This window comes from Aegilops tauschii, chromosome 2, assembly GCF_002575655.3.
Source record: "Aegilops tauschii subsp. strangulata cultivar AL8/78 chromosome 2, Aet v6.0, whole genome shotgun sequence".
Classification (NCBI taxonomy): Eukaryota; Viridiplantae; Streptophyta; class Magnoliopsida; order Poales; family Poaceae; genus Aegilops; species Aegilops tauschii.
In genome coordinates, this window is record NC_053036.3 from 502,969,869 (window position 1) to 503,114,047 (window position 144,179).

The window sequence follows — 144,179 nt, forward strand, 5'->3', positions numbered from 1 at the left end:
TCATAGGTGAAATGTTCTTTCCATAGTTGAATAACCTTTGTGTTGTCTGTTCATGTAATCAATCAAACCATTTGTTTTAGAGATCATGTACTAATTTTTTTTTGTTTTTTGTTTGTAATTTTATTTGAGCACAAGTCTGTATCAATTGATAAGACTCGGAGACATTTCATTTGGATTGCTGTGCCAGACCTACAAATATGCCAATCGGGCTGAATGTGCATTCAGCAATAGTAGTAGTATAGATGGACCATAAGTGGCACGCATTGGAAAGGGCCAAGATGCTGGCTAAAAAAAGGATGCTGTTGTAGCCAAAAAAAAAGTACAGTGGCCTGGCTTATGTATGTTAGTTGATATTATTGATCCATATACTCTATAAGTGTTTATATGTCTGTTAGTTCTGTACATTCTTGGTTGATTGACTCGGTATTTGAATCTTGATACATCGCTTGTGTACATATCTAAATGGGAGTACACATTATGTTGCGTGTGACATTTGAGTTGGACATGAAGTGTTCCAAATATTCGAATTCACCTTAAACTGGATTCTAGTTTCTGAATTTGAGTATCGGCATTTGTAAACCATATTCATATATGACAGTGGAATACATCTTTGTCGTCCTTTTGAAGATATATAAAAACACATAGAATGATTTATAAAGATTCATATAGGAATACAAAATGGATTCGAATTTAGTTGCCAGGGTAAACGTGGATGCTTATTGTCCCAAAATTCGAAAGAAGCAGCAAAATGTCCACTCCCACGTCGGCTGCCCGAAGCCAAGTGTTTGGGAGATGGAAATTACTGTCTACCCATTACACGGACAATCCATCGGCCCGATTTCCACTGCTCTAAATAGGGGTAGGTTAGTAACTTCAATTAGACGTGACACGACCGCCTCTGAGTCCATTCCGACACGGTGGGCGTCAAACATGGGCGGCAAAACTCACTTGATTCAAGCTCGTCCGAAAGACCTCTGTTTCTCCCTCCATTCCCCATTCATACACGGTGGGCGGCAAAACAAACTCGACTCGGCCGAAATCGATGTAGGCAAATATTTTCAATAGGGGCAGGTTTGTAACTTCACTCAGACGTGACACAACCGCCCTACCTGTCAGCCCCGTTCATACACCGTGGGCGCTAACCATGGGCGCCAACCCACCCTCTCCTCGCCCGAAATCGCTCTGGGCAAATATTGGCGAGATGCGAGATTACCGTCCTATCCCCAACCGACGAGACGTCCAAATTTTAAACGGGGGCTAAGTTCGTAACTTTCCCATATTTCAGACAGGCGCGTCCCAAAAACATGGTTCACCGTACCTCTCCCTCCATTTTCCCATTCATACACCGTCCGCGCTAGAACACCCCATCCCCACACCAGCCTCCGTCCGCCACCCCATCCATCGCCGCCGTCCTCCACCACATCCATCGCCACCGTCCTCCACCATGCTGGAGCGCCTACCAAGACCGCGTCGTCCACTGCTAGAGATGGACGTTTCTCATCCACGGCGACGGACCAATAGCCTTGCATCACGTCCTCTCGCTTCATCGGCGCCGTCGTCCTCTTTGCCGGGGCCGCTCACACGACCCTTCTCTTCCACCGCAACGGGACTTATCCCCCGATGCACCCATCTACTGTCGCAGATCTGCTGCAACGCCACCGACAGCCATCGCACCCCCGATGCCTACACGGCGCCGCAAGAGAGGTGGTACTTCATATCTCCTCAACTTTTTGATCTCAACCAGAAAATAGATCTTAACTTGGTTACTCTACTTTCTTTTCAGCTCTTAGAATTTAGTTCTTAGTTCGAAGCAAACAATGGATGCTAAATATCATTTCTCCGGTTTGCAGCTTCAAATCTACCATGGCACAGCCATAATACGGTTTAATTGATCATGCTTAGGGTTTAATTGATCATGTTGGTTCCGTGGTGGTTTCTTTAATAGAAATCGGAGGGGAAACCCTCTTTTGCTAAAAAAAATATGCTTAGAGTTTCCCCCTTTTATGATCACTATACGATCAGAATACGTGCTTCGTGTCATAATAACACTGCTCCACCCATCAAGCTAAACAAGCTTAGTTGTTCAAATACGAATCTGATATTATTAAAACAGAGTTGTTTGATTGGTCAGCTAAATGTTCCTAAATTAGTTTCGAAAATGCATGTTCGCCGCTCGGGTGTGTATCTCTACAGGGTGCCCACTGTGGGCCGGCCCACCCTGGGATTTTGGGTCGTCCCAGGCCCCGATTCCCCTCTGTTCTGCTGCGCGCTTCCGATCTCTACTCGCCCCCAGCCGCCTGCCTCGCCGGCGACTTGCCGTCCCCAGACGGCATGACTCTAGGAGGAGACGCCGGACTAACAGGAGGCCAGGAGCCGCTCGCCCAACAGCGTCACCGCTGCCCGGGTGCGCCGCCGTGCCTACCTTCCCAGTCCGTTCAGGGCTCAGGCGTGCGGCACCCACCAAGCCAACCCGATTTATCCTGAGATACGTCCTCAACACTCAGCAGGCACTCCTCATCACCCATTTTCTAATTGATTCATTACTCATTAGGCAGGACTGTCATTAGGGTTTGTTGTGTGCTCAGTGCTACCTACACTTAATGGTTCAGATGTATTTCGGTAATCTTTAGTACCTCTAAAGTTCACAGGGTTTTCAAAATTCCGGCCCTCGGAACAGAAACTAGTCATTTTGGATTGTTGGTCGTAGTGACATTGACCCAGATTATTACTGCAAGCCAGGTTTGTTGACAATTTTACTTGTCTTTATTACTCATTCGATATAATATCCAATTATTCACGTCGATTAGTTGCAAACAATAAGTGCTAGACAAACTTCTTCATTCCGATTTTGGACGGTCTCTTACTGCAGTTACAATTCTGCATACTTGTCCTAGTAAGCTCACAAGTAAATGATTGATTCACTACATCTATGCTTGCCTTTTCATATTTGTTGTCAATATTCTTTTAGGGTGGACCACCCTGTTTCTAAATACTGGAACCGTAGACATGAGTGAATAGTATTTCTCTATGTGATCTCTTCCATCATGTGTGGGTAACGAACACTGCATTGTATAGAAAGAAAGTGTCATTTCCAGCTTTTACATAGGTTTCGATCTTTTACATGGAATACAATCTGCCTACTTGCTTTGTGTCGCACTACCAACACTCCACCCTTGAAGCTAAACATTGCGCCACTCATAATTGCTTAGTTTATTTGTTCAAATACGAATTTCATATGATTCTAATGTTCCTACTTCAGTTTTGAAATGTGTGCCTGCCTATTATAGAGACATAAGGGGTTTGTATTTCTGTGTGTGGTCTGGTTAGCACGGTTGGGGAGGTGAACTTTGCATATGCAGGGGTTTATAGGGAGACACTCTCCGAGTTGAATCCGCAATGCATTCCATAGATAATCTGACTACTTTTTATGTTTTCATGAATCTCAGATTCTGAACAACATCATAATGATTATGAGCTTGCGCGCATGAAAAGAATAAAGCAGAACAATGCCATGGCTGTCAAACTTGGCATTAAGGGACTGAAATCAAGTCTGGATGCAATGCAATTCAAACGCTCTCCACCTACAGATTCATGCTCATAATATGATCCTAACAGTGATTCTGAGCTAGAGGGAGACCTAAGTCAATGTAGCTCCCTAGTGGAGGAGTCAGAGGAAGATGCCCTATCTTATTCACCCATCAAGGTACTTGCTCTAACTTTCCAAGGTTACATTGCTCGCACATATCTTGCAACTGATGCTTTGCATTGCTTCTACTTTGTTGAACTGCCATTAGCTTAGTTTACACATCGTGTATGTGAATACGCCCTGCCGATCCACTTTCAGTACATATTCCATCTATCATCATACCATATTTATCCATTCAAATGCTGTTCTTGTGTATCAGACGTTCAAAAGGAAGAGGGCGATTGCTGATCATGGAGGAGCACAAGCAAAGTATTTGGAAAAGGTAGTGGCACCTGATAAATCAAATAGCCCATTAGGTGTAGTTGCAATATCACCTGACCCACAAAATACCCCAACTCTAGCAGACTCTAGCCCTACTACACTGGTCATTTCTGATGCCCCAACTCAGCAGACCCCAACTGCAGCAAACAGTATGATTATGCCAGTTGACATAGCACCAGCTGTACGATGCAAAACCCCCATTCCAGCAAAGAGTACACCAAATCCATTTGCCAAATCCCTTTTCGAACCAGAGAGAGCCCCAATTGCAGCAAATAGGACCCCTGTTCCATTTCTTCCCAGTTTAGAAGACGAAGCTTATGCTGTTGTCAGGAACTTTGTGCACATCTTTCCTTCATGGAAAGATTATACCGCAGACACAGAACAATTTCCAGTCTTCCTCCGCAACTTACGTGTAAGTAATGTACTAATGTTATTCATGGTCATTACTGCATATGTTTCTGCTGACAGAAGACACAAGATTTCATTCTTTTAAATAGGCGAGGAGCAAACTGGATTGTGATGACGAGCAAGGGTTGGTTGCCCTTTTCAAGCACTCGTTGATGAAGTATCGTTCCTACCTGAGGCAAGCGAACTTCGATGGCAAGCCTCTGAACGAAATTTCTGTAAAGTCTCTGGTGCTACATTTATCGGACGGTGACTGGAATAATCTTGTTACACATTGGTCTCGGCTGCAGCGTAAGGTACTGTCTATGATATCACATCACAATTTGAACTACATTTCTGCATTTGCCTTAATGTCTCACTTGTACGAAAACTGTTAGCAGAAGAACATTCGTTCTCAAGGGACCACAGAATCTCGCAACTATACCACACACTGCATTGCTCTTGTGAGTACCCTTGCCCTGTATGACCATACTTACTTTCATAGTTGTTTGATTATGTAGCATCACTGCACAGGTTAGCCTCTTAATCGTCCATTTGGTGGACATTATAAGATCCGTATGGACTCTTACATAAATTTAGAATCAACCCAATGATTTTGAAGAGGTTTAGCTCTGTAGTCCTCTTGTAAGGACTGAACGTGGTCTATCACTGTACTTACATTAACAGCTACTCCCTCCGTCCCATAATATAAGAACGTTTTGTACAGTACACTAGTGTTCAAAACACTTGTATTATGGGAAGAGGGATTGGTTCATTTTGTAGCATTCTGCATCTTATCTCCCTCGGCCACCATTTACTAAAAAAGATCAGATCTATATTTAATCTTACCAACAAGTAGAATACAAAGACAATGCCAATGCAGAAGTGTAGCCCATTGCTCTTGTCAGTACATTTTGTCCTGTAATGCTTGTACTTCCAGGGATTGGTACTTGATTATGTAGCATCAATCTGCATCTTATCTTCATTATCCTTTATCCCTTCCAGTATTATCATATCTATAATTACTCTCTACAAAATGTAGAGTACAGGCAATGCTTATGAAGAAGATTCTGTGCTGAAATTCTTGAGTTATCCTTCCCTTGACATGGAGAAGGGCATTATAAAGCCGGTGTTAACTGTTAATGTAAGTCAGTCCTTCTAAAGCCTTTATCCTCAACTGCTGTTTAATTTGCTCATACTCCCTATCGTTTACTGCTGTTTAGTTTGCTGTTTCTACCAAAATGCATGTTCGTAAGAACCGTAAGTTCTAAGTTTTACTTGTAAAACCAAATTCCTTATTCATACCATGCACATTACTTAATACTCCCTATATGTATGCTTTTTTTTGTGGATCTATAATCCAGTGTGTGGTGAAGCAGCCCACGTTTGCACCTTGTCATCTCCTGTTTTATCTTACCGATGTGGCTGATGATATGAACAACATGCCATGCACATTATCCAAAATAGATACAATGATTTTCTTTGCCCTTCATCTATGCTTGTTATGTTGACATGGCAATCCAGTAGTGTGGTGAAGCTCCCCGCATCATGAACAATGCCAAATTATGCTATTGATATTTTGAACTTACTCTTTATTTTCTAATTTGAAATTGGATAGAATTGACAGAACAGTTATCATCTTTGTTTATACACGTGCAAAACCTGTCATCTCTCTGCTTTGTTTCAGGGTGATATGCCTGATGGCATGCACAAGTCTGCTGAAGGCTGTGAGACTAACCCAACATATATTGCAACAAAGAAGGCAAAACATCTTGAAGATAGCGAGACAACCCCAAAGTCTTGTCTTGATGCAGTGTTCAAGTTACTTGAGACTAACAGTCAGACAAGCTCACAGAATTCATTGTCTGAGTCAGTTCGACTTCTTCAGTCCCAAGTTCTAGCAGAAAGGCATTCTTCAACTCAACTTCGACTTGAAGTCCTGTCTCTAAGAAAGATTGCGGAGAACACCAATGAGAACCTCATTGCTAAACAGCTACACCTGGAAGCTATGACCGACATGCTAGGCCGGTCAGCCTTGCTCAGCAGCTTGCGCAGCAGTTCCCCCGCAAGGCTAAGCTTTCTTGAACTGTCTTGGAAGTGGTCTCGATTTAGTATTATTTTGTTACGCTGCAATGGTGCCCAGTTTTTGTAATCTGCTTCTTCGTTGCGCTTTATGATCACTCGTGGCGAACTTTGATGCCCAGTGGATGTAATATGTGTAATAGCCGTGATAGCCTAGCATAAGTTGCTTGCTTATTTATTTCCTTGTTGTCTTGTTTATTTGTTTGCTTGTAGTCATTGCAGTTCTTTTTCCGCGGTTTGCTAGTGGCTGCAATAACCTATTTTTTAAAACTAGGCCACAATAACCATGGGCTAATATTTACTGTAGTGACACTGGGCCTCCTACGGGCTGTAGAAACAGTGGGCCTTCTACGGGCCATAGAAACAGTAGGCCTTATACGGGCCGTAGAAACAATGGGCCTTCTATGGGCCATAGAAACAATGGGCCTTCTACGGGTCGTATCATCAATGGGCCTTATACGGGCCATATGATCGATTGGCCAAACATGGGCCAATAACAGGCCGCATTATGGCCGTAAACGGGCTAGAGTTGGAATCGTCCGTTCATGGGCCGACCATAACGGGCCATCGTTAATAGGCCGTATTTGATGACGCTATGAAAACGGCCCAACGTATTAACGGACCACAAACGGGCCGACTGTAACCACGGGCTGAATTTGGCCCACAAGCAGAAAATGACAGTAACGGGTCGTAAGTAAACGAATGCTGGAAATGAGCCCAAGAATAAATTGGCTCTGAGAAGGCCGAAAGATAACATGGGCTGGAAACGGCCCAACGGAATAACGGGCCGTTAATGGGTATAAAGTGATACACTGTTCATTACGGGCCAGTTTCACCACGGGCCGTTAATGAGTGTAAAGTGATACACTGTTCATTACGGGCCAGTTTCACCACGGGCCGTTAATAGGCCAAGAGTTACATAGGGCCTCATATGGGCCGAAAGACGTCATGGGCCATACATGGGCCAGAAGTGAAAACGGGCTGGAATCATATTGGATGGCCCAGATGACGCTACTGGGCCTAATTCGGATAGGGCGTAACGGGCCTTGGGTTAGCGGGCTGTAAATGGGCTATATGCGAACAGGCCATTAACAGGCTTTCCATGGGCCGGCCCGCCACCTTTTGACCAAGACAAATGGGCCGGCCTTTTCACAGGAATGGGCCTCTGTTGGGCCGTGCCACGTGTTGATGTATCATAGGCGCCTTCTGTCCAATGAGTGGATGACATCTGTCCCAACGATGAGCCGACACGTGTTTCCTCCAGCCAATGATGATTTTATACGTGGGAAATTCCCATTGGTCGGGGCTATTAAGGGGTTATCGGATCCAAAACCCGACCCGATGGCTTAACGGCGTTCCGTTATGGTGGATGCCACGTGTCGGTCACCCTTGACGAAAGCACTTCTGTGACGCGCGATTTATCGTCATGGAAGTGGACACTTCCGTGATGATAATTTTGGTAATGCCATGGAACACTTCTACGACAGCACAGGTATGACTATCTTGATTCTGTCATAAATTTGTCATGGATGTACATGCATGACAAAAAACGCGACCTACTGTGACAAACACGTATCATCACGGAAGTGTATTTTTTTGGGATAATTAGATTTATGCCCCTAGTTGTGTCCCACTTGTCTGTTTTACCCCTAATTCCCAAAAGTCACTGGTTCTGTCCAAGTCACTTTGCTCCAATTATGCTTTTGCCCTTTGATCGTTTGAGCATCAGTTTGAAAACTTCATAACTAATTCATACTAAATCAGAAAAATGCAAATAAGATACCAAAATGTTCAAAAAAACATCACCTATATGTCAGTGTCATTTGCATTCCTGAAAAAAGTGTTGGAAAGTGCCCATCCGAGTTTTAGCTCTTATGCTACCACCATGAATAGTAAAATCAAAAAAAGTTCAAAAAAATAAAAAAATTGGTGGCAAAGAATGACAATTGTTTTAAGTGCCTGCCAAGTTTCACCAGGGAATAACATTCATGGGTGCCGCGGCAAAAAAACAATCAACACTCCAAAATAGATTATTTTTTTGCCACGACTTCCACGAACGTCGTTCCCTAATGAAACTTGGTAAGCACTTAGAACATTTGTTGTTCTTCGCCACCATATTATTTTTGAATTTTTTTAGAGTTCACTATTCATGGTGGTATCAAAAGAGCTAAAACTCGGATGTGCACTTTCCAACACTTTTTTCATGAATGCAAATGACACTGACATATAGGTGATGTTTTTCTGAACATTTTGGTATCTTATTTGCATTTTTCTGATTCAGTATGAATTAGTTATGAAGTTTTCAAACTGACGGTCGAACGGTCAAAGGGCAAAAGCATAAGAGGAGCAAAGTGACTTGGATAGAACCGGTGACTTTTGGGAATTAGGGGTAAAACAGACGAGTGGGACACAACTAGGGGCATAAATCTAATTATCCCATTTTTTTGTAGTGCCCAGACTGCAAACGGCCAAGTAATTGGAATCATCGTCAATTCTTGAGCCGACACATGAGCTCATCGTGAAAATTTCTGGCAACCATCATAGTTGCTGACCAGATCCTCCGCATCCGCATGAGCCGTTAGCCAATACAAACCATGACGGAAAGCTTTGGCCACAAGAGATTTTTAACTAACATGATGACCACAATCGCCTTCATGGATCTCATGAAGAATTTCTTGACCTTCCTCAGGCGAAACACAACGTTGAAACGCCCCAGTAACATTGCGATGATGCAACTCACCATTAGCAATAGTCATCGACTTAGACCGCCGGACGATTTGTCTAGCCAAGGTTTCGTCCTCAGGCAACTCGCCCCGGGTCATGTAAGCCAAATATGGCACTGTCCAATCTGGGATGACGTGAAGAACCGCCACCAATTGTGCTTCCGGGTCTGGGACAGCTAAGTCTTCCTCTGTGGGTAACTTAACAGAAGGGTTATGCAAAATATCTAAGAAAGTGTTAGGTGGCACCGGCTTACGCTGAGACCCCAGCCGGCTTAAAGCATCAGCCGCCTCATTCTTTCCTTAATCAATATGCTCCACTTGATAACCTTTGAAGTGTCCAGCGATAGCATCAACTTCACGGTGATAAGCCGCCATGAGAGGATCCTTAGAGTCCCACTTGCCTGACACCTGTTGATCCACCAAATCTGAGTCGCCGAAGCACCTTACCCGGCTTAAGTTCATCTCCTTAGCCATCCGAAGACCATGGAGCAAGGCCTCATACTCAGCTGCATTGTTAGTACAGGGAAACATCAACCGGAGCACATAACAAAATTTGTCACCTCGAGGGGAAGCTAAAACAACTCCAGCCCCCGAGCCTTCCAATTGCCTGGACCCATCAAAGTGAATAGTCCAATATGTATTGTCCGGCTTTTCCTCAGGCGTCTGCAGCTCTATCCAATCGTTGATGAAGTCCACCAGTGCTTGAGACTTAATAGCAGTGCGTGGCACATACTTTAAGCCATGAGGCCCAAGTTCAATGGCCCACTTGGTGACTCGTCCTGTGGCCTCTCTATTCTGAATGATGTCTCCCAAAGGAGCAGAACTTACCACAGTGATGGGGTGACCCTAGAAATATTGCTTAAGCTTCCGGCTCGCCATGAACACCCCATAAACAAGCTTCTGCCAATGTGGGTATCTTTGCTTAGACTCAATAAGCATCTCACTGATGTAGTAAACCGGCCGCTGAACCGGATGCTCCTTGCCAGCCTCCTGGTGCTCCACCACAACTACAACACTGACAACGCGTGAGTTAGCAGCCACATATGGCAATAAGGGTTCCTTATCAATGGGAGCCGCAAGGACCGGCGGTTCAGATAACTGTCTCTTTAAATCTTCAAAGGCAGCGTTAGCGGCATCACTCCAGACAAAGTTGTCTGTCTTCTTCATCATCTGATACAACGGTATAGCCTTCTCACCTAACCGGCTTATGAACCGACTTAAAGCAGCGATACGACCCGCCAGTCGTTGAACATCATTAACGCATGCCGGCTTAGCCAAAGAGGTGATTGCCTTGATCTTCTCCGGGTTAGCCTCCATGCCTCTGTTAGAAACCATAAAACCCAAAAGCTTGCCTGCTGGCATGCCAAACACACATTTAGCCGGGTTAAGCATCATTTTGTAGACCCGGAGATTATCAAAGGTTTCCTTCAGATCATCTATCAAGGTCTCATTCTCTCTGGACTTCACCACAGTATCATCCACATAAGCATGAACATTACGCCCAATCTGAGTATGGAGACAGTTCTGCACACATCGTTGATAAGTCGCCTAGGCACTTTTAAGCCCAAAAGGCATAGAACGTAATGGTCATTGAAACCCAATCTGAGTATGGAGACAGTTCTGCACACATCGTTGAGGATATAGACCTTAGAGTCACCCGCCAGGAGGGGCCGGGTTACTCATAATGGTCATTGCCGGAAGCCCGGCGCCAAGCTTGAAGACGGTGGGCCAAAGATGGGCTTAAGACCCGGATATGGCTTAAGGCCCGTAGTTACAATCATTATTATGGTAGAACTTGTAGTGTAAGGCAAGAATAGTTGAGAGTCCGAGCCGGACACTCTTATGAGCCGGCCGGGACTCTGAGAGTTGCTGGGCGTCAGCCTCCCTATATAAAGGGACGACTCGGCAGCGGTTTAGGGACAAGAAAGATTTCATCGAGAGCCAGGCATAGCAATTAAGCTCCCTGGTCATCGAAACCCTAATCAATACCACCTCAACTGGACGTAGGCTTTTACCTTCACCGTAAGGGGCCGAACCAGTATAACCCTCGTGTTCCTTGTCCCGTTAATCCCTTCAAGCTTCCTAGCAGCGATGGCTCCACGACTAAGTCCTAGCTTGAGGATATCTGCCGTGACAATTCCACGACAGTTGGCGCCCACCGTGGGGCCAGCGCACGGTGGATTTGAGTTCTTGAAGGGCAGCTTCGAAGGGCTCAAGGGATACGCTGTGAGCCGGATGACCAAGAGTCGTCGCGGCAAGCTCTACATCGACGATGCAAACTGGGGCCCCGACACCGGCTCAATTGAGTACGGGTACCGGGTCCCCTTCGGCGGAATTCATGTTTTCATTGGCAAGATTGGTGAGCCGGGCCCTGAGCCGGATCTCTGCGCCGATCTCATCGAGACGGCTCAGCGCGCACGACCCGCCCAGGCCCGGCCTGCCTTAAAGCATGCTTTTGTGGGATGTATCCATGGAGGTCTCTCTAATCGATCTGGATCTGGTGATGAGACGGCCGCCGGCCTTGACGGCGAGTCATCCACCGATGAGTCAAACTCGTTGTACCAACTTCAAGATGGCAGGCTCATGGGTTGTTCCGATGGTGATAGTATTCCGGACCTGTTTGAGCCGCCAAGTCAGGTTGGAGTCTTTATGGCCGGTGCACAGCCTGTTCAGAACCCTGCTGCTGGAGCGGGAAACCCGGTGCCCTCTCCGGCTCAGGTGCTAATGGATCTCACGGACAAGATGACGGCCCTGCTAATCGCCACGGTTGACCCGGCGGATTAAGCTCAGCATGATGCGGAGGTGGCACAGTTAAAGTTAGATCTAGTGAAAGCTAAGGAGGATCTGGCAGCAGAAGGGATCAGGATGGCTGCGGAGAGGGCGGCTCTCGACGCCCAAACCCAGTTGATTCAAGCGCAGTCCTTCCGGCTCACGATGGATCAAAACTCGTCCAATGAGGTCCTGAGAAGGAGGCATCAAAAGGCCCAATCTTGACTCCCTCCGGTTTACGATCCACGAAACTTCTTCAACACGCCAGGCGCAGGGTCTAGTAACCCGCCAGGGGTCATAGTGCCCGGGTCTGGGACCCCTATTCAGCCACAAGTGATGGGGCCTCCCCAGGTGCCCCCTGCCCCGCCTCAGTACGTGCCAATACCACCGGGTCATTATGCCAACCCGCTGGAGAACATGGTCGCCGCGGCAGCACGGCTGGCGGCTCTCCCAATTGACGGCGACTCTCCGACGGCTATTGAAACCCGCCGGGTCAGGGAACTCCTTCAGACAGCACTGGCGCAGCAAGAGGCGTACTCCTACAGCCGGGACAGGATCCACTCGACCCCTCGTCCAGACCGGAGCCCGAGTTACAGCAGACACATGGTCTCAGCGACCGGCTCAAGTAACGTCCGGCGCCATGACCCACCCCCTGGCCATGGCCCGGCTCATAACGGAGCCTTTCATGCAGCAGACCAAGACAGAGCGCGGCAAGAGGCGGAGCAGGTGCCTCAGTTGACGGCTTACCAGACTCCCCCGGCTTATCCGACGACTTCCGTCGACGTGGGTATCCCTACCAGGACTGGGGGTGTCCCTTGTTTAGTGCCAGCTATCCGCAATGAACATCTACCCAAGGACTTCAAAGGCCCTAGGAAGGTGCCTAATTACACGGCAGACTTACAACCCGCAGCCTGGATCGAGAGTTATGAGATGGCCATGGAACTGCTGGAGGTCAGTGAAGCGGCCATGGCCAAGTACTTCACCATGATGTTAGATGGGACTGCCCGCACTTGGTTGAAAGGGCTACCACCGAATTCCATTGGGTCTTGGGCTGAGCTGAAGGCCTGGTTCATCCAAAACTTCAAGGATACCTGTAGGCAGTCTATGTCAATTGTGGATTTGACTAATTGCAAGCAACAGGAGGGTGAGTCTACGACACATTGGGTTCGCCGGGTTAAGGAGATAATACATTCCTCGGATAAGATGGATGCCGGCTCTGCAGTCTTAATGTTGGAGCAGAATTGTCGTTTTGTGCCCCTGAAGATGAAACTCGGGCGGCTTAAGCGCGACTGCAATGATATGGGTACACTGATGGCGGCTCTTGTCATGTACGTCGATTCTGATGGTACCAAGGACCCCGCTTTAGATGATGAAAGGACAGGGAAGGGAAAGAAGAACGGCAATAGTAAGGGTCCTCAGCATAACCCGGGAAACCAAGGAGGAGGCAAGCGCAAGGCCGATGGCAGCCTAGAGTTTGTAGCCAACGCCAGCTCACAAGGTAATAACCAGCGACGCAAGGGGAGGCCCCCTCCCCGAGCCAACGGGTCAGGCCCGACACTGGAGCAGCTATTGAATGAGCCTTGTCCAAGGCATGGCTCTAGAGAGAAGCCAGCTACCCATCTATGGAAGGATTGTGCAATCATGAAGGCCTTTAAAAATTACAATGGCCCGGGCGGCGGCTCAGGCGCCGGCGGTTTTCATGGCCCAGGTGGCGGCTCAAATTCTAATCCTCAGAACGGTCAAGGGGGCTTTAATCAGCAGTCTGGCCAGGGTCATCAACAACAGCAGGGGGGTTATCAGACCAATCCAAAGCAGCTTAGCAGTGGACAGTATCATGTGTTTACCACTAGTCTGTGTAAGAGAGATCAGAATCTTCATAAGAGGGCTGTAAATGCTGTTGAGCCGGCGGTTCCACGCTACTTGCGGTGGTCTGAGCAGCCTATAGTGTGGAGTAGGGAGGATCACCCTCCCCGGGTGGATAATCCGGGTCACTTGGCCTTGGTGGTGGCTCCTCAGGTGGGAGGATACAAGTTCACTAAGGTGCTCATGGATGGAGGCAGCAGCATCAACATCCTCTATTATGAGACGTTCCGTCGTATGGGGTTGATTGATAAGAACCTCAGCCAGTCAAACACTATTTTCCACGGTGTGGTACCTGGTAAGTCGGCTTATCCAGTCGGCAAGATCGAGTTGGAAGTGGCCTTTGGACATGAGCACAACTACAGGGTGGAAAAATTGACCTTTGAGGTGGTCAAGATAAGAAGTCCGTACCATGCCATATTTGGGCGGCCGTCTTACGCCAAATTCATGGCACGGCCGTGTTACGTGTATTTACAGCTCAAGATGCCGGGTCATAATGGGACCATTACGGTTCATGGAAGCCGGAAGGTGGCCCTGGAGTGTGAGGAAGGCGATGCAGCTTATGCAGAATCTGTTTGTGCAACAGAGGAGTTAAAGTTTTACAAGGACAACATTGACCCAACAGATATGACCTCTCTGAAAAAGCCGACTACGGAGCATGAGCCGGCAATGAAATTCAAGTCGGCTGATGAGACTAAACTTGTTGATTTTGTTCCAGGAGATTCATCTCGGCAGTTTAGCATCAGTGCCAATCTGGATCCAAAATAGGAAAGCGCGCTCATCAAGTTCATCCGTGAGAATAGGGACATCTTCGCATGGAAACCTTCTGACATACCAGGTGTACCTAGAGAACTCGCTGAGCACACTCTCAATGTTGATCCGAAATTTAAGCCGGTCAGGCAGTTCCTTCGGCGGTTCAATGAGGAGAGGCGAAAAGCTATTGGTGAAGAGGTGGCCCGGCTCTTGGCGGCCGGGTTTATTGTTGAAGTCTTTCACCCAGAGTGGTTAGCTAACCCGGTCCTCGTACTCAAGAAGAACGGCACTTGGGGGATGTGTGTGGACTACACGGACTTAAACAAGGCGTGTCCAGCTGATCCTTTTGCCCTTCCCCGTATTGACCAAATTATTGATGCTACGGCAGGTTGTGCGCGCTTAAGTTTCTTGGATGCTTATTCCGGCTATCATCAGATCAAAATGGCAGTTAAGGACCAGGAGAAGACGGCGTTCATCACTCCCTTTGGAGCCTTCTGCTATGTATCTATGCCCTTTGGACTCAAGTGTGCACAGGCGACTTATCAGCGTTGCGTGCAGAACTGTCTTCATAACCAGATTGGGCGCAATGTTCATGCTTATGTGGACGATATTGTGGTTAAATCTATAAAGGAGGAAACCCTGATAGATGATTTGAGGGAAACCTTTGATAATCTCCGGGTTTACAAGATGATGCTTAACCCGGCCAAGTGTGTTTTTGGTGTTCCTGCAGGCAAACTCTTGGGTTTCTTGGTTTCTGACAGAGGCATTGAAGCTAACCCGGAGAAGATCAAGGCCATCACCCCCCTGACTAAGCCGGCGTGTATAAATGATGTTCAGCGCTTGGCGGGTCGCATCGCTGCTTTAAGCCGATTTATAAGCCGTTTGGGTGAGAAGGCCATGCCATTATATCAGTTGATGAAGAAAACTGATAACTTTGTCTGGAATGATGCAGCTAATACTGCCTTTGAGGATTTGAAGAAGCAGCTGGCAGAGCCCCCAGTCCTTCCTGCTCCGGTTGATAAGGAGCCCTTATTACTGTATGTGGCGGCAAACACACGAGCTGTCAGTGTGGCTGTGGTGGTGGAGCGCAAGGAAGAGGGTAAGGAGCATCCGGTTCAGCAGCCGGTTTATTATGTCAGCGAAGTGCTCATCGAGTCCAAACAGCGGTTCCACATTGGCAGAAGCTTGTTTATGGTGTGTTCATGGCGAGCCGGAAGCTTAAGCATTATTTCCAGGGTCATCCCATCACTGTGGTTAGTTCGGCTCCTCTTGGTGATATCATTCAAAACAGGGAGGCCACAGGAAGAGTAGCTAAGTGGGCCATAGAGCTCGGACCTCATGGTCTCAAATACGTGCCACGCACTGCTGTTAAATCTCAGGCCTTGGTGGATTTCATCAATGATTGGACAGAGTCACAAGTGCCTGAGCAAAAGCCGGATAACACATATTGGACTATTCACTTTGAAGGGTCCAGGCAGTTGGAGGGCTCGGGGGCTGGAGTCGTATTGGCTTCCCCTAAGGGTGATAAGTTCCATTATGTGCTATAATTGATGTTTCCTTGTACCAACAACGCAGCTGAGTACGAGGCCTTGCTCCACGGTCTTCGGATGGCTAAGGAGATGAGCTTGAGCCGGGTAAGGTGTTTCGGTGACTCAGACTTGGTGGCTCAACAAGTATCAGGCAAGTGGGACTCTAAGGACCCTCTCATGGCGGCTTATCGCCGCGAAGTTGATGCCATTGCTGGGCATTTTCAGGGCTACCAAGTAGAGCACATTGATCGCAGGAAGAACGAGGCGGCTGATGCCCTAAGCCGGCTGGGCTCTCAGCGAAAGCCGGTGCCGCCTAATACTTTCCTGGATGTCCTGTATAACCCTTCTGTTAAGTTGCCTACAGAGGAAGACTTGGTTGTCCCTGACCCGGAGGCACGACTGGTGGTGGCTCTCCACATCATACCGGACTGGACAGTGCCTTATCTGGCTTACATGACCCGGGGAGAGTTGCCTGAGGATGAAACTTTGGCCAGGCAAATAACCCGGCGGTCTAAGTCAATGGTGGTTATCAATGGTGAGCTGCATCGCCGCAGTGTTACGGGAGCATTCCAGCGTTGTGTCTCCCCTGGGGAAGGTCAAGAGATCTTGTGTGAGATTCACGAAGGGGATTGTGGTCATCATGCCGGCTCAAAGTCCCTTGTGGCCAAAGCTTTTCGTCATGGTTTTTATTGGCTGACGGCTCATGCTGATGCGGAGGACTTGGTCAGTAAATGTGATGGCTGCCAAAGGTTCTCGCGACGGGCTCATGTGCCGGCTCAAGAGCTGAGGATGATCCCAATTACTTGGCCCTTTGCGGTCTGGGGGCTTGATATGGTTGGGCCTTTTAAAAGGTCCAAGGATAAGAAGACCCACCTCTTGGTGGCAGTTGACAAATTTACCAAGTGGGTTGAAGCGGAGCCAGTTAGCAAGTGTGATGCAGCCACGGCAGTTCAGTTTATGAAAAAGGTGATCTTTCGCTTTGGCTTTCCACACAGCATTATAACTGACAATGGTACCAATCTATCCAAAGGCGCCATGGAGGAGTTCTGTCAACGAGAGCATATTAGACTCGATGTTTCATCAGTGGCTCACCCTCAATCCAATGGTCAAGCTGAGAGAGCTAATCAGGAGATTCTGAAAGGCATCAAACCCCGGCTTTTGGTCCCTTTGCAACGGACGCCGGGTTGTTGGGTGGAGGAGTTACCCTCCATACTGTGGAGCATCAACACTACTCCTAACAGGTCTACAGGCTTTACGCCTTTCTTCATGGTTTATGGAGCGGAAGCAGTCCTCCCCAGTGACATCCGTCATGACTCGCCTCGAGTGGCGGCTTATGTTGAGGTGGATAATGAACATGCGCGCCAAGATGCTCTTGACTTGTTGGACGAGCAGCGTGATGTGGCAGCAGCTCGCTCAGCGATTTACCAACAAGACCTGCGCCGTTATCATAGTCGCCGGGTTAAATCCCGGGTCTTCCAGGAAGGTGATCTGGTGCTCCGGCTCATCCAAGATCAAACAGATGCGCACAAGCTATCCCCGCCTTGGGAAGGGCCCTTTGTGGTCAGCAAGAATTTGCACAACGGGTCATATTATCTCATTGCCATTCGGGAGCACAAAGATTCACGTAAGTCGGAGGAGGAGACCCGTCGGCCGTGGAACATAGCTCAGCTTCGGCCTTATTACACTTGAGCCACCGGCTCTCATAATGTACATATTTCTCTAAACCATGTATATATTATGATAAGCAATAAAGCAGGACCTCTGTCCCTTTTTCTCCTCCAAAGATAAAACGTGTTGTTTTCATTGCAAGATTACATGATAACTTGAAGGAGGATCCGGCTTATGATCGTATTCGAATCTAGCCGTAGGCAATAAGGTCACTTGGGGGCTTCCTGTTCAAACATAGGTCGTATTCGAACCAAAGAGAACATAGCTGTCGATACCCATTTGATTGGCAAAGTGCCGAGCTCATTGGGGAGTTTTCTTCGATCATATTTGAATCTTAGTTTAACCCCTTTGGGAACCGACGTGGATCGTATTCGAATCAGCATCGTTAAACAATTCTTAAAGTCATTTGGGGGCTTCCTGTTCAAACATGGGTCGTATTCGAACCAAAGAGAACATAGCTGTCGGTACCCTCTTGATTGGCATCGCCACACCCACTGGGGGCTATATGATCGTATTCGAATCTTAGCATAACCCCTTTGGGCCGGGTCTCTGGTCGTATTCGAACCGGAAGCCCCTAAATTCTTCTGCTTTATAGCAAGTTTCTTCTGATTATTTCAAAGTGTGTACGGCCGGGTCTCACTTTGCCGGCTTAACTTTGATTTACAGTGTTAGTTGAACGCAATGGGCGTTATTCAGACAGGTAAGCCGGAATTGAGGTACCAACCTTATTACCCGGGTTATTTAAACCGGAAGTATGCTTGCAGGCCGCTAAGTGTGTTATTACGGCTGTATTAAGGACATAATTGAGGACCAGTCTTTTTTGATTCATATTCCGGGTTATATATCTAAAACCTATGATTCTCAGCGCGGTAAGCCGCCTAGAGACTTGTGATTTGTCCTTCTATGCAGGATAGTCGAAGGCAACTATTTGAGCTTAAGGAAAATAAATGATTGATTACGACCCGGAGAAATATAAAGGAGACAACTTCAATAGACTTCAGCATTCAATGTGTGCACGATGGCACGGCAAAGTTAAAGTGTTGGTCCTACTCTATTACAAGACTTATTGAAGTCCAAAAGGGTGGAGCATTGTTTGGTAAGCCGCCTACAGAATTAAGATGCCTGCTGGGTTGAAGTCTCCGGTTCATCCCTCTCCGCACCTCCGGCTCTTCCCAAGACCTGGAAAGTTGACGACTTCCAGTCAATGCCGCTCAGAGCTTCAAATTGTGCTTCCTCGTCAATTAACCCGGCCGGGTCAACTTCCGGGGCAAATGTGTGCTTACGAGTCGGCGGGATTAAGTTGATGGCTTCGTAACGCGGAGTAGGGATCCTCTGATTTTCTGTATCATAACCCGGCTGGTACTTGGTCAGATCCGTGTCATTTCCAATGAGGGTGGCCACTGTACGCACGATCTTCACGCAGGCGGCAAAGTCCTTTTGGACGAAGGGTGTGCCCTCTTCCTTCAAACTAGGATAGCCGAGGGCAATGTCCGCCGGGTCTAGCTCTGGAAGGAACGCCTTGGCCCGGCTCAGAGCGGCTATGGCTCTGGCTCTTGCAGAAGCTCGCCGCGGCTCTTGGACCCGCTGAGGAAGGACGGCAAGCCGGCGAAGAACTTCCGCCTGGTGAGTCGGCACCTCATTGGATAGGGCCACCACGGCCAAGGCGCGTTGAGACCCGGTGTAGAGTTGCTCCACCAGGGTGTACACGGCCTTCAACTTGGTGACCACGCTTTGGTTGAGGTTGGCGCTTCTGGGACCTGTGTAACAGAATAAGATAAGCCGCTGACAAGGATGAGTTATGAGATATAAAGATGGTAAACTTGATGAAAGCCGGTGAAATGACTTACCGAAGATTGCGGCAACCATCTGGGACACTTGGCGTTTTAAGTCGGAGAGTTCAGCGGTCTTCTCTGTTAGAGCCTTCTCCGCCTGTTCAGCCCGGTTCACCGGAGCAGCCTTCTCTTCGGCCCAGGCTCTCCGTTCAGCGTCGAAGTCCGTCTTCAGTTTTTCTTGCGCAGCAATACTGGACACAAATTTAGCATTTGCTTTTCGGGTCTCAGTTTCTTGCGTTTTCAGCCGGGTCTTCTGATCTGAGATGTCAGCTTCAAGCTTCTTGCAAGTAGCCTGCATAATTTCCGGGTTATAGGATGAACAGTTAGCATGCAATTTTCAAAGTCCCAAGCACTTTCCAAGCAAAGACACTTGGCACTTGAGGGCTAATGCATATCGAACGTCTCTATCTACAAATTGCCGGTTCAAGTGAGTAAGCCGGAACTTAAGTCTACAACGTATTCTATCATAAGTCGTAGACTTGGGGGCTAGCGCATGGTAAGAATAACAAGATAACTATACACTAAGCAAGAAGAAAGAAGAGTGGTACCTCAGACTTCTGCTGAATCTGGTTCACCATGCTGATCTCTGCATCCCGGCTCTTGTGCACTTGACTGACGAAGCCGGAGACGATCTCTCCGATGTTCAGGTTGGTGTAGTCAGTAAGGTCCAGATTAACCCGGCGGGGCTGTAGCAACTCCCCCTTGGCGGAGCACTTGGCCAACGCAGTAGGTCTCCCCGGCTCAACAAATTCCGTCCGGGTGATTACCACGTCCGGATCATCTGCTGGTTGAGCCGAGCTGGCGGCCTCCGGGTTAGCAGAAGCTTCTGCAGTTGCCTTGTCGGTTGGAGCGGTGGCTTCGGGAGCGGAGGCGGCTGGCGGTTCTTGACCTGCTACCTCCGGCTCAGGCAAATCCGGCTCTTCGACCGGTTTGGTCTTCTTCGCCCTCTTGGTGAGCTTGGCCTGGGCACTGAAAAGACAGAAAGGTTAAGCACAAAAATGCAAGTAAAGACAAGTACAACATGAGATGATCATCATTACCCGGGCACGTTCTTGAAAGCCGGCAGGCTTGACTGCATAGAGTCGCCAGAAGAGGGGGAAGTTTCCTGATAATTTGAGTCAGAAGAGTTGAGCGGTTGACGTATAACACCCGCCAAAGGATGAAAAGGGTACAAATTTGAGATCACCTCGGTCCGGCATTTCCTCGACGCGTCCGGCAAGCCGGAAGAGAGGTCAGCGTCCTTGTTGGTCCGGGTATGCCGCCGGCTCTCATGAGTCTGTCGCTTCAAAATAAATTGAGGATCTTGATAAGCTAAAGGATGTGAAAAGCTTACTTTCCGGGTTACCCTTCGGATTTTCAGCCTTGGCAAGGGCTCCGAGTCGGAGGAAAGTATCATTACCTCTTCAACCACCGGGTTACTGGCTCCAGTGTCATCCTGTTGATGAACAAGTGTTGGTAAGGCGGACAGAAATAAACAATAAACATAACAAAGAGCTTACAGGTTCAGGGGTTACCTCTGACTCGGAGCTGTCGCTTAGTTGCATCAGCTCCGAAGCAGTAGGCCTACTTCCCTTCTTACGGGGAGCGGCTCTCTTGGCGGCTTTCTTTGCCTTCCTGGCCTTCTTGGCCGCCTCATGGTCATATTTGACCTTCCAGAACATGTCATCAGCCTGAAAAATACAAGGATGATTTCTTAAAGATTCAGATGATGGTTATCTACAGAAGAAGATAAAATGTTCAGATCAGCGGCTTACCGCTGGGGCTGGGTTGGTCTTGCAGAAAGGGGCTAACCCGGTCCTCCCGCAGTCTGCCAGGCTCTCGTTCAAGAGAGCCTTGGTCATGTCCTCAGCAACATCTTCAGGAAGATCGTTGCGGCTGTGTCTCAGGGGGTCATCCTTTCGGCCCGTGTACTCGCACATTAAGCCGGGGCGGCGGCTCAATGGGATTACCCGCCAGGAGATCCAGACTCGGACCAGATCAATTCCGTTGAGACCATTGCCCAGGAGAGCCTTGATCTTGTTTATGGTGGGGAGCAGAGGTTGGCGCTCCGCCTGAGTCAACTTGTCAGACAGAGGGTGAGTTGGTTCCAGACGTGAAGGGCGAAAGCCGGGCAGCGGGCTCTCGTCAGCCGGCGACGTGTCTTGGCAATAGAACCACGTCTGGTTCCAGTCTTTGGGGTGACTCGGTGGCTCGGTGTAAGGGAAGAGGCAGTCTCTCCGTCGCTGAATGGAGATTCCGCCAAGTTCCAGACTTGGCCCGTTGGCGCACTCGTTCTGGCGGTTCAGGTAGAAGAGCTCTCTGAAGAGCAACAGGCTGGGCTCTTCTCCAAGGTAAACCTCGCAGAACACTTGGAAATTGCATATGTTGGACACCGAGTTGGGTCCTATATCTTGTGGCCGCTGGTCAAAGAAGTTCAGCACGTCTCTAAAAAACTTTGAGCCGGGTGGTGCGAAGCCCCGGCTCATGTGATCCGCAAAAATGACCACCTCCCCATCCCTTGGCTGTGGTCTCTCCTCTGATGGGTCGGGGGCACGGTAGGACATGACGTCCTTCTTGGGCAGGTAACCTGACTTGACAAAATCCGCTAAAGTCTCGTTGGTGACATTGGACCTCATCCAATTGCAAGTGATGGAGGCTTTAGGAGCTTTGGGAGGCATGGTGAAAGTCGGCAGCCTATGATACAGGGAAAAATGTCCGGTTTAATTATAAGCCGGAGGAAATCTACAGTTCAATGTTAAAGTGGCGGCTTATGAAGGGGACTAATGGCATATATCTAAGTGCACCGGGTTATTTAAGCCGGCCGAGGTATTGAGAGTAATTCGATTGACTACGGCCTTATCACAGATGAGCCGGAAAATTCTATGGTGCATGGTCTCCTTTGAGTCGGAAGGTTCTACGGCGCGTGGTTTCTTTAAACCGGAAATGTAAACCGCCATGACTCAATAAGTGCAGTTTTTTACTAAGTGTGGTGAAAACAGGTTTCACACATTGCAGTGAATAATTTGGATCAAAATGGTCGGCTAAAAGAAAAAGTTTCTAGACCTAAAAACAGATGCGAGGGAAGTTCTTGGGCTCGAACGGGGCCTTTATACAGTAAAAAGAGGTCTACTTGCATTTGAAATGGGTGCCAAACAGCTACCGCAGCAATCCTAGACAGTCTAAGATCAAAAAGGGTGGTAAAAACCAAATCTACCAAAGGCCCGCGACGAACTACAAAGAACAGAGGAAGAACTACGGAGCCCTAATGCGGATCTGCCCTATGTAGTAGGGAGGACTTACCAGTGCTGAAGAGATGCGGAGGTTGCCGCCGTTTGTCTGGACCGAGTCAGGGTGATGCAGCGGCCAAGGTTGACGAAGACCGGCGGCGGCGGCGGAGTTCGAGCTCTTGGGTGACAGAGGAAGAAGACGAAGAAGAGAGGAGTGGCTGAAGGCCCGTCGGGCCGGACTATTTATAATGGCGAGCTCATAAGTGGGCGCGAGAAACGAGGAGACCGCGGCGTGGTTATCTCCCCACGAAACGCCTCGATTTTCGGGATGGCAGTAAAGATAAGATCCGTTGCGGATCTGGCGGAGTAAAAATGGACTTAATGGAAGATGACGTCACGGCGGATTACCCGGAGTCCAGAGGATGACGTCACGCCGGGTTATGGCCTTCACACAATTATAAGCCGGAGATTTTTCTGTCGAAAGGATTGAAGATTGACATGAGCCGGCTCAAATCAATCTGGGGCCTAATGTTGAGGATCTAGACCTTAGTGTCACCTGCCAGGAGGGGCCGGGTTACTCATAATGGTCATTGCCGGAAGCCCGGCGCCAAGCTTGAAGACGGTGGGCCAAAGATGGGCTTAAGACCTGGATATGGCTTAAGGCCCGTAGTTACAATCATTATTATGGTAGAACTTGAAGTGTAAGGCAAGAATAGTTGAGAGTCCGAGCCGGACACTCTTATGAGCCGGCCGGGACTCTGAGAGTTGCTGGGCGTCAGCCTCCCTATATAAAGGGACGACCCGGCAGCGGTTTAGGGACAAGAAAGATTTCATCGAGAGCCAGGCATAGCAATTAAGCTCCCTGGTCATCGAAACCCTAATCAATACCATCTCAACTGGACGTCGGCTTTTACCTTCACCGTAAGGGGCCGAACCAGTATAACCCTCGTGTTCCTTGTCCCGTTAACCCCTTCAAGCTTCCTAGCGGCGATGGCTCCACGACTAAGTCCTAGCTTGAGGACATGTGCCGTGACAATTCCACGACAGATCATCTATCAAGGTCTCCTTCTCTCTGGACTTCACCACAGTATCATCCACATAAGCATGAACATTACGCCCAATCTGAGTATGGAGACAGTTCTGCACACATCGTTGATAAGTCGCCTAGGCACTTTTAAGCCCAAAAGGCATAGACACATAACAGAAGGCTCCAAACGGAGTGATGAAAGCCGTTTTCTCCTGGTCCTTAACTGCCATCTTGATATGATGATAACCAGAATAAGCATCCAAGAAACTCAAATGCTCACATCCCGCCGTAGCATCAATGATCTGATCTATACGGGGGAGAGCGAAAGGATCAGCCGGACAAGCCTTGTTTATGTCCGTGTAATCCACACACATACGCCAGGTGCCGTTCTTTTTAAGCACGAGCACCGGGTTAGCCAACCACTCCAGGTGAAAAACTTCAATAATAAACCCAGCCGCCAAGAGCCGGGCCACCTCCTCACCGATAGCTTTGCGCCTCTCCTCATTAAACCGCCGAAGAAACTGCCTGACCGGCTTAAACCTTGGATCAATATTGAGAGTGTGCTCAGCGAGTTCTCTCGGTACACCCGGCATGTCAGAAGGTTTCCATGCAAAGATGTCCCTGTTCTCATGGATGAACTCGATGAGCGCGCTTTCCGATTTGGGATCCAGATTGGCACTGATACTGAATTGCTTAGATGAGTCGCCTGGAACGAAATCAACAAGCTTGGTGTCGTCGGCCGACTTAAATTTCATCACCGGCTCGTGTTCCGTGGTTGGCTTCTTCAGAGACGTCTTGTCCGCCGGGTCAACATTATCTTTATAAAACTTCAACTCCTCTGCTGCACAGACAGATCCAGCATTAGCAGCGTCGCCTTCCTCACATTCTAGGGCTACCTTCCGACTCCCATGTACCGTGATGGTGCCCTTGTGACCCGGCATCTTGAGTTGCAAGTAAACATAACACGGTCGCGCCATGAACTTGGCATAAGCCGGCCGTCCAAATAGAGCGTGATACGGGCTCTTGATCTTGACCACTTCAAAGGTTAATTTCTCATCCCTAGAGTCATGCTCATCTCCGAAGGCCACCTCCAGTTCAATCTTACCCACTGGGTATGCCGACTTACCAGGCACCACTCCATGAAAAATAGTGTTGGATGTCTTAAGATTTTTATCAATCAGCCCCATACGACGGAAGGTTTCATAATAGAGGATGTTAATGCTGCTGCCTCCATCCATGAGTACTTTAGTGAATTTATATCCACCAACTTGAGGTGCCACCACCAAAGCCAACTGACCCGGATGTCAACCCGGGGAGGGTGATCTTCCCTGCTCCATACAATGGGCTGCTCTGACCACCTCAAATAACGAGGGACTGCCGGCTCAACAGCGTTCACAGCCCTTTTGTGAAGCTTCTGGTCTCGTTTGCATAGACTAGTGGTGAACACATGATACTGTCCACTATTCAGCTGCTTTGGATTGCTCTCATAACCCGATTGCTGCTGTTGCTGACCTCCCTGGCCAGACTGTTGATAACCACCTTGATTTCCTTGAAAACTGGAACTTGAGCCGCCGCCCGAGCCATGAAAACCGCCTCCACCTGAGCCACCACCAGGCCCATGGTTGCCGTCGAACATGTTAGAATTTTTGAAAGCCTTCATGATCGCGCAATCTTTCCATAGGTGAGTGGCTGGCCTTTCTCAAGTGTCGTGTCTTGGACAGGGCTCGTGGAGCAATTGTTTAAGAGTAGGACCTGACCTGCCAGACCGAGGGGGTGGCCTCCCCTTGCGTCGTTGATTGTTACCCTGTGAATTGGTGTTAGCCACAAACTCCGGGTTACCGTCAGCCTGACGTTTATTGCCCCCCTGACTCGTCGGGTTATGCTGATGACCCTTTCCATTGCCGTTCTTCTTCCCCTTTCCTATCTTCTCTTCATCAGACGCGGGATCCTTGGTACTATCAGAATCGGCGTACTTGACCAGAGCCGCCATCAGCTGGCCCATGTCATTACAATCACACTTGAGCTGCCCCAGCTTCTGTTTTAGAGGTTCAAATCGGCAATTTTTCTACAACATTAAGACCGCAGAGCCGGCATCCATCTTATCAGATGAATGTATTATCTCCTTGACCCGGCGCACCCAATGGGTCGTGGACTCGCCTTCCTCTTGCTTGCAATTAGTTAAATCTACAATTGACATGGGTTGCTTGCATGTGTCCTTGAAGTTCTGAATAAACCGGGCCTTTAACTTTGCCCATGAACCAATGGAGTTAGGCGGAAGCCCCTTCAGCCAAGTGCGGGCCGTTCCATCCAACATCATGGTGAAGTACTTGGCCATTGCCGCATCACTGGCCTCCAACAATTCCATGGCCATCTCATAGCTTTCAATCCACGCCCCAGGCTGTAAATCGGCTGTGTAATTCGGCACCTTTCGAGGTCCCTTGAAATCCTTGGGCAAACGTTCGCTACGCAGAGCCGGTATCAAACAAGGAACACCGCCGGTTCTCGTAGCCACACCTGCCTCAATAGAAGTCGTTGGATAATCCGGGAAGGTTTGGTGAGCCGCCTGCTCAGCCGCCGGCTGAGCCGCCTGCTCAGCCTCTTGACGTATCCTGTCCTGTACCGGATTATGCCCACCTGGCTGGTTAGGGTGCCGGGCGTTGCTTGATTCGGCCGCCGAATCCATATGTCTGCTGTAACTCAGGCTCCGACTTGGGCGAGTAGTCGAATGAATCCTATCTCGACTATAAGAATAAGCCTCCTGTTGCGCCAGAGCCGTCAGAAGAAGTTCTCTGACCCTTCGCGTCTCCACTGCTGTTGGAGAGTCGCCATCCACCGGGAGAGCCGCCAAACGCGCCGACGCAGCGATCAGGTTTTCCAAAGGATTGGAAAAATGACCCGGTGGTGTTGGTACGTAGCGAGGCGGGGCAGTATTCACGTGAGGAGGTTCCATCACTCGGGGCTGAACCGGCGCCCCCACTCCGGGTGTTATAAACCGGTTTGCCTCCGGCGGGTTACTAGGGCCGGCTCCGTGTGTGCAGAAGAGATTCCGATGATCATAAACTGGAGGCAGACAGGATTGAGCCTTCTAGTGCCTCCTCCTCATCACCTCATTGGACGCGTTCAGATTCATCGTAAGCTGGAAAGCCTCTAACTGGATCTGCTGAGCTCGAGCATCCAAAGCCGCCCGTTCTATGGCCAATCTGGTGTCCTCAGCAGCTAGGGATTCTTTGGCTCGGGCTATCTCCTCACGTACCCGTGCTACCTCTGCATCGTGCTCAGCCTGATCCGCAGGAGTAACTGTGGCGGTTAACAGGGCCATCAATCTGTCCATGAGATCAATCAGCACCTGAGCCAGCGGGCGGACAGGGCCTCCTGCCCTGGCCGCTCCTGACCCGCAAGTTATTGCTTCCGCAGCCGTAGAGTTTTGACCTGGTTGAGTGCCAGCCATGAAGATCCCAACTCTGCTTGGCGGCTCAAAGGGGTTCGGAATACTGCTGCCATCGGAACAACCCCCAAGCCCACCATCTTGTAATTGGTATAACGAATCCGTCTCACCAGTGGACGACTCACCATCAGAGTAGACGACCGTCTCACCACCATACACGGATCCTTCAGAAAATTCCCCTCCGTGGACGCAACCCACGAAGGCACGCTTCATGGCGGGCTGAGCTCGGGCGGGTCTCGCACGCTGAGCCGTCTCGATGATGTCGGTGCAGATGTCCGGCTCAGGGCCCGGCTCGCCAATCCAGCCGATGAAGACGTGGATTCCGCCGAAGGGGACCCGGTACCCGTACTCAATTGAGCCGGCATCGGGGCCCCAGCCGGCGTCGTCGATGTAGAGCTTGCCGTGACGACTCTTGGTCATCCGGCCCACAACGTATCCCTTGAGCCCTTCGAAGCTGCCCTTCAAGAACTCAAATCCACCGTGCGCTAGCCCCATGGTGGGCACCAACTGTCGTGGAATTGTCACGGCAGATGTCCTAGTGAAAGGACTTAGTCGTGGAGCCATCGCAACTAGGAAGCAAGAAGGGGTTAATCGGGACAAAGGACACGAGGTTTATACTGGTTCGGCCCCTTGCGGTGAAGGTAAAAGCCTATGATCCAGTTTGAGTGGGATTATGTATGTCTCGATAACCAGGGAGCGAATCCGCTTGACCTAGCTCTCAATTTGATGTTCCTTTCCCTAAGCCGCCGGTGGGTCGTCCCCTTATATACACGGGTTGACGCCCCGCGGCCTATAGAGTCCCGGCCGGCTCATAAACGGTGCCCGACTCGGTGACTAGTTAATCCTGCCTTACAATGCAAGTCATGCTATTATGGCGGTTTATCACTACGGGCCTTAAGTCGCCTTTGGGCTTTGGACCCTTTGACTGAACCGCCATCTTCAAGCTTGATATTGGGCTTCATATGATGAATCGTTATCGCGTAACCCGGCCCCTCCTAGGCGGGTTACACTAGTAGTTATATCCCCAACAGGGGCTACTGAGGGAGTCCTGGACTAAGCGGTCCTCGGGCGTCTGGCATGCTATCCATGGGCCGGACTGATGGGCTGTGAAGACATGAAGGCCGAAGACTGTACCCGTGTCCGGATTGGAATCTCCTTGGCGTGGAAGGCAAGCTTGGTGACCAACTATGAAGATTCCTTCTTATGTAACCGACTCTATGTAAACCTAGATCCCTCCGGTGTCTATATAAACCGGAGGGCGTAGTCCAGAGAGGAGATATACTCATTACCATAGTCATATAGGCTAGACTTCTAGGGTTTAGCCATTACGATCTCATGGTAGATCAACTCTTGTAACACTCATATTCATCAAGATCAATCAAGCAGGAAGTAGGGTATTACCTCCATAGAGAGAGCCCGAACCTGGGTAAACATTGTGTCCCCCGTCTCCTGTTACCATCGACCTTAGACGCACAGTTCGGGACCCCCTACCCGAGATCCGCCGGTTTTGACACCGACAATGGGGTCAAGCGCGCCTCTCCAACCAACCCTGCTCCAGGGACAGCATGCAGACTCGGAGCGTTCAAGGCCAGCGGGGGAGTCGAGGCAAGAGGGGGCTGCTTCTCAGAGGACACGACGGCCTTGACGGAAGGGACCCTGAAGAACTAACGTCAGGAAGGGAAGCATCACTCAAGAAGACACAAAGAGGAAGTACTTACTCATCAACGGCGATGTACTTCCTCCGCTTCAACGGCCCGAAGATACCGCTACTGCTCGGGGATCCTTTCCTCTTGCAGAGCTCCTTGAAGTCCATGCAAAGCCGGCCGAAGCGCTGGACTTGGCGGCCGGCACGGGGTGCAGCCGGGGAAGTGCTCGGAGGGACAGCTTCAGGAGCGTCGGGCTGAGGAGAGCAGTTGGGCACCGTTTGATCGCAACCCCCCGAGGCCTCCGGAGCTTCGGCCTCGGGAGCCGCGTGCTGCATCGCCTCCGCAACCGACGCCCCAGGGGAGGAATCATGAGCTCTCGAGGACGACACCCCAAGATTCCCAGGCGGCATATGCACCTCAGCACTCGGGCCACCAGTTTCCGTCGGAGCTCGCCCCCCTGCACCCACACTCAGGACGAGCTCGGCGGCGGCGGCGAAGAAGGGAACCACGTCGACGGGGTTCTCGCGGGGCCCCACCAGGCCGTCCGGGTGCAGCCCCCACTCATCAAAGGAAGGCATGCTCTCTACGAATTCGGCCTTTTTCATGCAGCGGTATAGCAGACAGCTTTTCCCAGGCATATCGTCTGGCGAAGGGACACCAGTCAGGACCTCGAGCACTGTTTGCCGCGTCTCAAGAGGGAGCCCGGACTCCTGAAGCCTCATATGGTCCTCACTGCTGAGCAAAGCCCACATCGGGCGAGAATGGCGCTGAAGCGGAGCGACTCGGCGCCTGACGAACTCCTTCACCACCATAGGCGCAGTCACGCCATAGTTCTTCAACCTCCTCAGCCTGAGCCAGACGGGGACAAGACCGGAGCTCGTGAGCTTCTCGTGGCCCGAACCGGAGTTGGGAACAACGGGTGCTGATGGGGAATGGAGCAGAGGGCTGAGCACCTGGGCGTCGACAAATACCCACCGTGTCCGAAACTCGCTCTTAGATGAAGGAAGCTCGAAGTCGATCCTCGTGCCTGCCGTCGCGGCCACAGCCTGGAAGCTCACGCACCCCGAGCTTTGCCGAGGATCCATCAGATGCAATGAGAAGAAATGATGGAGAAGGGCCACGGAAGGGGCAATGCCCACCATGGCCTCGCACACAAAGGCGAAGACGGCAAAGAGAGTCACGGATTGGGGGTCGAGATGCAGCATGTGGATCTGGTAATGTTCAAGCACCGCGTTGAAGAAGGCGGAGAAAGGGGGAATCAGGCCGGCCAAAAGGGCATCGATGAAGATTGGGACCTCGGTGGCTTCCCGGTTAATACGAGCGCGAGACGCAGGCCAAGCCACCGTCTTTCCCCACTCGTTGAAGCTGGTGGCGAGCATGGGACGCACCTTGCCAATGGCCTCATTGTTGAGCACCAGCGACCGGCCAACTACGGGCTCGACGGCAGGAGGCGCACTTGGCGAAGACAGTGGCTTCTTCCCCTTATCTGCTTGCTTCGGCGCCATGGCAATGAAGCGAACAGAACACAGGTCAGATTGGAGAGGAGGAGCAGGGTCTCGGGGAAGCAGAGGAATTGGGGAAGTAAGGCGTGGGCGATGGAAGAATAACTGTGCAGGTAGCGGGGGCCGCATAGCCAGGCGGACTCCAAGGCAGCATGGGGAAGCGGAGACGCCCACGTCCAATCAACCGCCACGCGTCGACCAAGGCCGCAGGCTTTTGGGGCCGCGGCGCTCCGCACTTGACCCTTGGCTTTGCCTCGAAGCCAAGCCCGAGCGTGCCTTGGGCCCGGGGGCTACTGTCGGTGTTCTGGGAACGGGGTCCCCAGACTTGCCTGCCTGCGGCCCACGGCGTGGCTGTGCTAGCAGGCCCATATGGCCCATCTTCATCAACAAGGCATTCAAGACCCTCGCGAGGGGCCAAGCCTCGCGAGGCAGACGACACAAGACCTCCTCAGGAGCGGCCTCAGCACGTTGGCTCGCAAGGAGCGGAGAGATCAAGGCAGGGCAAACCTCGCGAGGCTCTCGTGACGTGAGCCATGACGATCAGGATCAGGCGGGCGCCAGGCGGGCGCCAGCGGGCGCAGTGTCCTTGTTTCCCCTTTGGTGCTAAGGAAGCAAGCGCAGTCGCGGAGTACCGAGGCGTCAGGCAAAGGTTTCCATATCGGTGCAACGAGACCAAGACCAGCCGGACGGCAAGACGGAGGTCACCATGGAGCCCAAGGCGGCGTCACCACCAGAGCCTTTTGCAGGCGAAGACCGCTTTTGTCAGGATAAGATGTACTAGCTGTCCCCTTTCAAATTGGCTGTTGTTGGCTCCCTTCCCGCTCAATTTTTGGGGAGAGGACCAGGGCCTATATAAATAGGACTAGCCACCACCAAAGAGGGGGACGGATTCCGATCATCCTCACACACACAAGTTCGCCAAGCACGAGAACACCTCAACCTCAGGAGGCTGTTCTTCCCCCTTGTACTATTCATCGTCAGCCCAAGAGGCAATCCACCACCACCACACTGGAGTAGGGTATTACACCACAACGATGGACCGAAGCAGTATAAATCTTGTGTCTTCTGTGTTGTGAGTTCGTTGAGTTCGTCCACGAGATCTTAGCAAGCTAGGGCGTGGATTGGTAGGAGGGAAAGAACTTCGCGCGCACCCCAGAGTTCGAACCTTAAGGGTTTTGCCGGAACCCGTGATCCGACAGTATCATCCATGTCACTGGACGCGACAACGATAACAACAGGAAAGTAGCCTCGGCGTGCATAATGGAGAACAGAACGCGATAAGACCGTGAGAGATGGAAGAGGATTCACGGCACGCAAGTCCGGGAGCACGCATGTCTTTGGTGCCAGCTTTTTATTTTGGTTTTCAATTTTCAAACTTCTATATCTTTTAAACGAAAAACTCAAATTAAATTATGTTTTTCTATTTGTGTTTCTCGCGACCAGTGCTTTCAAATAAGATCCATTTTGGCGATTAAAAAGTAAATTTCAATGGTTGAAACTTAGTACGAACGACTGATAAAAAACAATTATTTTGTGTCGTCGACCGACAGTAAAAAATGCTTTAAATTATATCTCTGAAACTTGTTGAAACCGGACATTTTTTATGCAAAACGGTAAGTTTTATCATCGAAACTTAAAGCGTTTTTGAGTTTTTTTTAATGTGCTCTCGTGCGAGATTCAACTACTTCGTAAATCGCAAGGCAAATCAAGCAGGCGACATGGCTTGGCAGGTGAGTGCCCGTGCAAATTTTCGGTGAGAGACGAGATAGGCAAAATTGAACGGGAAGGCGCAGCCGTGATCACCAGGGGAGTGTTTGGTTACATTGCCAATCCAGCCTGGCCCGGCGAGCCTGGCTCTAGTGAGCCGGTTTGAGGGGATGCAGGCCAAAAAAACCGGATGCACATAGTTTGGTTGCCTGCATGCCCCTAGTTGCATGAGACAACCGTTTTTGACCCGGCGTTTGGTTGCCCGCATTGCATTAGGTGCACATATGACATGGTGTTTGGTTGCTACCTGCATAAGGTGTTTTCACCACTTCTAACTAGTGGTGAGCTTACCACACACAATCTGAACATGTAGCGCCAGCTAGTTAAACAAGTGACAGTTCATCCTAACTACTATCAAATGACAGTTCAAATTATTAAGAGCCATGGGCTAAATAGGGGATAGTTCATCGGTGTTGCTGCCACCAGATCTTCCTCTTCCTCTCCCTCTTCTTCTGCTTCTGCTTCTGCTGCTTCTTCTTCTTCTTCTTCTTCCATCTTCTTCAAATCCTGCACTGACCTCTGTTAAGCCACATTGCCTCTGCCCACTCCGACCTTTTGTTCTTCCAAGCGTCATTGTCAAATGCCTCCACACCATGGCCGAAGCTAACAACATCGTCAGGCTCGACCTCTTCCTCCTCAGGCACGTGTTCATCAAAGCCCCACTGGAGGATCCAGTTATGCAGAATGCAACAAGCAATAACAAGCTTAACCTGAGTGGAGTATGGGTGGAATGACTTATGATCCAGGATCGTAAACCTATTCTTCAGAGCTCCATATGCCCTCTCAACAGTTACTCTAAGGCTGGAGTGTCCGAGATTAAACAGCTCATGTACAATCCTAGGATAGTTCCTACCAGAGAACTCGTTGAGATGGTACCTTGTTTTCCTGAAGGGTGGAAGAATACCTGGCCGACATGCTTAGCCAGCATCTTCAAGGTAGACTTGTCATCGGGGATGTTGATCCCATCAGGTCGACTCATGTTGTCACTGAGAATGTTAGCATCATGTGTTGACCCCTCCCAGCCAGCCAACACATATGTGAACTTCAGATCAAAGTCAACAGCAGCAAGCACATTCTGACTTGTGTAGTGCTTCCTCCCCCTATATGTTGCAGACTGTGACCTAGGAACTCTGGCAGTGACATGAGTACCATCTATTGCCCCAATGCAATCCTGAAAATGGCATCACAAGCCTGTGTTATTGTAACGCCCACGATGCGGCTATATCTCCCACGTGTCGAGGCACGACTTAGAGGCATAACCGCATTGTGGTATTGTCGCAAGAAGGGTTATCTTCACACAATCCCATGTAATGAACAAGAATGGGATAACGAGAGTTGGCTTACAATCGCCACTTCACACAATACATAAATTAATTCATACATCATCCAAAATCCACACATAGACCGACTACGGTCAAATACAAATGAAAATAAGATAACCCAAAATGCTAGATCCCCGATCGTCCCAACTGGGCTCCACTACTGATCATCAGGAAAAGAAACATAATAACGACCACGTTCCTCGTCGAACTCCCACTTGAGCTCGGTTGCGTCATCTGCACTGGTATCGTCGGCACCTACAACTGTTTTGGTAGAATCTGTGAGTCACGAGGACTCAGTGTTGGGGAACGTAGTAATTTCAAAAAAATTCCTACGAACACGCAAGATCATGGTGATGTATAGCAACGAGAGGGGAGAGTGTTGTCCATGTACCCTCGTAGACCGAAAGCGGAAGCGTTAACACAGCGCAGTTGATGTAGTCGTACGTCTTCACGACCCGACCGATCAAGTACCGAACGCACGGCACCTCCGAGTTCAGCACACGTTCAGCTCGATGACGTCCCTCGAACTCCGATCCAGCCGAGTGTTGAGGGAGAGTTTTGTCAGCACAACGGCATGGTGACGATGATGATGTTCTACCGACGCAGGGCTTCGCCTAAGCTCCGCTACGATATTATCGAGGTGTAATATGGTGGAGGGGGGCACCGCACACGGCTAAAAGATCGTTGATCGATTGTGTGTCTAGAGGTGCCCCCCTGCCCCCGTATATAAAGGAGCAAGGGGGAGGCCACCGGCCTAGGAGGTAGAGGCACGCCAGGAGGAGTCCTACTCCTACCGGGAGTAGGACTCCCCCCTTTCCATGTTGGACTAGGAGTGGAAGAGGGGAAGAGGTGGAGGGGAGGAAGGAAGGGGGGCGCCGCCCCCTCTCGTTGTCCTATTCGGACTAGGGGGGAAGGGGGGCGCGGCCCTGCCCTGGCCTCCTCTCCTCTCTTCCACCTAGGCCCACTAAGGCCCATTAAGTTATCGGGGGGTTCCGGTAACCTCCCGGTACTCCGGAAAAATCCCGATTTCACCCGGAACACTTCCGTTGTCCGTAGGCTTCCAATATATCAATCTTTATGTCTCGACCATTTCGAGAGTCCTCGTCATGTCTGTGATCACATCCGAGACTCTGAACAACCTTCGGTACATCAAAACATATAAACTCATAATATAACTGTCATCGTAACGTTAAGCGTGCGGACCCTACGGGTTCGAGAACTATGTAGACATGACCGAGACACCTCTCCGGTCAATAACCAATAGCGGAACCTGGATGCTCATATTGGTTCCTACATATTCTACGAAGATCTTTATCGGTCAGACCGCATAACAACATACGTTGTTCCCTTTGTCATCGGTATGTTACTTGCCCGAGATTCGATCGTCGGTATCTCGATACCTAGTTCAATCTCGTTACCAGCAAGTCTCTTTACTCGTTTTGTAATACATCATCCCGCAACTAACTCATTAGTCACAATGCTTGCAAGGCTTATAGTGATGTGCATTACTGAGTGGGCCCAGAGATACCTCTCCGACAATCGGAGTGACAAATCCTAATCTCGAAATACGCCAACCCAACAAGTACCTTTGGAGACACCTGTAGAGCACCTTTATAATCACCCAGTTACGTTGTGACGTTTGGTAGCACACAAAGTGTTCCTCCGGTAAACGGGAGTTGCATAATCTCATAGTCATAGGAACATGTATAAGTCATGAAGAAAGCAATAGCAACATACTAAACGATCGAGTGCTAAGCTAACGGAATGGGTCAAGTCAATCACGTCATTCTCCTAATGAGGTGATCCCGTTAATCAAATGACAACTCATGTCTATGGCTAGGAAACTTAACCATATTTGATCAACGAGCTAGTCAAGTAGAGGCATACTAGTGACACTCTGTTTGTCTATGTATTCACACATGTGTTATGTTTCCGGTTAATACAATTCTAGCATGAATAATAAACATTTATCATGATATAAGGAAATAAATAATAACTTTATTTTTGCCTCTAGGGCATATTTCCTTCAGTCTCCCACTTGCACTAGAGTCAATAATCTAGTTCACATCGCCATGTGATTTAACATCAATAATTCACATCACCATGTGATTAACACCCATAGTTCACATTGTCATGTGACCAACACCCAAAGGGTTTACTAGAGTCAATAATCTAGTTCACATCGCTATGTGATTCACACCCAAAGAGTACTAAGGTGTGATCATGTTTTGATTGTGAGATAATTTTAGTCAACGGGTCTGTCACATTCAGATCCGTAAGTATTTTGCAAATTTCTATGTCTACAATGCTCTGCATGGAGCTACTCTAGCTAATTGCTCCCACTTTCAATATGTATCTAGACCGAGACTTAGAGTCATCTAGATTAGTGTCAAAACTTGCATCGACGTAACCCTTTACGACGAACCTTTTGTCACTTCCATAATCGAGAAACATATCCTTATTCCACTAAGGATAATTTTGACCGCTGTCCAGTGATCTACTCCTAGAACTATTGTACTCCCTTGCCAAAATTAGTGTAGGGTATACAATAGATCTGGTACACAGCATGGCATACTTTATAGAACCTATGGCCAAGGCATAGGGAATGACTTTCATTCTCTTTCTATCTTCTGCCGTGGTCGGGCTTTGAGTCTTACTCAATTTCACACCTTGTAACACAGGCAAGAACTCTTTCATTGACTGTTCTATTTTGAACTACTTCAAAATCTTGTTAAGGTATGTACTCATTGAAAAAACTTATCAAGCGTCTTGATCTATCTCTATAGATCTTGATGCTCAATATGTAAGCAGCTTCACCGAGGTCTTTCTTTGAAAAACTCCTTTCAAACACTCCTTTATGCTTTGCAGAATAATTCTACATTATTTCCGATCAACAATATGTCATTCACATATACTTATCAGAAATGTTGTAGTGCACCCACTCACTTTCTTGTAAATACAGGCTTCACCGCAAGTCTGTATAAAACTATATCCTTTGATCAACTTATCAAAGCGTATATTCCAACTCCGAGATGCTTGCACCAGTCCATAGATGGATCGCTGGAGCTTGCATATTTTGTTAGCACTTTTAGGATTGACAAAACGTCCTGGTTGCATCATATACAACTCTTCTTTAATAAATCCATTAAGGAATGTAGTTTTGTTTATCCATTTGCCATATTTCATAAAATGCGGCAATTGCTAACATGATTCAGACAGACTTAAGCATAGATACGAGTGAGAAACTCTCATCGTAGTCAACACCTTGAACTTGTCGAAAACCTTTTTGCGACAATTCTAGCTTTGTAGACAGTAACACTACTATCACTGTCTGTCTTCCTCTTGAAGATCCATTTAATCTCAATGGCTTGCCGATCATTGGGCAAGTCAATCAAAGTCCATACTTTGTTCTCATATATGGATCTTATCTCAGATTTCATGGCCTCAAGCCATTTCGCGGAATCTGGGCTCATCATCGCTTCCTCATAGTTCGTAGGTTCGTCATGGTCAAATAACATGACCTCCAGGACAGGATTACTGTACCACTTTGGTGTGGATCTCACTCTGGTTTACCTACGAGGTTTGGTAGTAACTTGATCTGAAGTTACATGATCATCATCATTAACTTCCTCACTAATTGGTGTAGGAGTCACAGGAACAGATTTCTGTGATGAACTACTTTCCAATAAGGGAGCAGGTACAGTTACCTCATCAAGTTCTACTTTCCTCCCACTCACTTCTTTCGAGAGAAACTCCTTCTCTAGAAAGGATCCATTCTTAGCAACGAATGTCTTGCCTTCGGATCTGTGATAGAAGGTGTACCCAACTGTCTCCTTTGGGTATCCTATGAAGACACATTTCTCCGATTTGGGTTTGAGCTTATCAGGATGAAACCTTTTCACATAAGCATCGCAACCCCAAACTTTAAGAAACGACAACTTTGGTTTCTTGCCAAACCACAGTTCATAAGATGTCGTCTCAACGGATTTAGATGGTACCCTATTTAACGTGAATGCAGCTGTCTCTAATGCATAACCCCAAAACGATAGTGGTAGATCGGTAAGAGACATCATATATCGCACCATATCTAATAAAGTACGGTTACGATGTTCGGACACACCATTACCGTGGTGTTCCAGGTGGCGTGAGTAGTGAAACTATTTCACATTGTTTTAACTGAAGGCAAAACTCGTAACTCAAATACTCTTCTCCATGATCAGATCGTAGAAACTTTATTTTCTTGTTACGATGATTTTCCGCTTCACTCTGAAATTATATGAACTTTTCAAATGTTTCAGACTTCTGTTTCATTAAGTAGATATACCCATATCTGCTCAAATCATCTGTGAAGGTCAGAAAATAATGATACCTGCTACGAGCCTCAATATTCATCGGACCACATACATCTGTATGTATGATTTCCAACAAATCTGTTGCTCTCTCCATAGTTCCGGAGAACGGTGTTTTAGTCATCTTGCCCATGAGGCACGGTTTGCAAGCATCAAGTGATTCATAATCAAGTGATTCCAAAATCCCATCAGTATGGAGTTTCTTCATGCGCTTTACACCAATATGACCTAAACGGCAGTGCCACAAATAAGTTGCACTATCATTATTAACTTTGCATCTTTTGGCTTCATTATTATGAATATGTGTATCACTACGATCGAGATCCAACAAACCATTTTATTGGGTGTATGACCATAGAAGGTTTTATTTATGTAAACAGAACAACAATTATTCTCTAATTTAAATGAATAATCGTATTGCAACAAACATGATCAAATCATATTCATGCTCAACACAAACACCAAATAACACTTATTTAGTTTCAACACTAATCCCGAAAGTATAGGGAGTGTGCGATGATGATCATATCAATCTTGGAACTACTTGCAACACACATCGTCACCTTGCCTTTTACTAGTCTCTGTTTATTCTGCAACTCCCGTTTCGAGTTACTACTCTTAGCAATGAACCAGTATCAAATACCGAGGGGTTGCTATAAACACTAGTAAAGTACACATCAATAACATGTATATCCAATATACCTTTGTTCACTTTGCCATCCTTCTTATCCACCAAATAGTTGGGGTAGTTCCGCTTACAGTGACCAGTCCCTTTGCAGTAGAAGCACTTAGTCTCAAGCTTAGGACCAGACTTAGGCTTCTTCACTTGAGCAGCAACTTGCTTGCCGTTCTTCTTGAAGTTCCCCTTCTTCCCTTTGCCCTTTTCTTGAAACTAGTGGTCTCTTCAACCATCAACACTTGATGTTTTTCTTGATTTCTACCTTCGTCGATTTCAGCATCACGAAGAGCTCGGGAATTACTTTCGTCATCCCTTGCATACTATAGTTCATCACGAAGTTCTACTAACTTGGTGATGGTGACTAGAGAATTCTATCAATCACTATTTTATCTGGAAGATTATCTCCCACTTGATTCAAGCGATTGTAGTACCCAGACAATCTGAGCACATGCTCACTGCTTGAGCTATTCTCCTCCATCTTTTAGCTATAGAACTTGTTGGAGACTTCATATCTCTCAACTCGGGTATTTTCTTGAAATATTAACTTCAACTCCTGGAACATCTCATATGGTCCATGACGTTCAAAACGTCTTTGAAGTCCCGATTCTAAGCCGTTAAGCATGGTGCACTAAACTATCAAGTAGTCATCATATTGAGCTAGCCAAACGTTCATAACGTCTGCATCTGCGCCTGCAATAGGTCTATCACCTAGCGGTGCATCAAGGACATAATTTTTTTGTGCAGCAATGAGGATAATCCTCAGATCACGGATCCAATCCGCATCTTTGCTACTAACATCTTTCAACATAATTTTTCTCTAGGAACATATCAAAAATAAACACAGGGAAGCAACAACGCGAGCTATTGATCTACAACATAATTTGAAAAATACTATCAGGACTAAGTTCATGATAAATTTAAGTTCAATTAATCATATTACTTAAGAACTCCCACTTAGATAGACATCTTTCTAATCATCTAAGTGATCACGTGATCCATATCAACTAAACCATGTCCGATCATCATGTGAGATGGAGTAGTTTCAATGGTGAACATCAGTATGTTGATCATATCTACAATATGATTCACGCTCGACCTTTCGGTCTCCGTGTTCCGAGGCCATATCTGCATATGCTAGGCTCGTCAAGTTTAACCTGAGTATTCCGCGTGTGCAACTGTTTTGCACCCGTTGTATTTGAACGTAGAGCCTATCACACCCGATCATCACGTGGTGTCTCAGGACGAAGAACTTTCGCAACGGTGCATACTCAGGGAGAACACTTTTATCTTGAAATTTTAGTGAGAGATCATCTTATAATGCTACTGTCAATCAAAGCAAGATAAGATGCATAAAGATAAACATCACATGCAATCAATATAAGTGATATGATATGGCCATCATCATCTTGTGCTTGTGATCTCCATCTCCGAAGCACCGTCATGATCACCATCGTCACCGGTGCGACACCTTGATCTCCATCGTAGTATCGTTGTCGTCTCGCCAACTATTCCTTTTACGACTATCGCTACCGCTTAGTGATAAAGTAAAACAATTACATGGCGATTGCATTGCATACAATAAAGCAACAACCATATGGCTCCTGCCAGTTGCCGATAACTCGGTTACAAAACATGATCATCTCATACAATAAAATATAGCATCATGTCTTGACCATATCACATCACAACATGCCCTGCAAAAACAAGTTAGACGTCCTCTACTTTGTTGTTGCAAGTTTTACGTGGCTGCTACGGGCATAGCAAGAACCGTTCTTACCTACGCATCAAAACCACAACGATAGTTTGTCAAGTTGGTGATGTTTTAACCTTCGCAAGGACCGGGCGTAGCCACACTCGGTAAAACTAAAGTGAGAGAGACAGACACCCGCCAGTCACCTTTAAGCAACGAGTGCTCGCAACGGTGAAACCAGTCTCGCGTAAGCGTACGCGTAATGTCGGTCCGGGCCGCTTCATCCCACAATACCGCCGAACCAAAGTATGACATGCTGGTAAGCAGTATGACTTATATCGCCCACAACTCACTTGTGTTCTACTCGTGCATATAACATCAACGCATAAAACCAGGCTCGGATGCCACTGTTGGGGAACGTAGTAATTTCAAAAAAATTCCTACGAACACGCAAGATCATGGTGATGTATAGCAACGAGAGGGGAGAGTGTTGTCCACATACCCTCGTAGACCGAAAGCGGAAGCCTTAACACAACGCGGTTGATGTAGTCATACGTCTTCACGATCCAACGGATCAAGTACCGAACGCACGGCACCTCCGAGTTCAGCACACGTTCAGCTCGATGACGTCCCTCGAACTCCGATCCAGCCGAGTGTTGAGGGAGAGTTTCGTCAGCACAACGGCGTGGTGACGATGATGATGTTCTACCGACGCAGGGCTTTGCCTAAGCTCCGCTAAGATATTATCGAGGTGTAATATGGTGGAGGGGGGCACCGCACACGGCTAAAAGATCGTTGATCAATAGTGTGTCTAGAGGTGCCCCCTGCCCCTGTATATAAAGGAGCAAGGGGGAGGCCGCCGGCCTAGGAGGTAGAGGCGCGCCAGGAGGAGTCCTACTCCTACCGGGAGTAGGACTCCCCCCTTTCCATGTTGGACTAGGAGTGGAAGAGGGGAAGAGGTGGAGGGGAGGAAGGAAGGGGGGCGCCGCCCCCCTCTCCTTGTCCTATTCGGACTGGGGGGAAGGGGGCGCGGCCCTGCCCTGGCCTCCTCTCCTCTCTTCCACCTAGGCCCACTAAGGCCCATTAAGTTACCGGGGGGGTCCGGTAACCTCCCGGTACTCCGGAAAAATCCCGATTTCACCCGGAACACTTCCGATGTCCAAACATAGGCTTCCAATATATCAATCTTTATGTCTCGACCATTTCGAGACTCCTCGTCATGTCCGTGATCACATCCGGGACTCCGAACAACCTTCGGTACATCAAAACATATAAACTCATAATATAACTGTCATCGTAACGTTAAGCGTGCGGACCCTACGGGTTCGAGAAGTATGTAGACATGACCGAGACACCTCTCCGGTCAATAACCAATAGCGGAACCGGGATGCTCATATTGGTTCCTACATATTCTACGAAGATCTTTATCGGTCAGACTGCATAACAACATATGTTGTTCCCTTTGTCATCTGTATGTTACTTGCCCGAGATTCAATCGTCGGTATCTCGATACCTAGTTCAATCTCGTTACCGGCAAGTCTCTTTACTCGTTCCGTAATACATCATCCCGCAACTAACTCATTAGTCACAATGCTTGCAAGGTTTATAGTGATGTGCATTACTGAGTGGGCCTAGAGATACCTCTCCGACAATCAGAGTGACAAATCCTAATCTCGAAATACGCCAACCCAACAAGTACCTTTGGAGACACCTGTAGAGCACCTTTATAATCACCCAGTTACGTTGTGACGTTTGGTAGCACACAAAGTGTTCCTCCGGTAAACGGGAGTTGCATAATCTCATAGTCGTAGCAACATGTATAAGTCATGAAGAAAGCAATAGCAACATACTAAACGATTGAGTGCTAAGCTAATGGAATGGGTCAAGTCAATCACGTCATTCTCCTAATGAGGTGATCCCATTAATCAAATGACAACTCATGTCTATGGCTAGGAAACTTAACCATCTTTGATCAACGAGCTAGTCAAGTAGAGGCATACTAGTGACACTCTGTTTGTCTATGTATTCACACATGTATTATGTTTCCCGTTAATACAATTCTAGCATGAATAATAAACATTTATCATGATATAAGGAAATAAATAATAACTTTATTATTGCCTCTAGGGCATATTTCCTTCACTCAGCAATCTCACACCCGCGAGATCAAGACTATTTAAGCTTATAGGAAAGGATGGTGTAATGAGGCGGAGCTGCAGCAGGCACTAAGCATATATGGTGGCTAACATACGCAAAAGAGAGCAAGAAGAGAAGCAACGCAACGGTCGCGAAGCTAGAAATGATCAAGAAGTGATCCTGAAACTACTTACGTTCATGCATAACTCCAACCGTGTTCACTTCCCGGACTCCGCCGAGAACAGACCATCACGGCTACACACACAGTTGATGTATTTTAATTAAGTCAAGTGACAAGTTCTCTACAACCGGACATTAACAAATTCCCATCTGCCTCATCACCGCGGGCACGGCTTTCGAAAGATAATACCCCTCATTGCGTTCCGGATTCTGACGTGTTGGCGGAGCCATCCTGAAGAGGGTGACATCCGTTAGCATCTTGATAGACAAATAGACAAGTTGAATCAACGGATAGAAATTGCAACATATAGTCTTCACAATAAACATTCGAACGAGGATGAATGAATGAATTCCATAGTAAATCATCACACTTCCATTAAGGTGAGAAGCCACTTGATAAGAGATTGATGAATAAAATAAAAAGGTACGAGTGGAACAAATAAGTGGTAAGGATTACCCAATCACAAACCAAATATCTGCGGGAAGAAATGCTAAGAGCTACTTGAATCCCACCTATAAACTCCTGAAACTTTCTGGTTATGCAATCTGGTGTTGGGGATACAGGGGACACAAAATATATCACCCAAACTAGCAATCCCTAGATCCAGCTGTATCCATCCGTCAACACATAACCAAGAAACCTTCAGAAATCGTGTACCTCAACCTTCGAAAAGCATCCGTTATACGAGTTATGGCAATACTCCCGAACTCCCGCCCCAGTACTGGGTGGCGTCGAGGTGATCTCACCAACAACTGCATAAAAGAGATTTTTGATGTCCGCGAAACTCAGGTATTCCAGAACTGCAACGATAAAATTGTGACGACAACACCTCGGAGCTCAACTCCACGGGACACTGCCACAACCCCTAAATGTCAGGAGGCACCAAGAACAATGTTCTCGTCACAAAACCATCGAAACGATTCTAAGATACCCGCGTGATCCTAAAAAAAATATTAGTGAAATTTGAGGAGAGGAGAGTCAAAACTTCTACGTCAGGAGGCCTCACCAGAGCGACGAAGGGACTGAGGAGTAAAAAGAATCCTACTCTCCGATATATATAATCCTAAGACTCAAAACATTTTTGTTCTAGACTCAACAACGACAGCGATTCGATCAAGAAGGTGGCTCCTAAGTCAGGGATGGCTCTGATTACCAACTTGTAACGCCCACGATGCGGCTATATCTCCCACGTGTCGAGGCACGACTTAGAGGCATAACCGCATTGTGGTATTGTCGCTAGAAGGGTTATCTTCACACAATCCCATGTAATGAACAAGAATGGGATAACGAGAGTTGGCTTACAATCGCCACTTCACACAATACATAAATTAATTCATACATCATCCAAAATCCACACATAGACCGACTACAGTCAAATACAAATGAAAATAAGATAACCCCAAATGCTAGATCCCCGATCGTCCCAACTGGGATCCACTACTGATCATCGGGAAAAGAAACATAATAATGACCACGTTCCTCGTCGAACTCCCACTTGAGCTAGGTTGCGTCATCTGCACTGGTATCGTCGGCACCTGCAACTGTTTTGGTAGAATCTGTGAGGCACGAGGACTCGGCAATCTCACACCCGCGAGATCAAGACTATTTAAGCTCATAGGAAAGGATGGTGTAATGAGGCGGAGCTGCAGCAGGCACTAAGCATATATGGTGGCTAACATACGCAAAAGAGAGCGAGAAGAGAAGCAACGCAACGGTCGCGAAGCTAGAAATGATCAAGAAGTGATCCTGAAACTACTTACGTTCATGCATAACTCCAACCGTGTTCACTTCCCGGACTCCGCCGAGAAGAGACCATCACGGCTACACACACGGTTGATGTATTTTAATTAAGTCAAGTGACAAGTTCTCTACAACCGGACATTAACAAATTCCCATCTGCCTCATAACCGCGGGCATGGGTTTCGAAAGATAATACCCTGCAAGGGTGTCCCAACTTAGCCCATTATAAGCTCTCATGGTCAACGAAGGATAAACCTTCTCCCGGGAAGACCCGATCAGTCTCAGAATCCCGGTTTACAAGACATTTCGACACTGGTAAAACAAGACCAGCAAAGCCGCCCGATGCGCCGACAAATCACGATAGGAGCTGTACATATCTTGTTCTCAGGGCACACCGGATAAGTCAAGTTACGAGTAAAACCAGGCCTCGAGTTTCCCCGAGGTGGCCCCGCAGGCTGCTCGGTTCGGACCAACACTCGAAGGAGCACTGGCCCGGGGGGTTAAATAAAGATGACCCTCGGGCTCGCGAAAACCCAAGGGAAAAGGCTTAGGTGGCAAATGGTAAAACCAAGGTTGGGCCTTGCTGGAGGAGTTTTATTCAAGGCGAACTGTCAAGGGGGTCCCATAAATCACCCAACCGCGTAAGGAACACAAACTCAAGGAACATAATACCGGTATGACGGAAACTAGGGCGGCAAGAGTGGAACAAAACACCAGGCATAAGGCCGAGCCTTCCACCCTTTACCAAATATATAGATGCATTAATTAAATAAAATATATTGTGATATTCCAAAATATCCATGTTCCAACATGGAACCAGCTTCAATTTCACCTGCAACTAGCAACGCTATAAGAAGGGCTGAGCAAAAGCGATAACTTAGCCAAACAACGGTTTGCTAGGAAAGGATGGTTAGAGGCTTGACATGGCAATATGGGAGGCATGATATAGCAAGTGGTAGGTAGCGCAGCATGGCAATAGAGCGAACAACTAGCAAAGCAAAGATAGAAGTGATTTCGAGGTATGGTCATCTTGCCTGCAAGGTTCTCAGAGTTGTCGAAAGCTTGATCCTCGTAAGCGTACTCAACAGGTTCCTCGTTCACGAACTCGTCTCCCGGCTCTACACACAGCAAGAAAACAAGCAATGGAACCACAATCAATCACGGGAAAAGCACAAGCAACATGATGCAATACATGAATGATATGCGAGATATGCGATGCGTATGCGTGCTCCGGAAGAAAAAGGATGAACAAGGCAGTAACTTGGCAAACCAAGTAAGCCACTAGAAAGATGAGGTGATTTTCATCGAAATCGATATAAAGATCACCGGAAACGGATGCACGGTTGCAAATGGCAAGCAAAACAAGGATGACACGATTCTTTGATTAACAGCATGGTAGCACTTAGAATGCATCAAGAAACTATGTTACAGCACTCCAAGATAGCAACAAAGAACATGGAAGTAATCTAGAGGAGATGCTTGACAAAAGATGAACACTGAGCTATGGCTAGACCACACCATAACAGGTTCAAACAAGCATGGAAAAAGTGCAAAAGATATCAGGTTCACAGACTTAGTGAAATTGCTGGACATGGCACAAACAGCATCAGGTAGCAATGTTCAGAGCAAGAAAAACACATGCTACAGGAATTTAATATAGTAAAACAAGGCATGGCATGAGTCTACTAAATGCATAGAACAAAAGTCCCTTACTGACCATGAACCAAAAAGGATCGGAAGATATGATGGCACCCATGTAAACATAGCAAGTTTCGGTAACAGGTTCCAGACTTAGCAAAAAACAGATCATGGCAGTAACAGTAATATGAAGGCATCTTTGTGAGCTTGATTCACTCAACACAAGGCAACGCATGATAAAACAAGCATACCTACAGCAAGATGGCATGTTTATGAAGCTATCCATGGCAAGAGCAAATACATAGCATGAATGGATCAACTACAACAACCTTGGCAAAATTGAATATCATGTTAACAATCTGCCAGGAACATTTTATAGCAAAAGTAGAGCAAGATTAAGACATGCTATGTCACTCCATAATTGCAAATAGGGGCATGGATGGATAGAGCACAACTATAGCTACAAAACATCCTTACTGAACATGCACAAAAGAAGCATGGATCGCTCCGTAGCCACATGGATACATGGCAACAAAATAACAACAGTGACGGACAGCAAAAATCCTAAGTCCTTGAAAACAGAAACATCACGAAGCCTAGTTTGCATGCTTGTGCTAGTCACCACATAAATCACAAAAATACATGGCATACACCCCTGTAAATATGGCATGGCATAGATCAAAACACCTGTAGAGCTCATGCCCATAAGATGCACACATCAATTGCAACAAAAATAACAAATCACCAAGTTTTGATAGGTAATAGCAGTTAACATCATATAGCACTCGTGCACCAGAGATTTTGGCATTAAGATGGACTCAAACGAGCATGGAACAATGGAACAAAATGAAGAGCATCTCGTGATGAACATTTCGATATATTACACGAACGAAACAGAGCTATGGTCACGGAGTTATGATGCGTCAAAGAATGCAACAGAATGTAATATTTTAGGACTTGAGAGAATTTCGGGGGAGGGAAAAAGTCAACCTCTCGGTTCCAGATCCAGATCGGGCGCGGCTCATGGATCGAGGACGGCCGGAGTCGGGGCGCGCGGCGGCCGGAGCTGGAGAGGAGAGGGGGGATGGCGGCGGCCGGAGCTCGGGGTCGGGGTCGCCGGAGAGGGGCCGGAGGAGCTCGAGGGAGGGGCGGAGGCGCGGAGGCGACGGCGTGGGGAAGCCGGGGCGCGCGGGCGGCGGACGGGCGACGACCGGGAGATGGACGGAGCAGCGGGAGGGCGCGGTGGAGGAAGCCGGGCGGCGGCGAGCAAGGAGACGGGCCGCGGGGGCCCCGCGCAGGCCGAGCGGGCCGCGGGCGGCGGCGGCGGCGGCTGCCACGTGGCAGGCGCCCATTGGCTCGGGGCGGCGGCGGCGAAGCGTCCGTCCGGACCGGACGTGTCCGGCGGCGCGCGGAGGACGAAGGCTAGGGTTTGGACCCGGAATTCTCGGGGGAGGGGTGTTTATATAGGTAGAGGGAGCTAGGAGACTCCAAATGGAGTGCGGTTTTCGCCCACACGATCGTGATCGAACGACCGAGAGCATGGAGGGGACTTAGATGGATTATTGGGCTGTTTGGAGGGGGTTTTTGCTGCAACACACAAAAGACTTTGCGGTTACCCGGTTAACCGTTGGAGTATCAAACGACCTCCAAATGGAACGAAACTTGACAGGTGGTCTACCGGTGGTATACCAAGGCCACTTGGCAAACCTCGGTCCATTCCGGGAACGTTTTAACACCCGCTCACGAAAAGAAACAAGAGGGGTGCGCCGGTGCACGTGGGAGTGTCGGATCGCAAAACGGATAGCGGGGAAAATGCTCGGATGCATAAGACGAACACGTATGCAAATGCAATGCACATGATGACATGATATGAGATGCATGACATGAACAAAATGCAAAACGAGAGACAAAACCCAACCAACGGAAGGAATATCATAACACATAGTCGAAAATGGCAAGAGTTGGAGTTACAAATATGGAAAGTTACATTCGGGGTGTTACAACACTCAACCACTACGAGAGGATCTCGTCTCGAGATCTAGGACTGAAAGAAATCCGGATATTCGGAACAGAGGTGGTCCTCGCATTCCCAGGTGGCTTCTCGGTCGGAATGGTGCGACCACTTCACTTTCAGAAATTTGATTGACTTGTTGCGAGTCTTGCGATCAGTATCTTCAAGAATAGCAACGGGGTGCTCATGATAAGACAGATCTTCTTGGAGATCAATCTCTTCGAAGTTGATGGTGCGCTCAAGAGTTTTGAATCACTTGCGAAGCTGTGACACGTGGAACACATCGTGCACATTCGCGAAGTTGGAGGGAAGCTCAAGTTGATAGGCGAGGTCGCCTCTTTTGCCAATGATCTTGAAAGGACCCACGTATCTAGGGGCAAGCTTCCCTTTGATACCGAAGCGACGAGTGCCTTTCATTGGAGAGACGCAGAGGTAGACATGGTCTCCGATCTCGAAAGCCACATCACGGTGCTTACTATCATAGTAACTCTTCTGGCGCGATTGCGTGGCTTTGAGATTTTCACGTATGACTTTACACATTTCTTCAGCCTCTGTGATTAAGTCATTGCCAAGAAGTTGGCGTTCACCAGTCTCTGGCCAATTGAGAGGAGTACGGCACTTTCTGCCATATAGAATCTCGAATGGGGCCTTGCCCGAACTAGCTTGGAAGCTGTTGTTGTAGGAGAATTCGGCATATGGAAGACAATCTTCCCACTTCATGCCATAGGAAATGACACAAGCCCTGAGCATATCTTCAAGGATTTGATTGACTCGCTCGACTTGGCCACTAGTTTGAGGATGGAAAGCTGTGCTGAAGCGAATGTTGGTGCCCATGGCCTTCTGGAAGGAGTCCCAAAACTTAGAAGTGAAGATGCTTCCACGATCTGAAGATATCAATTGTGGAATGCCGTGCAAGGAGACAATCCTGGAGGTGTATAGCTCTGCCAACTGAGCTGCTGTGATAGATTCTTTGATTGGAAGGAAATGAGCCACTTTTGTAAGCTTGTCAATGACAACGAAGATAGCATCATTTCCGCGCTTGGACTTTGGAAATCCAGTCACGAAGTCCATTTCGATATGATCAAACTTCCATTCTGGAATAGCAAGAGGTTGGAGGGGACCAGCTGGTCGTTGGTGTTCTGCTTTCACCCTTCGACAGACATCACATTCATTCACGAATTGAGCGATTTCTCGCTTCATTCGAGTCCACCAATACGACTGCTTGAGGTCATGGTACATCTTCGTACTTCCAGGATGAATGGAAAGAAGATAATTGTGCGCCTTGTTCATAATGACTTTCCTTAGATCACCTTTAGGAACCACAATCCGGTCCTCGAAGAATAAAGTGTCTCTGTCATCAATGCGATAGCACTTGTATTTGGAAAGACCCTTGTCGATACCACGTTTCACCTTCTTCACCATGGTATCCAGGAGTTGTGCCTCACGTATTTGATCTTCCAAAGTAGGAGAGACTATGAGGTTGGCAAGAAAGCCTTGAGGAACAACTTGGAGATTCAGCTTGCGGAAAGCTTCACAAATATCCGGTTGGAATGGCTTGAGAATTAAGCTGTTGCAATAAGCCTTCCTGCTCAAAGCATCTGCAATGACATTGGCTTTGCCTGGAGTATATTCAATACTCGGATTGTACTCTTGAATCATTTCGACCCATCGAGTTTGCCTGAGGTTGAGGTTGGGCTGAGTGAAGATGTACTTGAGACTCTTGTGATCGGTGAAAATGTCCACTTTCCTTCCCAACAAGAGATGTCTCCATGTTATTAATGCATGGACAACTGCCGCCAACTCAAGATCGTGAGTGGGGTAGTTATTTTCGTTGGGCTTCAACTGACGAGAGGTGTAGGCCACAACTTTCTTCTCTTGCATTAACACAGCACCGAGACCTTGAAGAGAAGCATCAGAGAAAACTTCGAATGGCTTGGATTCGTCAGGAGGAGTTAAGACAGGAGATGTGACGAGTTTCTCTTTGAGAGTGTTGAAAGCAACGTCACACTCAGGAGTCCAGACATACTTCACATGCTTCTGGAGGAGGTTGGAAAGAGGCTTTGCAATCTTAGAGAAATTCTCAACGAATCTTCGGCAATAGCTTGCAAGACCAGGGAAACTGCGGAGCTGCTTGACATTCTGAGGAGGTTCCCAATTCACAATTGCAGACACCTTCTCGGGATTAACAGCGATGCCCTTGGCAGAGATGATATGACCAAGGTAAAGATCTTCATCAAGCCAAAACTCACATTTGGAAAACTTCGCATAGAATTGATACTCTCTGAGCTTGTCGAGCACCAATCGCAAATGTTTGGCATGATCCTTCTTATTCTTGGAGAAGACCAAGATATCATCGAGATACACCAGGACGAATTCATTGGTATAGGGGTTGAAGATGAAGTTCATAATTCGAGAGAATGTTGGAGGAGCATTGACAAGGCCGAAAGACATGACAGTATATTCATAAGAACCAAAGCTTGTTCTGAAAGCTGTCTTGGGAATATCTTCTTCACGAATGCGAATCTGATGATAACTCATACGAAGGTCAAGCTTGGAGAATACTTTAGCACCTTTAAGTTGCCCGAATAGCTCATTGATGTTGGGAAGTGGATACTTGTTCTTGATTGTCTTCTTGTTCAATGGACGGTAGTCGACACAAAGTCTGTCTGTGACATCCTTCTTCTGGACAAAAAGAACACCACAACCCCATGGAGATGAACTCGGTCTGATCAAACCCAGACGCTCTTGTTCATCGAGCTGTTTCATCAATTCCTTCAGCTCCTTGGGTCCAAGCTTGTATGGACGCTTGCAAACGCGTTCAGTGCCGAGCTCAAGATCGATAACGAACTCAACTGGTCGGTGAGGAGGCATACCCGGAAGCTCTTCTGGAAAGACATCTTGGTACTCACAAACGACTGGAATTTGAGAAATAGCATCCAACTCGCCCTTCTCATTGAGAGAAAATAATCGAATGGTCTCGTCACGAGCGGCATAGATAATCACATCCTCAGAAGAGTGTGTCAATTGAATTTCCCTGGCAGCACAATCAAGTTGAGCCTTGTGCTTAGAAAGCCAGTCCATCCCGAGAATTAGATCAATATCCGAGTCACCAAGAACAATTGGAGAAGACAGAAATTTATAGTTTCCCATCTTGATGGAAACATCCGGAACCACCAAACTAGAACTCAAACGTTTACCCGGAGAAACGACATCCATGGGTTTACCCAAATGTGAACAAGTGAATTCATGCTTGGCAAAAAACGGTCTTGACATGAAACAAAGCGAAGCACCAGTATCAAATAAGACTTTTGCAGGAATATCATTAACTGAGAGATTACCCATTATCACATCAGTAGATTCCTCCGCTTGAGCTGCAATCATCATGTTCACGTTTGCAGACTTGGGATTATGCTTGACCACTGCATTGCTGGAAGATCTCACAGGAGGAGGAGGCGGAAGGCGCCTTTGGTTGAAACACTTGTTAGCATAGTGACCTTTCTGCTGACACTTGTTGCAAGTCACCTCTGAGAGTGGACGATGATAAGGAGCATTCGACTTTGGAGCTTGATTCTGAGACTTGTTCTGATAGCCAGGGTTGGGTGGGTGGGAAGATCCATGGCCACCTTTGTTCTTCTGCTGGAAAGGCTGACGAAACGGAGGAGGGGGAGGCAACCAGAACTTCTATTGCTTAGCAGCCACTAGTGAGGAAGAAGAAGACTGGACTGCGTCCCTGACTCTCTTCTTAGAAGCCTCACACTTGAGCTGAGCAGCCTCTTGCTTCAGTGCCATGTTGTAGAAATCATCATACTTGGTCGGCTCAAAAAGCACGAGAGGTAATTGCAGATCTTCTCTGAGGCCACCTCTGAATTGATAGATCATGCTCTTTTCATCATGAACGTCTTGCTTAGCGAAGCGAGCTAGTTTCTGAAACTGAGTATTGTATTGATACACGGACATGCTGCCTTGCTTGAGATTGCGGAACTCCTCACGCTTGCTCTCAACAACACTTTCTGGAATGTGGTGAGCTTTGAAGTCTCGGCGGAAATCATCCCAGGTAATCACACGACCTCCTCTGGAATCTTTGTATTGTTGATACCACTCGGCAGCTTGATCCTTGAGTTGAAAAGAAGCAAACTTGACAAAGTCCTCAGGCCTGACATTGCTACATTCAAAATGCTTGTTGATGTCCACGAGCCAATCATTAGCGTCTGTGGCCTCGGCACAGCAGCTGAAAGACTTGGGCTGATTTGTGTGGAACTGGTTGAGGGTAGCAAAGTGAGGCTGATTGTTGCCTTGGTCTTGATTTCCTTGATTGCCTTGCCCTTGGGTGCGTTCTTGCAAGAGTTGCAAAATCATCTGAGCATTGGCGTTGGTGGCTGCCATGATAGCTTGCCATGCCTCCGGAGGCGGAGGTGGTGGCGGAGGGTTTGCCTGACTCCCCTCATTGCGTTCCATATTCTGACGCATTGGCGGAGCCATCCTGAAGAGGGTGACATCCGTTAGCATCTTGATAGACAAATAGACAAGTTGAATCAACGGATAGAAATTGCAACATATAGTCTTCACAATAAACATTCGAACGAGGATGAATGAATGAATTCCATAGTAAATCATCACACTTCCATTAAGGTGAGAAGCCACTTGATAAGAGATTGATGAATAAAATAAAAAGGTACGAGTGGAACAAATAAGTGGTAAGGATTACCCAATCACAAACCAAATATCTGCGGGAAGAAATGCTAAGAGCTACTTGAATCCCACCTATAAACTCCCGAAACTTTCTGGTTATGCAATCTGGTGTTGGGGATACAGGGGACACAAAATATATCACCCAAACTAGCAATCCCTAGATCCAGCTGTATCCATCCGTCAACACATAACCAAGAAACCTTCAGAAATCGTGTACCTCAACCTTCGAAAAGCATCCGTTATACGAGTTATGGCAATACTCCCGAACTCCCGCCCCAGTACTGGGTGGCGTCGAGGTGATCTCACCAACAACTGCATAAAAGAGATTTTCGATGTCCGCGAAACTCAGGTATTCCAGAACTGCAACGATAAAATTGTGACGACAACACCTCGGAGCTCAACTCCCCGGGACACTGCCACAACCCCTAAATGTCAGGAGGCACCAAGAACAATGTTCTCGTCACAAAACCATCGAAACGATTCTAAGATACCCGCGTGATCCTAAAAAAAATATTAGTGAAATTTGAGGAGAGGAGAGTCAAAACTTCTACGTCAGGAGGCCTCACAAGAGCGATGAAGGGACTGAGGAGTAAAAAGAATCCTACTCTCCGATATATATAATCCTAAGACTCAAAACATTTTTGTTCTAGACTCAACAACGCCAGCGATTCGATCAAGCAGGTGGCTCCTAAGTCGGGGATGGCTCTGATTACCAACTTGTAACGCCCACGATGCGGCTATATCTCCCACGTGTCGAGGCACGACTTAGAGGCATAACCGCATTATGGTATTGTCGCTAGAAGGGTTATCTTCACACAATCCCATGTAATGAACAAGAATGGGATAACGAGAGTTGGCTTACAATCGCCACTTCACACAATACATAAATTAATTCATACATCATCCAAAATCCACACATAGACCGACTACGGTCAAATACAAATGAAAATAAGATAACCCCAAATGCTAGATCCCCGATCGTCCCAACTGGGATCCACTACTGATCATCAGGAAAAGAAACATAATAATGACCACGTTCCTCGTCGAACTCCCACTTGAGCTAGGTTGCGTCATCTGCACTGGTATCGTCGGCACCTGCAACTGTTTTGGTAGAATCTGTGAGGCACGAGGACTCAGCAATCTCACACCCGCGAGATCAAGACTATTTTAGCTTATAGGAAAGGATGGTGTAATGAGGCGGAGCTGCAGCAGGCACTAAGCATATATGGTGGCTAACATATGCAAAAGAGAGCGAGAAGAGAAGCAACGCAACGGTCGCGAAGCTAGAAATGATCAAGAAGTGATCCTGAAACTACTTACGTTCATGCATAACTCCAATCGTGTTCACTTCACGGACTCCGCCGAGAAGAGACCATCACGGCTACACACACGGTTGATGTATTTTAATTAAGTCAAGTGGCAAGTTCTCTACAACCGGACATTAACAAATTCCCATCTGCCTCATAACCGTGGGCACGGCTTTCGAAAGATAATACCCTGCAGGGGTGTCCCAACTTAGCCCATTGTAAGCTCTCACGGTCAACGAAGGATAAACCTTCTCCCGGGAAGACCCGATCAGTCTCGGAATCCCGGTTTACAAGACATTTCGACACTGGTAAAACAAGACCAGCAAAGCCGCCCGATGCGCCGACAAATCACGATAGGAGCTGTACATATCTCGTTCTCAGGGCACACCAGATAAGTCAAGTTACGAGTAAAACCAGGCCTCGAGTTTCCCCGAGGTGGCCCCGCAGGCTGCTCGGTTCGGACCAACACTCGAAGGAGCACTGGCCCGGGGGGGTTAAATAAAGATGACCCTCGGGCTCGCGAAAACCCAAGGGAAAAGGCTTAGGTGGCAAATGGTAAAACCAAGGTTGGGCCTTGCTGGAGGAGTTTTATTCAAGGCGAACTGTCAAGGGGGTCCCATAAATCACCCAACCGCGTAAGGAACGCAAACTCAAGGAACATAATACCGGTATGACGGAAACTAGGGCGGCAAGAGTGGAACAAAACACCAGGCATAAGGCCGAGCCTTCCACCCTTTACCAAATATATAGATGCATTAATTAAATAAAAGATATTGTGATATTCCAAAATATCCATGTTCCAACATGGAACCAACTTCAATTTCACCTGCAACTAGCAACGCTATAAGAAGGGCTGAGCAAAAGCGGTAACTTAGCCAAACAACGGTTTGCTAGGAAAGGATGGTTAGATGCTTGACATGGCAATTTGGGAGGCATGATATAGCAAGTGGTAGGTAGCGCAGCATGGCAATAGAGCGAACAACTAGCAAAGCAAAGATAGAAGTGATTTCGAGGGTATGGTCATCTTGCCTGCAAGGTTCTCAGAGTTGTCGAAAGCTTGATCCTCGTAAGCGTACTCAACAGGTTCCTCGTTCACGAACTCGTCTCCCGGCTCTACCCACAGCAAGAAAACAAACAATGTAACCACAATCAGTCACGGGAAAAGCACAAGCAACATGATGCAATACATGAATGATATGCGAGATATGATATGCGATGCGTATGCGTGCTCCGGAAGAAAAGGATGAACAAGGCAGTAACTTGGCAAACCAAGTAAGCCACTGGAAAGATGAGGTGATTTCCGTCGAAATCGATATAAAGATCACCGGAAACGGATGCACGGTTTGCAAATGGCAAGCAAAACAAGGATGACACGATTCTTTGATTAACAGCATGATAGCACTTAGAATGCATCAAGAAACTATGTTACAGCACTCCAACATAGCAACAAAGCACATGGAAGTAATCTAGAGGAGATGCTTGACAAAAGATGAACACTGAGCTATGTCTAGACCACACCATAACAGGTTCAAACAAGCATGGCAAAAGTGCAAAAGATATCAGGTTCACAGACTTAGTGAAATTGCTGGACATGGCACAAACAGCATCAGGTAGCAATGTTCAGAGCAAGAAACACACATGCTACAGGAATTTAATATAGTAAAACAAGGCATTGCATGAATCTACTAAATGCATAGAACAAAAGTCCCTTACTGACCATGAGCCAAAAAGGATCAGAAGATATGATGGCACCCATGTAAACATAGCAAGTTTCGGTAACAGGTTTCAGACTTAGCAGAAAACAGATCATGGCAGTAACAGTAATATGAAGGCATCTTTGTGAGCTTGATTCACTCAACACAAGGCAATGCATGACAAAACAAGCATACCTACAGCAAGATGGCATGTTTTTGAAGCTATCCATGGCAATAGCAAATACATAGCATGAATGGATCAACTACAACAACCTTGGCAAAATTGAATATCATGTTAACAATCTGCCAGGAACATTTTATAGCAAAAGTAGAGCAAGATTAAGACATGCTATGGCACTCCATAATTGCAAACAGGGGCATGGATGGATAGAGCACAACTATATCTACAAAACATCCTTACTGAACATGCCCAAAAGAAGCATGGATCGCTCTGTAGCCACATGGATACATGGCAACAAAATAACAGCAGTGACAGACTTTGCAAAAATCCTAAGTCCCTGAAAACAGAAACATCACGAAGCCTAGTTTGCATGCTTGTGCTAGTCACCACATAAATCACAAAAATACATGGCATACACCCCTCTAAATATGGCATGGCATAGATCAAAACACCTGTAGAGCTCATGCCCATAAGATGCACACATCAATTGCAACAAAAATAACAAATCACCAAGTTCTGATAGGTAATAGCAGTTAACACCATATAGCACTCGTGCACCAGAGATTTTGGCATTAAGATGGACTCAAACTAGCATGAACAATGGAACAAAATGAAGAGCATCTCGTGATGAACATTTCGATATATTACACGAACGAAACAGAGCTATGGTCACGGAGTTATGATGCGTCAAAAATGCAACAGAATGCAATATTTTAGGACTTGAGAGAATTTCGGGGGAGGGAAAAAGTCAACCTCTCGGTTCCAGATCCAGATCGGGCGCGGCTCGTGGATCGAGGACGGCCGGAGTCGGGGCGCGCGGCGGCCGGAGCTGGAGAGGAGAGGGGGGATGGCGGCGGCCGGAGCTCGGGGTCGGGGTCGCCGGAGAGGGGCCGGAGGAGCTCGAGGGAGGGGCGGAGGCGCGGAGGCGACGACGTGGGGAAGCCGGGGCGCGTGGGCGGCGGACGGGCGACGACCGGGAGGAGGACGGAGCGGCGGGAGGGCGCGGTGGAGGAAGCCGGGCGGCGGCGAGCGAGGAGACGGGCCGCGGGGGCCCCGCGCAGGCCGAGCGGGCCGCGGGCGGCTGCCACGTGGCAGGCGCCCGTTGACTCGGGGCGGCGGCGGCGAAGCGTCCTTCCGGACCGGACGTGTCCGGCAGCGCGCGGAGGACGAAGGCTAGGTTTTGGACCCAGAATTCTCGGGGGAGGGGTGTTTATATAGGTAGAGGGAGCTAGGAGACTCCAAATGGAGTGAGGTTTTTGCCCACACGATCGTGATCGAACGATCAAGAGCATGGAGGGGACTTAGATGGATTATTGGGCTGTTTGGAGGGGGTTTTTGCTGCAACACACAAAAAGACTTTGCGGTTACCCGGTTAACCGTTGGAGTATCAAACGACCTTCAAATGGAACGAAACTCGACAGGTGGTCTACCGGTGGTATACCAAGGCCACTTGGCAAACCTCGGTCCATTCCGAGAACGTTTTAACACCCGCTCACGAAAAGAAACAAGAGGGGTGCGCCGGTGTACGTGGGAGTGTCGGATCGCAAAACGGACAGCGGGGAAAATGCTCGGATGCATAAGATGAACACGTATGCAAATGCAATGCACATGATGACATGATATGAGATGCATGACATGAACAAAATGCAAAACGAGAGACAAAACCCAACCACGGAAGGAATATCATAACACATAGCCGAAAATGGCAAGAGTTGGAGTTACAAATATGGAAAGTTACATCCGGGGTGTTACAGTTAGTGCTCAACTTGAACAATACAAGCATATCAAGCCATGAAAAGTGTATATTGTCAATGCCCACCTTGAAGTATGGATACCATCTTGGGCTTCCGCGAATCTTGGGTGGAGTCTGACCAGATGGTCTCCTGATCATCTCTCCTCTAAGCTCCCCAATAGCAAAAAGCACTTGCTTGAAGTACCTAGAGATGGTCTCCATTGATCTCCTGAACGTGTTGTGAATGACCCTGAACCTCTGGTTATGGCCAACAACATGGAGGAACATGGCCACTTACTCTTCGACATTGGTGTTGATGCTATCTTGTAGCAGCCCCCAGCTCCTGAAGGTCTCGACAAGCCTGGCAAATGGTGCTCTTTTCATTCGAAGCATCCAGAGAGCCTCGACATCATTGCAGTTGTAGATGTAGTTCAGATTTTGGATCCTCCCCTGTTCCCGGAGAAACAATGGACCATAGCGGATCAAAGGCCTCCCAGCACGACGAACAACTCTCTGGTTCATGAACATGACCCATGCCTGAATCACACTAATCAGTGCTGCTGCCTGGATTATCAGCCTCATCCGTGCGTCCATAACCTAGTCGACATCGATGGTTCGTTCAGTGGGAAATCGATCCTACACCTAGCCTAACGGCCTAACCACCGAGCTAACAAAGGGGGGTGCTGCTTACCAGCATTGGAGACGAGGACGGCATAGGGGGAGCCATGGCACAGACTAGGTCAACCAGACGGTGGTCAATAGCAAGGGGAGCACCAGATCCGCCGCAAACGTCGCCGCCTCTTCCGCCCCCGCCGCCGCCTCTAGCGCAGATCTGAAATCGCAGCCGCCGCCGGTGGTGAGGCAGTAGGGAAGAAAGGGGGGCAGTGGCTATGGGTGAGCGAGTGAAAGGGGATGAGGCTAGATTTGGCGCCGGGACGGCGCGCCAGATTTCCATCTCCCGCCATCCCCGCTCGCCGTCGCGTCGCACCCACCCGTGCGAACTTGCGCTGCACTCTGCCTGGGGTGCAAGAAACTGCCGATCTGAGTGTTTCCAGCGAGCCAGGCTCTGGGCTGCTTTGAGAAGCGTGTGATGCAGACCCAACAGTAAAACCAGGCAACCAAACAGGCCTCTCCCTTCCCGCGCGGGATTGGTTGGGCTGGATGCGGGCAACCAAACACGCCCTAGGTGAAAGTTGTTTTCTGAACCGGAGGATGCGCACTGCTTATTTTCAGTGTCGTATTTTGAAGAGAAAGAAATTACAAGCGTAACAAGAAAATATCTTTGAACTTGAGAACCACTACAATATGGTATCGATACACACAAATACGTGACACTACGATCACATATATGGTCCTGTGAATGCTCGTGCGCTGTGTTGCCGACACGTACTCCTCTCGATGACCGTTTTGCAAAAAAACTTGCTTTGTACATAATGAACCCGCGGCCCATAGCTCGCGTGGCTTAAAGAGCCCGAATCAGTACCAAAAAATTCCGAAATCGGTTCTCTACCCCCCAATCCATGGAGAGCGAGTGTTCGGTGGCCGGTGGAATCGCCGTCGGTGCTCTTTCTATGGCAATCAAGCATGTGCGAGCCGGTGGACCACGTCGTCGAAACTCGCACTGGTGGACTGGAAGAAAGTTCATGCAAGAGGTGTGGAGGTGCGGTAGCCAAAGCTCCGACCATGAGGTCCTCACGCGCCGGGGATGGCTGTGTTGGAGGCGCAGTACCGCAACCGTGTGCTACTGACAATCGTGATCGGAGACAGCAACGGTGAGATGACGCTCGCTGCCCTGCTTGACGTCCTGGAGGAGAAATCATGCGTCAGGTTGTCGCTGGTGTGCATCGAAGTGGCCACCCTCCGCACGATCTGTGGCTCACCTTCACCGACGGCGTGATGTACACACACGTTGGAGTTCTGGTTTAGCCATTGGAACCACGTAGTGTGCGCAACGCCCGACTCGCTGGACTACAAGACCACGGTTAGCTTCGAAGGGCTACCCGGCGAGGTGTATGAGCCGGAAGCTGTCATGAGTGTCCTGACCAAGCTAGGCGGCGAGCTCATCGAGATTAGGCCATCGGAGGACAAGAGCGAGATGGTCATGGGCATGTGGTTCCTGTTCACACGTGAACACGTCATCGTGTACCTTCAACGCTGAGGGTGATGCACCACAGCTCACGTCGAAGGAGACCCATCCGGAAGTGTGGTACGCAAGCAATCCGGCATGCGCTTTTGTAGACCCGAAACCCCACACGCCCGGGAGGGACCCCGTCTGGATGCATGACGGCTATGGGCTGCCCTACGTTGACTTGACCGCCCCTAGAGCCTCGTGGATTCGCAGTCCTCCATTGCTGAAGAACGACGAAGAACGAGAAGAAAGGTACAAGGGTAGGAGATAGATGAACACAAAAAAGTACTAGATGTGTTTGTCTGATTGTGTGTTGTTTAATCGTTCGTCACCTCTCATCTATTTATGAGGCGGCTGGACTTCCCGTACAATAAAAGGACTCCAAATCCCGTCCAACTCTTTCCAAAATTAACCGAACTCGGATTTAGGCAAGTTTGAGACATCAGTTCAGTTTTTGAGTCTCATAGGCAACAAACGGCCTCGGATGAAGATGCGCCCAAAAACAAATTTAACCATTTCGATGATACGAATAACTTTCATGTTGAACGTTTTTCGATTCAAGGCCATCTTCAGGGCCGAATCGCTCGCGCAAGATAGACTATTATTCACGCTACCCATCAGACACCATGTCTGATGGGGCGCGCCACTTTTGACTCGTGACAGGGCCGCACTCGGGTGGCTCTAACTTTTACATACGATCCCGGGTTGAGATGATTTTTATATTAGAACTGACCGTTTCAACGAGACGAATACAATTCGTGTAGAAAGTTTTCTCATTTGAGGCTGTCCTTGAGGCGTAATTGGCCGAACAGTGCTCTGGATACAAAATCTTGGTATTTCAAACACAACTTCGGCCTTCGAGATGAGATTAGATGGCGATGGCCCAAACTTCAAAGATGTTCATGTCAACAATATGGAACTTTTTCATGAAGATCACTTCTCCATTTGAGACTATCTTAATTGTATTTCGTACCATGCCAAAATATGGTGTTAACACATGCCCCATATTTTTCGGCAAAACTAGTGTGCCGAAAAATAACTTGCACGGAGTTTGTTCTAAGGACGATGTCAACACTCCATCGGCCATTTGCATATTTTTAGGATGATAAGTATATATCGGCCATTGCTTGTTTGAACCTCTTGATGCAAACTTGGGTGAAAACTTCTCAGCTTCTGTAACAATCTGGTGATAAAGTTCCATAGATATGTATCTCAAAACCATCCTACGAACCAGATTGTTCACCCTTTTTCTAGGATTTTATAGATAATCACGAATGAACTTCTTCCAATCCTTGCTTCGCGTGCACAAAAGTTTCATTAGTGGCCGAAGCGATGAGCTCCAATTCGGCCTTATCTACGTTGGCGAGAATAAGCATTGGCTATTGATGGCTATATGCAATACACCATGATCAATATAGTAGCTGGATGCTTGCTGTGCCAACTCATTTGCTATTCAATTGTCATGTCTAGATATATGAGCAGACATACCTCAAAATAAATTATAAGTGATTCGTCAAAACATTGATAACCCTTGGATATTTGTTGGACTTCTCATAACGAATCACCAAACGCCTCAATATGTGTAGCACCTATGACAACCAAAGGCTTGTTTCGCTTTCCAATCGAACTAAGGACGATGTTCGAATACTACATCGGCCATGCTTTGACATATTCTTAGGACGATAGATAAATATCGGCCATTAACATAAGGTCCATGTAAACTTCATCCACCAAAATAAGTATAGCCAAAATAAACAAATAAAATGACAAATCAAATATTTCGGCCCTTTGGATCAGCAATAAACTTGTAGCTAATCAAATATATAGTGATTTGGTAATACCCTTTCATGATATAAGAAATTATATTGCATCCATGGATCTAAATAAGCCCATGGAGGGTGACTGATCGTACCTGGGGATGAATTCCATGGCAAAGACAACAATGGCATGTTTGGCGAATATGGATGATGTGCTAACCGAAGATTTTGATGGGGTGATGCAAACCTTCGGCTTAATTGTTTTTGGCCTCCATCCTTCTCTTCCTTCACTTTTATAACACTTGTTGCAATAGAAGGTTGCACATCATTTTTATTTTGACCGCTCCTATTGGGAACCCATGCCATGTTCTTCTTTTTCAGCTCTTGTGCACTAAGCTTTTGTAATTCCTTCTTTTGCCAATACGATAAGCCGAGTGGGCACGTCGGATGTGATTCTGTTTCAACCAATGGCAACACTTTTTTGGCCTTATGCACCCTCAACTTCTTTTCTTCGGATTTGGCACTTGATTGATTCATCTCATTGTCTTTAGTAGCCAATGTCAACACTTCAATTGGCTCTTTATCCTTTAAGATCAAATCTGAAGTAGCACACTTACGACCATTTTTTTAACGCGATAGACTTGCTCAACCACCTCCTTATTCTTCCTTGTGCTCCGGACCGATTTTTTTGGAGTGAAACGGTCTTTAACATATGATTGTTTATTGAACGTGGGTCTTTTTGGAGCTGCATGATCTTTGTGAGACGGTCTAAAATAAAATGGAAAATGTGCACTTGAATCGTAACTGTCCCATAGTGAATATGGATACAAATTAGCATAGGGAGGTATCCATGGCACTGGCATTGGCGGCCAAAAAATAAGGATATGAATATGTTGCATTGCAATTTTCCCTTTGCCAATACCAGCCATCAGATTTGCACCTAGGGGGTGATCTTGACGCTTTTGAATTACTTGGCCGATAAGAAATTTTCTCCTCACTTATCTTTTGATATTTTCCAATAGTTGCGCAAAAGTGACTTTTGGCTTTTTACCTTTGTGCTTACCTCGGCCTTTGCTTGCATCAATCTTTGGATTTTCTTGTTGGCCCCCAGTACTTGATGTCTTCATTGCAACTTTGATGGAATTTTTGCCCTCAAGAATATTATCGTTGTGCTCTTGAACAACTTCCTTACATGAAAGCTTGATCCCAATATCTACAGTTTTTACCTTCTCATGTTTAAATAGATCAGCTTGAAGCAGCCGATGCAAAAACCGTTTGCCATCAGGACCAATCAGAATAGACTGGTCATCTCTTGGTGTCTCAACAAATTTCAGTCGTGATTTATCAATGGCCGATTTAACTATTTGACGAAACATGTTGCAATCCTCAAAATTATGCTTGGACGAATCATGCAACTTACAATACATTCGTCCTTGGATTGATGGCTTAACATGGTGACCAAGAATTCTAATGTAATTATTTTTCACCAACAAATCAAATATTTGATCACACATGCTTGAATTGAAGGTATACTTCTTATTTTCTAGCCGATCTTGTTGTGAGAACGGCTTTGGAGTTAAGAAAATGAATGGTTCAGATTTTACATCACCCCATTCGGCTATGCATTGTGTTTTGCACTCTATATCCGATGTTTTTGGATAAGATATTATATTAGCATTGATTTTCTCAACATAATTTAGAACATACATGTCTCAATTGAGACCAAATGCAAGCCAAGTAATAAATAAGCAAAGCTACCCAATTAGATATGAACTTTAGATAAAGCAATGGGGAAAGCCTTGGCTGCAACAATAAGTCATTATCGGTCTTTATAAATGCTGCAATGGGTTGACCGATATGCTCAATAACAATTTTATTGCATCAACAATAAAGTTGTGACCAAATCTGAAAACATGTAAATTACCTGCAAGCCATACCTCTTCAAATATGTTGGGAGAGCATGATGGTGGTGTGACTTGAAGAACATCTTGATCCGTCTTTGGATGGCTCCCCAACGCCTTGTCATCAACCTTTTCTTGATTCCGTGCATCATTACTTTGAAGATCCATGTCAGTCGAACTTTGTTCGGCTACTTGTCCTTGTCCTTGAAACTTGTCAATTTCTGTGGCACGGAACTCATACGGCAGGAAGTAGGTTCCATTGACATCAGAAAAATCAAGCATGGTTGTTTTGCTATGCTTGCCATGCCCTTTCCCAATAATGCTTGCCTCTTTGGATTTAATGGACCCGGAATATATACTACTTGATTCGGCTTTTTCAACCGAAGCACTTTCATGTTCCCAATCATCCTTCTTTTCATTGATTCTACCAATTGGCCATGCTTTTTTTATTTAAGCCAATTCCTTTTCTATTTGTTTCTGGCGGCGAGTGGCAAAATGGGCTTTAAGCTTTTTCTCAATTTCAGCCCACTCCAGATATGATTGCCCCCCAATGCTTTTAGATTCTTTCGACAATGACACATGAGTGTTAGCAATTGTGTAGGGGGCCTATAATATGGTATAGTACTAGGTGAAGGCATATGCATTGTTGTAAAACCATATTTTTGCTCGCCAATTTTATCAATTGGCAAATATTCATCTTCTTGTAAAACTCTTGCTTTTATTGCATTATAATCAGGAACTAACCCCTTATCATGCTCTTCAAGGAAAAGAGCACTAATCTTGTTATTTCGGGCTATATCCCTTTTTAACGTAGGCACTTCCCATTCTGTAAAGGACTGCTTCGCAGTATTTTTAGATTCTTTCGGCAATGAGGTGTTGCCGAAATTATGTAATTGCGTAGAGAATGCATTATATGCTACAATATTAGATGATGGCATGTGCACTCCTGGAAATTTTTCACTTATTCGGCTATGACCATGAAGGTGCGGAGCCGAATTATGAGCATCTACAGTTGTATACGGTGCCGAAAAATTACTAACATGAGGTGTAGCATATGACGGTTGAGAGTAACTGGCCGAATAGCCAGTAGTAGCATGGCCAATTCTCTCATTCATCGGCATGGTTGGATTAGTATATTGCACATTAGTTGTCGATGAATAAAAGGGTGAAACACTTTCTTGAATGGCATTGGAAATTCTAACATGAGGTGTTTCAAATTTATTAACCGAACTCACCATGTTGTTCATCGGCATAACGATTTGTGGGGTTGCCGATGCATGAGAGTTGGGCACATATGGTGCATGTTACTAGCATCATAAGAAGTTGAAGCATGTAAATTACTTTGAATTGGCAATTGCACGTAGTTAGATGCATGATTGAAAAAACTAGGGCTGGCCGATAGAGTATACTCATTGAACGATCCAGTAACACCATATGAATTATTTGCATCTACAATAGGGAATTGGGTATTCATATTACCTTTGTAGATTGCAAACCCTAGATAACGATCTCTTCGTAGCAAGAATGGGCCAGAGACCGTTCAAAGCTTCGATCCCCAGCGGAGTCGCCAAAAAGTGTGTTCGCACACAAACACGTCACCGTGTACCTCCAACACTGAGGGTGATGCACCACAGCTCACGTCGAAGGAGGCTCGTCCGGAAGCGCGGTACGCAAGCAATCCGGTAGACACTTTTGTAGACCCGAAACCCCACATGCCCGGGAGGGACCCCGTCTGGGAGCATGACGGCTATGGGCTGCCCTAGGTCGACCTGACCGCCCCTAGAGCCTCGTGGATTCGCAGCCCTCACTGCTAAAGAACGACGAAGAACGAGAAGAAAGATACAAGGGTAGGGGATAGATGAACATGAAAAAGTAGTAGACGTGTTTGTTCGATTGTGTGTTGTTCAATCGGCTATCACCTCTATCTATTTATGAGGTGGTTGGACTTTCCGTACAAGAAAAGAACTCCAAATCCCGTCCAACTCTTTCCAAAATTAACCGAACTCGGATTTAGGCAAGTTTGAGACATCAGTTCGGTTTTTGACTCTCATAGGCAACAAACTGCCTCGGATGAAGATGCGCCCAAAAGAAAATTTAACCGTTTCGACGATACGACCAACTTTCATGTTGAACGTTTTTCGATTCAAGCCCATCTTTAGGTCCGAATCGCTCGCGCAAGACAGACTATTATTCACGCTACCCATCAGACACCATGTCTGATGAGGCGCGCCACTTTTGGCTCGTGACAAGGCCGCACTCAGGTGGCCCTAACTTTTACATACAATCTCAGATTGAGACGATTTTTATATCAAAATCGATCGTTTCGACGAGACAAAGATAATTTGTGTAGAAAGTTTTCTCATTTAAGTTGGTCCTTGAGGCGTAATTGGCCGAACAGCGCTCTGGATACAAAATCCCAGTATTTCGAACACAACTTTGGCCTTCGACATGAGATTAGATGGCGATGGCCCAAACTTCAAAGATGTTCATGTCGACAATATGGAACTTTTTCATTAAAATCACTTCTCCATTTGAGACCATCTTAATTGTATTTCGTACCATGCCAAAATCTGGTGTCAACAGTTCCGCAATCCCTCCAAGGTTCCCAGGGTTCTGGATCTGGAGGTCCCGGAGCCCAAGGTACCGATGTGGAGCAAGTTGCCTTCCTGTGACGATGAATGTGAGTCGCTGCCTACTCCTGTGCCACCGACGTCCTAGCGAACCCTGAAGCACACTATCAGCATCCATGTCATGCATGTGTTTGACCATGGTGAGCTGATGTCCGAAGATTTGCGGAACGTATACCTCCCTAATGAAGGCGAATGCCTCGGTCGTGAACACGAGTTTGTGTGTTGGCATATGATTGTTGACGACGCCAGACATGCACGTGACGCTGGACACTCTAGAGAGTGAACACATGCTCTGTTGTTTCTGCATAGTTTAAGTTCAGTTTAGATTCACTTGAAATGTGTGCTCTGAACTACTTTCAATTCTGGTTAAGTGTGATGTAATGTTTAGGAACTGGGTTGTAGTGCTTCTAAGTGGCCTTTTGCAGTGAATTATGAGGTAATATCTGATTTGAAGAACTGAATTTTAGTATGTGCTTCATAGTTTGAACTTAAGTATCACATCCGAGATGTTTCCCAAATCTGGTATGTTAAAAATTTCACAAGGAATTAAAAATTTCTAGGAAATACCCATGATTGCCTAGGATTGTTGAAGTTGACTTTGCTTTGTTTGATTGTTTTCCTAGAAGGGATAAATCCCAAAGTAACCAGTAGGAACCCAAACCACTTTTGAAATATAGTTGGCTAGACCCTCTGCCATTTTTTCTAAAATGAATTTGAAACACATTTTGAAACCAAACTCAAATTCAAATAGAAAATATAATTTACAGGAATTATATGTCCAAAATGATCAAACAAAAAGTTCACATGTTCACAAATATTGCATCTGGAATTTAGAAAATATTCTCTGTTGGGAGAAAATAAAATTCAAAACCTATTTGAATTAATAGAGAAAACAGAAAAGAAAAAGAAAGAAGAACATAAAATAAAAAAGAGCAAATAAAGAGAAAAAGAAAAATGTCCCATCTAACTGCTAGCCAGCCAGCGCCCCCTCTCTCCCTTCTCTCTCTTCGACCGCCCAGATCCACGCGTCAGCTGCTTCTCCCACCTCTCCCCCGCAACCGTTGCCCATGTTCGCCACGACCCCCACGCCCACGTCTGCGCACCCACGCGTTCTCTGGACACGCCTGCCCCTGAGACCTTATCCTATAAATTCCCATCACTTTTCTCTCTCGTTCGCCCCAGGTCGTAGCACCCCTTGCTGCAAGGCTGCTCCGCTGCGACCCCATTACCGCCGTTCTGACCTAGCTTTGCTCCGGCCAATTCCGGCCAGCACAGCCTCCACCTTGACCCACCACTGCTACCAACACACTTCCCAACTCCGTGCGCACCTCCTAGATAACCCCGACACGCCCAAGACCCCCTAGAGCCCTAATTTCGTCGGAAGCCGAACCTCGCCACCGCTCCATCGTCGTCTCCGACGAGGTGAGCTTCCCCTTCCCACCTCTTCTCCATGTCCACTTAACTCGCAGTGACAGCGTGCACTTGTTGACCTCCTTGCCTTGTCCAGGGGTGCTTGAATTCGAGCACCCCGTCTTCACCAGGAGCCCCACCCACGCACATCTCCGGCGAGCTCGCAACCATCGCCACCGTCGTCCCCAGCCCCGGCCGAGGCCACCATCGCCCTCCCCTCATCGAGCCGCGTCCACTTGAGCCCTCCGCCATTACCATAATCCTCTAGAGCGCCGAATCTGTTGAAGTCCGAGCTATGCGCCACCGCGTTCGCAAATTTCGGCGAGGCTCTCCAATGACCTAATTTTGGTGAGATCCCGATCTGTTCCCATCCGTTAGATCCAAATCGCACGCACCACACACACTCACTTAAGCCATCCGGTACGGACCAACCAGAGAGCACCACGTCATCAACATTTTCCAGAACCTTATCCACTCGTTGTCTGTTAATTCGATTAAATGGCAAATTTGCAGGAAAATCTCTGAACTTAAAACACACACAACTTTTTATCTGTAGACCCAAATTGAGTGTGTCTTTTGCAAAAATGATCCTTATGAAATATACTACCACCTTAAAAGAGAAATTTGGATTTTGAATAAGTCAAATTTTAAATTCAAACAGAGTGAATTCAAATTCAAATAGGCCATAACTTGCAAATCATAATTCCAAATTAATTGATTCTTTTTTAGGCTAGTGACTTGTAGTTTCATCTTAGCCCTTGCAGTCTAATTTTAAAATAAACTAAAATTAGAATTTGAATATAGTTTAAATAGTAGAAGTAATTTAAATAGTAATTAAAACTAAATTGGTTTAACTTTGAATTAAAAATGTTCATTAGGATAATTATTATACAAATGAGTTAGGAAACTATAATATGAACTTTAGTAAATATTTTTGGACTATAATTTGACTTTAAAAAATTCAAATAACATTTTAATAAAATTCAAACAATGTTTAATTATAACTCTAAATCCCTATATTTAATTTGAATGAAACCAATGCAATATGATTTAATGAATTAAATTGGACCTAGTAATTATTTTGGAGTTAATAATTGACTTTAGAAAAATATGAACTCAAGTTAAATTAAATAGAGTTTGAAAACTAATGCACATAGTAAATCATTTGGGATTAATATTTGACTTTAGTTCAAATCAAATAAATGAACTTAGTCATAATGTTGGATTTATATTTGACTTTAGTCTAAAGTAAAATCAAATAGATAAACTATAGTAAATATATTGGATCTATATTTGACTTTAGTTTGAACTTGAATTTAAATAAATAAACTTAGTAAACATGTTGGATTGGTATCTAACTTAGGGAATCAAACTAGATTTGAATCTTAGTTCACACTTAAGTGGGATTGAAAACTATTTGCACTTAGTAAAAGACTTTGGATTTAAACTTGACTTTAGCTCAAACTTGAAGAAGGTTCAATAATAATAACCTTAGTAAGTGATTTTGGAATCACAATTGAATTTAGATTAAACCTATAGTAAATAAACTTTAGTAATTGTATTGGATTTGTATTTGACTTTAGGAAATTTTCATTTGAATTTTGTTGAACCTAAGTAAAACTCACTTAGAAGTCATTTAATTAATCTAATTTAAATGAAATAATTTTGCAAATGAATTTATGAACTAACATCAGTCAATTATGAAATATTTTGGACTTGAACCTAGCTTTGATAATTCAAACCTAATTCAATTTCAAATCTTAATTCAATTTGAATTCAAACATGGTGAACCCTTCTTCAATTCAAATAGAATTGGAAGCCAGACCAAGATATCATTTTCATACACTAGTGTGTTCAAGATCATGAAGGGTCTACAAGTTTGAATTCTCATTTAAACTTGAACATGAACTTGGCTATCCAAGTTTCAAAGACCATGACTCGTGTTGTTAAGATTCTTCTAATTGGATCCGACAACCACAACTTGACATCACATACCCTTATGTGATGAAAACCTTTACTACGAAACTTGCATGTGAACCCTTATTTAACATGTATTCGAAGTGACAACCACCATGTTGTTTTCCAAACTCTTATGAGGATCACACAGCACAATGACACTAACACCATGCACAACACTTGTTGTATGTTTGATTTGTATTGTATGTTTGTTTTTGATTGCTCTTTACTTACGATAAATTGTTCGGAGAGCGAAGAGTAGCCTTATCAAGATTGTGTATGTGAAGAACTTCATCAATTACCAAGATTTGTTTATGTGAAGAACTTCATCGTTTACCATGCAAGTTGCATTTCTGATGATATTTTCCTAGGTTTCACCTTGTTGTCATACTATGCTGAACCTAGAATAGGTTAGCCACATGTTTACCCTAAACGTTTGTAGCACCCTGGCTCAGAGAAACCGGAACGCCCCGTATTCCAGCCCAGAGATCGAGGAGAAGTCTTCTGGAATACGGCACTGCTTAGCATAGAACAAACCAGCTCTTTATTGCAAGCTATATTGGGTACAAGGGGATTACATCGGCACGACAACACTACGCTTGCCACGGTTGTTCTATGTAAATAGCAGAACAACTCGATGCAGCGGAATGACTACTGGCAGCGGAACAACGACGGCGGTGATGAACTCCACTCCCCAGGGACTCTGGCTGGAACGCTTATCCTAGCGCGCAAATAAGGGATCCACGAAAAACAAGCAATCGTATCGGGCATGACCTGCAAACTGGCATGACACGCCAGGTCAGTACATTGAATGTACTTGCAAGCTCACAGCAACCAAAGCAATCAAGACAGACAACGGCATGGCAATTACAGGTTAACACGAATTAACATGATACTATCAGATCAATTATAGCATGAACAAGATGATACAGCTAGAACAATACGAGCATGGCATAAACATATGATAATACTAGCATGCAACATGATGATGCTATCATGCACCAACTTACTCTGCTCGGGTTACCTCGTAACCATCACCTGCACAAACTTACCATTACGGACATCACACGATCATCTCAGGATCCAATCAAGCTTGGTAGTAACAATACCGTAGTAATGATTTATGACCACAAGGAGCTTGACTTTTACCCTTGACTCTCGCATAACACCACAAATATCCAACAAGTTGGCACTCACGATACCACAGTGATCCTCTTACGATCACATAAATATCAACCAACTTCTTTCATCATCGAACCGAGGTTGTTATTAAGCACATTATTATTATTACTGTTGACCCATAGTGTGACCGACATGAACTGGGCCCATATCCGCGGGCGCGGCTATCGATAGATTTAACACACACACACACTCTGCAAAGGTTAGCACACTAAACCCACACCACGGAACCCTGGCCTCGCACTCCCATTCGGGTGGACCAAAGCGTTCCGACAAAACCGTCCTACTGCCATGATACTCTCCCGGCCACTTCGACCAACTCCCATTTGGGCTAAGTCCTAGGTGGCCCCGTGCCTACCAAAGGCACCAACGGCCACGGTCGTGGCAAAACGGTCCCAAACGGGGACAAGGATCCATACTCAACAACGGGCACACAAGGCTTATGCCGTCCTACCTTATCAGGGTAGCGCCCGCGCATAACCTTCCCTCGCGGGAGGCACCGGTGAGAGGCATGACAATAGACGCAGCTAGGACCCCCCCCCCCACATAGGGTAAGCATGGTTGCACTGGTCAGATCGATATGGTGGCACCATGACTCAGCCAACAGTTGTTCAAGTTCAATTTAATCTGGTTAAACTTGAATGCAATATGCTGAGCCATGGTAAAATAACATGATGCAACTACAATGCATGAACATGATATCAAAGTAAGCATGGAGGTGCAACATAATCAACCAGCATAACAACAACATTTAATCAGTTATCCAAATGAGCATAGCATAATGACGAGCATGAATATCACCACTCGAATACTACTCATAGCATAACATGAAAACTAGCATCGACAATAATTACCATGCAATAACATAATAATAAACTACCATGCAAGTATTTAATCAACTGGATGCAAAGAAACATGCATAACGGCGGTACTCGAAACAGACGATAGTCATGCACCAAAGACCATCACCAACATGTACTGCTACCAAACATTGCCAATATTAAAGTAATACTAGCATGAAGAACATAATAACAGAGTGCAAGAAAACATAGCATGATGGTAAATACCAATCCATAAGCATAACCGAAATACCGACAGCAGTAGCAAAACAATCAAACAGTTATTAAAGATTCAAGTTGGAAACGAATGCTTTTGCATGGCTATCATGCTAATGGTGGTTGTGGCTTGCCTGGGTATGAGGAAGGCTCCGGGGAGAAGTGCGGAAAGATCACGGAAGGAATCGCCGGAAAGGGTACTCTCTCGGAGGGGCTGATTAGGGCAAGGGCAAAATGGTCATTTTCAGAATGTTGAAACATAGTGAAAATGGTACCAAAAGTTTGGGCTCAAAGAGACGAAGATGTGGGCGTTGGATTCACCTCAATCGGAGTTACGGTTGCGGAGATATGGGGTGTAGAAGATCAGGGACTTTTCTGCAAAAATATCATCACAAACAAGTCCCTGAGTGGATAAGGCAGAAGCGGTTTTTGAGAAAATACGCTTTCCAGAGAGGAAAACGTACTTACGCCCGAAGAGGAAGTGGAATACGCTTTCGATAAGGGAAAACGTACTCACCAAGAGTACGTCTCCACTTATCCACGTCAGCATAGGCGAGGCCGGCCAGCTGGGTCACTTACAGGCGGGGCCGTCGTTAACTCTCTCTCCTCCCTCATTCCTTCTTCTTCCCTCGACTCGCGCCCGCAGAACAGAGACGGGCTCCCGGCGCCGGCGCTCGCCTGGCCAGCTCCGGCCGCCTCCGGTGGAGCTAGGACCACCGGAGCGTTCAGGGCGGCGAGGCGCACCCATTCCCCCACCATTCGAACGCCAGGGAGCAACGGGCAGGACGGGAACATGGCCGCGGCGGACGGGGCTTCGGCCGAAGATACAGGATGAGGCCATGGTGATTCCGGCGACTAACGGAGGGTTGCGGGAGAGGTTATGGTGGCTGGGTGACCTACTACTGGTGGAAGACGGAGGAGAGGGGCTTCGGTTCGCCGGAATCGTAGTGGACAGGGGCGGCGGCCATGGAGGCAATGGCGACCACAGAGAGCTCCTCGAGCTCGATGGGTTGGCTAGGCGGGGCTCTGGGAGTGAGGGAGGAGCGCTGGTGAAGAGAGGCGAGGTCGGGGAGGCCTTAAATAGACGGGGGTGGTGCTGGCCGAGCTTGCGTCGCCGCGGACGTGTGGCCGACGCCGCGGACGCGTGTGTGCGCGCATGGGCTCGGAGGTTGGCGACGAAGGAGGAACAGGGGAGAGGTTCACGGGGCAGAGGCGGCCAGGAGAGCACGGGAAGGATGACGAAGGCGATGAACCGAGCCAAACCGCCACTGTACTCTTGTGGGCGCTTGGCGGCTAGCTCCGGAGAGGACGCTTCGGGAGGGGGCAGGGACACGAGAGCGACGGGAGAGGAAGGGGGAGTTAGGCCAGCACCCTCGGACGCGAGAAATTCGTCGAGGCAGAGCTGGCCGGCGCATCCCGATGCTCGGAGCGCGGCCAACGCTGCCAGAGCGCGTGCACAGACCCGCAAACAACACGGTCACCACTGCGCCCGGCAAGGAGGGGACGCAAGAGACTACAGCGAGCTATCTAGTGACTAGTCCCTGATTAATAGAGGCCGAGGGAGTTGATGGATCACGCAGAAGTGCCAAGGAGAGATGTGAGTGATCGCCTGAAGTTTGCTGTATCAGTTTTGGCTGAGTACTGATGATCAACAGGAACTTGATTGGGTAAAATGGAGATGTGTGGGGTGTTTGGGATAGGAAGGACTATGATCCTGGAAAGTTTGGATGGAAATGGACCAATATTTAATGCACTTGCTTTGCAATTGCATAAACTGGTCCAGAATAAAGATCAGGAAGGTGCACTCAAATGGAGAAGCCACTTGAGCTGAAATTTGGCAAGGCAGGGTTATTTGTCCATATGAAGATGCTCATAAAGTATCATACCAATTGGCCAAGCCAAAATGGTACTTCCTTCATAGCTATCCTCTTTGAACAGGAACTTGAGAAAATTCCTGAGGAAAAATGGCTAGATGAAATGAGCCCGAATTTGGTGGAGATAGGTTATATGGGTAGGAGAAGGTATAGAAAAATTTACAGCCATAATGGAGCAAGATAAAATATACTTGCTTCACAAACTGAAATTTTGGACAGAATCAAAGAATTGAAGATGAGCTCACATGGAGGCATTACATGAGCTCAACTTTGCTGGAGGGCTATGATATGATGATATAGGGGTCATTCATAAATTGCAACTCATTTGGATATTCCTAGCTTGTACATCCTTCACAAAATTTCTTTCTGGACAGAAAATTTGGAAAATCATAATTAAATAACTACTAGGCAAATGAGGTTGCACTTTGGCATGTGGCAAAGATATGGACAGGAAAAGAGGTCCAAGGAGTATGAGGTCAATTGGGCAAAGGAAAATAGCACTTGCTTCACAATGTGCCATTTAGGGCAGAATAGGAAATAAATTATTTGAGAATGATTATAAACATGCAAAATGAAATAATTTTCCATATTTGAGGAAGATATGACCCAACCAATTTGTGAGAATTATTTGGGAATTTTAGGAGTGATGGAAATATAGGTTGCTTCACAACCTAGGGCAAATTGAGTTATTCCTTTAATAGAAAAGGAATATTCTCAAGGAAAAGATTATTGGGATTGGTCCAAGATGGAAATGGCAAGGTCTAGGGAAGGATTTGAGGTTGACAAGCCACTCTGGAAGCAAAGAAGAGGTCATCTTCTTCAGTTTCCAGACCACAAAGCCACGGAGAAAGAAAACTCAAGCAAAAATCTCAGAAAAACAAATGAAAAAGAAAGGGCCAAAAATCAGGCTGTGACAAACCTTCCCCCTTAAAGAAATCTTGTCCTCGAGATTTGGTTGCTCAAGGAATACGTATGAACATACTTCCTTAAGGAAACTGTTTCCAACTCGGGTATCCTTTTTCCTTTGTTGATTGTTCCCATTAAATTCTTCATCTAACTTGCGTGACTGGTTCTGGGGTGGTTGGCTTTACTGTATCCATATCCTGGCAGATCTTACTTCACCTTTTCCTGCTTATACTGGCTCCAATTCTGTTCATAGCTGCTGACTGATCTGAGATTTACCATGTCTGAAATATATGTCTGTCTCACAAATCCGAGGGTGATTTCCGATTGCTCTGTCTGTTCTGCAAACTGTCCATGAATTGGTGATTGGATTTTTCCTGATGAACACCCAAGCTCTGACTCCTTGCATTGGGTTCCTCCATTAAATCCAGGTTCTTCGGGTTCCAAACAGAGAGGTGAGGCATAACCATTTTTTCTGACAGATTCTGGCTTATCGCAGGAATTTCTGAATCATGTTGACTGGCTACACTGTCTTGAGTACCAGATCTGTACCAAATATTTGATTGTCGCCTATCGTGGCCAGCATAAGGGGTATGACCTTATCTGATAATATCCTCATCCTTGACTGACGGTGGTTCAAAATTGAGTAGACTCCTTAGGTGAATATCCATGGCGGTCGAGCCGGCCTTAGACTGTCCGGGGTATCTGCGCCATGTGAATCATGCAACAATTATCAGTCTGGCTCCTTCATTGCTGTTTTCCTTGCCTGGATCCTTGGGTGAAGGAGCGGGGTCATATTGCTTCTTCGTGTGACCATAGGTTCTGTCGGTTGCAATATTCTGACAGGCGTACTTTTATCCTCCTCTCCTGACATGGTAGCATCATTCCCATTGCAGGTTCATCGTCTCTCAAGTTTTAACCATAGGAAAATGATCATCTGAACCCTTGCAAGAAATCAGCAAATAAATCAGTAGCCACCAGAACGGTCTTTACAACTCAGATCTGGGACATTACTGAAGTAACTCAACCACGGCTCAAGACGGCCGAGAAGCAGCTCAGAGCAGGAGACCGTGCTGATAAGAAGAAAGTGACAGTTCCCTAAGACGGCCGAAAAGCAGCTCAGAGCAAAGGGCCACTGTCAAAAAGAAACTCAACAACTGTACGAGACGGCCGAAAAACAGCTCAGAACTCATGACAGTTGTTGAATAGAGAAATATAAAGTCGGCATCCACCCCGTATGGCCAAAAACGGCTCAGAACACAGGCGTGGTGCCGTTACAAGAGAAAAGAAGACAAGGGCTCATCAGGATCATATTCCAGGTTCACCGGTACTTGTACAGAGCTCAGTGTTGTCGTCAATCCTCATAGTCCTTTGTCACACTGAGGTGTATAACTGGCTTCCTTCACATATATCTGAGATTCTGATTCCCGAGGCAGACTTGTGTTCTGAATGATTCTTGCTTCTGACCAACTGTTGCGGATTTGATTCTGCCATCTTTGACTGAAATTGCACTGTGGTTTTGCACATAGCTTATCTTCTTGCTGATCTAATCATTTTTGTCATGAAGAGTACACACTAAGGCAAACTTGATTATCCGTACTGTTGTAAGGAGTGCAAACATGATACTGACTGTCCATCCAGGATTCCTTTTGCATTCAGACAAGATATTCCAAATTTCACTGCAGTCTGTTGATAACTTCATTCCATTTATCTGAGCTTCCAAGTACTTGAATTCCTTGCTGATTCTTCAGGTCCGGTTTTGGTTGACGAGCAACTTTAATGAGGGGAAAATGATGCCACACCGAAGGCCCAAAGAAAGAAGCAAAAGAAACGACGAAAACAAAAGCACACAAGCATACAAATAATATAAATAATCAAGCAACATCACATATTACAGCGACTCACACAATAATATGCATGCATACCTAAGCACAGAAATCTCGCGGAAACTCCGGTATTACGGTCTAATATGCTGTGGCGATGTGCACGAAAGTGAGTCTGTGTGTGGAAAGAGTTGGCGTAACCAAGGCTACACCAAGCGCTGGCTGAACACCGGCTGGATCTGGATGGATACGGAGGCGAGGACGGACTTGGCGATCATGGAGTGAGACACGGAGGTCACGACCACATCATCATCAAGCGTACGAAAGGGAATCGTACACGTCCAAAGAATGGAATGACAGGGCAATATAGTGGAGGAAAAGCAAGGCTTGATGGCATTGCCCTTTTCTGATAACAAATATCAGTAAGCGTTGCCGAAGGGACGAGATGGATGGCACGATTCGGGATAGAGGCAAGTCTATCACCGAAATACATATGGGTGGGTAGTGGAAAGATATCGACGCGATACCTGAGCATAACTCCCGCAAATGGTGTCTGGAACACTTGGTACCATGGCATCACTCTGCTGGGACATAGATGAAACCAAACACCGAAAAGCAGGCATGCTGAGAAGGAGGGTGCAGGTAGTGGATCGAAACTGATACTACCTACACTCACAAGATTAACCGTTAGCGACAAGATAATAATCTATATGCATGCTATGCAACAAACAAATGCAGCAATCAAGTGCAACAACCCAACGGGGCTCTATACTACCGCATTCTAACGTTCGCACGGGCTAGGGCATCCTACAGCCAGACCTGCTCTGATACCAAGCCTGTAGCATCCCGTCTCAGAGAAATCGAAACGCCCCGTATTCCAGCCCAGAGATCGAGGAGAAGTCTTCTGGAATACAGCACTGCTTAGCATAGAACAAACCAGATCTTTATTGCAAGCTATATTGGGTACAAGGGGATTACATCGGCACGGCGACACTACGCCTGCCACGGTTGTTCTATGTAAACAACATAACAACTCGACGCAGCGGAATGACTACTGGCAGCGGAACAACGACGGCGGTGATGAACTCCACTCCGCAGGGACTCTGGCTGGAACGCTTATCCTAGCGTGCAAATAAGGGATCCATGGCAAACAAGCAATCATATCCTGCATGACCTGCAAACTGGCATGACACGCCAGGTCAATACATTGAATGTACTTGCAAGCTCACAGCAACCAAAGCAATCAAGACAGACAACAGCATGGCAATTACAGGTTAACACGGATTAACATCATACTATCAGATCAATTATAGCATGAACAAGATGATACAGCTAGAACAACACAAGCATGGCATAAACATATGATAATACTAGCATGCAACATGATGATGCTATCATGCACCAACTTACTCTGCTCGGGATACCTCGTAACCATCACCTGCACAAACTTACCATTACGGACATCACACAATCATCTCAGGATCCAATCAAGCTTGGTATTAACAATACCGTAGTAATCATTTATGACCACAAGGAGCTTGACTTTTACCCTTGACTCTCGCATAACACCACAAATATCCAACAAGTTGGCATTCACGATACCACAGTGATCCTCTTACGATCACATAAATATCAACCAACTTCTTTCATCATCAAACCGGGGTTGTTATTAAGCACATTATTATTATTACTGTTGACCTATAGTGTGACCGACACGAAATGGGCCCATATCCGCGGGCGCGGCTATCGATAGATTTAACACACACACACTCTGCAGAGGTTAGCACGTTGTACCCACACCACGGAACCCTGGCCTCGCACTCCCATTCGGGTGGACCAAAGCATTCCGACAAAACCGTCCTACTGCCATGACACTCCCCCGGCCACTCCGACCAACTCCCCTTTGGGCTAAGTCCTGGGTGGCCCCGTGCGTACCAAAGCCACCAACGGCCACCGTCGTGGCAAAACGGTCCCAAACAGGGACAAGGATCCATACTCAACAACGGGCACACAAGGCTTATGCCGTCCTACCTCATCAGGGTAGCGCCCGCGCATAACCTTCCCTCGCGGGAGGCACCGGTGTGAGGCATGACAATAGACCCAGCTAGGACTCCCCCCCATAGGGTAAGTGTGGTTGCACTGGTCAGATCGATATGGTGGCACCATGACTCAGCCAACAGTTGTTCAAGTTCAATTTAATCCGGTTAAACTTGAATGCAATATGCTGAGCCATGGTAAAATAACATGATGCAACTACAATGCATGAACATGATATCAAAGTAAGCATGGAGGTGCAACATAGTCAACGAGCATAACAACAACATTTAATCAGTTATCCAGATGAGCATAGCATAATGATGAGCATGAATATCACCACTCGAACACTACTCATAGCATAACATGAAAACTAGCATCGACAAACATTCAAAGAAATTTAAAGAACATTCAAAAAACTAGCATCGACAATAATTACCATGCAATAACATAACGATAAACTACAATGCAAGTATTTAATCAACTGGATGCAAAGAAACATGCATAACGGCGGTACTCGAAACAGAAGATAGTCATGCACCGAAGACCATCACCAACATGTACTACTACCAAAAATTGCCAATATTAAAGTAATACTAGCATGAAGAACATAATAACACAGTGCAGGAAAACATAGCATGACGGTAAACACCGATCCATAAGCATAACCGAAATACCGACAGTAGTAGCAAAACAATCAAACAGTTATTAAATATTCAAGTTGGAAAAACAATGCTTCTACATGGCTATCATGCAAATGGTGGTTGTGGCTTTCCTAGGTATGAGGAAGGCTCCGGGTAGAAGTGCGGAAAGATCGCGGAAGGAACCGCCGGAAAGGGTACTCTCTCGAAGGGGCTGATTAGGGCAAGGGCAAAATGGTCATTTTAAGAATGTTGAAACATAGTGAAAATGGTATCAAAAGTTTGGGCTCGAAGAGACGAAGATGTGGGCGTTGGATTCACCTCAATCGGAGTTACGGTTGCGGAGGTATGAGGTGTAGAAGATGAGGGACTTTTCTGCAAAAATATCAACACAAACAAGTCCTTGAGTGGATAAGGCAGAAGTGGTTTTTGAAAAAATACGCTTTCCAGAGAGGAAAACGTACTTACGCCCGAAGAGGAAGTGGAATACGCTTTCGATAAGGGAAAACATACTCACCAGGAGTACGTCTCCACTTATCCACGTCAGCATAGGCGGGGCCGGCCAGCTTGGTCGCTTATAGGCGGGGCTGCCATTGACTCTCTCTCCTCCCTCGTTCCTTCTTCTTCCCTCGACTCGCACCCGCAGAACAGAGACGGGCCACCGGCGTCGGCGCTCGCCTGGCCAGCTCCGGCCGCCTCCGGTGGAGATCGGACCACCGGAGCGTTCAGGGCGGCGAGGTGCACCCGTTCCCCCGCCATTCGAACGCCAGGGAGCAACGGGCAGGACGGGAACATGGCCGCGGCGGACGGGGCTTCGGTCGAAGATAGAGGATGAGGCCATGGCGATTCCGGCGACTAACGGAGGGCTGCGGGAGAGGCTATGGTGGCTGGGTGACCTACTAGAGGTGGAAGAGGGAGGAGAGGGGCTTCGGTTCGCCGGAATCAGAGTGGACAGGGGCGGCGGCCATGGAGGCAATGGCGACCACAGAGAGCTCCTCGATCTCGAGGGGTTGGCTAGGCAGGGCTCTGGGAGTGAGGAAGGAGCGCTGGTGAAGAGAGGCGAGGTCGGGGAGGCCTTAAATAGACGGGGGAGTGGCTGGCCGAGCTGGCGTCGCCGCGGACGCGTGGCCGGCGCCGCGGACGCGTGTGCGCGCGCATGGGCTCGGAGATTGGCGACGAAGGAGGAACAGGGGAGAGGTTCACGGGGCAGTGGCGGCCAAGGGAGCACGGGGAGGATGACGACGGCGATGAACCGAGCCAAACCGCCACTGTGCTCTTGTGGGCGCTCGGCGGCTAGCTCCAGAGAGGACGCTAAGGGAGGGGGCAGGGACACGAGAGCGATGGGAGAGGAAGGGGGAGTCAGGTCGGCACACTTGGACGCGAGAAAACCATCGAGGCAGAGCTGGCCGGCGCATCCTGACGCCCAGAGCGTGTGCACAGACCCGCAAACGACGCGGTCACCACTGCGCCCGGCAAGAAGGGGACGCAAGAGACTGCAGCGAGCTGTATAGTGACTAGTCCCTGATTAATAGAGGCTGAGGGAGTTGATGGATCACGCAGAAGTGCCAAGGAGAGATGTGAGTGATCACCTGAAGTTTGTTGTATCAGTTTTGGCTGAGTACTGATGATCAACAGGAACTTGATTGGGTCAAATGGAGTTGTCTGGGGTGTTTGGGATAGGAAGGACTACGATCCTGGAAAGTTTGGATGGAAATGGACCAATATTTAATACACTTGCTTTGCAATTGCATAAACTGGTCCAGAATAAAGATCAGGAAGGTGCACTCAAATGGAGAAGCCACTTGAGCTGAAATTTGGCAAGGCAGGGTTATTTGTCCATATGAAGATGCTCAAAAAGTATCATACCAATTAGCCAAGCCAAAATGGTACTTCCTGCATAGCTATCCTCTCTGAACAGGAACTTATATGAAATGAGCCCAAATTTGGTGGAGATAGGTTATATGGGTAGGAGAAGGTATAGAAAAATTTACAGCCATAATGGAGCAAGATAAAATATACTTGCTTCACAAACTGAAATTTTGGACAGAATCAAAGAATTGAAGATGAGCTCACATGGAGGCATTACATGAGCTCAGCTTTGGTGGATGGCTATGATATGATGATATTGAGGCCATGCATAAATTGCAACTCATTTGGATATTCCTAGCTTGTACCTCCTTCACAAAATTTCTTTCTGTACAGAAATTTTGGAAAATCATAATTAAATAAGTACTAGGCAAATGAGGTTGCATTTTGGCATGTGGCAACTATATGGACAGGAAAAGAGGTCCAAGGAGTTTGAGGTCAATTGGGCAAAGGAAAATAGCACTTGCTTCACAATGTGCCATTTAGGGCATAATAGGAAATGAATTATTTGAGCATGATGATAAACATGGCAAATGAAATAATTTGCCATATTTGAGGAAGATATGACCCAAACAATTTATGAGAATTATTTGGGAATTTTAGGAGTGATGGAAATATAGGTTGCTTCACAACCTAGGGCAAATTGAGTTATTCCTTTAATAGAAAAGGAATATTCTCAAGGAAAAGATTATTGGGATTGGTCCAAGATGGAAATGGCAAGGTCTAGGGAAGGATTTGAGGTTGACAAGCCACTCTGGAAGCAAAGAAGAGGTAATCTTCTTCAGTTTCTATACCACAAAGCCACGGAGAAAGAAAACTCAAGCAAAAATCTCAGAAAAACAAATGAAAAAGAAAGGGCCAAAAATCAGGCTGTGACAACGTTGAGTCTACAACATAGTGTAGGCTCGGGACTTGACAACACGTGAATGCTTTCTTGGATGATGCACTTTGGATGCCGCCATTGAATGCTCCGGCGAATGAGTACGCACTTGCATTTCTGGATTTTTCCTTTCCGAGTGACATTTGTCTATGGTTGATGCGCTGTAGAGTCCCCATTGTTGCACCGTTGACTGAGCGAGCTCAAAAGCATATACCCTTGTCCTCTCTGGGAATTTGGGATGGTTCTCATCAATAGTTAGAAACCGTAGACATGTCTTCCTTGCCCTTACCCGACAAAATGGTTGGCCTTGATTATGGAGAAGGGTTTGATTGAAAAAGTTTGATACCAAACAAGTTGGAGACCCCTTTACTCATTCGTCACATTGGAGGATATGCTTTTATTAGGTGTAGCTTGCCAATACATTCAATGAATTGACCCTCATGGTTGCAACGTATCATGTTGCAGGATTTCCTTCTCGAAGAAGAGATACGAAGTAGGGTTACGATGATATACTCAACTGGTGCCTGTGAGTTGATGGATGCCACAAGATATTATTGTATTTCTACTGCATAATGTATCAAGCTAGCCTTGAGCTAGCAGGTATGTAATGTATTTGAGACTGGATCTGCGATGTAATACTTTCACATGTGTTATTTCTGGCGTTTCATCGTGAACTATGCGTGCCAGCAATCGATCCAGGGACTGACACATGAAGCGCAGAGATTCGGGGCCCCTACCGAGACTGGGTCGTCACATTAAGTGTGTGATTTCAATCAGTTATTGTTAGTTCACTAAATAAATGGTCAGTAGAATGCACTTGTGTAAGGATAACAGTAACATGATCTAAACAGATCAGGTTTTTGGCATACATCAACAAAGTTTTTGCTATACATCAACAACAGTAGGCTAAAACATGTCAATTTTTTGTCATACATCAGCAACAATATGATGAAACATGTCAAGTTTTGCCATGCATCAACAACAGGATGAAACATTTCAAGTTTTTGGCATATATCAGCGGAAGCAAAGTTCCACTACATGAGCATCAACATAACATGAGTATGCACTTGCTATGATCACTACATGTTCATGACCATACAAAATATTAGTTGTTCAGAAAATACATCATTGTCTAAAGATATCAAACATGCTTGACTAGGCTGCTACCTAGATGAATTATCTGAAAATATCAAACATGCTTGACTTTCTGGATTTTTCAAATTCAGGTAATCATTGAAATATGTTCTTGGTTGCATGTTGTGCTGCTGCATGGATGAGCTCTCACTCTCTGGCCTCAATGAGTTGTCATGGTAGTTCTTCGAAATTTGCTCTTCCTTAGCTTCTCTCTTATTCATTTCCTCAACTTCTCTCTTCATTTCCTCGGCTTCTCTATTCTTCATTTCCATAGCTTGCTGCATGCTTAGTTTCCCAGCTTGCATCTCTTCCTCCAATGCCTGTCGTCTATTCTGCTCCTCCATTTGCACATATGGTTGGGTCCCCTATACCTCTCTTGCTCCTCATGTTAAATTTGAGAAATTCATATTCATCTATAGCTTCTCTTGCTCCTCTGTTCTCTTCTCTTTGCCTCTTCTTCTGCGCACCTTTTCTTTTCTTTTCTTTTTGCATCCCTAAACATCTTCTGCTCCTCTGCATCTTTATTTCTAGCTGCCAAACCTATCTCTTGGCTTCTGCAAGGGCAAGCTTGGCCAGTTTTGCCTTCTTTTTTGATCGGCATTTGCTTTCTTTCTTTCTTCGGTAAATCTTAGTCTTTCTACCTGCAACTTTTCCTTTTGTCTCTTCATTTTCTTTCTTCCTTGCTTCAGCCTCCTCCTACCTTCTCTGAGACAGTTGTAAAATCTTCTGATCTGCCTCTTGTATCTTGGCCATTGCAGCATCAAACTTGAGATTGTATGCAACCTCTCTTTGTTATGTTGTTGCTCTAAGTTTAACTAGTGTTATTACCTCTCTTTTACTAATAATATTGACATCCCTAGTGATTGTAGTTTTCACCACAGGGGTATCCATCTACACATGGTTTGCAATGAATCCAGAGTCTAGTAAAGTTTCTGCTAGAGTCCCTTCTTCATGTACTTATGACTAGTAGTTACCCTCTGCACATAACACTATATTGGTGATCATATGTAAAATCACATTGATTAATTAACTTGAATGAGCATGAAACAATTATATTGCCTCTTGTATTAGTGTAGATATGCCCTCTGCTTCATAAATAATTTTTGCATAAATAAGCTCATAGTTTCCAAGTTATTTGTTCGAAAAATGCTCTAGAGGCAATAATAAAGTTATTATCATATTTCCTTGTTCATGACAAATTTTTATTGTCCATGCTAGAATTGTATTGACCAGAAACTTAAATACATGTGTGGATACATAAACAACACCATGTCCCTAGTGAGCCTCTACTAGACTAGCTCGTTGATCAAAGATGGTGAAGGTTTCCTAACCATAGACACGAGTTGTCATTTGATAATGGGATCACATCATTAGAAGAATGATGTAATGGACAGACACAACTGTAAGCTTAGCATCAGATTGTATCACTTAGTTTATTTGCTAAAGCTTTCTTCATATCAAGTATTTGTTCCTTAGACCATGAGATCATGCCACTCCTGAATACCGAAATAATACTTTGTGGGTTATCAAACGTCACTTCGTAACTGGGTGATCATAAAGGTGCTTTACAAGTATCTCAGAAGTTTGTCTGGTTGCATGGATCGAGACTGAGATTTGTCACTACGTATGACGAAGAGATATTTCTGGGCCCTCTCGGTAATACAACATCATAAGAAGCTTGCAAGCATGTGACTAATGAGTTTAGTCATGGGGATCTTGTATCACAGAGTAAGTGAAGAGACTTGCACATAACGAGATTGAACTAGGTATGGCGATACCGATGATCGAATCTCGGGCAAGTAACATATCACCGGACAAAGGGAATTGTATATGGGATTAACTGAATCCTCGACATCGTGGTTCAAACCGATAAAGATCTTCGTTGAATATGTGGGAATCAATATGGGCATCCAGGTCCGCTATTGGTTATTGATCGGAGAGGTGTCCCGGTCATATCTGCATGATTTTCGAACCGATAGGGTCACACACTTAACATTCGGTATCGCTAGGGTAGTATTGGGATATTAATAATGGCAAGACCAAATATTGTTCGAAGTCCTAGATGGGATCCGGGACATCACGAGGAGCTTCGGAATGGTACAAAGGTAAAAAATATATGGGAAGTCATATTCAGGGTTCTGGAAAATGTTCAGGATTTTTCGGTATTATACCGGGAAGGTTTCGGAGTGGGTCCCACCTACATGGGGGACCCACATGGACATGGGTATTGGGGCAAGGCCCCACACCCCTGGTCTACCGCACCAAGATCCCCACCTAAAAGGAATAGGATCATATCCCAAAGGGATAAGATCAAGATCCCTAAAAAAAGGGATAGCGATCGGTGGGGAAAGAAAGGAGGGATTTCCTCCCTCCCCCCTTAGCCAACGACCCTAAGGGATTGGAGGGCAAGCCACCAGCTCCCTACACGCCTATATAAAGGTGGGGAGGCATAGGGGGCAGCCACCCTTCCACCCTTGGCCGCTCCCTCCCGTTACTCCTACTCCGCGTAGCGCTTGGCGAAGCCTTGCCGGTGTTCTGCTGCCACCACCACCACCATGCTATCGTGCTGGCTTAGATCCGATCTACCTTTCCACACTCCTTTGCTAGATTAAGAAGGCGGAGACGTCACCAAGGTGTACGTGTGCACATCTCGAAGGTGTCGTCCATTCGGCACTGGATCGAATTGGATCGCGAAGGGAGTACGACTATGCCAACCACGATTTCTAGATCGTTAATGTTTTTGGTCTACAAGGGTATGTAGACACACTCCCCTCTCATTTCTAGCATCTACATAGAATAGATCTTGGGTTTTTCGTAGGAAAAAAATGTTTACCATGCAACGATCCCCATCATTATCGTCCTTGGTGATGACAATCGATTCTTCCTTAGAAGAAGAAGAAACTTCTAGTTCTGCTCTAACTTTCTTCCTATTTGATTCTTACTACTTTGAACCCTTGTTTGAAATCACTGCAACCACCTATGTTGTGCCCTACATGCCCACAATAGCTGCAATGGATAACTATTCCACGTCTCCCTACTTTTCTCCCAATTGTACCCTCTTTCTCTTCTGGTTGTTGCCTCCTGTTCTATTGCTTCCTTCATTTCTTCTTTTTAATAGGAGGAGTTTTATTGGTGTTCCATTCATTTGTATTCCACTCACTTATATCTCTGCATGGCATGATATTGTTCTGTATGCCATGAATTTTTTTCAATTGAGTAGCAAGGGTGGACCATACACTTAGGTGAGATACTGTGATGTCTCATTGCTGAAGCACCTTGATAGCAAGGAACACCAGTTAGCTTCCACCTCTTGCAAGTGCATTTCTTAGCAATGATGTTAGTCGTGAATTGCATCTTCATGTCCTTAACTTCAAACACTCCATGTCCTGTTGGGTCAGCATGGCAAGTTTCTGCTGCTTCTACATGCCTGAGCAACCTTTTTCTCACATTAGGGCAAATGGTACCTGCTACTTCTTGAGCTTGCGTTGGTTTTTCCCTTGTAGAGGAAAGGGTGATGCAGCAAAGTAGAGATAAGTATTTCCCTCAGCTTGAGAACCAAGGTATCAATCCAGTAGGAGAAGAACGCGCAAATCACCAATACCCACACAAACAATCAAACACTTGCACCCAACGCGATAAAGGGGCTCTCAATCCCTTCACGATCACTTGCAAAGGTGAGATCTGATAGAGATAGATAAATAAACTAAACAAAAGATAAAATATTTTTGGTTTTTTGGTTTATAAATCTGAAAATAAAAGATTGCAAAATAGTAGATCGGAAACTAATATGATGGAAAATAGTAGATCGGAAACTAATATGATGGAAAATAGTAGATCGGAAACTAATATGATGGAAAATAGACCCGGGAGCCATAGGTTTCACTGGAGGCTTCTCTCATGAAGGCAAATAATATGGTGGGTGAACAAGTTACTGTCGAGCAATTGATAGAAAAGCGCAAAGTTATGATGATATCCAAGGCAATGATTATGCAATATAGGCATCACGTCCGTGTCAAGTAGACCAACTCTTGCCTGCATCTAGAGTATTAAGTTCATAAATAACAGAGTAACGCATTAAGTAAGATGACATGACGTAGCAGAATTAACTCAAGTAATATGATGAAAACCCCATCTTTTTATCCTCGATGGCAACAATGCAATACGCGTCTCGCTACCCCTACTTTGACACTGGGTGAAATGATGCAAGATTGAACCCAAAGCTGAGCACCTCTCCCATTGCAAGAAAAACCAATTTAGTTGGCCAAACCAAACCGATAATTCGAAGAGAAATACAAAGATACCAAATCATGCATATAAGAATTCAGAGGAGATTCAAATAATATTCATAGATAAGCTGATCATAAATCCACAATTCATCAGATCTCGACAAACACACCGCAAAAGAAGATTACATCGGATAGATCTCCAAGAACATCGAGGAGAACATGGTATTGAGAATCAAAGAGAGAAGAAGCCATCTAGCTACTAGCTATGGACCCGTAGGTCTGAGGTAGACTACTCACGCTTCATCGGAAGGGTAATAGAGTTGATGTAGATGCCCTCTGTGATCGAATCCCCCTCCGGCAGGATGCCAAAAAAGGCCCCTAGATGGGATCTCACGGGAACAAAAGGTTTTGCGGTGGAAAAGTGTTTTCGTGGATGCTTCTAAGGGTTTGGTAATATTTACAAATATATAGGAGGCAGAACTAGGTCAAGGGGGTCACGAGGGGCCCACAAGGTAAGGGGGCGCACCCTACCCCCCTAGGCGCGCCCTCCACCCTTGTCGCCACCTCGTCGCTCTTCTGACTTGAACTCCAAGTCTCCTGGGTGTCTTCTGGTTCAAGAAAAATCATCGTGAAGTTTATTCCGTTTGGACTCCGTTTAGTATTCCTTTTTTGCGAAGCTCAAAAACAAGGAAAAAACAGAAACTGACGCTGGGCTCTAGGTTAATAGGTTAGTCCCAAAAATAATATAAAATAGCATATTAATGCATATAAAACATCCAAAACAGATAATATAATAGCATGGAACAATAAAAAATTATAGATACGTTGGAGACATATCAGTACCTATACACTTCGTTGCCTCCTCTTTCTTGATATAGTGTCTTCCCATGCACTGCCCTTTTATCCTCTATATCATGCTTAAGATGAGAAGTTCTCTGCAATCAAGATCCATCTATTAAATATTTCACAATTATTGTTCAATAGGACATCACATTTTGAAAATGCATGCATAAATGCCCTCACCCAAGTTTTAGGGTCTAGCTCCTCCAACCAATCGTGAGCATCTTTATTTGGAACTAGCATGATATCCATGTTTTGCCTTCATTGAGCTTCAATAGTACTTCTAGCACATCTTCACAATTGATGTTTCAATACTTCTCCATTCAAAATTTTAGCAAAGTTTTGTTGCATGTGTCTTACACAAAATTGTGTTCAGAATCACAAAAGAAAGCTCTAACTGCCTTAATCAGTCCCTGGTTCTGAACATGTAAAAGCTAGAATTAGTTTCAATTCAACAATAATAAGTACCATGTTTAATAATAAATGACCTTACTTTTTGCTTGTCTGACATTATAGTCCAAGCAGAGTTGTTGACAATCTCAAGGTCTTCTTTTAAAGCACTCAAGAATCACTTCCATCCATTTGTGTTTTCTATTTGCACCAAACAAACGCCATTGGATATATGCAATTATTAGGGTCCATCCCAATTTCATTTAACAAAACCCCTCCAAAATGAGTCTTCAAGTGGCATCCATCAAAGGAAAAACACATGCCTACAAAAAGACATAAAGCCCCTACTACAGGCATCAAATGAGAAGTAACACTTGTTGAATTGGCAATGCTAATCAATATACAGGAAAAATATACTCCCAGAGTTTGATCTCCTTAACTCTGCTGCATAGTGCCATAACTTGTTGTACTAAGCAATTTCATCTCCATAAAAAATATATTGAATGCATGCCTCCTTAATTTCCAAAGCTTTTGATTTCCAACTCTCATGTTCCAATCTTCTTGCACAAGTGCTCATCCTTGAAAGTATTTACCATAATTGCTTGTATCTTGTTATCATATGATGCATAAAGATACCAAGGGCATCCATCACAACACTTTGCTACCACCCATGATCTGACATTTTTTCTAGAAAGATAACTCCAAATCACTCCTTGCAACTACTGCCTAATAGCCATTTGGAATAAGTCAACTGAGAAGAAAAGATGCTCAAACCGAAAACTTGGTGAATTCAAATTTGATTTAGAGAAATGTGGGAAGTTGAACTTCATATACTCATTTTCTGAATCAGAGAAGTCACATACTTCATCATCTGGATTTTGATCTTCTGTCATTTGCTTCCCGTTCCCTTTCATTCTCCCTTTCTTATCTTCATCACTAGTCAAATCTTCTTGCGCTAAGTTTCATCTCCATCTTCCAAGTGATACTCACTGTCAACCACCAAATCTTCTGGAACACAATCTGAATCCTCTAACTCACTAGTTATTCTCTTCTTCTTCATGCCTTCTTGCTCTGGTCATTGCCCTGGCAGTACTCCTTGGTGCTTCTGCATAGTATACAAATTGTGTGTGCTATCGTTAACACATACAAGGCTCACGCACTGATCTAAATTACTATCCTCTATGACCTCCCTGTTTCTCTTCATTGCATTGATAATAGGATGCGGATTTGCAGCTGGGTTGTAATCCACATCATCCCTCTCTCAATTATCAACACACATGGTGTTCTCATGATAAATAAAGAACCTAAGATATATGCGCCTCTCTCTAACCGGTGCCCTGATGCAAGTGGTCTCATTGTTATCTGCAATAAGTTTAAGTCCATGCTCATTGATTTGCATTCCACGCTGCAGCAAATATGTTTGTATTCTTCCTGCCATCTCATACCCCAAATCATGTACAAAATCATCCAACACTAACATGCAAGTTTCCCTAACATCACAAAAATCATTAAAGGCCTTCTTCCCATCCAGATATGACCTATTTGTCTAGTCCTAAAGAAAAATCCGGCATGCACTAACTCTACGGTGTAGAAGTCGTTGCCTTCATTTGTCAAATGACGAAAAAGATAAAAATAAAACACTCGACTAAAACCTACAATGCAGAGTAAAACCCTAGGCAAACAAGCTCGAATCAGCCATGATTTATGATTAAAAAAGTACAAAAGCAGTCTAAATGCTCCCAGTTGAGCTGCAAGTGGACCAAAACGACGGAAATTGAGCAGCAATGCTGCCTACCGTACAATGGGAGAGGGTCATGCTCCAACGGTCGTATGCCCATCTCACGAATTTAGATCGGGCGACGAGAAGGTCGTCGTCGGTCGCGCTATATCGCCTGAGCCAGAGCCTCTCAAGTCGACGCCACAACCATGATCACGTCGTACTGCCGCACGAAGTCGTCTTTCTCGAGCACGAAGGGGCATTTCGGTTGGTAAAGGGCGACGAGTGAATTTGCACTGTCGGAACGGGCCGTGTCGCAAAATTCAGAGCGTTGTCCGCAACTATGGGGCGTGGGTTCATTATGTAGAAAGCGAGGGGGATTTCCGCAAAATGGTCGTCACACCTTGAGAGGGATAAGTGTCAGTAGCATACCGCACGAGCGTACGTAGGACCGTAGATGTGATGTATTTGCATGTACAAGTACCGTACTGAGGTACTCCCTCCGTTCCGAATTATTTTCTTAGATTTGTCTAGATACGGATGTATCTAGCACTAAAATGAGTCTAGATACATCCGTATCTAGACAAATCCAAGACAAGTAATTCGGAACGGAGGGAGTAATTCTCAAGTTCAAGGACGTTTCTGTTACGCGCGAGTGAGTTCAGTGACAATCAGTGTAATTTTTCTCTATTTTAACAACTTAATTTGCTATCTTCTAAGGCCAGTGAGAAATGACTATTTTCAGTCACCAATAAGAATTGTTAGATCCAATCATTATGACTTGTGCAAGTGAAAAAATGTTTTTTTAAACAAGGGATAATTCTTATTGATGTTTCAGTTTTTTTAGGAAAAAACACACATTCTTTATCATTCATGAGAACGGTAACACTGGTGAGCACTTGAGTAAAATACATTAAGCCTTTTTCCGTATATGATATTAATTAGGCCATGAACATTTATTTTCACTCATACGGACATTTTGTTGTCAAATGTACATGAACCTTTTCTTTTCTTAGATACGAGACCATATGAATCTGTGTTAAGAACCTGAACATTTCTTGTAGGTCAGGAACGGTTTTTTCATACGTATGATATTCATTTTGAAAATATATCAACAGCTATTTTGCGATACATAATCATTTAAAAAAATCACAATTGTTTTGTTATTCTAGTAACTTTTTTCACTACTGGCATTGACATATTATTTAGTATGCATGAACAAGTCTTACACACATGCACGTACAAAATTTAAAACCAGACATGCTTTTTATCTCTTACTTAACATATAATTTATTAAATAGATTAATGACAGTAAAAAGTCATATACAATGATGTTAGAAAATGTAATAATCTATGTACTAAGCAGCTGCGACAAATATGTGCCGCTAAAGATTATCAAAATGCTATATACCAATAAAAAAAGCTCGGGCCTAAAAGAGTAAAAAAATCAAAATGCTATATGATTTAACATTATTTAATTTAATCTGTGAACACTTCTTAAAACTACAACACATTTTTTGAAAAGGTCAACATTTTTGTAATTATACTAGGAAAAAGGCCCGTGCATTCACGGGAGGAAAAAAATACCACACGCTCTTAATTTACAAAAAATGGTCTATAATCTGAGAATTTTTAGCTACGACCTATACAAAGATGGTCTTAACCTATAAAAGCGCAGTTTAAGATTCTACAGGTGTTCTATTTCAATACGGCTTGCATGTAGATTTAATCCATACAAAGAAACAGGCAAGTGATCATGCATTTATTCATGTCATATTCAGAATGGGGTGTTGTTACGGGCGAGTAAAGAAAAACGACAAAAACAAACGATGACACATTAGCACACTACGGAGACATGTGTGCATGAATGGCAGTTTTCAGTTTAAGAATCACCAACTTATGGTAACTATTGAACACTTTTTTTCACATGCATATTTATTAAATACATGAAGAGTTGTTAAGAAGATACATGGTTTTTTAATCTAAGAAGAGAAATTTTTTTTTGTCTGGAAAAGAACATTTTTGTATGGTCTCATGTGGGCGCAGGTACTTGCGCCCTTATTTCAAAAATATTTCTTGTCATCATGTCATAGGTATTGGTCCCTGTTTCATCACTATTTATATCTTGTCAAACATGTCTTTTATTTTATCTTTTGTCATGCATGCCTCCTTTTTACTTTTTTCATGCATTTCCTCTCTTTTTTCTTCTTATCAATAGGAGAATAGTGCAAAATTTCATCTTTATCGGATCTCCTCTGTATTTTCTCTTTTATTTCTTTTATAGCGGACATCAGTCTTTATTGGGTCCTTCTGTTATTTCTTGTCATGCATGTCCTTATTTATTGGGTGTCTCTAGCAAATTTATCTTCAATTTACTGTCCAATTCTGATTTTGCTGAGGTGTTCATCCCCAATCTGAATCAATACCGTTATGAAAAAAAACCGGATAATGCATTGTTGATTAACATTTCAGCCTAAATACTATTTTTTAATTTTTAACATGTAAAATAACATCATATTCAGATTATACATATTTTTCCAATCAAATTCCATATATAACATGTTAAATTTGGAGCTACGGTTTAGAAGATATGAGTATTTAAAAAAACATTTGATATGTACTGCGGGTTTAATGTCAGAAACATTAGGGGGTTTTATATAAAATAGCAAAACGGACTAAGAATACATATTTATTTTATTAGTAGGTATAGATAAGCCTTTTAAAGATATGTGTACAGTTTTTAATATTATATAAGCATTTTTAAAAGGCATGAACACTTTATTGAAATTACAAATTTTAAAAAAAAATCTAAAACATACACACTTTCCGAAATTACATGAATATTTTAAAAGAATACTTGTACTTTTTTCAAGTAAATAAATGTTTAAATTTTACATCTGCAAATAATTGTTATAACACACCAATATTTCTTACTTCTTTTTAGTAGTACCTCCGTAACTAAATACAAGACGTTTCTGCAGTTTAAATTGAACAACAAAAACGTCTTATATTTAGTTATAGAGGTAGTACTTCTGATTTCATTAGGATTAACAAAATAAAATACTGAAAAGTAAAAATGAACACAGCTATGTAAGTGGGCCACACTTACAGCAGCCCATTTAAGTGTGACGTGCGCTATTGGTTGCTTCAACCACATTAGGACGCGGCAAACCCTATTCGGTCGCCGCTTGTTGCGTCAAAGTGCCCGCATTTCACACAGGGGCGGGTAACCTGGGCCGGCCCATTTGCAGTGGCACGTTCGCGACATGGAAAAATGCAAAAAAATACGTACGTGCTTGCGCTGCAACTCGAACCCACGACTTCATATCAACTGGGGGGCTGCGCTACCCACTGCGTCTGAGAAGTTTTTTTGAGGGGTGTTACCATCACTTTATTTAAGACCCAAACCTCGGAATGTCATCCGATACTACATCCAAGATACAATCGGTGGTACACCGAACCAGCTATTGCATAGCTCCTCCCCAACCCCAACCTTGGCTAACTTATGCGCAGCCACATTAGCATATCTACTAACCCATGAGACCTTGAAGTCCAGTCGAGAGGCAAGCATCACTTTAGTTTCACATATCCAAGGGCCCACCACTGAAAGGTCATGGTGTCCCTGATTGATTCTTTGCACTACAGACTTGCAGTCCAGCTCCAGGTGCACACGCTCGAAGTTCATATCAATCGCAGCCCGCAGTGCCTTCATACAGGCTAACACTTCGGTGGCTTCAGGATCAACAGTATGAGGAAAGTGGGCGCAGATCCCAGCAAGAAAGGCACCGTTATGGTTGCGGAGAAAAGCTCCACCCCCACCATTCGCACCAGACTTTGACACCGCACCATCAGAGTTGATTTTAATCCAGCCCTTCTCCGGCGCCGTCCACTTAGGCCTGTTCTGCACCACAGGTTCACGCACCTTTACCTGATGAATGCTTCTCCATTCCTGCATGTGATGCACCACCCTCTCCATGATTTCATGAGGCGGGTCGATTCTGTTCCCGTCACGTGCTTCGTTGCGCGCCAGCCATAGCCCATACACCGCCTGAATCATAGTCTCCCTTTCCTCGTCTTTTGCATTGGCTAGCCACTCCCGCAACCACCTGGCCAACTCCCCATGTGTACTCAGCCAACAAGAAGGCATCGCCACATGTAGACCCAACTCTGCTTGAAGCAGCCGCCAGAAAAGAATAGAACGGGGACAGGACCACAACCTGTGCAAGATAGTTTCCTCGCGACCGCAGGCGGTACAAAAGACCCCAAGCTTTATCTGGCGATGATGAAGTTCAGATCCTACAGCAAGGCCATTACGTAGCAACCTCCAGAAGTGGATTTTCGCTTTACCCGGGGCGTTCGTATCCCACAGCGCCAAGTAGGCTTTGTGCTTCTCAACTGAGGAGGAGGATTCGGGTTGTCCCGTCCCTCTCCTGTTCATAGACATCCGCAGATGGAACACCGAGCGGACAGAGAAGACCCCGTTTTTTGTAAAGTTCCATGCCAGGAAGTCCTCAGTACCAGCGCCACCCACAACGATTTGTTTGATATCAGCTGCATCTGATTCGGAAAACATTTCATCTACTTTTGCACAATCCCATGCAGTTCCATTGACAGTCAGCAGGTCGGCCATCTTAGTAATTCCATGCATAAAATGCTTACCCAGTGGCCGCATGCATCCACTCCTCGGAATCCAGTTCTCATGATGAATGTTAATACGAGAACCTTCTCCAATTCTCCAAACCAGCCCCTCCCTCAGGAGATCTCTGCCATGGAGGAGACTCTGAAAAGTATAAGATGCATTGGAAGGGTACGTGGTAGTCAGAATGGAGCTGTCCTGGAAATAACGTGCCTTGAGCACTCTAGCAACCAGAGAAGAAGGTGCGGATAGGATCCTCCACGCCTGCTTAGCTAAAAGAGCTTGATTAAAAGCTTCAGGATCTCTGAACCCCATTCCACCATCCCTCTTCGGTGCACACATCTTTTCCCACGAGATCCAATGTACTTTCCTTTCACCATTCGTCGCACCCCACCAGAATTTAGAAGAAATTGAAGTCAGGTTCCGGCATGTCTTCTTTGCAAGATGAAAACAACTCATGGTGAAAGTAGGAGTAGACTGTAGGCCCGGTTTAATAAGCACCTCTCTTGCCTGTTTAGACAAACCTTGTCCCTTATAGCCCGAAACTTTCCTTTTCGAGCTTTCCGTCAGATACTTAAAAGTCCCATCCTTAGACCTCCCAACCTGTGTTGGAAGCCCAAGGTATTTTTCACTGAGAGCTTCAGATTCAATCCCCACAGATTGCTTCAGCTGAGCTTTATTCTCCTCAGAGCACCCTTTACCAAAAAAGATAGATGATTTATTCAGGTTCACCCTTTGGCCTGAGGCGCGCTCATATGCCACAAGAATTTCTTTTAGAGCCCTCAAGCTATCTTCAGAGCCCTCCAGGAAGACAATGCTGTCATCAGCAAATAACAGATGTGTAACATGGTGGCCAGTGCTCCCGAATGCCACACCCTTGATCTGATTGTAAGACTGAGCCTTCTTTAGCAAAGCAGAAAATCCCTCAACGCAAAACAAGAACAGGTAGGGAGGGAGAGGGTCACCCTGTCGAAGGTCTCTAGAGGGTAAAAAAATCTGGACAGGCCACCGTTTAGCTTAACCGAGAAACTGGCCGTGGAGACACATCTCATAATCATCAATATCCATGAGTTTGCAAAGCCCATCCTATTCATCATCTGTTCAAGGAAAGACCACTCCACGCTATCATACGCCTTCATCATATCAAGCTTCACAGCACATAGGCACCTCCTTCTCTTCCTAGTACGTATTGCATGGACGCACTCGTAAGCAACAAGAACATTATCCGTAATGAGCCGTCCTGGGACAAATGCACTTTGCTCCTCTGAAATAAGAACAAGAAGAATGACCTTTAATCTGTTAGCCAACACCTTAGTAGCCAACTTATAAAGAACATTGCAAAGACTTATTGGCCTAAACTGAGACATCACCTCCGGAGAGCTAATTTTGGGTATCATGACGATCACGGTGGCATTAAAGGTCTCCGGTGTAGCAGCCCCATTCAGGAAGTCCCTCACAGCGGCACACACATCATCTTTGACGAGCGCCCAGTGGTGTTGATAGAACAAAGCTGGCAATCCATCCGGGCCAGGAGCTTTTGTAGGCCCCATTTGGAAAAGAACCACCTCAATTTCCTTATCAGATATTGGCACCATAAGCCGAGCATTCATATCCGCAGTGACAATCGGGATCACATTACTCAAGACCGCCGGGGCTCCCACAGAACCCTCAGACGCAAAAACCTGTTCATAGAAGGATGTCGCGACCTCACGCATTTCCTCATCCACCACACACCGAGACCCATCTTCCTTTAACAGCGCCTTGACAGTATTCTTTCGCTTTCTATGGGTTGCCCGAGCCTGAAAATACTTTGTGTTCTGGTCCCCTGCCTTAAGCCAATCGATACGGGATCTTTGTCTGTACATGATCTCCTCCCTCTCATAGGTCTCTCTTAGTTGTACCTCCAGATCCCTGACCTCATGGTTATAACCTGAGTGTATAGCACGGGCTCTAGCATCAGCCAAGAGATTCTTCAGCTTGGTAATCTTCCTCCTTATAGATCCAAACACCTCCCTCGCCCATCGCTGCATACTTCCCGAAACAGAAGCTAGCGGCTGCCACACATCATCCAGGCCATGCCCACCCGAGCCAGCCGCCTCCCAAGCCTCAGCAACCATAGCATCATATTGCTCATGCCTAGTCCGGGCCTCTTCCAATCTAAAAGGGCGTGGCCCTCGCTGGTTTGCACATGGATCCGTCTCCATGGCCTTGATCAGAATCGCTTGATGATCTGATTCTTCTGTTATAATATGCTCCACCGCAGATTCTGGAAATAACCCCAAAAAAGAATCAGAACAAGTAGCCCTATCCAGCCTCACTTTGATGCTATCACTACCATCCCTCTTATTATCCCATGTATAAGGGAAGCCCGAGAAACCCATGTCTGCAAGACCGCAGTCGGCCAAGTAGTCACGAAAATCTTCCATCTGTGAAAAGCATCGAGGGTTGCCTCCAAGCTGGTCCGTGTGAAAGAGAGCTTCGTTGAAATCACCAGCACACAGCCACGGAAGATTATCCTGCGCACACAAATAACGAATTGCATCCCAGGACTTCCTACGGAGATCAGTCCGAGGCTCACCATAGAAACCAGTGAATTTAATGGTTTTGCCATCGTGGACAACCGTTGCATCGATGAAATACTGACACCACGGCCGAACCGTTACTTGTACATGATCCCTCCACCACAACGCTAGTCATCCACTCTTCCCCACACAATCAACAGCAAGGCCGCTCTGGAAACCCAAACTCCACCTTAACCTTTCCATAGCCCTCGCCTTCTTTTTTGTTTCACAGAAAAACACCACCGCTAGATTGTAAGACCGAATAAGGTCCCGTAGTTCACCAACTGTCGAGGCCAATCCCAAACCTCGACAGTTCCAGGTAAGAAAATTCATTGCCCCCGGCGGCCCTGCTCCGCAGGGTGCGCCGCTCTATCATAGTGCTCTGAGATGCGATCAAACACTGTAGACGTCTTGCGCCTCATATCGCGAATGAAGGCATCCTGTGTATTCGGCCTGTCCAAGTCACCTTTGGCTATCCACAGCTTCTTAGTCCTCCTCTTTCTACTCTCATTCCCAGCACAAGCCTGGGTCGAGCTACCCTGTTGAAAGCCATCATCACGCCAGAATTTCCTTACTTAATGTCCCCTACGTCGGGGTCTCTCCCCATGCATACCGGGTTCATGCAAACCGGGTTCAGCCAGTGGATCCCCCGGAACTCTCCGCTGCATGTGCCTGCTCCCTGTGGGCCTAGCTGCATTATTACCGGGGTGGACAGATTTGTCTCTTCTTCCCTGAAACTCCACCCTACCAGCATCATGCATGCTCCATCTATTCTGCTCAGAAAGTTTGTCCCGGAGATGCCTCTCCCTTCTCTGTTCAAGCCCAAAACGCAGATCCTCCTCATAGGACTCCTGAAAGCTCGCATCCTTGTAATCCTGATTATCAGGCACCCCCTACCATGTCGCGACCCCCCGCCAGTGCGGTGATCACCAGAGGCTGCAAAGTCAGAGCTTAGATTTCTTTTTGAAGGGATGTCCCTCACTCGGCGGTGCACAACACGGATCTTTGAAGCCTCTTTACTCTGGGAGCTGGCAAGACTGTTTGAACTGCTCATTGCTGCACTAGTGGAGCCCTCTTTGCCCTGATTGTTGCGCCCCGGGGAGGCCCTTAACCAGCCCTCCCACTGATCTAAGGAGTCCATGGGCGGGTTGCACACTCCGCCCACATGAACCAGTCTCCCACACTCAAAACCAAAGTGCGGGACTTTCTCATACTGGAAATCAAACCACGTCCCTTCTTGATCATCCTTATATTTCTTCTATTTAAAGCATCGAACCAACCGTTCATAGACAGAGATTGTGGCTCTGACTCTCAAGTTTTGGCCCCTTGCCAAGCCATCTCTGTCAGCATCCACTTTGACCACATCACCCAGCTAGTTACCAAGAGCCTTACCGAACGCTTCCGTCCTCTTATCCGGAGGCAAGTCATCCACTCTGACCCAAATATCAATCTTATCAAAAATCATCTCTGAAGGCCTAACGCTACCTTCATAATCCTTCATAATTAGGACACAAAAGTCATACTGCCACGGGCCATTATTGAGTACATGTCTCCAATCTCCTTCGCAGCCAAAATCCACCACAAATATATTGGAACCCATGTCACAAAATTTAGCCTCCTTGTGGAGACCCCAGGCCTGAATCAAAGTCCTCTCCAAAGCAGATTTCTTCAACGGCCGTGAGGAACATACCTTGCCAACAGCAGACCACTTCGAAGCCTTGGGGTGAGATTGATCATCTTCCTCAAAACCATCCCATCAGCCACTTTGTCCATCAACAGCATCCCACCCAGCCTAGCTGAGAGACTCGCTGCAGGGTCCGGAGTTTTGCTCCTCGCCGGGGACTCCCTAGTCCTCAGACCATCAGATCCGCCCGTCTTCCGCGTCGGCGGGGTGGATGCCACCTGCACGGAGTCTGGGGTCACCATCTTCTCAGGAGCCACAGTCTCCTTCCCGCTCGCCTTCTCCGCCATCAGCACCTCCCCTGACAGAGACAGCAAAACACCAGCCCGCTCCTGGGATGCGACGTCGCAAGCCCAGACGCCGTCGTATCCAAAACCACCCCCAGCGAGAGAACCCTAACCCTAGCGTCAGAACGCGATCGCCAGGCAATCGCTTCTAACCGCCGTAGCGCTTCCCCTGTGGTGGACCCAGTCCTCGCATGTCTTTAGGCCGAAAGTACTCCCAAAGGCGCCTACTACGTCTGAGAACTTGAGGTGTTAGATTTTAAGCGCGACACTTAAAGAAACATATGAAAGCGGCAAAACTTAAACAACAATTCACAAAAAAAATCCAAAAACTAAAATTCGTGTAAGGGCTTGAACCGAGGACCTCCTACAAGTGAGTTCTTGAAATTATGAACATTTTCTTCAAAACTCGAACATTCTTTGAATTTTGTGTTTTTTCTATAAAACATGAACATTTTGATGATGTGAACGAAATTGAGAAACGGGACATTTTTTGAAATTGTGAACAAAAATAAAAATTTGAACATTTAAGAAATTTCCAAACATTTTTTCAATCTGTGAACAAAATTTGAAAACATGAACATTTAAAAAATATTTGTGAACATTTTTGAAATTCCTAAACATTTTTCGAATTTGCAAACAAAATTTCAAAACATTAACAATTTTAAATTTGTTAAAAAATTAAAATGCAAAAATGAATTTGCCAACCATTTTCTAAAACTTGAACAATTTTTTAATTCATGAACAAAATTTCAAAACTGGAACAATTTTTAAAATAAGGAACGTATTTTAAATGTCGAGAACAAAATTTGGAAATGCGAACAATTTTTTAATTTGTGAATAAAATTTCATAATAGGAACAATTTTTTATATGACGAACATGTTTAGAAACCTTCAAGAAAGTTCACAAAACCAGGAACCTGCCAGAAGGTTCACAAAACCGGTGCTGTCGCACGCACGATTGATCCGGCCCAGGATGTGCAATAGGTCGACAATCTGCCGCATGATGCGGCAGATAGGACTTTCCCCTACTCGGCACCTTCAGCGCCTGTTATAGGGTTCTTTCCAAACGGGCGCACACATCCCTTCCCCTTTGAGCTGGCTTGTTTAACCTTTCATTTATCCGTTTAATACAACATTATAAAAAACATAATGTACCGCTGAGATTCAAGCCCGCAATCCTTCTAGCTACGGTAGCCAACTATGCAATGCACCTGACGGCAGTTGTTTCCACCTTTTCCCTCTTTTCTTAATTTTTCTTTTCATTTTATTTATCTTTTTTCCTTTTTCTTTTCCCCCTTTTTCCTTTCTCTTGTCCATTTTTCCTTATTTTTTCTCAAAATACGTTAACTTATTTTATCAGAATAGATGAACCTTTTTGCGAAAATCGTGTGAACTTTTTGAAAATTGATGAACTTTTCAAGCAGCCGTGAACTTCTTTTGAAAATCCGTGGACTTTTTCAAAAATGGGGTTTTTTTTTACTGTAAACCAATGGTTTTCTTTTAATCCTTGAAAATTTCCCAAATTGTTGAACTTTTTTTAAAAAATTGATGAACTTCTTATGAATTCTTGAAGAAATTTTAATCCATTCTTTTCAAAATCTGGTAAACTTTTTTTAATCAAAATTGGTGAATATTTTTATAATCTGTGAATTTCTTTCAGTATACTGTGAACTTTTTTAAAATTCATGAGATTTTGCCAAAAGTTTTGAAATTTATAATTTTTCTCTATAATGTTTTTGAATATCCGTGAATTTTTTTAATTGGTTAATTCTTTTTGTAATCCAAGTTTTCTTAAATAATTTATACAGGGACTGAAAGAAGGGTCAAATAGTGTTGTTTTCAGATGGTATACATCAGTTTGATCGTGGTGTACTTGTTATAGCGCCAAGTCTGTTGACGTCGTCATGGGGGTTCGAATCCCATTTCTCGCAGAAGATTAAACTTGTAGGTTATTTACTTTGGAATTCCCTATTGGACGCATGCTGCGTCAAACTATCGACGAATCGCATAGGGGGATCTGACTAGCGAGCGATTTTGGGCTGGCACTGTAGCGTCTACCAGGTTCCGGTTTTGGGAGCATTTCTAGAGCGTTCCCAGCCGGTTCTTACTGGTTTTCGGAACCATTTAGAAGGTTTTTCCTGAACCGGGTTTTTCCTTTTTTTTCTCTTTTACTCTTTCTATTTTTCTTCCTTTTTCTGGTTCTTTTTTCTTTTCTTTTCGTTACTTTTTTGTTTTCTTTCACTTTTCATTCCACTTTTCAACAAATTTTCTTTCTTTGGTTTTTAATTTCTTTTTCTTTTATTCTCTTTCTTTCAAACTTTTTTCAAAATATTTAAGTTTTTGTTCATTTCCAAAAAAAAGTTCTCAAAATTCAAAAATTGTTCAAAACATTCAAAATGCAGAAAATGTACCAGATTTCAATTTTTGGTTCACGTATTAAAAAAAAATCACGTTTCCAAATTTGTTCAGGATTTTTCAAAATTGTTCACCGTTTTCGAAATTTGTTCTGAAGATTCAACAAATGTCCGTGCCTTAAAGAATTGTTCGTGCTTCGAAATTTGTTCTCCGTTTCTAAATATGTTCTCAAGATTCAAAAAAAATTATTGCTTTAAAAAATTGTTCACAAATTCCAAAACATTCTTGTTTTAAAAAAAAATTCAGTTTTCGAAAAAATATACTCAAGATTCAAAAATTGTCCTCATTACACAAAACAAATTCACCGGATTTCAATTTTTTTCACCTATTCAAAACAAATTCACGCTTCCAAATTTGTTCGGGATTTCTCAAAATTGTTCTCCATTTCAAAATTTGTTCACAAACTCTTCAAAAAATTGTTCGTGCTTTAAATTTTGTTCTCCAAATTTGTACACAAATTCAAAACATTCCCATTTTGAAAATTTGTTCACAAATTCGAAATTTGTTCGGAGTTTTTAGAAAATGTCCCTGTTGTTCAAGATTTGTTCACAAATTCATAAAATGTTCCTATTTTGAAAAATATGTTCACAAGGTCGAAAATTGTTCACTGTTTTTCAAACTTGTTCGTGATTTTCATAAATTGATCGATATTAAAAACGGTTCCTGGTTTTCAAGGTTTGTGCAGAAATTAAAAAAAGTTCATGCTTTAAATTTCGTTCACAAATTCAATTTTTTCACATTTTGTAAAAAAGGTTCCTGTTTTTCAAAATTTCTACACATCTTCAAAAATCAATCCCATTTTACAAGTTTGGTTAAAATATACACAACTTTTCAAACTCGTGCGTGCTTGGCAAAAACGTTCGTCATTTAAAAAAATATTTAGTATTTTCGAGAAACGACTAAAAAGGGAAAATAACCCGATCAGGCGATTTTATCTAGTGTTAAAGTATTTGTGTTGCATGTGTACCACTAAGAGCAGTAAGCCGCAGTGGCTAGCTACCTGTCTTTGCAGCGCAGCGATCGCGAGATCAAATTCTGCGTGACGCTCTCCCTTTTTCTTACTTTTTAACACTCTCGCAGCTCATGCGTGGGCCGGCCCAGTCGGAGCACTGCTCTATGCGAAGTTAACACTGCTCGCAGCTCATGCGTGGGCTGGCCCAGTCGGAGCACTGCTCTATGCGAAGCCCCGACTTCCTGCCATGTATAATGCGGCGTATAGGAGGTCCCATTTATTTCTTGCTGGAGTTTTGCGATGCTGGGCCGGCCCACTGCCTTTCCCTTTGAGGGCCATCGAGCCTAAGGCGCCAGGGAGCCCACGTGTCGTCACTAGTGGGCCGGACCTCCCTTAGGATGCCAGGGCTACTTCTCGCCGGAAGCTCCTATTAGGCGCTTCCCACGCGCCGGTACTAGTGGGCCGGACCATGTACACATTCACATTTGAGAAAACAAGCGAGAAATCAAGCAAATCACAAAAAAAGAAAAAAACCATGAATTAATAAAATGTCATGGAATTAAAAAAACTTCAACGTTTTTGGGGAAAAATTCATTAATTTGGAAAAAAATTCATATAATTGAAAAGGTACATCAAATTTGAAAACAATTGAGCGATTTGGCAGAGCTTTCTGTAAAATTCTTTGATTATAAAAAATGGTCATCAATTTTGAAAAGCAAATCACAAAATTGAAAAAGTTCATCATTTTTAAAATATCACCAATTTTAGAAAATTTGATGAAATTTAAGTACAGAAAAATAGCTAAACATGTCGGCCACGCTTGGAGGCTTCAGGCGCCCGTTTTCAAAATGTATAGTAACAGCCGCGTGAAGAGCCGAATTGGAGAGAGCAACTAGTTAACGAGCGCTCCTTCGGGAGCCTCGTAACGATCAGCGCCACTTGGCGCGCTCTCAGCTATTCGCCACGTGTTGCGCTCTGGGCGCTCCCATCGGATTTTATTTTATTTATTTTTCCGCACGTGTTTTTTAAACGTTTTTTTTGTTTTTTTCAATGTTTTGGTTTTTCACTGGTCTTCCTTAGCTTTTCAATAAAAAAATTTGGAAAAAAATTGCGGAAAAAACGCGTTTTCTTTGTATTTTTCCTTTCTCAAGAGTCACGGTTTTGCTTCCGCGAGAGTCACGGCCGTGCCTCTCGAAAACGGAAAAAAACACGTTTTCTGTTTTTTTGCTTTCGCGAGAGTCACGGTTTTGCTTCCGCGAGAGGCATGGGTGTGCTTTCGCGAGAGTCACGACCGTGCCTCTCGGAAACGAAAAAACGCGTTTTTTCTTTTTTTTTCTTTCGCGAGAGTCACGGTTTTGCTTCCGCGAGAGGCATGGCTGTGCTTTCGTGAGAGTCACGGCCGTGCCTCTCGGAAAGGGAAAAAACACGTTTTTTGTTTTTTTTTCTTTCGCGAGAGTCACGGTTTTGCTTCCACAAGTGGCACGGTTGTGCTTTCACGAGAGTCACGGCCGTGCCTCCTCGAAAAAGAAAAAAAAATGTGTTTTTTTTCTTCCGCGAGAGTTACGGTTTTGCTTCCGCAAGAGGCTCGGTTGTGATTTCATGAGAGGCACAGGCATGCCTCTTTCGGAAAGGGAAAAAACCCGTGCTCCCGGTTCGGTTTTTCCGTCCGGTTTTTTCGTGAAAAAAAAGTTCGTCAAAACCTATCAACATGGGATCTAGTTTTGAAGATCTTGACGCGAGGAATCCAACGGTGAAAGAGGTTCGAGATTTGGACGCACGGTTTGAGAGATAAAACGTTTTGAATAAACGGATCTACAAAAAAAAGGAAAACTCCCAGGTTGCTACAAGTGACGCGCTGCATGTGCGCCACTTGTCGCAACCAGGAGAATTGGAGTGATCTTTGCAATGAGTACTCCTCAATTAGTGATTTCGCGAATTGGATCTGGCCTTCTCGCCCATATAGAGACATAGTTTAGTCTCACCTCCGGGCCCGAGGGAGTGGCCCGGCCCAGTACTGTAGCACATCAGGCTTGTATTGTTTTTCATTTATTTCTCTGTGTTTTTCCTTATCAGTTTTCACTGTTTGCATATGTTTTTCTTTGGTTTTCTTTATTTTTTTTGTCTTTGGGTTATTTTGGTTTTCTTATTTTTTTCTTCGGATTTTCCAAATTTAAAAGACATGTCTAGTTTTTTTTGTACATGTTGTATATTTTCTGTATACATCGGGAACATTTTAGTAGACACGTTTAATACTTTCAAATACATGATTATCATTTTTGTAGATATATATTTTGATGTCTACTTTTTTATATACATTTTACAGTTTTTGTATACATCTGAAACATTGTGTATACATGTCATAACATGTTTTAGATACATATTAACATTTTTTCGAATACATGTTTTTGAGCATTTTTTCAATGCGTGTTAAACATTCTTCAAATATAGGTTGAAGCACGTTTTCAATGTCTGTTAAACATTTTTCAAATATAGGCTCAATTTTGTTTGTCCTTGTCCACTCCATGGTCCTCCTACAGCCAGGGTGACAACCACTCCGGTGGCATCGGGATGGTGGTCTCGTTTGCTCGGTGATGGTGCGTCGATGCTCGTGCAGTAGCTTGGTTCAAGACCGGTGGCAGATTTGTACCTGTTATGCTTGTGCTTCAGTCATGGTCGTTGTCGTTGTTTCAGGTAAGCTAGGTTGGGTTGTGTTGTTGTGACTGGACTATAAGGCCAACTCCAACGCACTACCCCAAATGGTACAGATTTGTTTGGGCGTAAACGGACAGAAAAGATCGCCCAACACGCGGGAGCAAACGGATGAATGTTTGTTTTTTTGCCCGCTTTTCATTCATTTTCGTCCTTACTTTGGGTCGCGTTTGCGGCCGAACGGACAGCGCGGATGGGCAGGACGCGCGTCCTTGTCCTTCCCTGGCCCACCCGTCAGGGATATGACCGCCCCACTTTCCCTCCAATTCGCCCAAAACTCTCTCGCGCCCTCTCCCACCTCTCCTCCTGCACCATGGCCGACGAACCGGCCGCGGCCGCGCGCCCCGCGGCGAACAAGGAGGCTGTCAAGAAGCCGTGATCGGAGCTCACGCCAGCAAAGCTCGTCAAGCTAGACACTGAATCGGCTGAAATGAGGAACCGGCGGATAAAGGCCACGGAGAAGAAGGCCGCTTGCGGACTACGCCTCAAGCATGGCCTTGACAAGTGCACTGAGCGGCATCCCACAGACAACTACTGCCCGCTACCGGAGTTGAAGACAGCGCTAGGCGAACAGGCGCACACTCAATCCCGTCGGTTGGCGGTGTTGCAAGGCTGGTGAAATTCGTATCCGTCATCGGGTAGGCGTTGGGAACTGTGCCACCAGTAATAGAGATACACTATGTGCCTGACCAACACCATGCGATGCATGCATGACGGGGAAGAACAAGAAAATAAGTTCCGCCACTGAGTAAGGCCTCTCCCAATGCTTCACCTTGTACATGTGCTAAGCATGTCATGTAGGCGAAAAATCTGATGTGGCAAGACAATTAAGAGGAGAGAGATTGATTTGATGACCCCAGAAAAAATCAATGTCAAACGCGTGAACCTAGGCAAAACATTTAAATGGAGCAAACTCACCAATGCATGAAAGAGTTTCGTAGCTAAGTCATTAAATGAAGTGAGCTTAGCAACAACAAGTTAAGCACCTATACATTGAGAACTATAATTACCAAAGTATTTAATGTGCTTAGCACCTCATCTATAAGCACCTGTCCATTGGAAGAGGTCTAATTCCTTTTTTCTCTCTGTATAACACGGTCAGTCACCAGCGTATGTCACGGGGTCACGAGCCCGACACATATGCATGCACGTCTCTATCCATTACCCTATCACGGTCGCTGGAAAATCAGCGGCGGCTCCGTCCTCGCACCGGCAAGCAGCCCCGCTTCACTGGTTTCTTTGTCGTGGCCCTGTTTTCTTCTGCGAACGTGTTGCAGGGGAGACGCAGGATCGGCAGTTTGTGCTGGAGCGGTGCCTAACCATCGATCAGCGCATGGCCAGGTCAAGACGCCATCCCGCTGCCTGCTCGTGACACTGTATTACCGACATATGCTATTTTTACGAGCCAATCAGCTCACAGCAGCCTGCAGGTTGCGTACTTGCCTACTTGGTGAGTTTGATCTGGTCTCAGGTCTCGCCTAGTACGGACAGACATAGATCGTGATCGCAAGAATTTGGTTCTACAAGTGGTAAAGCAAGGGGGGATGTATGTGCGCAATTTGGCCTGGACTTTGCATGACGACGGATAAACGACGAGAATGCAAGTTTTTTTTGTGTGTGTGTGCATATATCAAGGTTTGAGAATGCAAGTTGTACAATACAGAACACTACGGGCGTGTTTGGTTACATTGCCGATTCAGCCTGGCCCGGCGGGCCTGGCTCTATTGAGCCGGTTTGAGGGGATGCAGGCCAAAAAACCCCAGATGCACATAGTTTGGTTGCCAGCATGCCCCTAGTTGCATGAGACAACCATTTTTGACCCAGCGTTTGGTTGCCCGCATTGCATTAGGTGCATATATGACATGGTGTTTGGTTGCAACCTGCATGTCACCACTTCTAACTAGTGGTGACCTTACCACACACAATCTAAACATAGTGCCAGCTAGTTAAACAAATGACAGTTCATCCTAACTACAATCAAATGACAGATCAAATTATTAAGAGCCATTGGCTAAATAGGGGATAGTTCATCGGTGTTGCTGCTTCATCTTCCTCTTCATCTTCCTCTTCTGCTTCTGCTGCTGCTGCTGCTTCTTCTTCCTCTTCTTCTGTGCTTCTGCTGCTCCTGTTTCTTCTTCCTCTTCTTCAAATCCTGCACTGACCTCTGTTAAGCCACATTGCCTTTGCCCACTCCAACCTTTTGTTCTTCCAAACGTCATTGTCAAATGCCTCCACACCATGGCCAGAGCTAACAACATCGTCAGGCTCGACCTCTTCCTCCTCAAGCACGTGTTCATCAAAGCCCCACTGGAGGATCCAGTTATGCAGAATGCAACAAGTAAGAACTAGCTTAACTTGAGTGGAGTATGGGTGGAATGGCTTCTGATCCAGGATCTTAAACCTATTCTTCAGAGCTCCAAATGCCCTCTCAACAGTTACTCTAAGGCTGGAGTGTCTGAGATTAAACAGCTCCTATGCAGTCCTAGGAAAGTTCCTACCAGAGAACTCGTTGAGATGGTACCTTGTTTTCCTGAAGGGTGGAAGAATACCCGGCCGGCATGCATAGCCAGCATCTCCAAGGTAGAACTTGCCGTCGGGGATGTTGATCCCATCAGGTCGACTCATGCTGTCAGTGAGAATGTTTGCATCATGCGCTGACCCCTCCCAGCCAGCCAGCACATATGTGAACTTCAGATCAAAGTCAACAGCAGCAAGCACATTCTGGCTTGTGTAGTGCTTCCTCCCCCTGTATGCTATAGACTGTGACCTAGGAACTCTGGCAGTGACATGAGTACCATCTATTGCCCCAATGCAGTCCTGAAAATGGCATCACTAGCCTGTGTTAGTGCTGAACTTGAACAATACAAGCATATCAAGCCATGAAAAGTGTATATTGTCAATGCTCACCTTGAAGTATGGATACCATCTCGGGCTTCCGCGAATCTTGGGTGGAGTCTGGCCAGATGGTCTCCTGATCATCTCTCCTCTAAGCTCCCCAACAGCAAAAAGCACCTGCTTGAAGTACCTAGAGATGGTCTCCATTGATCTCCTGAACGTGTTGTGAATGACCCTGAACCTCTGGTTATGGCCAACAACATGGAGGAACATGGCCACTTGCTCTTCGACACTGGTGTTGATGCTATCTTGTAACAGGCCCCTGCTCCTGAAGGTCTCGACAAGCCTAGCAAATGGTGCTATTTTCATTCTAGGCATTGACAGAGCCTCGACGTCATTGCGGTTGTAGATGTAGTTCAGATTTTGGATCCTCTCCTGTTCCCGGGGAAACAATGGACCATAGCGGATCAACGGTCTCCCAGCACGACGAACAGCTCTCTGGTGCATGAACATGACCCATGCCTGAATCACACTAATCAGTGCTGCTGCCTGGATTACCAGCCTCATCCGTGCGTCCATAACCTACTCGACATCGATGGTTCGTTCAGTGGGAAATCGATCCTACACCTAGCTTAAAGTTCTAACCACTGAGCTAACAAAGGGGGAGGGTTGCTGCTTACCGGCATCGGAGACGAGGACGGCGTAGGGGGAGCCATGGCACAGAGTAGGTCGACCAGACGGTGGCCAACAGCAAGGGGAGCACCAGATCCGCCGCAAACGCCGCCGCCTCTTCCGCCGCCGCCTATAGCGCAGATCTGAAATCGCAGCCGCCGCCGGTGGTGAGGCAGGGGGCAGTGGCTATGGGTGACCGAGTGATATGGGGTGAAGCTAATTTGGCGCCGGGACGGCGCGCCAGATTTCCATCTCCCGCCATCCCCCCTCGCCCGCGCCTCGCTCCCGCCCGTGCGACCTCGCGCCGCACTCAGCCTAGCTCGCGAGAAACTGCCGATCCGAGGGTTTCCAACGAGCCAGGCTCTGGGCTGCTTTGAGAAGCGTGCGATGCAGGCCCAACAGGAAAACCAGGCAACCAAACAGGCCTCTCCCTTCCCGCGCGGGCCTGGTTGGGCTCGGTGCGGGCAACCACACACGCCCTACATGAATCATCGTTTGGATAGGACAACATTGCATAGAAAAAACATAGAAAATTTTCCTCGGTTGTATTCGAATGACTAGAAAACAGGTTTGAGAATATTGAACTTCATATTAAGTTATTAACCGAGGCATATATGAAACCAATAAACAGGAATTTCCGTGATCAAAACTTACAAGAATTATATTTTAATGAGGAAAACTCATTGGCCGGCTTGTGACAAACTTACTGGACCAAAACATGATGACAGTATGGATTTCCGTGATCTTAGGTTATTTAATCAAGCGCTTCTTGCAAAGCAGGCTTGGCGGTTGGTCTTATTTTGGGCTCGTATGTGCAAAGTTGATGAAGGCAAAGTATTACCCTCAATGCCATATTCTTGATACCATTTTTCTGCAATCGGCGTCGTTGACTTGGTAGGGTTAACAAAGTTACACACCATCAATGTTCTTCAAGTATGTGTTCTATTTGCGGTGTGGAAGATGAGATCACCTTTCATGCTCTAGTGACTTGCCCTAAGGCAAGGGCTCTGCATATAGCTATGAGAGACGACTGTAATATTCCTAGGGAAGACGTCTTCAAGTATACGGGGCCGGACTAGTTGCTTATTCTGCTAGATTAGATGAGGTCGCCGCAGCCTGAGAAAATCATCTGCATTTTATGAAGAGCTTAACACTTAAGAAGTTATTTGATTTTTGGTAAGGAGAAGGAATCCATCTCAGTCTATCCTTGTTTTGTGAAAAATTATTGGGCATCTTTTTCATTTTGTCATTCAAATGCAGAGGTGGTGGCCGACCACAAAGGAAAGGGGTAGGGGCACACACGATTACGAAGTTTAGTTTCGATAATAGGACAAATGGTGTTCTTATTAATAATCTCCCACCCCTTATAAATGATTGTAGTCATAAATATTACAATATTAATCGGTGCCTAACTGTAATTTTTTTACCGTGCCGCTTGCTTGCATGAGAGAGAGCGAGAGAGATGTCACTAGTGAACCTATGGCCCCTTTGGGTCTATTCTCCTTTACTAAAAACAAATATTTTCCTTGCTGCCCTGTTTTATTTTTCTACCAATTATCTCTATCTATTATGTTTAATCTTGTGACTACCAAGATAAGGGGCTTGATAACCCTCTTGCTGTGTTGGGGACAAGTTGTTTTGTGTTTTGTGTGCAGGTGCTGCTTACTTTGTTCACTTGGAAAAGCTCCTACTAGATTGATAATCTTAGTTCTCTAACTAAGGGAAATACTTACTTATGTTTTGCTCACCCTTATACTTAGGAGAATCCCAACAACTCATGTGGGAACAAGCAACTACCCATGACACAGTGGGCCTGTGTGAAATTATGGTTCTTGGTGGCATCAACATTACTGAGCACCACCTCCAGGGTGAATCTCTATTGTACCATCTATTCGTCCAAAAAATGTAGAGGGGACAACAAAAAAAGGACAAGCACCATACCTAGCAAATTGTTGTTGATCTAGAATAAAGCAATGATTTGTTGGGCCCATGTAAAAATATAGGGGATAATTACAGCGAGGCGCACGTAGAAGGACATGGTACCATTGGATCAACAGGATTATGCCACACACATGTGGCGGCAGCCCTCCTTGGAGATGGATTGCGCGCAAGGGGGGAGGGGCATGTTGGCCAGAGCACGAGAAAGGATTGTAGGGAGCACCTCTTGGGGGTGGGAGTAGGTGGAGCGCGAGTGGGCAGAGGAAGGGGCACACAAAGATCAAGGGAGTGGCACGACAGTGAGTGGGAAAGCATATTGAGAATTTGCGTTTGAGGGAGGTAGCATTTGGCGTGTTTTTCTCTGGTTGTTTGTGCGCGTGTTATTTTTATTTTTTTCAGAGCTATGTGTGCGACGATGATGAAACAAAAAACAGCGAAGGAGTGGACGATATATGAACCGATGGACAACGAATGAGCAAAATAGGAAACATTACGCTATTTTAAGAAACAGAGATTAATATCAGGATAAAATACACTTGGGGGCTACAAGGATGGTCTCGACGAGTTGGGAGGCAAGTCTTCTAGTTCTAGATGGACGATCTCAACAAGATGTCATACATGGATCTGGCTAGGGCAACTAAGCTTCAGCTTCCATCAATCTTTCTCTCCTCCCTTGTGTCATTGGGTACCCTGTAGGGGGCCTATGTTGCTCTCCTTGGCCTTCCTTTTGGTATTCTAGGTGCTCGACGATCCAGACTGCTCCATGTTCGGCAAGGTTGTGGCTTCCTTCTAGGAAACTAGGGTGGCATGCCTGTAAATGTTGTCCATGTATGGTTCTACAACCCATGTTAGATATGGACATATACAACCCCATGCATGTATACACGGCACATGAATATGTTATTACGACTTTCCCTCGAGAATGATTACCCGCCATCAATGGGCTTTGGCTTTTTGAGCCAACTAAAACGTCATATTCTGCCATATCGTCTAATAGATTCTCTACACAATAGTATTGCATAGTTGCTTGTATCTCTGTGAAACAACAAAAACATTTGAGCTCATCTTCTCCTCCCCCCATCTTATGTTTCTAATTCTAGTAGCTGACACCTCTTCTCTACCGCCATCTTCCCCTTCCCCAGTGACTTGGCATCCAACTTCCCTAAACTCATTGTGTTTCAATTGGCCAAGACCAACGCTACCATGTCACCACATAGTCCCATCCTAACCCAACCACCATCACCACCCGTCTTGTCTGCGTCCCTAGCAATCCTACCTGGGGGTGACTTTATCTGACGCCACTGCCCTGTACATCCAAACTTAATCTCCGCACAAAAAAGAAACCTATTCCCATCTCTGTCGCCTCCGCTTCAGTGAACACAAATCACGAAGAAATCAAATGCTGGAATTATTGGATTTTAGCCCATTTATTTTACTTAATAATTCCTAGGAAAACCTTGGAGGTTCATGTAGCCCATTATTCATGCATGACAAGGGGGTGTGTGCAACTATCCCTGGGTGGTTTTGGTAATTCCTAACAACATATAGCTCATTGAGCTAATGCTATTTCAAGATAGATATTTCAGGAAAGCTCAATGATTGGCATGGCATGGGTTAGAAAGTGGACCCTTCAAAATGCTAAGGACAAAATATTGGCTCAAGCTCAAAGCACAAGACTCTACATTTTCTATTTTAGTGATCCAAGATCACATTGAGTCTATAGGAAAAGCCAATACTATTAAGAAGGGATCAGGTGTTGCTTAATGAGGTGCTTGCTCAAAATGCTTAGTGATATGCTCCAAAACCCTCCACTACTTTCTCATATCCACATTTGTCCCACACCACAAGTCCAACTCGGCCCCACCGATTCTTTTTATCCGGCGCCACCGAGTTCAGTTGACATAGCCACTGCCAGAAACCCTAGTCTTTTCGGTCTCACCGATAGGGATCTCGGTCTCACCGAGATGGGATTGTAATCTCTCCGTTTCCCTTCGTAACATTTCGGTCAAACCAAGATGAGCGATCGGTCCCACTGAGATTGCAATGCAAACACTCTGTTTCCTTTTCAGTCCAACCGAGATGAGCGAATCGGTCCCACCGAGTTTGCCTGACCAACTCTCTATTTGACTATTACCGAAATCGGTCCCACCGAGTTTTTGTAATCGGTCTCACCAAGATTACGTTATGCCCTAACCCTAATGAAATCGGTCCACCGAGTTGACATGTCGGTCCCACCGAAACACCTAACGGTCACATTATGAACCAAATCGGTCTGACCGAGTTCTCTGAATTGGTCCCACCGAGTTTGGTGATTTGTGTGTAACGGTTAGATTTTGTGTGGAGGCTATATATTGTTGGGAATCGTAGCATAATTTTAAAATTTTCCTACGCTCACCAAGATGCATCTATGGAGTATACTAGCAACAAGGGGAAAGGAGTGCATCTACATACCCTTGTAGATCGCGAGCGGAAGCGTTCCAATGAACGTGGATGACGGAGTCGTACTCGCCGTGATCCAAATCACCGATGACCGAGTGCCGAACGGACGGCACCTCCGCGTTCAACACACGTACGGTGCAGCGACGTCTCCTCCTTCTTGATCCGGCAAGGGGGAAGGAGAGGTTGATGGAGATCCAGCAGCACGACGGCGTGGTGGTGGATGTAGCGGGATGTCGGCAGGGCTTTGCCGAGCTTCTACGAGAGAGAGAGGTGCAGCAGGGGAGGAGGGAGGCGCCCAAGGCTGAGATATTGCTGCCCTCCCTCCCTCCTTTATATAGGACCCTGGGAGGGGGGGCGCCGGCCACAACCCATCTAGAGGGGGGGGGGGGGCGGCGGCCAAGGGGGGTGCCTTGCCCCCCAAGGCAAGTGGGGCGCCCCCCCACCCTAGGGTTTCCAACCCTAGGTGCAGGGGGGAGGCCCATGGGGGGGCGCCCAGCCCACTAGGGGCTGGTTCCCTTCCCACTTCAGCCCATGGGGCCCTCCGGGATAGGTGGCCCCACCCGGTGGACCCCCGGGACCCTTCCGGTGGTCCCGGTACAATACCGGTAACCCCCGAAACTTTCCCGGTGGACGAAACTTGACTTCCTATATATAATTCTTCACCTCCGGACCATTCCGGAAATCCTCGTGACGTCCGGGATCTCATCCGGGACTCCAAACAACTTTCGGGTTTCCGCATACACATATCTCTACAACCCTAGCGTCACCGAACCTTAAGTGTGTAGACCCTACGGGTTCGGGAGACATGCAGACATGACCGAGACGCCTCTCCGGTCAATAACCAACAGAGGGATCTGGATACCCATGTTGGCTCCCACATGTTCCACGATGATCTCATCGGATGAACCACGATGTCGAGGATTCAATCAATCCCGTATACAATTCCCTTTGTCAATCGGTATGTTACTTGCCCGAGATTCGATCGTCGGTATCCCAATACCTTGTTCAATCTCGTTACCGGCAAGTCTCTTTACTCGTACCGCAATGCATGATCCCATGACTAACGCCTTAGTCACATTGAGCTCATTATGATGATGCATTACCGAGTGGGCCCAGAGATACCTCTCCGTCACACGGAGTGACAAATCCCAGTCTCGATCCGTGCCAACCCAACAGACACTTTCGTAGATACCCGTAGTGCACCTTTATAGTCACCCAGTTACGTTGTGACGTTTGGCACACCCAAAGCACTCCTACGGTATCCGGGAGTTGCACGATCTCATAGTCTAAGGAAAAGATACTTGACATTGGAAAAGCTCTAGCAAACGAAACTACACGATCTTTTATGCTATGCTTAGGCTTGGGTCTTGTCCATCACATCATTCTCCTAATGATGTGATCCCGTTATCAATGACATCCAATGTCCATAGTCAGGAAACCATGACTATCTGTTGATCAACGAGCTAGTCAACTAGAGGCTTACTAGGGACACGTTGTGGTCTATGTATTCACACATGTATTACGATTTCCGGACAATACAATTATAGCATGAACAATAGACAATTACCATGAACAAAGAAATACAATAATAACCATTTATTATTGCCTCTAGGGCATATTTCCAACATATATACCCCTCCACCCACTCTTCATTCGTGGAGAGAGCCATCAGAACATGCCTACACTTCCAATACATATTTTCTGAGAGAGAACCACCTACACTTGCGTTGAGGTCAAGATATTCCATTCCAACCACATAAATCTTGATCTCTTCCCCAAGTTGCTTTCCACTCAAATCTTCTTCCTACCAAATCCAATCCTATGAGAGAGAGTTGAGTGTTGGGGAGACTATCATTTGAAGCACAAGAGCAAGGAGTTCATCATCAACACACCATTTGTTACTTCTTGGAGAGTGGTGTCTCCTAGATTGGCTAGGTGTCACTTGGGAGCCTCCGACAAGATTGTGGAGTTGAACCAAGGAGTTTGTAAGGGCAAGGAGATCGCCTACTTCGTGAAGATCTACCCTAGTGAGGCAAGTCCTTCGTGGGCGACGGCCATGGTGGGATAGACAAGGTTGCTTCTTCGTGGACCCTTCGTGGGTGGAGCCCTCCGTGGACTCGCGCAACCATTACCCTTCGTGGGTTGAAGTCTCCATCAACGTGGATGTACGATAGCACCACCTATCGGAACCACGGATAAAAAATCTCTGTGTCAACATTGCGTTTGCTCCCTCAAACTCATCCCTTTACCTTCATATGCAATTGTTTTACATTCTGCTGCTATACTTTTAGAATTTCATGTGTAGGTTGATTGCTTGACTTGTGCTATGTTGCTAAAATCTGCCAAGAACTAAAATTGGGAAAAGGCTAGATTTTTATTTGGTCAAGTAGTCTAATCACCCCCCCCCTCTAGACATACTTTCGATCCTACAAGTGGTATCAGAGCTTTGGTCTCCATTTGCTTTTATTTCCATAGCTTTTGGTGGTCATAGTCTTGGTTTCACAACCTAGGAGAGTATGGCGTCTAGCGAGGAAAATTACCACCATAGAGGTCCTTACTTTGATGGTACAAATTTTGCTAGTTGGAAGCATAAGATGAAAATGCATATTCTTGGACATAACCCCGCTGTTTGGGCTATTGTGTGTATTGCCTTGCAAGGTGAATTCTTTTATGGGAGAGAACCAAACCGTGAAGCTACCGCGGAAGAGTTGAAGATGCTACAATACAATGCTCAAGCTTGTGATATTCTCTTCAATGGATTGTGCCCCGAAGAATTCAACAAAATCAGCCGTCTTGAGAATGCAAAGGAAATTTGGGATACTTTGGTTGATATGCACAAAGGTACCGACTCCGTCAAGGAATCCAAATTGGATGTGCGTCAAAGTCAACTTGACAAGTTCAAAATGAAGGATAGTGAAGGTGTCGCCGAAATGTACTCTAGGCTTTCTCTCATCACAAATGAGATTGCCAGCTTAGGAAGTGAAGAGATGACCGACAAATTCATCATCAAGAAGATCCTAAGAGCCTTGGATGGAAAATATGATACCGTGTGCACATTGATCCAAATGATGCCCAATTACAAAGATCTCAAGCCAACAGAAGTCATTGGAAGAATTGTTGCTCATGAGATGTCACTCAAGGATAAGGAAGAGCTTCACAACAAGTCTAGTGGTGCTTACAAAGCCTCGTGTGACGCTCCCACATCATCAAGTGAGAAACAAACATTCAATGAAGAATTGAGCCTAATGGTAAAGAACTTCAACAAGTTCTACAAGAGTAGAAGCAAAGAAAGAAGTTCCAAGTCAAGGTCCTATAATGACAAAAGATCTTCTAGTCGTGAGCGTAATTGCTACAATTATGGAAGACCCGGACACTACTCCAATGAGTGTACGGCTCCCTACAAAAGAAGAGAAGATTCTCCCAAAAGAAGAAGTAGAAGAAAAGAATAACCACCAAGAGAAAGGAGGAGTAGAGATGATCGTTATGAACGAAGACCCTCTCGGAGAAGCAAGGACTCGGAAAGGAAGGATAAGTCATCAAGGAGCTACACAAAAAAGAAGACATCAAGCTCATGTTGGTGAATGGGTATCCGGCTCCGACTCTGACAATCACTCCGAAAGAAGTTATCACTCCGACTCCGAATATACTCAAGATGAAGGTGTTGCCGGTCTAGCACTTGTGTCAACCAACTCCTACAACATATTTGACTCACCAAATGAAGGAATTGGAAGATGCTTCATGGCCAAAGGTCCAAAGGTAACACATCCCGAGTATGTTGATTTCAATAGTGATGAAGATGATTTGCTAGGTGATGATGATTTACTTGTTGACAACTCTAGTGATGAAAACTATGATGAAACGTCAATTAATCATTCTAATCAAGATAAAATGAATGATGATGATAAGAAGGAGATTGAGCGTCTAACTAAGGAACTAAACACTCTTAAGTTAGCTCATGAAACTACCTTGGAAAATCATCGAGAACTTTTAAAGACTCATGATAAGCTACGCTTTGAAAAGCTCAACCTTGAGCAAGAGCATGAGTTTTTAAAGGCAATCAATGATGATCTTCGCAAGAAAAGTTCTTCTTACATTGCCAAGCGTTTACTCTTGTCTACTTACATGCCACAAGTTAAATCTAGCAACAAGAACAAGAAAGATGCTTCATCTAGTAGTAACAACGATCATGCTAAATCCAATGTTGTTGCTTCTAGTAGTTATCTTGATTCCACTAATGATTCTCTTAGCCAAGTTACACTTGAGCAAGAAAATAGCTTATTGAAGGGAATTATAGAGAAAGGTGTTTACAAGAGCCTTGTCGGAAGTAAGCAATTTGAGGAAATTGTACGCAAGCAAGGAAGACACCGGAAGAATCAAGGTGTTGGTTTTGAACGAAAGTTCTGTTGGGGAACGTAGCAGAAATTCAAAATTTTCTACGCATCACCAAGATCAATCTATGGAGTAATCTAGCAACGAGGGGAAGGGGAGTGCATCTACATACCCTTGTAGATCGCGATGCGGAAGCGTTGCAAGAACGCGGATGAGGGAGTCGTACTCGTAGCGATTCAGTCGCGGTTGATTCCGATCTAAGCGCCGAACCACGGCGCCTCCGCGTTCAACACACGTGCAGCCCGGTGACGTCTCCCACGCCTTGATCCAGCAAGGAGAGAGGGAGAGGTTGGGGAAGACTCCATCCAGCAGCAGCACGATGGCGTGGTGGTGGTGGAGGAGCATGGCAATCCTGCAGGGCTTCGCCAAGCACCACTGGAGAGGAGGAGGAGGGAGAGGGAAGGGCTGCGCCGAAAGAGAGACGTTCTCGTGTGTGTTGGGCAGCCCAAACCTCAACTATATATAGGGGGGGAGGGGGCTGCGCCCCCCTTAGGGTTTCCACCCCCAAGAGGAGGCGGCCAGCCCTAGATCCCATCAAGGGGGGGCGGCCAAGGGGAGGAGAGGGGGGGCGCCCCACTAGATGGGCCCTAAGGCCCATCTGGACCTAGGGTTTGCCCCCTCCCACTCTCCCATGCGCCTTGGGCCTTGGTGGGGGCGCACCAGCCCACCTAGGGCTGGTCCCCTCCCATACTTGGCCCACGCAGCCTTCTGGGGCTGGTGGCCCCACTTGGTGGACCCCCGGGACCCTCCCGGTGGTCCCGGTACATTACAGATTTCACCCGAAACTTTTCCGGTGACCAAAACAGGACTTCCCATATATAAATCTTTACCTCCGGACCATTCCGGAACTCCTCGTGACGTCCGGGATCTCATCCGGGACTTCGAACAACATTCGGTAACCACGTACATACTTTCCCTATAACCCTAGCGTCATCGAACCTTAAGCGTGTAGACCCTACGGGTTCGGGAACCATGCAGACATGACCGAGACGTTCTCCTGTCAATAACCAACAGCGGGATCTGGATACCCATGTTGGCTCCCACATGTTCCACGATGATCTCATCGGATGAACCACGATGTCGGGGATTCAATCAATCCCGTATGCAATTCCCTTTGTCTAACGGTATGTTACTTGCCCGAGATTCGATCGTCGGTATTCCTATACCTTGTTCAATCTCGTTACCGGCAAGTCTCTTTACTCGTTCCATAACTCACATCATCCCGTGATCAACTCCTTGGTCACATTGTGCACATTATGATGATGTCCTACCGAGTGGGCCCAGAGATACCTCTCCGTTTACACGGAGTGACAAATCCCAGTCTCGATTCATGCCAACCCAACAGACACTTTCGGAGATACCCGTAGTGCACCTTTATAGCCACCCAGTTACATTGTGACGTTTGGCACACCCAAAGCATTCCTACGGTATCCGGGAGTTGCACAATCTCATGGTCTAAGGAAATGATACTTGACATTAGAAAAGCTCTGAGCAAACGAACTACACGATCTTGTGCTAGGCTTAGGATTGGGTCTTGTCCATCACATCATTCTCCTAATGATGTGATCCCGTTATCAACGACATCCAATGTCCATGGTCAGGAAACCGTAACCATCTATTGATCAACGAGCTAGTCAACTAGAGGCTTACTAGGGACATGGTGTTGTCTATGTATCCACACATGTATCTGAGTTTACTATCAATACAATTCTAGCATGGATAATAAACGATTATCATGAACAAGGAAATATAATAATAACCTATTTATTATTGCCTCTAGGGCATATTTCCAACAAGTTCAATGCCAATGGAGTTGAGTGGGAAGAAGATCAATACCCCAAGAAGAAGTTTGTTCCTCAACAAGAGAAGTATGATAATACTTCCTTCAAAGGGACACAAGCTCAAGATGTTCTTCCACCACAAGACCACAAGCAAAAAAGGCAAGGACAAGCTTCAAGAGGAAATTGATGCATTTGAAGAAGCACCCAAGGCCTTGGTCAAGTGGGTTCCCAAGACTACATCAAGTTCTACTTCATCAAGTACAACTACACCTCCAAGGATTCCCATCAATATGGTGTGGATCCAGAAGAAGAAGAACTAGAGAGTTCTTGAGGGTGACTCCGCCAACATACTTCACTCTTATCATTTTGGCGAGGACAAGTGCAAACAACTTCCATATCTTGCACTAGTTCAAGGAGTCACAAACCCTCTTGTTGGTAAGACAAGGGACAAGGTAACCTAATGCTTTCATGGACATCATCTTGTGTATGCATCACTCTATGTCTATGGATATCCTTGTTTGTTCCTTGTGGGACTAACCCGTGTAGGTATTGAAAGTGCAACTCACTCCAAAGGATTGCTCCAAATGATCTACATCAACATTGAGCATCTACATCTTCAACACCTACATGAAGTCATCATCAACAAAACCCAAGGTTAGTTCATCCCTCTTAGGGGGGATATCACATCTAGGGGGAGCTTTACTCTAATCAATTGAGCTAAAACAACTCTAATGGTGTGAACACATAAATGGTTTATGTAAAAGTGGTAACCCCACTTGTGCTTAAATGATGAGTATGACCTATGATCAAATGTTCTCATTTGACTCCTAAGTCAATATACTCATATATAGATGACCTAGTCATCGCCAAATTGCTTGATAGATGCTAGAGTGTTTGTGCATGCTTTTGTCACATATTTCATTTGCCATTTTATTGTGTGAGCATGTTGGTTGCATATTTTACTCATTCGAGGACATCCATTTGTTGTTTTGATTGTTTGGCTCTTTCTCTTTTGCCAAATGGATGGACAAGAATGCCTAAGAACTCCCTCTAGCTACCTATGCTTTCCTCGTCTCAGACTCTATTCATGCTACATCACAAAGTTTGATCAAGTCAGATTCGAACCACTCTGTGTGAGGAGCACTCGGAGTTCCCGATTCGTCATAGACTTAAACCTCCAAAACCTCTTTGTGCATCTCGGTCTGACCGATTCATCCTTTTCGGTCCTACCGAGTCACTAAGTTGATGTAGGGTTTTCAATCTCGGTGCAACCGATTAGAACCTTTCGGTCACACCAAGTTGCAGTAACTGCTTGCAGTTTTGCATCTCGGTTCCACCGAGTCGTTCCACTCGGTCACACCGACAGGGTCAGGTTATATATACCGACGGGCCAAATTTTGGAAATTTTTCTAAACCTTCTCGCCCGCGTGTAACCTGCTCTGTCTTTTCGGGTCTCCGGATCGTCCTCTCGTCGCCAGCGACCTCCCGCCGCTGGTCTCCGCCGCCGTCAACGGAAATCTTCACCGCCATTGCCGCCGTAGCAAGTTCGTCGCCGAACTAGGATATGAACTTGATCTTTGTGATAATCCTTAACTCCGATTCTTAGCACATTGCTTTGCCATGATTCTTGCCACGATTGAAATCATCCTGTCCAGCGAAAACATCCCGTAGATTAGTTTTGATTTGAAAATTTTAGGGTTAGGTCTCCGCCGAATTCATCTCGGACCGACCGATTTGTAGAAATCGGTCTCACCGATTTTGGCGTAGGCCAGAGCACACGCGTTTTCCGTCTGACCGAAAATTGCAAATCGGTGTGACCGAGTTTGATTCTTTGTGAAACTCTAGCAGTCTCAGTACCACCAAACTGTGACTCGGTCTGACCGAGTTCACTAGTTTAGGTTCCAAAAGCTGCTTTGGTATCACCGAGTTTACAAATCGGTAGATCCGAAATGCTTTCTGTGAAGAACTAAAACTAAGTTTTTTAAGTCATCCATTTTGCAAAACTCCTGTACTTTGTGATGCTCATCTACTCTACCTCATCTATAACCTATTCACAGGGTCTGCTGTCAGAGTATTTGCAGAGATGTCTGACCAGAGTGATTGTCAGAACAGGTCTGAGCAACAGATGCAGATGAGTGAGGGCTCAGATCCCTCTAGCAGCTATGATGATGGCAGCAGGAGCACTCCCAGCAATCTGCCAAAGGCTGCCACCAGGACAAGGAAGAAGAGGAATTCTGACTCTGAAGATGAAGATTATGTGGCACTTGAAGATGAAGCCACTTCAAAGAAGAAGGTGCTAAAGAAAGAGTATGGCACAACTGCAACAAAGCCTGGTATGAAAACTAAGATGCCAGCAAGAAGACAGCCAATGTCAAAGCCAAGGAAAGTTGCCACAGGGGAAACCATGAAGTTTACCATTGAATCAGATGATGGAGAAGCAGCAGGTGATGGTAAGAAGAAAAGGGCCAGAACCACTACTGCCAAAGTTCTTGGCAAGCCCTCAATGAGAAGAGATTCAGAAGAAGAGGAAGAGGAAGAGGATGCTGCAGCAGCACCCAAAGCACAAAAGCTTATGGGAAATGCAATCAAAGCAGGGGCTGCTCCATCAAATCCCAAAGCTGCTCCCAAGGCTGCTGCTCCAGCTCCAAAACCAAAACCCAAGAGAAGCACTAGGAATATCCCTGCTGAAGAAAAGAACAAGGCCCCAGTGCCTCAAGCTGCTGAAGAAGAAGAAGATTCTATTGTTTGGAGGAAGCTGAAGCCCAAGATCCCTGACCACACTGATGCACACCCAGTTGCAGAGAACATGAAGATCAGGAAGGATGCAGGATTGAGACTATGGAGACAGTCTGATCCATATGCTATCAGGAGAAGGACTGCTGTGGACTACATGTTTCACACTAAGGAACAACAGGACTTCTATGAGACTGTTTTGCTTGACAAGAAGCCCATTGTGTGTGATATGAGATGGGTTGACTGGGAATTCATCAAGGAGAATGAGGATCACTTCCCTGGAGTGCTTGATAGCTTTAAGGCATGTGGAGTGGATACTTTTGTTGCCCAGAAGCTCACCAAGTGGAATGATGAGCTCATCATGCAGTTTTACTCCACTGCCCACTTCTATCCAGATGGAAGGATTGTATGGATGTCTGAGGGTACTAGGTACCAATCTACAGTTGATGAGTGGGCCAAGCTTATAAATGCTCCTGAGGAACATGAGGATGACTTGGACATTTATGCAGAGAAGAAGAAAGACGACCACAACAGTATGGCTAACATGTACAAGGAGATCCCAGATGCTGCTTTGGATACACATAAGTTTGGATCAGTTCACAACCTGTTGTCTGGTCTGCCAACAATCAACTGGATCTTAAGGCACACACTGCTACCCAAGTCAGGTGATCACAAGATGATCAGAGGACATGCTATAAACTTGCTGCACATATTTGATGTCCCACAGAAGTTCAAAGTTATGAGCTTGATTGTAGAGACAATCAAGAGGACTGCTGCTGATCAGAAGAGAAGTTGTGGGTATGCCCCACACATTCAGGAGCTAATCAACTCAAAGACGGGCAAAGGCTAGTACATCTTGGATAAGGAGCACCTGCCCATCTATCCTGAATTTGAAGATAACACTGTTGTGATGAATGAGAATGAACCATCTTCAGCTCAAGCACATGAAAAGAGAGAGAAGGCTAAGGTAGAGAAGGCTGCGAAGATGCCAACAGCAGAGGAGGCATCTCAGGTATTCTTGAAGAGCAAGCAAGACCAGCTTGGATATCTGATCCAATCCACCCTGAGGATTGAGAAGGGCTTGGCCACCCTGACCAAGAACCAGGAGAGTCTGGAGAGGTCATTGAGCAGAAATTCTATGACCTTGATGTCAAGGTAACAAAAATCCAAACTGCAGTTGAGCAACTTCAGGAGGAAGCAGAGGAGAAGAAGGGCAAGTCTACCACAGATGTTTTTGCCAGAGTGCCCAGAGGACAGAGATCTGCTGCAGTGCCAGTGACAGACACCAGAGCTACAGCATCAGCAACAACAGCTACAGCTCCAGTTCCACCTCCAGCAGCTACTCCACCAGCTCCAGCTACTTCATCAGAAGCCGTTCTTGGAGTTCTCTCGACACCTCCTACCGAAGATCAAGCCTGAGAGTCGTTTAGTGAAGGAAATATGCCCTAGAGGCAATAATAAAGTTATTATTTATTTCCTTATATCATGATAAATGTTTATTATTCATGCTAGAATTGTATTAACCGGAAACATAATACTTGTGTGAATACATAGACAAACAGAGTGTCACTAGTATGCCTCTACTTGACTAGCTCGTTGATCAAAGATGGTTATGTTTACTAGCCATAGACATGAGTTGTCATTTGATTAACGGGATCACATCATTAGGAGAATGATGTGATTGACTTGACCCATTCCGTTAGCTTAGCACTCGATCGTTTAGTATGTTGCTATTGCTTTCTTCATGACTTATATATGTTCCTATGAATATGAGATTATGCAACTCCCGTTTACCGGAGGAACACTTTGTGTGCTACCAAACGTCACAACGTAACTGGGTGATTATAAAGGTGTTCTACAGGTGTCTCCAAAGGTACTTGTTGGGTTGGCGTATTTCGAGATTAGGATTTGTCACTCCGATTGTCGGAGAGGTATCTCTGGGCCCACTCAGTAATACACATCACTATAAGCCTTGCAAGCATTGTAACTAATGAGTTAGTTGCGGGATGATGTATTACGGAACGAGTAAAGAGACTTGCCGGTAGCGAGATTAAACTAGGTATCGAGATACCGACGATCGAATCTCGGGCAAGTAACATACCGATGACAAAGGGAACAACGTATGTTGTTATGCGGTCTGACCGATAAAGATCTTCGTAGAATACGTGGGAGCCAATATGAGCATCCAGGTTCCGCTATTGGTTAGTGACCGGAGAGGTGTCTCGGTCATGTCTACATAGTTCTCGAACCCGTAGGGTCCGCACGCTTAACGTTACGATGACAGTTATATTATGAGTTTATATGTTTTGATGTACCGAAGGTTGTTCGGAGTCCCGGATGTGATCACGGACATGACGAGGAGTCTCGAAATGGTCGAGACATAAAGATTGATATATTGGAAGCCTATGTTTGGATATCGGAAGTGTTCCGTGTGAAATCGGGATTTTTCCGGAGTACCGGGAGGTTACCGGAACCCCCCGGTAACTTAATGGGCCTTAGTGGGCCTAGGTGGAAGAGAGGAGAGGAGGCCAGGGCAGGGCCGCATGCCCCCCCAGTCCGAATAGGACAAGGAGAGGGGGCGGCGCCCCCCTTTCCTTCCTCCCCTCCACCTCTTCCCCCTCTCTCTCCTAGTCCAACATGGAAAAGGGGGGGAGTCCTACTCCCGGTAGGAGTAGGACTCCTCCTGGCGCGCCTCTCCCCTTTGGCCGGCCGAACCCCCCTTGCTCCTTTATATACGGGGGCAGGGGGGCACCTCTAGACACACAATTGCTCATTGATCTCTTAGCCGTGTGCGGTGCCCCCCTCCACCATATTACACCTCGATAATATCGTAGCGGTGCTTAGGCGAAGCCCTGCGTCGGTAGAACATCATCATTGTCACCACGCCGTCGTGCTGACGAAACTCTCCCTCAACACTCGGTTGGATCGGAGTTCGAGGGACGTCATCGAGCTGAACGTGTGCTGAACTCGGAGGTGCCGTGCGTTCGGTACTTGATCGGTCGGATCGTGAAGACGTACGACTACATCAACCGCGTTGTGTTAACGCTTCCGCTTTCGGTCTACGAGGGTACGTGGACAACACTCTCCCCTCTCGTTGCTATGCATCACCATGATCTTGCGTGTGCGTAGGATTTTTTTTGAAATTACTACGTTCCCATCATTTAGCACTATGCATTTTCGAACTTTTTGGTAACTTGTTGCCAAAGGGGAAGAAAAATGTATAGATCATAGGCTTCGAGAGAGAGAGAGATTGTTGGTTTTTATCTCTCTTTGCACATATTTGGTTTGGTTTTAAACTTTATTGTGTGCTTGTGTGAGCTACTTTATGTTCTTGTGAGATACTTGTTTGATCTTGTGTTTGATCATATGCTACCCTTAATGCTTGTTGGATGATATTATCTCTTATATCCTAGATGATCATTCACTTGTTTTGGTGATGAGTGCATGCTTTAACTTCTATCATTTTGAGCGCTCCACCAAGATGTATGTGACATGGAAGAGTAACCCATGATCCTAATCGATTGTGCATTTGCATTCAAAAGCAAATTTTAAATAATGCACAAATTTAGGGGGAGCTCTTGCTTATCACATACTTCTCAAAGCAACGATGTTTTTCAATACTATTTATCATTTGTCGAAGTTTTGATCTATATGTTGTCATCAATTACCAAAAAGGGGGAGATTGAAAGTGCAACTATCCCTGGGTGGTTTTGGTAATTCCTAACAACATATAGCTCATTGAGCTAATGCTATTTCAAGATAGATATTTCAGGAAAGCTCAATGATTGGCATGGCATGGATTAGAAAGTGGACCCTTCAAAATGCTAAGGACAAAAGATTGGCTCAAGCTCAAAGCACAAGACTCTACATTTTGTATTTTAGTGATCCAAGATCACATTGAGTCTATAGGAAAAGCCAATACTATTAAGAAGGGATGAGGTGTTGCTTAATGAGGTGCTTGCTCAAAATGCTTAGTGATATGCTCCAAAACCCTCCACTACTTTCTCATATCCACATTTGTCCCACATCACAAGTCCAACTCGGCCCCACCGATTCTTTCTATCCGGCGCCACCGAGTTCAGTTGACATAGCCACCGCTAGAAACCCTAGTCTTTTCGGTCTCACCGATAGGGATCTCGGTCTCACCGAGATGGGATTGTAATCTCTCTGTTTCCCTTCGTAAAGTTTCGGTCAAACCGAGATGAGAGATCGGTCCCACCGAGATTGCAATGCAAACACTCTGTTTCCTTTTCGTAACGTTTCGGTCCAACCGAGATGAGCGAATCGGTCCCACCGAGTTTGCCTGACCAACTCTCTGTTTGACTATTACCAAAATCGGTCCCACCGAGTTTGTGTAATCGGTCTCACCGAGATTACGTTATGCCCTAACCCTAATGAAATCAGTCCACCGAGTAGACATGTCGGTCCCACCGAAACACCTAACGGTCACATTATGAACCAAATCGGTATGACCGAGTTCTCTGAATCGGTCCCACCGAGTTTGGTGATTTGGGTGTAACGGTTAGATTTTATGTGGAGACTATATACCCCTCCACCCACTCTTCATTCATGGAGAGAGCCATCAGAACATGCCTACACTTCCAATACATATTTTTTGAGAGAGAACCACCTGCACTTGTGTTGAGGTCAAGATATTCCATTCCAACCACATAAATCTTGATCTCTAGCCTTCCCCAAGTTGCTTTCCACTCAAATCTTCTTTCTACCAAATCCAATCCTATGAGAGAGAGTTGAGTGTTGGGGAGAATATCATTTGAAGCACAAGAGCAAGGAGTTCATCATCAACACACCATTTGTTACTTCTTGGAGAGTGGTGTCTCCTAGATTGGCTAGGTGTCACTTGGGAGCCTCCGACAAGATTGTGGAGTTGAACCAAGGAGTTTGTAAGGGCAAGGAGATCGCCTACTTCGTGAAGATCTACCCTAGTGAGGCAAGTCCTTCGTGGGCGACGGCCATGGTGAGATAGACAAGGTTGCTTCTTCGTGGACCCTTCGTGGGTGGAGCCCTTCGTGGACTCGCGCAACCGTTACCCTTCATGGGTTGAAGTCTCCATCAACGTGGATGTACGATAGCACCACCTATCAGAACCACGGATAAAAAATCTCCGTGTCAACATTGCGTTTGCTCCCTCAAACTCATCCCTTTACCTTCATATGCAATTGTTTTACATTCCGCTGCTATACTCTTAGAATTGCATGTGTAGGTTGATTGCTTGACTTGTGCTATGTTGCTAAAATCTGCCAAGAACTAAAATTGGGAAAAGGCTAGATTTTTATTTGGTCAAGTAGTCTAATCACCCCCCCTTTTAGACATACTTTCGATCCTACAGGTGTGTGCAGTTTAATTCCATCACGCTAGTGGAGGGTGTGGGAGAAAAACTTATAAGGTGGGTTGTTCTAGGCACCACTAAGAGCTTGAGAAAAGAGCACATACACGTTCGCTCCTCCTCCGCCGTCAGCCTGGCCTCGCACACGGGTTATGTTTTGTGATCGAGCCGCGCTAGGACCTATGCAACATGTGCGCGCTGCCTTAATTTTGTCACGCGAGAAAAAGAAGTTGAAAGACGAATCGAGTGAATTGGGTTTTTGGGGAGCAATCTAGCATGACCGTTGGATCTTGCTCCATCATGACTGAGCACGATGGCTTTCCGGACGACGACTTCTTCCCTGACGTCAACTACCCCCTCGGCGACATGACGAATAGTGCACCTACAACTTCTTCCACCGTACCGTGCCTCGTCTTCTCTCTTTTATTAGGATTTGCGTCCGGTCTATTGCTTTTATCTACCGATGCGGATACAATGTTTGCCTATTATGTACCCAATTGCATGACTACTTACACCACTTTGCTATGGTTTATCTACCTTTTTCTTGATTAAACATTTAAACTTAATGAAAAATGCTCAAATATTCAATATCACATGCATGGTTGAAAACTCAACCGTGATTTTTGAAATCTCACTCGCGTGAGCTGTAGCAAATGCTTACATACAACTCCATCACTACATGTGTTCCAAAAGGAAAAAACTCCATCACTACATGGATCCTAGGCTGACGCTTAGCAGGCTACAAATAATCACGCGTGTAAAGCTTACATTGATGAACTTCAACAGCAATCATATTAGGGATTCATGCCGCGCACGATCAGAAAGAACAACTCTGAGTAGATTTGCATGACCCTGTTACAAAATTAAAAAGAAATAGTCCTAGCCCAGTCGACATGCAAAACCACAAGATATTGTTAACAAAAACTCCAGCTTAGATGATCAGCATACCCTTAATTTGATCGTCGAGTTCATCCCGTACGTTCACTTAGATTAGATGTACAAATATTGTTCATCGTTGATGTGGTAATCGCATGGATATCCATGCCAGTATGCCACAATAAGCTAGTCCTTTGAGTTGCATGCATCATCAATAGATCGCCACTCTTGGAAAAGCTCTTTGAGTTGCTGACGTGCGACGAGTCCCGTCACATCTACAAAGTGTACGTCTCCCTTTTAAAAGTTGGACGACAAAGAAACAGCTCTACCGTGAATGCGTGTCATGTCCCATGGTTGCGGGCCCCCCTTCGTTATATATGCGGCATACTCCACTCTCCACAGCTCATATACGTACATTGCATGACAAATAAAATCTTTTTTTTATGGTAATACGTGTCTCATTTATAAAATAAAGATCCGGTTACAAGACACGTAAGCACCAACATTACAAGACTGAAAGGATAGGATAATCCTATGCAAAATACCAGCGCCTGTTCCTCTCCTCCGACACCATCAAAGCGGTCACCAAAAGGAAAGAAAACAGATCACCTCTTCACCCGAGCTCGACGCGGCTCCATCGCTGATCAGCAGCTTTACGGACCTCGAAAGTAGTTTGCCAGAAGCAAAACCATTGCCGTTGAAAGAATCAGACCGGGGCAACATGTCCCCGGAATGCCATCGAACTCTAGATCTGACACCCCCGCACGACAACGACGTCGAAGGAGGAAACCAGAACTGTCAGCCACCAACCACAAACCTAGCACGGGATGCACCATCTTCCAGCTGTCACTTGCGCAGACAACCGTCTGCGCGTACTCCTGAACGATAAAACCTCCCTGCTCCACACCATGACGTCGGAGACAACGCCACAGCAACGGGGACAAAGCAGAAGGAGAGACACACCTGATGGAGTCGCCGCCGCCGCCTCGCCGACACCATCCATGAACCCTAACACAGCCGATCTGAAGGATCGGCAAACACACGATGCCATCAACTTCGAGACGCCGCCATGAAGGACACCGCCGGTGTGGGAGTGAAGCTGAGGCAGATTTATTCGTCCGGGCGCCGCTCCCACCACCCCAACGGCGCACCACAACCTACAAATCCAAAACCTAACTACAAAGCGGAGGAATGGGGTCCCCCTTCCCTCCTGCCGCCGGAGCAGCCGGAGGGAGAGGGGGCCAATGCCCTGGCCGACTGAGATCGGAGGAAGAAAATCTCCTCCCTAGTCGCCAGGCGTGGTGGCGGCTAGGGTAGGGAAGGCGTGGCGTCATAGTGGTTTATGACGACAAATAAAATCTCTAGGGAGGTAACCTGGTTGATTGGATGGGCCTATTTGTATGTACATGGGCCAGTGGGCCAGGCCGGATATCAACGTGCGGCTTGGTGGAGCTCCGGGATATATACCCATCCCGGTCCACTGCGCGCGTCAACGCGTAGACGCGTGCCATCGCCGGCCTCACCGAGTCTTCCGGTACTCGATATATGGCGTACTCGATATATGGCGATCCCCCTCGCTCCTCCCCCTTCTTCTACCGCCGCGCGAGACTGAGCCTCGCCTAGGCCCCGAATGGCGACCCAGCTTCTGTCCACCGTCGCGCACCGCGATACCCTCCCGGAGGGCTACACGCGGCCCGAGAACGACCGGCCGCAGCTCGCCGATGTTGTGACTGACAGCAACATCCCCCTCATCGACCTCGCCTCGCCGGACAAGCATCGCGTCATCGCTGAGATAGACCAGGCTTGCCGCACCTACGGCTTCTTCCAGGTCCGCCTTCTCACCACGTGCATGCCCTTGGTTCTGTTCCATAGTTCGCACTACGCATGTTAGCATCAGTTAAGCCTCAAACATGGCGGCTAGCTAGCTAGATTACTTTTCCAAGGCTTCACGGCTTGCTTTAGCCGCATTGCTTCATTCTTCAGACAAGCACGATGCGGATTTAGAACGTCGGAGCTAGCCCCGGGTCCTGCCATGCCCTCTCTGATCGACGTAGACGGCAATTCGCCGGCCATAAGTATAACATTTTAACCAGCTTGGGTTTGCCGATTTCTTTTAGATCATAAACCATGGGATATCAGAGGAGCTGCTGGAGAAGGTGATGGCTGTGGGGCTTGAGTTTTTCCGGCTCCCGCCGGAAGAGAAGGCCAAGCTCTATTCTGATGAGCCATCCAAAAAGATAAGGCTTTCTACAAGCTTCAACGTCCGCAAGGAGACAGTGCACAACTGGCGGGACTATCTGCGCCTTCATTGCCACCCGTTGGAGGAGTTCGTGCCCGACTGGCCGTCCAATCCTGAAACGTTCAAGTAAGCACTAGCAACTCTTCTTATCTTAGTCTATATTGGCCTAACCGAACATGGCTGATTTTGAACCAACATTTTTGTGCATGTTGCAGTTTTGCCTCATGTTGTCTATAAAGAATAATTAGTTTTCAATTGATTACACATAGTCATCCGGTAAAAAGCACATCATCCTCTTGTATTTCTCAAAACGTTCCGTCAGTTTTATATATAATAAAGTTCAAACGGTCGAACCGATACATACTAGTGAGAAAATGCTCAAACAAGCAGGTCAAAATAAAAATAAAATGGCAACCGAGCAAGTAATACTAGTTCTACCAACTAAACACCGAGCGTGAAAGTGGGAGACACTACACATAACAAGAGACAACCAAGACTATCAAACAGGACCGAAACCAGTCACCTCGAAAAACACGGGACACCGTAGTACCAAACACACCAAACCATCTCCGGATGGGTTAACTCGCCATGGTGACCGTCCCCTCGTTCCAGGCCATCGCGTGCTCCTCTGCCAGAACATAGCAAGAACCCAGAACGAAGACCACGAGGTCACCTCAATCAACATCTATTTTCCACTAGCCTAAGAAATATCAGGACACAAGTAAATATGCTATCGGCCATGAGATGAGAACTGTATGCATAATGCATTAATGCATATTCGAGATTGCCAACCGCTGCTCCCTCGAGTTCACAAACAAATGACCTTTTGACATAGATGCGGTCTTCGAGATGCAACTTCCATCATTAATTTTTATTATACTATGTATAAAATCAAAAAAATATTGTTTGAATACTTATGTAGACGAATCTATCCATGATTTTTCGTGTACCAAATCCAATATCTAAAGCAATATTGCCTACATGTAAAAAAAAGCAATATTGTCAATCAAAGTTTAAAATGTTTGACTAGAGGATTGTAGAAAACGAAACTTACATATTTTGTGCACCACAGCGAATACCTTTTTCTGAACATGTGAGATAGGTGAAAAATATATTTGTTTTAGATCATTTTCTGTGAAAGTGTTTTACTTCATTAACAATGAGATATTCAACAATGAACAAAAATAATACTCTCTCATCTCGGGTTCACAAGGCCCACATGATTTTTTTTGAAATGATACAATTATTTCAACAAAATATGAGTTATATACCAAAAAAATTACAACATTTGATACTTCCTTTGAATAATCCGACAATATAAGTTTCGTACCATAAAATTATTATTTTGTTGATTGATTATTTTCTTAAAATATGTGTGGACCTTGTAAACCTGAAAGGAGAGAATACCATATAACAATAACAACAATAATAATAATAATAATAATAATAATAATAATAATAATAATAATAATAATATAGAGCATAGGATAATAAACAAAAGTTTACTCCCAAACTAGTTTAGCTAAATTATACTCCCTCCGTAAACTAATATAAGAGCATTTAGATTACTACTTTGATGATCTAAACGCTCTTATATTAGTTTACAGAGAGAGTACTATTTATGTGTAATTTAAAACAATTGTAGATAGAGATTTTTTTGGGGGACTATTAGTTTGATTTATGAGGTTGTTTAGCTCAATACTATTTTAGCATAATTTAAAAACAATTGTAACAATGTATTGCAGTTATGTCATTTATACATTGTTTACGTAAACAGTGGCCCCATATTATTAAGATCATAGGTTCACCACTGATTATATAGCGTAACATGACATTGATCAAGCCAAATGCTGACAACCATGTCAAGAAAAACTTGCGACGTGATTCTATGTTGCACTATATCACAAATTGGTAGAGATTCTTTTTTCGTCGATCCTTTGTACGAAAATCATGTAATGACTATATTTACTAGTACGCATCATCCCTGCATCCACATGAATTCATGAACGCATATGTACAGATAATCAATCGGACATAATTATAGTTAGGGCAAAAGACAGGAAATAACCAGAGTTAATTATATTTCCATATTTGGTGAGGCGTGGCAGCTGTGCTTAAGGAAAGATAATACACTTTACTTCCGCAGAGAATATTGCAACCAGCTATATTGCAGGTCAAAGTTCTCCAACTTGTATTTTAGAGCCACTTCTTTAAGCAACAGAGCACTCAGACTTGCCTAGTTGTATTACAAAAAAATAATCAATAGGTGAAATTTTTTGAGAGGTATCAAGAGGTGGTGCGTCTAAAACAGCTCATCATACGCTTTGCTATGTGGATGGTTTTGAGCGGTGGGAACCAGATAGATTTTATGTTTTATAGAGAGGGGGACACTCTAAAAAAAATATGGAACAAAACACTGAGCACTTGCCGAATCATATATTGTGATACTTTTTTTCCTGAAGACAAACTCCCAAGCTAGCAGCCAATCAAATAAAAACAATGTTATCCTTGGAGAGAAAAACAACGTGTGTCGAAGAAGCTAGAAGGACTGGTGCATCCAAAAAATGGATGTACGTACCTACCAACGCTCAAGAACAGGCCTGAATGAACTGGAAGCACCCAAAGCAATTTTAGAAATTAGCGATCTAACTTTCTGTGACCATTATTCCATATGTACACCGGAACATAGAAAGGACGAAATCCATATCATGAACAAATCTCATCTCACAGGTCACCGTCTCGGTACCATGTCCTCCTGCTCTATATATAGCACTAGATATGGGATAGAACTAGATATGTGGATAGCAACTCTAGAAACCTGTCTAGAGCTAGCAACTTCCAGATTGCACAGTAAGAGCATCTACAATCACAACCTGCAAAATTTTCATGGATGCGCCCGGACGTGCCCGCGCACGTGTGATTTATTCTTCTCTGCTTATCACAGAGAAGATTAATAGTCATGGTCTATATCCTTCACAAACGAAACACTGATGGTTGCATGAATTTTTTTTGAATGACAATGTGTCGAACGGGCAAGGTGTAGTCCGGTGCAAGGGCCGCGGCGGAGCTACAGACGTCCAGCGCGTAGAAGCAAGTGAAAAGGATTGGGTCGGAGGGGGATTTGGTTCAGTTTTGTGAGGTTCGGGCTGTCAGCCAGACGTGGCGTTCGCGCCCGGGCCTCCCCATATCTATCCCATATATGAGTTGGATATGAGGGTACCGGTCAGTCTGGTCATTTGATTCCCATTTGAGGCGCTAGTCTGGGTCAATCTTTTTTAACCGAGGCCTCCACCGTCGGGATGTACGGTGGGTTTGAGGCGCAGGACTGTAGATGCTCTAAATCCACAAATCCACATTGGCAAGAGGATGAATCCTTGCATTATCGCATCCGCCGGTATGCCAGCATCAGTCTTTTTCTGACAATGTCCTGGCCAGGCACGAGCACTAGCTATCAGACCCTCTCAGCCTTGGGGCACTGGGACTTCACCGTTCACACCAAATGGTCAGTCACACCGATAGGAAATGCGTGGTGTATGTGCGTTGACCAGAAAATGCCAGGCGCACAACATAATGTGTTGCGGCCTAGGTAGATGATAGGCAGTGTGGCCGGCCATACGATCGAGCACCTTTGTGCGTGTCATGTTGCTAGCGCTGTGATGCCGCTAGTATTTTTTTTAAAGGAGGATGATCCCTGGCCTCTGCATTTGGGAGATGCATGCGGCCATTTTATTGATTATTATTGAAAACCTTACAAAGTAGAATAACAATATGCCTGAATCCGCCATCTTGGCAACATCTGCCGCTAATCCTATCAATATGATGAAGGGGTGCAAGCCGGGCCACATACTCAGACCTCTCACCTCAGCCTAACATCTAAAGCCGGAGGCCCCGACCAAGCCATCTACCGGGTCCAGGGCATAAACCGGTCCGACGCACTTACATGTGTCGTCGCCGCCATCTTCCGGTGTCAACCTTGGCAGGTCCTCCGCCATTGACGTTACCACGGCGCCAAACGACGACCTCCACCTACACGAGCCTTGGAAGGTCCTCCGCCATGGACGCCACCACGATGCCAAACGACGACCTCCACCTACGCGAGTCCATCTCCAAGCAACGGACGTAGATCCATCTAGGATAGGTCCGCACCATCGCCGTCGCCCACCACCCACAAGCGCCACCAATCCCAAGGTTTCCAAAGCGGCGTCTTCAAGAAAAGAACGGCGCCGTGAGTGCCGCCGCCGCCCAAAAAAGTTAAGACTTTCGCCCGCAAGACCTAGGGGAAGGAAAAATGAGAATATCAGTCCATACCGACGTCTCTAAGGAGGGAACGGCGCCCTAGGCGTCGCCGTCGGCGCGGCCGTCCCGCTAGCTACGTTGCAGACGGTGCTTTCTGCGTCCAATTCCGTCCAATTCTCTCTAGTGATCATTGATACCCGATAAGTGATGAGAGCACTATGCGATCGAGCGAAATGAGCACGTGGTGCGGTCCATAGGCACTGTCGTTTTGCAGAAGTGCGGTGCTCACTTCGAGCTTTCTCTCCCCATGCGTCGGATAAATTCCACACCCCTAGGGTTTGCTTTTTTCTACCTTTTGTCATTTCACTGTTTTGTCCTCGCACCATGCTGCTACTGTGCTACATATCGCCTAATCGGTTGCATGCATCACTTTTGCGATGTCTATCTCCTAGCTAGCGAACTTCTTTTTATCTGTCGAAATGTCTAGCGTTTCGCACGTGCTAGAAACCTTCGAGACGCCAAACTCGGATGAGGATGACAGAAAAGATCTTACCCAGAGCGTAGGTTTGCTGATATGCATGTTCCTGTTTTTTCTGTTTGAGGGGATATATGAATGTTTCGTTTTCCCATCATCATCATTGACCAAGTGAAGACAGATAAACATATACACATGCTGATCTCAATAGACTTCTATCCCAAGTTTGCCGCGGCGAGCGGAAAGAATATGGAAGAAATAGTACTTGATTCCGACCACAGTGGAGTGGAGTGCATGCCCACCTTCGCTTGCTTCAAATCTGGAGTCAAACCGGCGACTTCCACAGACTGACCTCATGCATGACCTCTTTTCCCTCGTCATGCAGGGAGATCATCAGCACCTACTGCTGCGAAGTTCGGCTGCTCGGCCTCCGACTCCTGGGCGCGATCTCCCTGGGCCTGGGCCTCGAGGAGGACTACATCGAGAATGTGCTGGGCGAGCAGGAGCAGCACATGGCCGTGAACTACTACCCGCGGTGCCCTAAGCCGGACCTCACCTACGGCCTGCCCAAGCACACGGACCCCAACGCCCTCACCATTCTCCTCATGGACCCCCACGTCTCCGGCCTGCAGGTCCTCAAGGACGGCGCCCAGTGGATCGCCGTTGACCCCCGGCCCAACGCCCTCGTCGTCAACCTAGGCGACCAGTTGCAGGTAAAATTCCTGCGAGCCATCAACAACTAGATTAATTTACGCAGTTGGGACTTGTGGGCGACGAGCTGATGCAGACTATGTACGTACAGGCGCTGAGCAACGGCGCGTACAAGAGCGTCTGGCACCGCGCGGTGGTCAATGCGGCGCGGGAGCGCCTGTCGGTGGCATCTTTCCTGTGCCCGTGCAACAGCGCGGTGATCGGCCCGGTGGCCAAGCTCGTCGGCGACGGGGACGAGCCCGTGTACCGCAGCTACACCTACGACGAGTACTACAAGAAGTTCTGGAGCAGGAACCTGGACCAGGACCATTGCCTGGAGCTCTTCACGGGTCAGAAGTGATCCGTGTGCACAAGCTTGCCTCATCCACGACGCAGCATTACTCAAATAATAAATGCCCCCAATGTGCGGGGTTACTCGAGTTGTTTGAACTTGTTTTTGCTTGAGCACAACGTATTTATCGATGTTCATCTTGTATTGTACTCCCTATATACTAGTGTGTGCGCGCGCGCGCGCGCACGCGCTTGTTTATTAATTGTGATCCTACTTGTAACGACATATGGTACACCAGTGCAAGAGAAAACACTATGTAATAAATTTGCTGTCCAGGAGCTGAGCTCACCAAACCAAAATGTTAGAGCATATATAATAAGCCCTATTAAGTAGGCTGTAGTGTGTTTCCTACCATCATCAGAATCCTATTTGGAAGTGAGAAGGTAAGAGAAGAGAAAAGAGCAAATGAAGCTGGCACACTGTGTACCGTCCAGCCTAAACACATAAAGCTAGAGAAAAAGAACCTCAGTGCGCGAGCGTTAGAAGCATGTGTTTCACTAGATGATTCCCCGCGCGTTGAGGTGGGACGTTAGCAATCGAATCAGCTCGTGTGAAGGGTGAGAGTAGCGTTTTGGCACATGGGAGCGCATGCTCTTGGCTTTTAAAATGTGTTTTAAATATATTTGAAATATCAAAAAAATTCAAACAAAAACTTGGCTCGTACATCTCGATATTTTACATGCTCACAAAGTCGTTTCATGAAAAACGATAACTTATGTGTCGCGGGTGAAAACAACAAAATCCGGTGTTAAGAAATGCTTTTCACAAGACATCATTTTGTCTTTTTTACACAAGCCACATAAAATGTCGGGTTTCTCCGAAACTTGACGTGCACACATATAATGTCGAGATGTATGCGCCAAATTTTTGTTTCAAATTTTTTCACACTTTGAATTTTTTTTTGCGTGCAGGAGCGCGCGCTCCCGGGAGCACCAACAGATTTCCGGAACAGTAGTCACAACCCATTTTTTTTCCTAAATCTTGGTTGTGAACCTAGAAGCATATACACGCATGATTTACCTTGCAATTTTTTCCTAACATGACCAACTTTTGATTCACATTCACTTTCAAGTTTAATTGGAGGCCATGAAAGTTTCACAAAAGAAAAAAAAATCAGAAATTGCATAAGGGAGGAAAGGAATTTCCTTAGATTAACATTTTCCCTATTTTATTTGTGTGAACCAGGGTTTGAAAATAGTTTAAATTGGGCATTAAAACTATGGGTAAAACCCTGGATAAAAGAAAGAAAACAGAAAAACAGGAATAAAAAGAAAATACTTTGCAAATAGGCCCATTAGTAATTGCCCAAAATAGTTTGTCAAAATCCTCTAGAAAAATGTCCACGCAATTAGAAATATCCCAAAAAGATTTTAGATGAAGTTGTTGTTTCGAAGAAAATTCAAATTATAATAAGAGAGAGCAGAAATGAAAAGAATAAAAGAAAAAGAAAAAAGGGGGCAAGGGCCAGGTAGCCAGCCAGTCGCGGCCCAGCCAGCTAGCCAACCCACCGCCGCGCTCTCTCTCTCTCGCTCTCCTTCTCTCTCTTTCTACCAGGCGGGCCCCGCACGTCAGCTCCGCCCCTACCTCGCGCAACTATCGCCGACGCACGCGCGCACGAACCCGAACCCCATCCGCGCACGTATGTACGTCGACATGCTACAGCCGCTCCCCAACCTCAGCGTCCATGTCTGTTACTAGTAAGGTACACGTGCATTGCACGCATGAGATTTGGCAACCAAATTATGAATAAATATCACATTATAGCATGTAAGCTTTGAGTCATATACGCATAATATAGATGTTCGTTTAATTTTTATAGTTCATCTCATTCAAAATCAATTAATTTTTATAAAAAAAGCTAATCTATTTTAAGATTCATGGAATTGTGCGTTCTAAAGCATAAAGTAAAAAACAAATAATGACAATTCATCTAGAGAAAAAAAATTGGCCAATTATGATACGGAAGATTCTAGAACAAAGGAGAAATGCTTGTGTTTTGAGGTTTGTGCATTATGCTCAAGTTCAACCATGGAGTCTTCTAGATTGTATATGTGGCAAAATCTGATGGAATGTAGATGATATCCAATGGCCAGTAGTGCTCGGATTTGTCATCTCTGCATCGTCGGATTGGCTTTATCCAACGACCATCTTTCAAAGTTATTCGCACACTATATAGGTGTATATAAATACCCCCGGACCCTCCCCTTTTCTCCCCGGTCAATCGAGCCTGAGTGCCGCCAGGCTGCTGGCAACGCACCCGGCCGTCCACCATTGACCTAAATGTCGCAGGCTTGATTCTGACAAGGCCAGAGCCCCTTGCGAACACGCACTGCCACCACAAGGTCCGCCGCTCCATGGCGATCCTCCTGGACATCATCGCCGCGCATGTAGCCCTCTGGAATGCGAAGACCACAGGAGCCCGAAGCTCGCTGTTGTTGTGAGCTCAACTCCGGCGAACTCTGTAAGCCCCCAAGCCTCAAACCATGTCCATTGTGTTCGTTTTGGTTGTGTGTATCTCACTGGCCATCGCCAACGTCCAAACGCGTTTGTTTTTTAGCACAACATCCACGCCCGAAGTCCCCCGTTGTCTCTGTGAAATTTGACGAGCCCGCGGCCATCGTCTCTGTCGTCCCTGAGGCCAGCCGACGCCACCTTCGACTTTCCCGAGCCACGCCGAGGCTGTCTGTGCCCACCGTCGCCCTGGAGACCCCCTGGAACCCCATCGCCATCGACACCCGAACGCAGCGACGCCACATTCGTGTTCTCCCACAAGTCTCTAGTAACCTAGCCGCCGTGGTGAGCTCCGATCTAATCCTGGCCGTCCGATATCAATCGGACACGTTAGATTAGATCACTTAAAAAAGATTTGGTAAGTTAGTTGTAAGCCGCTAGAAACAGATCGGACGAATGCGTTTTAATTTTATTTCCGAAATGGTATCAGCCAATCAAAGAGCACCATGTATCCAACCTTATCCAAAACATTATCCAGGACGAATTCGCTTAATTAAAATGAAAAGGCAACTTTGCAAAAAGAAAGTCTGTGGAACTTCTAACTATCATAACTACTTATCCATAGGTCCAAATTGAATGATTCCTTTTGCAAATAAAACCTTAGGAGATGTACTTTGTGAATAATTTTAGGGAAATTAAATTTGAATTTTTTTAATTTGAATTTCAAACAGAATATTTTAAATCTTAAAATAGGCATAACTTTTAAAATACAAAACCAAATCAGATGATTCTTTTGTATTTAGAAGCTAGTGAATTGAAGTTTAGTTTAGTCCACTCTTGATAAATTTATAAAATAGTTTCTGGATAGAATCTTAACAACACTAGTTTCACATATATATATTTGAATGTATTTAGTGAATCAAAACCTAGATAACAACCAAATTCAATTAGTATAATTTATAGACTTGTTTGAAATTAATAGGGCACTTAATAAGATATCTATTAAAAAAATTGGATCATGGTTTGAATTTAAAAAAAACTAGTTTAGTAATGGTGAAACCCTGGATATTTTATAAAAGAAAATTAGGAGAAAATAAATATTTTAATTAACCTTCGGGGTTTAAATCCTGTTGACCTAGGAGTTTCAAATTTCAAATTGAAAGTCGAACTTAGATCAAATAGAAATTCAAATAGTGCAAGCCACTTCTCAAAATTCGAATCAAGTTTCATAAACCAAATTGAGGTATTAAATTATTTAGGGTTCTTAAATATTAGACTAGGCTTTTCAAATTGAAATTTTTATGAAGTCAAACACAAACCAAGTTGAGGACCCAAATTGGAAAGATCAAACTGAATGAAATCGTACCCAAACAATCCAACACGTTGTGATGTGTGATTTGTTCTTTGCATTCATGCAAGTTTTCCGTTTGCATGAATTGTGCGCTTTTGATCGCTATGTGTTATTTTTCTGTCAATGTTAGATTATGAGGAGTGCAACCCCTGTGACTGTGAGGAGTGCACCGGTGACAACAACAACCAAGGCAAGTTCCACTTTGACCATGTTATCAAGTATTTTCTTGCATTGTAGTTTTTCCATGATAGGTGTGTGAGTTTAGGATGCTAAATTCTGTACAACCCAGTAGTTGACAACTTAAATCCACACTTACCCTCACCTTGTAACCATCGAGTAGATGCTTAGCTGCTATGACATGGATTGGGAAACATCAATTACTATTGAACTGTACAACTGTATGGTTGACTACTTAATTAATGAATCAACAGTGCAGTGCTTCGGTATTTCTTGGTGGTCGACAATTTTCTTGGCGACCGCCTAGGCTCAAAGGGAACGTACGAGTTCATAGTTGAGAATCATGGGTAAAGTACACAAACCTCTTCAGAGTGTATAAAACAGATCATGATCGTGTCCCCGGAAATGGACAATCTTCAGTAACTCATCGAAGAATTGTCAACTTGATCTCATCACCTTTTTAATAAAATTTATGGGTTGAGCAAAAGGGGGGTATGGACCTGATCTCGGAGGACTGGGGATGTACCAGGGCCTCTGGAGATTGTCTTAGGGCAATCGCGGGATGCAGGAACCCACATGCTCAAATGCATTTGGATGAGCGGGTGATACGATCCAGGACTGCTGCAGGATGCAGTAAGTCCAGCTACTAGAGTAGGCCACTTTTAAAATAATAGGGCAAAACTATATTTTCTGCAAAGAGCCTTGAGCCCCACCAGCGAAAGTGCATGTGGGTGAACAGGATCCCAGTGAACTGTGAACTTGTCAATATATTCAAAGTATTGACCCTAGTCGCTACAACGTATCAAGTTGGAGGTGACTACCACGAGGAGTGACTTATGTAGGGTTTTGTGCCTCCACTTGACATGCTTCCCTATGATGGAGCTTACCAAGACGTCTACTTAGATTTTCTTTCGTTTCCGCTCGATGTGAACTTCGTTTGCTTATTGTAAGACTATGTATTTGACTGGTCTATGGCCAGAGTGTGTAAGACTATTAGCTTTCTGGATCATGCAATGTCATAAAGTATTTGTGTATGATACAACATCGTTACCTTGTATGCCGATGATTTGATATAGGTTTGGCATAGAAACACACGAAGACCATATGCCTAAAAAGGTGGGTCGTGACAACATTAAGGAAGAAAAGGAAGATAAAATATTGTCAATGTGGTGGTACAATGTTTTCTCATCTACATGAAAGGATCGACTCATGATTAACTAACATGCAGTTTAGAAAAATATCTTCTCTAGTGACGTTACTTGATGATTGAGCCATCTGACTATATAAACATTTTTTTAGAAAATGATCTGACTATATAAATATATGCACCTGTATATAGAATAAACTTTGAGAACATTCCATGTATATATGTAAATAGACTTCAACAACCGACAATGTTATTATAAAGAAAGGGGGTGCAAAATTGTTAATATTGGTAATCAACAACAACATAGAGAAACTGCCACTCATTCAGCAGTATATTCTCTCTTAATATTGGAAATCAACGAGAGGACAAAGATAAATTTCATGAGTATATTCTATCTCAACCCAAATCCTACAAACACATACATACCTAAAAAAACAAATTGAGAACCCTCTATATCTGCAACAAAGGTGAAAGTAGAAGAGCTAAAATTAAAAGGAGCCGCAACAATCAAGAAAGGTCCAAACCTAAGATGATTGATGTCTATTAGAATGGCCATGCATGGTAAATAAAGCAAAGCTGAAACTAAATTAATATCTAACATAAACAGTAGTGTAGAAGAATCATCAAAGCAACAACCACAACCAAATCACATCAAACTAGACCAATTATTTATTTCTGAAACAGAACTACTAATTCTACATTTCAGGGAGCATATACCTAGAAGAATAATGCAACCCAATTTAGTTAATCTAATCGTAAAAAATAGATATGAAAATTATTACCATCCAACAGTCAACCGGCTCAAGTTGTTGTGGCACGGACATGTAGCTCAAAGAACTCAATCTCAGCAAATCATTAACCGATTCAGTCCGGCGGCACCAACCCGAGCATTAAAGGTTGGTAGGCAGCATCACGTGGAGCACCGGAGCTTGGGGAGCAAGAAGGAGTTGAGTCACTCTAGGGGCTTCTCAGCAATTCGTGTTTGCCCCCTAGCATTCGGTAATCATCTTTGCCGCATACTGCAAAATTTAAATGCAAAGTTGTAACCAAATCTATACATTGAAACACAATCAACGTAAAGAAGAATGTTTGTTTGGGGGGATGTGTTCCAAGAAGAGAGATCCTGGGGGAAACAGGTATGGAGTACGACAAGGGGAAGCAGGGCCTCGTAGGCGAGGACGATGATAAGGCTTCTCTTGCCGGTGCCGGGGTCATAGACTAGCACCACCGGCAGGCAATCAAATGCTTCACTAGTGTTCTGGGGGTTTGGTGTTGATGCCTGCTACTTGTGAGCTGCGTTGGGATTTTCCCCGAAGAGGAAGGGTGAAGCAATATAGTAGCGGATAGTATTTCCCTCAGTAGAGAACCAAGGTTATTGGACCAATAGGAGAACCACACAAACGTTCGACAGTACCTACACACACAACAGCAAATACTTGCACCCAACGCGAGCAAGAAGGTTGTCAATCCCCTTTACCTGTTAATTGCAAGGATCAATCTGGTAATAGGTGATAGATAAATTGCAAAGTAAAATAAAAATACAAAATTGCAGCAAGGTATTTTTGGTTTTAGCAATATGATTAAAATAGACCGGGGGCCATAGTTTTCACTAGAGGCATCTCTCTCATAAACACAACATACGGTGGGTAGACAAATTACTGTTGGGCAATTGATAGAAAAGCGCATAGTTATGACGTTATTCATGGCATGATCATGTACATAGGCATTACGTCTGTAACAAGTAGACTGACTCCTGCCTGCATCCACTACTATTACTCCACTTTGAGAGCGCTTCTATGCTTGCCTCTCTATGTATTAAGTTCATAACAAACAGAGTAATGCATGAAGTATGATGGCATAATGTAGACAGAATAAAACCAAGCAATATGATTAAACCCCGTTGTTTTACCCTTAGTAGCAACAATACAATACATGCCTCACTACCCCTGCTGTCACTTGGTGAGGACACCAAAAGATTGTGTTGGGAAACGTTGCATGGAAAACAAAAAAAATTCTACGCACACGCAATGATCTATCCATGGAGATGCATAGCAACGAGGGGGTAGTATGTCCACGTACCCTCGTAGATCGTAAGTGGAAGCGTTTGACAACGCGGTTGATGTAGTCGAACTTCTTCTAGCTCCGACCGATCAAGTACCGAACGTACGTCACCTCCGAGTTCTGCACACGTTCAGCTCGGTGACATCCCTCGTCTTCTTGATCCAGCAAGATGTCGAGGAACTAGATGAGTTCCTTCAGCACAATGGCGTGGTGACGGTGATGGCGATGTGATCCGCGCAAGGCTTCGCCTAAGCACCGCGAGAATATGACCGAGGGTGTAAACTGTGGAGGGGGGCGCTGCACACGGCTAACAATTGATGTTGTATGTTCTAGGCGCCCCCTCCCCACATATATATAGGTGGGAGGGGAAGAAAGGCAGCCAGGGGGCGCCCCAAGTAGGATCCGAATCCTACTTGGGGTTTCCTCGAGTGGCGCCCCCCTTTCCTTTTTTTCATCAGAGAAGAAAGGAAGGGGGAAGAAGAGAAGGAAGGGGGGCCGAACCCCCTCTTGTCCTTCTCCTATTCGGCCACCTGCCATAGGGGGGCGCCACGCCTTGTGGGCAGGTGTGCTCCCCTCTCATGGCCCATATGGCCCATATATTCCCTCGGGGGTTCCGGTAACCCCTCCGGTACTCCGATAAATACCCGATACACTCCGAAACACTTCCGGTGTCCGAATACCACTATATAAATCTTTACCTCTCGACCATTTCGAGACTCCTCGTCATGTCCGTGATCTCATCCGGGACTCCGAACAACATTTGGTCACCAAATCACATAACTCATATAATGAAAAATCGTCATCGAACGTTAAGCGTGCGGACCCTACGGGATCGAGAACTATGTAGACATGACCGAGACACCTCTCCGGTCAATAACCAATATCGGAACCTGGAT

At 45.8% G+C, this 144,179-nt stretch overlaps 2 protein-coding genes across 2 annotated transcripts; one reads left to right on the forward strand and one right to left on the reverse strand.

The window, feature by feature from the left end:
- Positions 1–32,660: 32,660 nt before the first annotated feature.
- LOC141041178 (uncharacterized) lies at positions 32,661–99,021 on the reverse strand. The gene is made up of 5 exons (XM_073507296.1): positions 98,741–99,021; positions 95,455–97,042; positions 93,389–95,371; positions 33,065–33,331; positions 32,661–32,870 (listed from the first exon to the last, which is right to left on the reverse strand). Exons 1-5 carry the CDS (start codon positions 99,019–99,021, stop codon positions 32,661–32,663), a joined length of 4,329 nt encoding a protein of 1,442 aa, XP_073363397.1.
- A 30,571-nt stretch (positions 99,022–129,592) lies between these two features.
- On the forward strand, positions 129,593–136,428 carry LOC109760158 (flavanone 3-dioxygenase 2). Its single transcript, XM_020318990.4, has 4 exons — positions 129,593–129,932; positions 130,222–130,469; positions 135,440–135,767; positions 135,857–136,428. Exons 1-4 carry the CDS (start codon positions 129,735–129,737, stop codon positions 136,103–136,105), a joined length of 1,023 nt encoding a protein of 340 aa, XP_020174579.1. The 5' UTR covers positions 129,593–129,734; the 3' UTR covers positions 136,106–136,428.
- Positions 136,429–144,179: the final 7,751 nt, after the last annotated feature.

Excerpts from the sequence above, each read along its gene's own strand:
- LOC141041178 (XM_073507296.1), bottom strand. The coding sequence starts at position 99,021 with ATGGCGGAGAAGGCGAGCGGGAAGGAGACTGTGGCTCCTGAGAAGATG. Across the intron at positions 95,372-95,454 it reads CTCTAGAGACCTTCGACAGG|ATCAAGGGTGTGGCATTCGG; the intron begins GTGACCCTCTCC and ends TCTTACAATCAG. Across the intron at positions 32,871-33,064 it reads TGGCTAAGCATGTCGGCCAG|GTTAAGCTTGTTATTGCTTG; the intron begins GTATTCTTCCAC and ends TACTCCACTCAG.
- LOC109760158 (XM_020318990.4), top strand. The coding sequence starts at position 129,735 with ATGGCGACCCAGCTTCTGTCCACCGTCGCGCACCGCGATACCCTCCCG. Across the intron at positions 129,933-130,221 it reads GCACCTACGGCTTCTTCCAG|ATCATAAACCATGGGATATC; the intron begins GTCCGCCTTCTC and ends GATTTCTTTTAG. Across the intron at positions 130,470-135,439 it reads TCCAATCCTGAAACGTTCAA|GGAGATCATCAGCACCTACT; the intron begins GTAAGCACTAGC and ends CTCGTCATGCAG.